The sequence below is a fragment of the Marmota flaviventris genome, chromosome 2 (assembly GCF_047511675.1).
Source record: "Marmota flaviventris isolate mMarFla1 chromosome 2, mMarFla1.hap1, whole genome shotgun sequence".
In the NCBI taxonomy this organism is placed as follows: Eukaryota; Metazoa; Chordata; class Mammalia; order Rodentia; family Sciuridae; genus Marmota; species Marmota flaviventris.
In genome coordinates this window covers 11,568,493-11,712,671 of record NC_092499.1, presented here as the reverse complement: position 1 = coordinate 11,712,671, position 144,179 = coordinate 11,568,493, and the positions used below count along the sequence as shown (strand labels likewise).

General features: G+C 38.8%; 2 protein-coding genes across 6 annotated transcripts in view; one reads left to right on the top strand and one right to left on the bottom strand.

Annotated features, from left to right (window-relative positions):
* Window positions 1–33,854: 33,854 nt before the first annotated feature.
* Ppp4r4 (protein phosphatase 4 regulatory subunit 4) lies at window positions 33,855–141,066 on the top strand. Of its 5 annotated transcripts, none has more exons than XM_027931690.3 (25): window positions 33,855–34,110; window positions 35,367–35,440; window positions 68,464–68,566; window positions 86,483–86,630; window positions 87,112–87,185; window positions 88,624–88,730; window positions 89,522–89,629; window positions 92,852–92,973; window positions 94,100–94,222; window positions 95,229–95,401; window positions 95,718–95,837; window positions 97,996–98,073; window positions 99,127–99,210; window positions 100,534–100,716; window positions 116,103–116,208; window positions 117,557–117,704; window positions 120,944–121,088; window positions 123,457–123,498; window positions 123,585–123,659; window positions 125,348–125,417; window positions 125,725–125,811; window positions 126,083–126,176; window positions 127,287–127,357; window positions 137,558–137,705; window positions 139,928–141,066. In XM_027931690.3, the coding sequence occupies exons 1-25, from the start codon at window positions 33,988–33,990 to the stop codon at window positions 139,950–139,952; spliced, it is 2,631 nt and encodes an 876-aa protein (XP_027787491.1). In that variant the 5' UTR covers window positions 33,855–33,987; the 3' UTR covers window positions 139,953–141,066. The 5 variants fall into 5 exon arrangements, 4 of the variants coding, with proteins under 4 accessions (XP_027787491.1, XP_071463675.1, XP_071463674.1 ...); XM_071607574.1 differs by having other exon boundaries at window positions 139,508–141,066; XM_071607573.1 differs by having other exon boundaries at window positions 139,226–141,066.
* A 2,593-nt stretch (window positions 141,067–143,659) lies between these two features.
* The window catches only part of Serpina10 (serpin family A member 10), a 10,567-nt gene continuing 10,047 nt past the window's right edge, over window positions 143,660–144,179 (bottom strand). Inside the window, 2 exon segments of the mRNA XM_071606265.1 lie at window positions 143,660–143,771; window positions 143,773–143,832. Coding sequence (XP_071462366.1) covers window positions 143,660–143,771; window positions 143,773–143,832 — 172 coding nt within the window.

Sequence of the window (144,179 nt, the reverse complement as noted above, 5' to 3'; positions counted from 1 at the left end):
TTCACTGGAGGGGATTTATAGCATAGCAGACACAATGGGAGAATGTGAACTTGAAGACAGTTTAAAAAAAAAAAAAAACCCAAACTGAAGCTTAGAGGAGGAGAGAGAGAGAGAGAGAGAGAGAGAGAGAGAGAGAGAGAGAGAGAGAGAGAGAGAGAATGATCAGAACGTCCATCACATGTGGAACAGCATCAAGTGGGCTAAACGTGTATAATGCAGTAACTCATTGATCCTGAAAGCAGACTGAACCCCAAAGAGGATAAACACAAGGGAAAATAAGCATATCATAGTCAAACTTGAGACAGCCAGAAATTAAAATAAGAAAAACAACAAAATTAACTGCAAATTTCTTACTAAAAATATAATGGCGGGGGTTGGGGGGCGGGCAAGGTGGGCGCTGGGGTTGTGGCTCAGCGGTAGAGCGCTCTCCTAGCACGTTCGAGGCGCTGGGTTCGATCCTCAGCACCACATAAGTAAATAAATTAATTAATAAAGGTATAAAAAAATAATGTCACCCAGAAGACAATGGAACAATATGTTAGTCAGCTTTTGGTCACTGAGAGAAAATACTTGAGAAAGACACCTTATAAGGAGGAAAGGTTTATCCTGGTTCACAGCCTCAGAGGGTCCAGTCCTGTCATAAGCCGTCCATGCGTTGCATGAGGGTCACCACCCACGGAAGCCTTGTGGATAGAGACATCTGATGTCTGGGAATAACCAGTGGACATTTCCTCGGGTCAATTGCCCAGGACAATGTGAATCTCTTTCCCTACTCTGCTGTGGCCCACACAGCATGTGAGATGGGTGTGACCTGCTAAGATGTCAATCAACCTGCTGATGGCAAGATATCACCAAGCAAGACTCCGCCCTTGAAACCTTATCCCTGCCTTTGATGTGCCTCCTTAAATAAACCACTGGAGACATTTTCCTTTCATCCAGTGCCAGAACCCAGGTTCCCTAGATCTATCAGGGACTTGCATTCTGGAAATATATTTCTGAGTATTTATGCTTTCTTATTTGCTAATTATCTGAGATTGTACGTTTTAGGGTAGCTTGGATTCCTGGGCAGAAAGAAGGACCCCTGATTGACACTCTGGCCATCATTTCCCCCTGAAACAGCCCATGATCACTTGCCCTGTTGCTGGGAGCCTGTGGACAGGCAGAACCTCATGGTGGGAGCACATGATCTTGTGGCTGCTGAGAAGCAGGGCCGGTGGGGAAGGGGATGGGGTTTCAGTATCCTCTTTGAGGGCTTGCACCCAGTCACCTAACTTCTATCTACGAAGCCCCACCTTCTAAAGGTTCCACCACCTCCCAGCAGCACCACAGGTTGGTGACCAATCTTTTAGCATATGGGCCTTGGAGGGATGTTATGGATTGGTTGGCATTTCCCCAAATCTCATGTGTGAGGCAATGCAGGAATGTTCAGAGGTGATAGGAGTCAATTATGAGAGCTGCACCATGTGTCTTCTGGGTTTGTTGTTGTTGTTTTTACACATTTTAAAGTTGGATTGTCTTCTGCAGGCAACCAAATGATTTTCAACCAAAATCTCTCTCTCTGGAAGTGGCATTATTGCATCATACCGATACTGTGCAGTCCCTTTGAGCAGGTATGCACCATGGGATCCTCTGGTCCACAGAAGAGGCTCTGTTTCCATCTCCTCAGCTCCTGGAGCATCAGGGAGGTTGGGGGCCACCAGGCTGTCAGGCAGAACTGGAGGGACTCTCAGCCTCTCTGCCTCGGTTTCCCTCCTCTGTGAAATGAGGGTGATATTTGGGTCTTCCGGGAGGGCAACCGAAGACGAAGGGAGATGGTCCAGTGGAGCTGAGCACAGGGCCATGATACCCACGGAGCTGCCAGGGTCCAACCCTGATGCCGACAGGAGTCTTCGCGTGTCCCAACACCATCTGGCCCTCTCTCCCTCTTGGCCCAAGGAATACAGTCCAAGATATCGGTACCAGGCTCTGATTTATTTGTTTATTTATTTTTAATTTTAATTTTTTAAAGTTGGACCCTGACAGTTCCGTGGGTATTGTGGCCCTGTGCTCCGTCTTATAAATCAGTAGGCTTTAGTATGCTGTGAGAGATACGTGATCATCACAATAATGTAATTTTAGGACATTTTCATCATCCTCAAGGAAACCCTGTACCAATATTAATCATTTCAATCCCCCCCCCCATCCCCTAGCATCCAGCTACCATTAATTCATTTTGTCACTGTAGATTTGCCTGTTCTGGACATTTCATATTAATGGAATTATACAATATGTATCTTTCTGTGACTCTGCTTTTGTGCTTTGCATACTGCATTCAAGGTTCATCCACTGAATCCTTTTTGTTTTTTGATTTTTAATTGATTTTTAAAAAAATAAATGACAGTGGTGTACTTTTCTGTGTGTACACTCTAACAAGAACAGTTTAAAACAGAATAATAAACGATTCAGGGTTATGATTTTCAATAGAAAATATATAGTGTTCAATGGTGCTTCTAGTATGCACTAGTTGTTACACAGCAAAGATTGAAAAGAGGAACAGCTTTATAAAAATGCATATGAAAATTTAGAAGTCAGAATTCTAAAAATATAATGAAAATTGATTGAAGAATGAAAAAGTTTGAGGTTGGATAGGCATTAAAGAAGTTGAGTCAAAAGTTTGAAATTATCCCATAAGAAAACATTAGACCTAATTTCTAAGATGTGCTGTTCGTCTTTATGAAAAAAAAAAATACTATAATAAATAAATAAATAAATGCCAGTGGAATGCATCACAATTCTTATTACACATATAGAACAATTTTTCATACCTCTGTTTGTATATAAAGTATGTTCACAACAATTCGTGTCTTCATACATGTACTCTGTATAATGATGTCCATCACATTCCACCATCCTTGCTAACCCCCTGCCCCCTCCCTTCCCCTCCCACCCCTCTGCCCTATCTAGAGTTTGTCTATTCCTCCCATGCTCCCACTATGAATCACCTCCTTATATCAGAGAAAACATTCGGCATTTTTTTTTTGGGGGGGGGCGGGGGGATTGGCTAACTTCACTTAGCATTATCTTCTCCAAAGCCAGGCTCTGATTTATATAAGGTTAGTTAGACACTTTAAAATCAAGTAATTTGCCACATAAACAGAACAAAGGACAAATGACCTATGCCAATCTCAGTAGATGATGTCATTGAAATTTCTGAGCAATTTAGGAATAAATGGAAATGTTCTCCATCTTACCAAATTTTTGTATGAAAAAAAAATCAGAAGACATTATTACTTTATGTATGTATATGACTGCATGGCCAATATGATTCTACCACATGTGCACTCAAAAAAGTGAGAAATTATATCCCATGTGTGTGTGATATATCAAAGTACATAAATGCCTTCTACTGTCATGCGTAACTAATTAAAACAAAAAAATGTTTAAAAAATCAGTTGCAAATATCATGTTTAATATGGTTATACTTAGTAATGTTTACTGAGTGCTATATCAACAAATTATGTCAAAATATGTGCAAGTTATGTGGTCCTGTCGAGGCTCAGACCCTGGGAAACAGACTTGGGATCCTGGCAAGTGAAAGACAATGTGAGGGACAGTTGGGAGAGTAGGCATGCTTTATACAGAGGTAGCCGCAGCCCCAGCCCCCAGACCCCTGAATCTTCCCATAGGCCTTTTTGGTTTGCAGGCCAAATAAAGAAGGCACATTACCAACAGGTAAATAAGTACACGCTCATGACCTTGAGTAGAAATGCCAAATCAGGGTATTTTTGACTATATACTGAAACATTGCTGGCGGGAAGTCTCAGTGAGAGAGACTAACTGTAGCCATCTTGGGCCTGCCTTACAATATGTAAACTTTAAGATAAATATTTTAAGTCCAAAATATTTTTGAAAGAAATTGAAGTGAACCTAAAAAAAATAGAAAAGAAAATTCATATCGGTGGGTTGGAAGAATGAATTTTAAGTTGTCAATACTCCACAAATTGACCTATAGCCTCAATGTAATCCCGATCAAAATCCCAAAGGACTTTTCTCTTATGAAACTGAGGATTCTCAGGTGTATATGGAAATGGAGAGGACCTCAAATAGCTGTTTTGTTTTTTTATTTTTCCCCTGGAAAAGAACAAAGTTGGAAGATTTTTTTTTTTTTTTTAACTGGGGATTGCACTCAGGGCACTCTACCACCGAGCCACATCCCCAGCTGATTTTTAATTTTATTTAGAGACAGGGTCTCACTGAGTTGCTTAGTGCATCACCACTGCTGAGGCTGGCTTTGAACTCATGATCCTCCTGCCTCAGCCTCCCCAGCCACTGGGAATACAGGCGTGCACCACTGCACCCAGCCAAAGTTGGAAGATGTTACAATACTTGATTTCAAGACTCAGTATAAAACTTTATAGTCAAGACCATGTATTGTTGGTGTAAAGATAGGCAAGAAGACCAATGGAACAGAAAATAAATCCCATAAGTAAACCCAAATATACTTTGATTGAGTTCCAGTAAAGTAACAAGTTCATTCAGGAAGGTTTTTTTAAATCAATTGTTTCTAGAAGATCCATGTGATGGACTAATGGCCCAAAAACATCAGGTCCTAATACCTAGAATCTGTGAGTATTGCCTTTTATGAAAAATTGCACATGTGATTAGCTAAGGATCTTGAGGTGGGGGTTCTGGATTTTCTGAGTGGACCCTGACTGCAATCACAAGTACCCTTAGAAGAGAGAGGCAGAGGAGAGTTTTAGTCCTAAAAGAGAAGAGGACGGTGTGACCACGGAGGTGGAGGCGGAGGCTGTGGTGATGCAGCCACAAGCCAAGGACTGCAGCAGCCACCAGGAACCAGAAGAGGCAGGAAACAGATTCCCTGTAGACCCTCTGATGCTTCAGTATTGGCCCAGTGACAATGATTTCAGTCTTCTGCTTTCCACAGAGAATATGTTTCTGTTGTTTTAAACCACCAAGTTCACGGCAATTTGTTACAGTAGCCACAGGAAAAGGAATATAATTCACATGGAAAAAAGAAAACTCAATTTCTACCTCATGCTAGGTACATAATATGAATTGGAGATGAATCACAGACTTAAAATAAAAATAAACAGCTAGGGATGTAGCTCAGTGGTAAAGTGTTTCCCTGCCATCCACAAGGCCCTGGGTCCAATTTCCCAGCACTGCAAATAAATAAATAATAAATACAAAAGCTAAAATGCAAAACTTGTCGAAGAAATCAGAGGAGAATATCTTTTTGATCTTGAAATAGGCAAAGAGTTCTTTTAACAGGGAATGCAAATCTTAAAAAGAGAAATTACTTATCAAAAAGATAACTTCAACTCATCAGATTATATCATGAAGAAAAGAAAAAGGCAGACCAGAAACTGAAAACATTGTTTATAATACATTTATTTGATAAAGGACTTATATTCAGAAGATATAAAGAATGCACAACATTAAAAAAAACAAACAGTTCCATTTAGAAAGGGGCAAAAGATTTGAGCAAATGCTTCCCAAAGTAAGATACGGGAATAGCTACTAAGCACACAAAAAGTTTCCTGGTATCTTTAGTCCTTGAGGAAATATAAAATCATGTCACAAAGGAATATCACTTCACATGCACTAGAATGGCTAAAATTAACGGCTTGTCATGCCAGGTTTTTTGGTGAGGATCTGGAGCAACTATCATATATTCCTGGTGGAGGGTTAGAATGGTACTACCACTTTGTTCTTACAAAGTCAAACATCTGTACATATAAACATCCATTAACCCATTCCTTGGTACTTATTCAAGAACAATGAAAATTTTCACACAGACTCGAACATAATGTTCAGAACAGCTTCAATTATAATAGCCCCCAACTAGTGATAACTGGAAGAGTGTAATTCCCTGTTCACATACTTTTGAGCAATATATATTCATGAGGACATTTAGAAGATACAGGTGTGTGATGTGAAAAAGAAATCAAAGTTCTAGAACTTCCTACCTGTTTCTGGTGCAGAGTTTTATTTATTTTTTAATTTTTTGGCCTTTAATGTAGCCTTGGACCCTTCTCAGGCTCAGGTCTCTGTGTGCAGCTCTGAACAGTCCCCTTGTGCTCCAACCATCCAGCTTCGAACAGGGAATGCACTGCACCGGGACGTGCCATCCTTCAGGTGGCAGCTCTGGGCAGCAGGCCAGGGAGTGTGAGTCCTCCTGGGCTTCTTTCGGGCTCCCAGACTACCCACCCCTAACTCCCTAGAAGAATATGTAAGGACTCCCTAGAAGGACTGCAGAGGACTGGCATTCCGAGGGCTGGACTTGGGAGACTCTGCCTCTTGCTTTGGAGTGCCCTCTTCTGGCACTCTCTCAAACTGCCACCGCGGCTGCAGGCGGTGGTAGCAACCCGACAAGGGTTTTGAGGCTGGAGGAGGCTTGTCCTGAACTGCAAACCTAAAGGACGAGAGGGCAGGGTGGTTTCTTGGAGCACACGTGTGCACTGGGAGAGCAGAGACCTCGCAAGATAAGCGTTGGGCAGCACCTGTTTAGGGAGCCTCCCCAACTGAGTCGTGTCCTGTGAACGTGACCTCGCTTCCCCAACCACAGCGACAGACCAGTGGGCATCTGGCGAATCTAGATCAACCGGAGTTCTTTCCATACCACTCTGGAGAAAGAGAGACAGACAGACAGAGGAGAGAGATGCAGAGGATCAGGTGGATCTCCTGAGAAAGAGGAATGTGCCAATGTCCAGAGAAGCCAGAGGGGGAGACAGAGAGAATCCTTCCTGTGTTCTCAAGCTAGACTCTGGAGATCTGGAGCGGCCCAAGTCTGGGTTCTGAGAGGCTCCTCAACCTTATTATTATTATTGTTGTTATTATTATTATTATTTTGGGGTACTGGGGATTGAATTCAGGGGCACTGGACCACTGAGCCCCATCCCCAGCCCTATTTTGTATTTTATTTAGAGACAGGGTCTCACTGAGTTGCTTAGCGCCTCGCTGTTGCTGAGGCTGGCTTTGAACTTGCGATCCTCCTGCCTCTGCCTCTTGAATCGCTGGGGTCACAGGTGTGTGCCACCATGCCTGGCCAGTCCTCAGCCTTATTATTATGCCACATGTGTTTTGAGTACCTGGAGCCTTAACCAATCCATTCTTGGTGGCTGCTTCTGGGGCTACTCGTTCAGTCAGCAGATATTTACTGAGTGGTTCTACATGTTGAGTGCTGCTGTGGAACCTGGGGAAAGGGCAGTGGACGCAGTGAAGTCTTTGCTCCCTGTAGGGCAGATGGACATTCAGCCAACCCCAAGGGCATTCCCCGTCAGGTGGTGTGGAGGCTGCGAAGACAACTGAAGTGAAGCAAGAAGGACAGTGAACGGAGGAGCGGACGCTGCTGCTGGAGAGTCTGTGTTGCTGTAACAAAATGCCCGAGACTGGGAAATTCATGATGGACAGACTTTATCTGTCATCCTTCAGGAGGCTGCAAGTCCAAGATGGAGTCACCAGCATTGGTGTCTGGTGGAGCCTGTATCCTCCAGAGCAGAGAAACACAGCATCCTCCCAGGGGAGGGGGTGGAAGAACAAGAGAGACCAACTCCCTCCATGGGGCCTTTGCTGAGGGCACCTAACTCCAGTCCCCAGGGAGGAGTCCCTGGCCTAATGGCCTCTCAGAGGTCCTACGTATTAATGCTGTCACACTGGCAACACCTGAATTTTGGAGGAAACACATTCAAACCACAGCAGATCTCATATCAAGAAGGGCATCTCTCCCAGGGTGGGACTTCAGCCCAAATTTGAAGGAACTGGGGAAAATGAGGGAGCTAGCAACTTGGGGGAAATCTGGTCATCTAGATAAGCACTAGACAGATAAAAAACAGCAAGTGCAAAGGCCCTGAGGCAGGAAGGGTCTGAAGAGCACCAAGGACGTGCCAGTGTGGTCAGAGGAGTGAATGGAAGCTAAGGTCAGGGTGGTGGAGGAGCCTGTCAGGGGAGTCTGTGCATGGCCGGGCACTCAGGGCCTTGTCACATCAAAAGGACTTTGACTTTTGCTCTGAGTGAGGTAGAGGGTTTTAAGGTGGTGTTGTGGTTAATGCTGGTGCTAATATATTTTAAAAAGAGAAGAATCAGACATTGGTGCTTGATTTGGGAGCCTGGGGGATCCGTTCAAGACTTTGGAACGGCATAAGCACACATGGGGTGGGTAACACCCCTTGGAGTTGCGGGTCTGGGTCCTTGGCAGCATTTGGGATGTACTTGTAGGAAGAAGTGGACCTCACCGTGGAGCAGACTGGGCTCCCGTAAGGACCACTGTTATCTCCAAGTTTTGTCCTTTGGGTTTGCTCTTTTGGAAGTTTCCATCTCCTTCCCCCATGAGACAGAGAGCTTTAGCTGGGTCTGGTCTGGTCTGCTCTGACTTAGGAGGAAAGGCCCCAAAGACCCTATCTGGGGGCCTCAGGGAGGGGAGGTCTGCAGGGATCTGCCTGCGGAGTTTACATAATCAACAACCTGGAACCTTCCTCAAATTCCCAATTTAAAATCGCCTTCCATCTTGACACACGCCACAGCAATTGTCACTGTCTCATCTCGGTGTAAGGATGGCCACGGTCCGAATCCTTGAGGAACGGCAGCGGAGGATGGGAGGACTCAGTCGACCCAGACAGGACCCTGTCCTGTACAAAGGGAGGTGCTACCCTGCAGAGAGGGCTCCAGGACGGCCAGATTTTCTGAATTTTGAAGACAAGGGAAATCTCGGTTAGCCTTACACAAAGATAACAACCACCTTGTGGCCGAGTCATCTAGCCGTGGGCCACCAGGCCTGGGCTCCAGCCTCAGGGAGAGGGGCCTTCCTCTCCCCCACATCCGTCTTCCCTCTGATACCCACAGTGCCAGGCCCTGGCCCCCCTGGGATGCCCTGCCTCCCTGTCCTCTATATGGAGGGGACAAGCTTCGTTTAAGGCACCTTTTCTGATCCTTGTCATCCTGCAGAATTAGGTGGAGCTCCCGGCAGCCTGCGGCACCACCTCTCTTCACAGCTCCTCCTGCAGCCTAGGGCAGAGCCGGTTCACCTGTTCACGCAGCGAATACTTGAGTTTCTCCACTCCCAACACTTGAGAGTGCCCAGGTCAGGACAGGCAGAGCGTTGCCCCGGGAGTGTGCGGAATGCTGTATCATCTGGGTGACCTTGGAGATTCAGTGGTGCCCCATTTTCCCACTTTTTAAATCTAGAAATGATGCCACCATGGAAAATTAATCCCAAGTCACAAGTCCTCATTTGTACGACATTAGGCCGGCTCCTCTTGAGCTGGTGATCTCACTACATAACCATGTTCCAAGCCGCTTTACCAACGTTCAGTCCTGCTACCTGCTGTCCAGGGGACGAGACCCCGCCCAGGAGTGGTTCTGCACTCCCTGTCCGCCGGCTCGGCCAGTTGGATCCGGGATGCAGAACCCACCAGGCAGGAAGGGTCGGGAGGGGAGGGGCTCTCACCTGCTCTCATTTTCTCCCTCCCCATTTATTTCCTACCTCTTTTATTTTGTCGTATTTTAGTTTGCTATAACCCTAATGATGCAGTGAGATAAACTATCCCCAAAGACAAGGACTTTAGAAATCCTCAATAATAACAATAATAATAATAATTATAAATAATTAATAATAATGATAATGGTTAATAATAATGATGCCTTCTTGTGGGTGTGTGGGCAGCAGGAGTGGCTCTGTTGCTCCAGGCGGGGCTTGGCTGGGTGGCAGTTCTGGTGACCTTGCCTTGAGCAGTGACAGCTGCAGCAGCTTCCACGTGCATGGCTGGCCTTGGGTCAGAGGAGGTGGCTCTGCCCTCCGCGCATTCTGCCTGAGGTGCAGCCGGATGGGCAGCAGCTGTGGGCTTTTCATGGCGAAGGCAGAAACACGAGGCCTCTGAAGGTTGGAGTTGTCACGCTGTCACTTTCCACTGGCCTAAGCAAGTCACATGGTCAAGCCTAAAATCAAGTGATGTGGCCCTGTGTGGGCCAAAACGCTGCTGCTGCTGCGAGGGATCCGGAACTGGGGCTGGGGACCCAGTCCACTAGCCTGATCCGAGCTCAGGAAGTCCTCCCCGCTGAATTCCACGTGCAGTGGGCATATTCCCTGGGTTTTGAAAGTGCGCCCGGGGACACTTAAACTTGCTGCCTGGGTGGCCTTCTTTAACTTGATTTCCTCAAGGGAGCGGGTTCAGCTATGGCCTGCACTGAGGGCCAAGCCGCTTATGGCACTTGAAAAGGACAAAAGAGCTTTTCCAGAAACGAAGCCGCCAGCCAGGAGTCGGGCTCTTAGGATCAGGGCTCCATCACCATGAACTTGAAACGTCCATTAGCAGAGCCATTAGTCTGTAGCTGCCCGGGTGAGGTCAAGGAGGGGGCTCTGGGCCAGCGGGGAGCTTTCGCCTCATCTGGAAAACTGCCCAGAAAAGACTCATAGGATGCCGGTGTCAGGCGGGGGACACACGTTATGCCATTTAATGATCACAGAGCTCCATAAAGTCGGTATTTTTAAACCCGCGGAATGGAGCACTTACATGGGTACAATTATGATCCCTCCCCTGGATAATGACTGGGATCTTGCGCATTGTGGCTCAGTCACTTCCCAGCATTGCTGGAACTTTTGGAGATGCAGGTCAAGTGCCCTCACCTTCAAGTCACAGCACAAGCTTATTGCTCATTAAGAATGCAGACGAGGGTTTGGAGACAGCCGCAAGACCGGCTTTGCACCTGGCGTTGGGGCTGCTCCGTGGTTCCCCATCAGAGCACTGACCTGTCCTCGGTCTCCAGTCGCCATGTGGGAGATGCTCTGTGGCCTGGGGCAGGCGTGGGACTCTCCAGTCCTCCTGGGGCCACTTTGGATATCTGGCAGCCAGGTCTTTGCTGCCCATTGTTCTAGCTTAAGTCTGTACCAAGAAGCCCCCTGGGAAGGGACAGCGTGGAGGTGAAGAGAAGAAGCACCCTCACCTCCTGCTCTTCTCTACGGTCTTATCTGCTCCTCCATTTCTTGCCTGGCCACAGTCACACCCTGATCCCTTCCTCCTCCTTCACTCTGCTGGGAAAGGGCTCCCTGTCACGCAGCCCTCTGCCCCGGCCCCTCTCCTTTCCACATTCCTAGGCTACTGTCTTCCTGTCGAGGAAACGGAGCCCCCAGCTGTCCCTCCAGGTCATGAAGGCCTTCCGTGGCAGAGCTGAACCCAACTAAGAGCTCCAGGCTCCAACCTGCACATTCTTGTCACCCACACACACTTGAAGTTTGCATATTGTAGTGCTTCTTCCGGAAATCACCAGGGGGTCTTGTTAAAATGCAGATCCTGATTCAGTAGGTCTGATTCAGTGGGCAAGTGGTGTGACACCAATGAGGCCAGACCACGGAGCAAACACTGAATAGCAGGGTAAGATGTTTAAAAAAAAAAAAATTAAAACCTCCTCCTCCTCCTCCTCCTCCTCCTCCTCCTCCTCCTCCTCCTCCTCCTCCTCCTCCTCCTCCTTTTTTCCCCTTGATCCTTGCTCTAATCCAGCAGGTCTGGCGGGGCAGAAGCAATGCGTATGTATTTTCTGGTAAGTTGGCTGAAGTCCAGAGAGTTGACATGCCTTGTTTGAAGCCCCCTGGTAGCAGACAGCATCCCGGAAATGAAGCGAGGAACCTTGGGTCTGGCTCATCACACTGCTCATCTGCAAAGACGTGACTAAAGCAGGGGCCCAGACAGCCAGGGACAGCCCAGCAGGTGCTGCAAACCAGCTACGTGTTTCATGCCACACCCCTGTCTCCGTCTCAGAGAGCAGCCTTGACATTGTGGTGATTGTTCTATTATTCTGAGGTCCCATTGTTCCTGGCCTAGTGAGATGTCCCAGTAAAGCACAAGACTCAGGACAAGTTGTGTGTGGCTGGAAGTGGAGAGCACCTCCCCAAGGGCAAAGCTCGCTGTTTTGTGGTGCAGGATCAAGTGTGCTTTGTGGACTGCTCTTGGCGGCAAAAGTGGGCCATATAAATTATACATGGAAAGAACAGAAGCTGCTGCCACCCGCCAGGAGGTCTGCGATGGGAGAGATGACACTCTGCAGGAGAACTGCAGGCCACTCAAGAAAGGCGGGGACATTGAAGCCAGGTGTTCAACTTCTGGATTTCCAATCGGTTAAGACACATTCTTTTACCTGTTGCAAAGCTTGCTGGCCTTTGACAAAGGACCAACATGTTCAGGGGTTCAGACCCGAGGTAGGAAAAAGAAAAGGAAAAGTGGTCCATCCAGTGAGGGTTCGCCCCAGGCAGCCTGGAGCCCCTGACAGTGTCTGGGTCAGAGGGGCAGCGGTGAGCCTGAGCTCTGGCTCCTTTGTGGATCAGCTGCAAACAGTCGCCCACACAGCGACACGTGCCCCAGGCACCCAGTGTATGGCAGGCAGCTTTGGGGCCAGGGTTTGGGCTTCTGAATTGTGGTCTCAAGTTCCTCACCTAGCTCCACCCTGCGCCTCCTCCTGGTCCAGGTTTTGTCTGATTTCTCTTAAGCAGGTCAAAGGGACAGCAGCAGGGCAGCAAACAGAGGAGACTTGGAGAGAAGGACTCCTTCAGAGATGTGAAAGTTTAGATCTTGAATGTTTCTCAAAGGCCCTCTGTTGAAGGCTGGGTCCGTCCCCAGCCTGTGGCACTACTGGGAGGTGGTGGAACCTATAAGGGGTGAGCCCTAGTGGAAGGAGCTCATGTCATGGAGGCATGCTCTTGAAGGGGATGTGGGGACCTCATCTCCTATCTGTCTCTCTCCTTTGCACCTGGCCACCAAACAGGACTCTTCTACTACGTGCTCCTGCTATGATGTGCTGTTGCCACCCAAAGCAAAAGTGGCAAGTGACCATGAACTGAGATCTCTAAAACCATGTTTAATAACCCTTGCTTTCTTTAAGGTTGACTGTCACAGGTTAGTTAGTTTTTTGTTACAGTAACAGAAAACTAACTAACACAGGAAGTGCACATAGAAAAAGAACAAACCTGACATCAGAGAAGACACATTCCAACAAATGGTCATCCCCTTTGGCCTCTGTGCAGAACAGACTCTTTCTTGGGCCTGTTCAGCTGGCATTTCTATCTGCCTTGCAGTAGATCTCATTGTTTATTTGTCTGGCCTTCAGTTAAATGTGTGTCAGTTGAATGAGGGAATGAACTGTGTGTGCAAGCTATTTTCCCTGCAGGTCCTCATATTCTTTTCTGAAAAACTTGATTGGACATCTCTCTGCAGGACAGGTCCTGAGCCAGGCATCAGTCATTTAAAAAAAATTGGGATATTTATTTTTCTTACTTTCTAAAGTTACTTATTGGTTAGGGAGTGTTTTCTTTATTAATTTTGAGATTTTCTAGGTAGATGATAATAGAACTTTACATTTTTCACAGGTAAAATTCGCCTCATGCCATCTCTATCAGGGACCTCAAATAACAGTAGCTTAAAGGACACCCATAGTAGTTGATTGTCACTCAGCTCTGCCTTGCAGTCTTGGAGCCTCCTATCCCCAGGACACTGCTTCCATCTGGTCTGAGTTCTCCCACTTAATCTGCATTCCAATGGGGACAGGAAGGAGAAGGCAGCTCTGGAAATTCTGCTCACATCTAACTGCTAAGGATGCTGGGAAGCAAGGTCTGCATTCTGCAAGGCCGTGTCTCCAACCTCTTCTGTGAGGCGGAAGGGGCAGCAATTGCCACCCCCTACCCCCCCACCCCCACCCCCGCTTCAAGAAGTACCTCATTTCTTCCTTTTCTTTTCTTTTCTTTTTTTTGTACCAGGGATTGAACCCAGGGGCACTTAAACATGGAGCTACATCCCCAGCCCTTTTTTATATTTTATTTAGAGACAGGGTCTCCCTGGGTTGCTTAGGGCCTTGCTAAGTTGCTGAGGCTGGCTTTGAGCTCTCGATCCTCCTGCCTCAGCCTCCTGAACTGCTGAATTACGGACATGTGCCACTGCACCCAGTTAATGCCTGGTTTCTTTATCTTCTCAATCAGATAAACTCTGGTTTAGAGCTGCCATTGGGACAGCTGGTTATCGGTGGTGCTACTCCACCTCCTCTGTCCAGAGCCAGGAGGGCATCACTCACCTTGCTGCTCTGTGCTGCTGACGGGGGTGGGGGCAGTTTCTTCATCCTTTTCGGGGCACTACAGGTAAAGACGCCTCCCAGCTCGGCTGCAGGGATGTGAGCCCATGTAGCATCTTCTCAGCCACCCTTCACCCTGGGCCCCTCACTGTGAACCATGCATGGCAAGAGGCCCCAGGGCCCCCCGACACATTCTCAGGCAACCTCAAGGATCAATATTTAAAATCAGTATGAATTTTACATTCAACTAACAATATTCTTAAAATGCATCTATATTTAAGATGGTCTTAAAAAATACACCCAGAGGAGGCTCAGGGAATCCAACTAACCTACCATCTCTGTCTAGACAAAACGTGATCATGGATAGTATTTAGAGAGTAGGTATCTCATCCGGGTCCTGGCAAGAAATGTTGGCATCAGGCTGCCTCAGGGGCCAGGGAGGGACTGCTGTCAGACCTGGAGAGCGAGAGCTCTGAACAGGAGGCTCTGGAAGGAGACCACACCCTGACAACACTCCCCTCCTCCTGGCCCTCTTCAGGGCTTCCCCTCCCTTCCTGGCTGAAAGGGGACAGCAGGAAGCCAGATGCCAGGGATCCTGGGGATGCAGTCCTGGGCAGGGAGGGGAGGGCCTGTGGGAGGAAGCCCAGGGGATGGGGGAGGACGGCAGTCACCTCTTCCATGGTGCCCCCGAATGGCTCTGTGGGTTTCCATTCTTACAGGGTCAAGGGCAAAGGAGGGGCCGAGGGCAGTGAGCAGGCAGAGGCCTTCCAGGGAGAAGTGGCTTGGAGCTGGGCCTATGGGGTGGAGTGACCTGGAGAGGATTCACTTATTTAAAACGCCCAGACTGAGGCACAGCCGAGGCAGAAGTGACATGCTGGACCAACGGGAACATTTTATCTCATGAACCAACAGTGGCCAGTGAGTGGCCTTCTGTGTGTGAGGCGGGAGGGGCGGCCGGGGTAGGAGGAGTTTGCATGTTCAGACAGGATTGGGACAAGGAGGAAGTGGCTACCTCTTGGCTCCTGCTGCAGCCAGTGGGCTGTCTTTGATTATTACCTTGGAGAAGGTCAGGAGAAAGAGGGCTTAGAGGTCATGAACACAGTGGCGGGGCCACCATCATTGAGCTCTGTGTGTGTGCCATCTACGTCCAATCCCCACAATCCTGCTAGGTAGGGGTAATTGTGTCTTTTGAATAGATGAGGAAATTGAGGACCAGAGAGATTAGGTAACTTGCCCGAGGTGACACAGCTAATAGTTAACCAAGTTGAAGCTCAACTCTAAATCCAATGAGCTTCTGTTGTTTTCCGCATCTGAAACAGACATAAAACCCAGGAAAGCTCAGGAGACCAGAGCAAACCTCTGCCTAGGTGATGGGGGAGCCAGACCGAGGACAGGAGGGGTAAGGATGTACAAGATTGTTCTGGGAGGGAAGCAGGCCATCATGGAGTGTGAGGGGCAGGTGATTAGTGTTAGTGGAGAGGAGCACTACGGAGGTGAGAGTGTGAGCAGATCTGGAGGCAGGAGCAAGACCTCCAACACCCAGCGAGGAAACAGTCCGGACGAGCCTAACTTGGGGGGACTTTGCAATCAAACTCAGCGGCAGGACTTTGGACTGGCTTTGGTAGGACTTATATGCATCAGAAAAGTGACACAATGAAAACGGTGATAAAGGAAGATTAAAATTCAAGGGACACAGCTGACCTCCGCCAACAACTTGGAAGCCTGTGTCTGAATTAGCTCTGTCTAGCAAGCGGCTCTTAAATATAGTCACGGTCTGTTTTTCCTTTAGCATCAGGTAGATATTAAAACAAAGGGCTGACATTTGAAATGTAGCTAACACCTGAAGTCGGTGTTTGTTTTTCTTCCTTTTCTGGCCTAATGAGTTTAACTGACACTTATATTATTAATCTAGAAAACTCGTGCTTGAAAATGAACCCCGTGAGTGTCTGTGCCCGAGCAGCTTGGGGAGCTCGCCTGCCTTTTGGCAGCGTTGGTGTGGGCACCTGTAGCGTAGCATTGCCACCTGTCCCCTGCGCTGCCTAGACCCCTCCACAGAGGCTGAGAAGGAGGGCTCAGGTGCTGAGAGCTCTCTTTGGATCTCCTCCACCACCCCGTGGTGAGAGCCTGGAAGCTGGTTTTGATTTGGTTTTTATAAAATTTTCAAATCAAACTTAAACACTCATCACCTGTAATCCCAGTGAGTCAGGAGGCTGAGGCAAGAGGATCGCAAGTTCGAGGCCAGCCTCAGCAACTTAGTGAAATCCTGTTTCAAAAAAAAAGGGGGGCTGGGATGTGAGGAGCAGAAGCAGGAGGAAGGTGGAGCCCGTTGCTAAGATGATGAGCAGTTGGCCTCCTGAGACGCCTGGACAGGTGACCGAGAAAGCTGATGGTCATTGTTTTCCAGCCTGTGTGACGCCCTGTGCTAGGTGCAGGGGGGAGGCGGAGCCGGCTGAGACCAAGTCTGCCCTCAGGTGGTGAAGCCGCAGCCGCTGGTCCTAGGAGGTCACCTCTTCAAGTACCTCTGTCTTATTCAGGAGCAGGTGGCTTCCCCTGGCTCCTGCAGACCCCCGTGTTGGTTCTATGTTGCTCCCCACCTGAGCTGTCATTTGCCAACCTACCCGTCTTCCTGTGCCCTCCAGGGCCAGGACATCATCGCCAGGGTCAGTGTGTGAAGAAGTTGGTCATCCAGGGAAACAAACTGAAGGACTTTAAACCCAACAGGAAAGTCAGTGAGTAATTCTGAGGTGAAATCCAAAAATGTCAACCTCATAGAAACAGAAAGTGGCAGGGAAGACACCAGGGACGGGGGTGGGGAAGATGGCCATGTGTTAGTCACAGGGTAGGAAGTTGCAGTTTCAATGAGATTAGGTCCTGGAGGGGACCCTCTAGGTCACCTCATGTACAGCAGGTGACCATATTTAATGATGTGTGTATTTGAATTTGCCAAGAGTGTGGGTTTTAAGCATTCTTACTACACAACATGCACACACACATGCATAACTAGGTGAGGTGACCCACCCCTCCTGGGGCAGGAGAACACTGTCCCATTCCTGGTGGCACCTCATGGCGTCAAGCCTGGGTGGCCGTGCCTGACCAGGGGCAATGCAGTAGTGTGGGAAAGGGAAGGAGGACAGAGGAGGATGGGCTGCCGTCTTGTCAAGCGTGGTCGCAGGTAGGACTGTCATGTGAAGGAGTGTGTTTCCTCCTCCTTCCTTGTGATCTCAGTTCCTCCCTGAGCCTCTGTGTTCTTTCATTTTGTTATGGAAACTATTCCTCAGGCCCCTGGCCAAGGGACTGATGGGCAGCGTAGGTGATGAGAAGCGAATCCCACCTTCCCTCCTCCAGATGGGTTCACTCCGTGAGGATGGGAAGATGAGTGGACACAGGAAACGGAGTGGTCACACGCTCCTGCCAGGCAGCAGCGGTTACTTAGCAACAAATTAGAAGCTGTGTTGAGTGAGTCCTGTTTGTGTCCTGGTTGCACTCGCTGTCCATAGAGGGACGATCTGTGTGTGCTTCGGCTTCTCCAGCATCGACTGCAAGGCAGCCGCGTGACAAAGAGTCTGAAGGGCTGGAGTGTTCCTGAAACTGTCTCGGGGGTCTGGAGCTATGTCAAGAGGGACTCCTCTTATCTCTGGTGCTGCGGTTTACCCTGCGCTGCGCTTGTTAAGGTTTTCCTGGGTTCCTTCAGATGGCCAGTCTTAAGACCTGCCTTCGTTTCTTAGTCCACCAATACCTCTATTCTCTACTGCTTGAGTGATCTTAGTGAACATATTTTATTTCCATTTCAGTCCTGCAATAGAGGGTTCAGAAAGGAGAAGACACATGTTCAAGGACAACCCAGTCTTTGCAAGGAAAAAGGATACAAGACGATAGGATGCCTCCTGGTTCAAGGTCCCATATCATTCCAATTCTTCCTTTCCCCATCAACCCCTTCTGTGATGCCTATGGGGTTTGTAGGAGGCTTCTGGCTTGAGACTTGAAGCCCTATCATGTGATTCCTCAAAGATGGCAGCCAAGGGGTCCTTGGATGCCTGTGACGTATGTTAGCACTCTCCCAAAGCCCAGAATCAAGATTATTGTTCCACAGGCCCTCTCTCTGGGTCAAGATTCAGGAGGGGACGAAGTTCCTTTGCAGGCCCCAGCGCTGGGCTCTATGAGTATGTGCTGAGTGAATGAATGAATGAATGAATGGATGGATGGATGGTTCTCATTCCATTCACAGCCTGGTGCAAGCTGAAGCAGAACATAATGGTTTCCATTACTCAACACTCAAGGGATTATTTTTCTGTAAACGACACTACTTGTATGCGTTGCTAGAGAATTATAAGTTCTCGTGGTTCAAATTATTGTTCTCGGTAATTACTGTGGTGACGCTGGGAGAGGAACAGAATTGCCCCTCTTATGAAACAGAGATCCAGTTGGAGTCAGGGATGAGCGTTAGCAGGTGTTGTGGCAAAACAGGTGGCCAGAGACCGCTGGTGGCTCTGTTTGCCAAGGCAAATGCCATGACAGCACAGAACCCTCAGGATCCGTGCACGGTCTTGCTGGGAAATCACGTAGAAGCTTCATTGTGGATGCGAGCTGATGTAGGCTTACTTCTCAAGTGCTTCGGTGTTTGTGGCCACTGCATCTATTCATAAGCTGTCTCCAAACATAAAGGAAAGGAGCTCAGCCTCACCTCCCTGTCGACCACTCCCCCACTCCCAGGCACACTCGTGGTGAGCGTCCTGCCTCTCAGGCTGTTCCCAGATGTGAGGGTTGGAGCAAAATGCCAAGATCGTCATTCACTCTTTCATTTGTTTCTCTTCTATTCTTCTTTCTTGCTTATGATGAATAGTCCTCAATTTCTTGCCAAGAGGCAGACACACTGGGAGATGTAAAATGGTTAAGTTATTCTTCAGTGATGAAACCCACTCACAGGACACAGTGCCTTTGTCTCTGGGGCCCATTTTATTCAAGATTTACTGGCAAAGAAGGGATCTTTACAACCCAGCAATGCAAATGACTTTGTATTGCATACTAGACGTCACTTTGCATACTCTGCCTGAGTCCCAGGCATCTCCTCTCTTTCCTTTGCCTCAGAGGGAGAGAGTTTCATCCCTGCCTCGCAGATGAGTCAGGGAATATCCTGTGAGCCAGAGATTTAGTGATGCATTCTCACTGGTCCTTGCTCTTACTCCCCTGCCCCCTGTCCCCAGTCTTGCTAAGGGGAAGGTGGTGAGTGGTATTGAGATTTAATTTACTCCCACATAAAAAAGTCATGTCCCACACTTTGTCCTCCCCTCCAGCCCCTGCCATGCCCCTTAGAAGTAATTTCTGAGGAACTACAGTCAGTTTGGTTTTAAAATACATCTATGCTCATAGTTTATGTATCTTGTTTTCTCCTCTCAGCTCATAAACTCCTTCAGGCAGGGGCTGCTTCCCCTTCAATCCCCACCCCTTGGGGTCTCTCTCATGGTGTGAGGTGAGTGGAGTGAAGCTTTATACGTCTTTTTTGCTAGATGGAAAATAGCTTTCATATTGGGTTTGAATAAATGAGTTGTTCCTTTGTGCAACAGAAGTGAACATGTAGGACGGGAAAGGAAAACAGCCTTTCAGCTCTGAGGCTACTGTAGGAACAGGTTAAAAAACTCAGAGAAAGAACAGATGTGGGGCCCAGATGTGGGGCACAGCCAGGTGAGACCAGCCTGCTGCAGAGAGGCTGGGGCAATGGGGCGGCGCTGCTTCCTTTACAGGCTTGAAATACAGATTCCATAATAATAGTGTTGGCCTTAAAAAGCACAGAAACTCGACTTGAGAATCCAATTAATGAGGGAAGTTTGCCCTAGCTTGGGTAAATGATGATGATGACAGTGACCATAATGATGATGACGATGAGGATTACAGGTTGAGTATCACTTACTCAAAAGGCTTGGGTTCAGAAATGTTTCAGGTTTTGAGTCTTTTACAAGTTTTGGAATATTTGCACGTACATAAAGAGATATCTTGGGGACGGGACCCACATCTAAACAGGAAATTCATTTATATTCCAGGTACATCGTATACATTCAGTCTAAGGTAATTTTATACAATATTTTCCACTATTTTGTGCACAAAGTAAAGTTTCATAGTGTGGAATCTTCCACTCTTGGTGTTCAATCAATGGTCAAAATTTCAAATTTCAGATTACCTGATCAGGGATAATGATGATAATGGTGATGGTTTTATGGTTTAGATGTGGTGTCCCCCAAAAGCTCATGTGTGAGACAATGCAACAAGGTTTGGAGGAGAAATGATTGGGTTATACCCTTAACTTAATCAGTGAATTAATCCCTGGGATTAACTAGTGGTAACTGAAGGCAGGTGGGGTGTGGCTGGAGGAAGTTGTTCATTGGGGGTGTGGCTATGAGTATATACTTGTATCTGGTGAGTGGAGTCTCTCTCTCTCTGCTTTCTGATCAGCATGTGAGGTGCTTCCCTCTGTCACACTCTTTCACCATGATGTTCTGCCCACCTTGAGCCCCAAGGAATGGAGCCAGCCTTTTATGGACTAGGACCTTTGAAACCCCGAGCCCTCAAATAAACTTTTCTTCCTTAAAATTGTTCTTGTCAGATCTTTTAGTCACAGCAATGAAAAACCTGACTAAAGTAGATGGCGATGATGGTGGTGATGATGATGATTTTAGTAGCGGTGATGTGATGGTGATGGTGATGGAGGTGATGGTGATGGTTATGGAAGTGATAGTGATGGTGATGATAATGGTGATGGAGGTGATGGTGATGTTGGTGATGGTGATGGTAATGGTAATGAGGTGATGGTGATGGTGATGGTGATGGAGGTGATGGTGATGGTGATGGTGATGGTGATGGTGGTGGTAATGGTGATGATGGTGGTGGGGATGGAGATGGTGTGATGGTGATAATAATAGTAGCAAATCCTTAGAAGAACTATGTTCCAGGAAGGATCTTCCATATTTTATTTGTACTAACTTATTTGATCTTCAGTGACTCTGTAAAGTCTGTCCTTTAGTCTTTCTCACTTCCTTTAAAATAGTTGACCTACTTGCTGTGTTAGGACTGGGACATTTTCCAAAATAATAGAAGAAAGAAGATATGAGCTCTTTGGAGATGGGCAATTCTTTCCCATCTTATGACCATACTGCCCAGCTTGGTGGTGGGCACTGGGACTGGCTACATAATTTGCAAGGCCAAGTACAAAATAAAAATGGAAGGCTCTTTGCTCAAAAAGAAGTTTAAAGCTTCTTCCTTTTTTTTTTTTTTGGTCTCTCATTCAACTTATTTATTTTTAATGGTTATTTAATGTTGTTATAAATAAAGAAAAATTAATATTGTAATTATTAGCATAGAATAATTTTGGCATTCATAGTTATGTTGTGCAATGCCAGTCTTAAATGCAAACATCTATGGATTTAATTCATTTATGAAATCACCAAAATCACACAGTGTGCCCTTCATGGCATCTGCGTCTTGTGTATTTCGTTCTTTCCAGGCCAGTGGAAAACTGCAGGAGTCAAACTCACCTGTTTTTCTTTCCTTCTTGACACGGGCACCTCCTACCAACTCTCAACCTTCCTTTCCCTGGGAGGAAAAGGTGGCTGTGGTTCCTGCTGTCCCCCTTTCCCCCCTTGCCTCGTCTTCCATATGGGTGCATGGCCAACCAGGGAAGGCACGCAGCAGGAGGCCACCGTGAGGGGTCCTTGCCTGTCCATGGGGTCCTTGTTCAATAGAGCATCCTGGTGTGAACGGAAGTGTGGCCTCTGGGTGGAACACACTTCCTTGGACTCATTTTGAGTGTCTTGAACTCCCATGGGTCCTGGGTCCACCAGAGTTCCCTGTCACGGGTACTGTGAATGCTCTGTGCAAATGGCATGGCAAGGGATCGTGGACACACGAACAGCTGTTTCCTCTGCCTATGCCCATGCACCAGTGTCCCATCAGACTACTTGCACAACACAAGATCAAAGTTACAATTGTTAAGATTCTTAAGACATCCAGCAGAAAACCAAGCTCAGGGTCCTTCGGAGTTGGGGACCCATGTAGCTGGACCTGCCTGACACATAATAAGTATGCAACAGCTATTTGTCTAAATGAATGAACAAATGTTACTACTTAAGAATAAACCTCAGCCGGGCGTGGTGGTACATGCCTGCAATCCCAGAGGCTTGGGAGGCTGAGACAGGAGGATTGGAAGTTCAAAGCCAGCCTCAGCAATGACGACACACTAAGCAACTCAGTGAGATCCTGTCTCGAAATAAAATACAAAATAGGGATGGGGATGCCGCTCAGCGGCCAAGGGCCCTTGAGTTAAATCCCTGGTACAAAAAAAAAAAAAAAAAAAATAGGCCTCATTAACCCAAACTCAATTTTCTATCCAGGGCAGAAGACAGAATAGGTGTATTAATGCCTCAAATAATTTTTTTTTCAAACTTTTGAGCAGAGAGCTTTAATTTCCTTTTCTTATATCAGCTTGATTAGTCAGTTGCAGTGTTGAGTAGATCTGAGTTTCATCAATTCCATTTTTTTTTTTTTGGCTAGGCAGCACTCAGGAGAGAAAGGGATGGAAATTGATGGGGGATGAAAAATTCATGGCCGGAAAGCAGGCCCTGCAAGGGGAAGATGGATCCCTGTGGCACACAGAGTTTGGAGTATTAATAACCACTCTGGTTCAGAAGCACTCACATGTACAAATTTATTGAGGCAAAAATACTTCAAAAATTAGGGGGCTGGCTGGTGGGCTGTATCTGCATGCTTACTCTGGGCTTTCCTGGAGGAGCCTGTATTAAAACCACTTCCCTAGATGTGACTAAATGCCACTGAAATGGATATGAAATGCAGTTTTCCCTAAGGGAATAGGTGGAGAAGAAATCCAATGACAGATACCTGGAGTCCTAATTCCATTTTATCTTTCTCTTCAATGAAGCTCGTTGTTTAGAGACCTGAGAGAATCAGATCTGCGCTAGATCTATTCTCCCGACTGGCATTGATCAAGTGACTAGTATATGTCAGGCTCTGTGTTGGGTGCTGGGACTTTACAGTGAGAGTCAGTTAAGTCTTTGTCCTCCAGTAGCTGTCAGTGTATCTTGAAGTGACATCTCAAGTGGTGGGTGGGACCAGGGCTGTGTGTGTGTGGGGGTCCCTTCTCCTGGAGTCCTGTAAATCCACATTTACACCCAGAGCCCTCCCATGCTGGGGGAAGTCATTTTGCCCCACAGAGGTTGTCCTAGCTCTGATCACCATGGTAATAGATTAAAGGGAGCTGGCACTCTGGCGGGCAACCCAGCTGTGAGAACTGCCTCCTCCTCTATCTGAGTGCTAGCCTGACTGCAAAGCAGAAACCGCTTCCCTAGATGTGAGATTTGGCTGGGGAAGAACAAGAGCCTGGGGAGGGGCAAAGGGAAGGGGAAAGGGCCACCCTAGATTCACAAAGAATGATAAGATAAAAAGCGCACATTTATTGGACGGTCATACTGTGCCAGGCTCTGTGCTAATCTTGTGGCCTCATCTGGTCTGATACTGGTTACTTTCTTTCCCTCAGTAGAGGGCAAGGAGACTGAGGCTCAGGTGGGCTACAGATAAATTGTCCCATCTGATCCCCACACTCTTAGTGCCAATGGCTGTGGTTCTGGGGAACAGTGGGCGAATGGCTAAGATGCAGGCTCCAAGGCCTGGGTTTGAATCTACTGAATCACAATGTCCAGGGCTGGGGCCAGGAATCAGAACACGAAGGGATTTGGGCTGGCACCAGATCCAAGTGAGGCTGGAGTGGGGAAGGGACTTGTCCCAGGTGCCAGGGCTAACATGGTATCTACGCCAGCTCAGAAGACTTTGAGGGGGTAGGGTGGAGTGTCTTCAGGAACCAGAACAAGATATGATGTGTCCAAGGGCTGAAAGTCACCCTTCATTTACTATGTCAAGGCTCCCTCAAAGTGGCGCTCCAATAAAGAAAAAGAAGAAAGAGAGGCAATCTCTAACTGGTGCTTATTATATTTTCTTTCCAACACTTCTGTCTGTAAGGCCAACCCACTTCCCAGCTCAGTCACCAGGGTAACCATCACCCCCACCTTGACAGCCAAGTGCATACTCGGCTTCTTGCACCCACCTCCAGGGCCGTGGGACCCAGCCCTATAATCAGCCTCCTGCTGCCTCTGCAGGCAAACAGCAGCGACAGTCAGAGCCCCATCACCCCATCACGGTTCTGCAGACACCCCCTCCCCACGCTCACACAGCATGATCTGCTTCCCTCGCCCACTGCCTCCCAGGAGACAAGTGTGCAATCTGCTCTCTGCGTGTATCATCACCTCTGGAGGGAGGGATCGGCCAACACAACACACAGGGCCCACACGGGAGAAGACACACGCTTTCAGAGAAGAGGACCAGTGGCAGCCAACGCCCTCTCCCCTGCAGCGACTGCTGAGGGGGCGGCTGGAGTTTAGGAAGAGTTTGCACAAGTGAGGCTGGGCTGCCACCAGACATGGGGGTGGGGGGAGTGGGCACCCACTGCCTGTTGCTGATGAAATGGCTCCAGCTGCCTGCCCAGCCCTGGTTCTCCCTGCCAGGACCAGAGTCCTCCCCCAGCCACAGACACCTGGAGCAGGACCTGGCAGGTAATGAGTGTGTTCCCTTGTCCAGATCAAGGTCCCTGGTAGAGCAGTTTCATGAGACCGGTCTGTGGGGGACAGGAACACTCTGTCAGGACTTGCAAAGCACCCATTCCATCCAGTTTCTCAGGCCTCAGGGAGTCCACCCAAGTGCCTGCCAGAGCTCCTTCCTCAACCCCTGGAGCCCTGCTGCTTCTGACCAGCAGCTCCATCTCTACCTCTGCTCTGGATGCTCCAGATGTTTCACTCACTTATCCTCCATGCTCTCTTGGGAGCAGGGATTGCAGGATTATTATTATTATTATTATTATTATTGGTACCAGGGATTGAACCCAGGGGCGCTTAACCACTGAACCACATCCCCAGCCCATTTTGTATTTTATTTTAGAGACAGAGACTCACTGAGTTGCTTGGGGCCTTGCTAAATTGCTGAGGCAGGCTTTGAACTTGCAGTCCTCCTGCCTCAGCCTCCTGGGATTACTGGTATGCACCACCACACCCAGCTGGGACTGAAGTCTTGAGCATCCAACCTCAGTTCCCTGCAGCCTGTGGCCAGCCCCCTCTCATTCCTCCTTGCTTCCTGACTGGGAAGAAGTCCCCCTTGTCAAAGCTGGGGATTGCCTCCCTGCAGAGGCTGCTTAAGAGCCAGCCAAGCCCATTGAACTGAAAGGGCACTCAAGGAGTGGGTTCTGGCCATTGTCCTTGTAAGTGGAGGCCAAGGGTGGGAGGGGCTTCGCTTGTCACCTTTCCTCAAACAGGTCTCAGGCCTGGGGTTTGGGTCCTCTGTCCAGAGTGCCCTGTGTGCTGGTCCTGAACGAGGTGGGGCTGGCTTGTCTGCATTCACTGGGATTGAACCCCTGGGTGAAGCAGTCCCAACTCAGCTTTGCCTCACACTGCTTTCAAGGGAAGCTGGCACTCAGACTCCAATAGCAGAGAACTCTAGTTCTATGTTTGCAAACCTGACTCGCTCATTTGACAGAGCAAGCTGAGGCCCAGGGAAAGGAAGTGCTTTTCCCAAGTGTTCAACTCATTAGTGTAGAAGCTATGCTTACTTATTACCACCAGCAACAATGGACAATATTTTGGAATGCGTGAGTGAATGGATGGATGAATGAATGAAGTGGACCAAACCCCAATCTGAAAAAACTACAAAAATATTACTTCATGCATAAAAATTATGTATAATACCTAAGTATACTTTGGTTGTGGGTGCAAGGGTGGGGGATGCTGGGCCAGGCACCATTCTAGGCCCTGCAAATGCAGTGGTGACCACTACAAATGGATGGAAATCTCTGTCTTTACAGAATACAGCATTCTGGGGGAGCAGAAAGAGAAAAAGACCATATTTAATAAATATTCAGTAAGCCAGACTGAAAATCCTGGTTCTGGTGATGGTGGAAAAAGTGGGTTACCTCCTTCCCTAATTGGTATCCTGAAGCCTTAATCCCTGGTACTTCTGACTGTATTTGGAGAGTCCTTAAAAAGGTAATTAAGTTAAATTGGTCCACATTCAAGCTGACTAGTGTCCTTGTAAGAGGAGGACATTTGGCACACATCCAAGAATGCCTGTACCCAAAGAAGAAGCCACGTGAGGCCTGGAGAGAAGGCGGCCACCTGCATACCAAGGAGACAGGCCTCAGGAGAGACCAAACTGCTGACGCCCTCTCTTGGACTTCAGCCTCCAGAACTGTGAGGAAATACACTTCTGTTGTTTAAGCCACCCAGCAGGTGGTATAATGTTACACAGGCCCTAGCAAACTAACCCAGTGGGATTTTAATTCCCCCAAAGGCATCGGAGTTGGCCTTACCAAGAAGGTGGTGTCTGAGCAGAAATCCCAAGAGGGTGACAGAGCCGGTGTTTTGAGGGAAGAGAGGGGGCAGGGGTTAGCAAGGACGGTGGAATGTGATTGACAACATTATCCAAAGTATATGTATGAAGACATGAATTGGTGTGAATATACTTTATATACAACCAGAGATATGAAAAATCGTACTCTATGTGTGTAATAAGAATTGTTATGCATTCTGCTGTCATGAATTTGAAAAAAAAATCAATTAAAAAATATATATAAAAACTAAAAAAAAAAAAAAGAAGAAGAAGAAGAAAGAAAATCTCAGAGAAGAGCATACCAGGCAGAGGGAGGGCAGACCAAGAAGCTCAAATGGGGCCACCACAGCCTAAGTGACCTTCTGGGGGACAGCATGGGGAGGGAGCAGATAGGAGGACACCTGATGGGAGAGGCCAGGGCATGTGGAGGAAGTCTCTCCCCAGGAGACAATGGTATTGCAGGGCTTGGGGTGGGAAGGAGGGTGTTTGGTGGTGTTTAAAGACATTTTTTCATTGTCACAGTTGTGGGGCACCCTTAGGAGGGCTATGGTGCTGGCATCTAGTGGGAAGAGGTCAGGGACGCAGCTGGGCATCCCGGCAATCACCAGCCCCAGGTGTCCTTGGTGCCCAGGAGGTTCACTCTGACTACATGGGAAATGTCTTTAGAGAAGAGCAGCAGAGCAGAGGTGCCATTAATCCAGTGAGACATCTTGGTGGTTCAACCAGGTTGGTAGAAGTTCTCCTAACATGCCAGTGTTTCCTCCCCACTTCTTCCCTCTCTCTCCTCTCCCTTCTCAATAAACATGAACAGAGCACCCGCCCCCCCACCACCAACATGCTACCATGGTGTCGGGCTCAGGACAGGTTCCAACAGCTATGGCCCACTGGGAACCTGGCCTGGTTCACACAAGGTCCAACCTGAAGAATGGGGAGCTGCAGGGGACAGCTGCTGACAAGATGAAGTCTGCCTGTGGCTGTGGATGGAGCGCTGGGGCGGTTGTCGGCAGGTGCCATCTGCTCAGACACAGAGGGAAGCTCAAGATGAACATTGGGTGGTCATGTCCCCATCCTTCCAGTTGCACAAGCCAAAAATCTCGGAGTCACCCTGAGTGCCTCTGCCTCCCTAATGGCTCCTCCACCTCTACTCCACCCAGACTTTTCCTGAATCTGTTCAGAGCCCAAGATACTGTTCGTTCCCACCTGGTCCCTGTTGTCACTCCACAGCCTTATGGTCTTTCATTAGGATACATGGCCAAGGCTGCAGAACCAGCATGAAATCTCAGAACCTCGACACAATGACGGTTCATTTCTCATTCATGCCAAAGTAGGTGGGGTGGCCCTTCTCAATGACTCAGAAGCCCCTGCAGCTTTTCCAGAGCAGTTGTTTTAGTTTGTAATTATATATTTAATGGCACAGCTATTGGACTCATTTTCATTATTCTCACTGTAGTAAGTACTCCTTGGGGGTAGGGTCCGTACCTGTTTGACTTACTATGTATCTCTAGACCTGGAACAATGTCTACGATATCATGAGAACTCTGGGAGTATTTTGGAATGCGTGAGTGAATGGATGGAAAAATGAATGAAGTGGGCCAAACCCCAATCTGAAAAAATACAAAAATATTACTTCATGCATAAAAATCATGTATGATACCTGAGTACATTTTGGTTATGGGGGTGGGGGTGGGGGATGCTGGGGATTGAAGCCAGGGCCTCGCAAAGGCTAGGCAGGTGATCTAACACTGAGCTACAATCCCAGCCCCTACAGATGTATGTTTTAAGCATAAAGATAAAATAAACACTCATATCTCACTAGCTTATTCAATAAAACAACACCGACCAATGTCCTCGGTGGGTCCCTCCCTTGTCACATCTCAATTCTAGAGGTTAAACAACACATTGCATCTTGCGCCTTCATCCTGCTTCCTTTATGTATATTTTCAGTTTTTTTAACCATGTGGATATTCCATGTATTATTGTTTTTGAACATTATGTAGATAGCATCATGATGCTGATAAGTAACTGTAATTAATTAATGTAATTAATTGATCCTTTCCTGTGGATGGACATTTGAGGTTTTCCCCAGGTTTTTGCTATTATAATTTGTACTCTATATAACCTTTCTTGTACCTCTCTCTCTCTCTCTCTCTGCAAAGGAGCAAGAATTTCTCCAGGGTATCTTGCTCTGAAGAAGTATATACCTCAAAGAGGAGGTATATTTAATTTTAAAGTTAAGGCCAAATTATTATCCAAGCAGGTTGCACCAATTTGTACTTCCACCAGTAATGTCAAGCGTTCTTGTTTGCCATTTGTAAAACACTCAAGGGGTCGGACCTTTAAATGTTTGCCTATCCAGTGGGCGTATACATTTGCTTATGCCTTTTTGTCAATGAGAGTTGAGCTTAATTAGTATTAAGGTTTTATTACTCAAACTTAATGAAGAATTGATCTTGAACTCCTTTTCATAGGTCTATTGATGATTCTTCCGTAAAAAGGTTGTTGATATATTTTCCCCATATTTCTATTTAATTGTCTTTTTTATAGATTTTTTAAAATTTCTTGATTCTGGATAGTAATCCTTCTATAATTAATTTGTTGCAAATATTGTTTCCCTGCCTATGATTTTCCCCTGATGAATACAAGTTCTTAATTTTAAAGTAGCTAGATTTCTCAGTCTTTGATTTCATATGTACACTTTTTCTTTTGCTTAAGACTTTTTTGTCCTCATGTGTCATAAACATATGATGTTTTCTTCATATGTTTGAAAGAGTTGTCTTTGTGTTTTGTCTTTTTATTTACCTGAAAGTGGTTTTTCATGTGTGATCTAAGAAAGAGATTAAATTTGAATACTTTTTCTCATATAGATAATTGCATTGTTTCCCATGCTGCTGTAACAAATTACCACCGACCCCATGGTGCAAAATAACAGAAACTTATTATTTTGTAGTTCTGGAAGTCAGAGTTTGAAATGATTGTCACAGGGCTAAATTCAAGGTGGCAGTAATGCTATGTTCTCTTCTGGAGATTCTCTGGGAGAATTTTCAAGATTTTGGAATCTCCCCCAACTTTAACTTCTACAGGCTGCAGGCTCATGACCTTTTCTGTCTTGAAAGCCAACAGCGCCCGGTCAATTACTTGCATCGAATCACTTTGACGGTGACACATCTGCCTCCCTCTTTCATGTATAAGGTCCCTGTGATTAGGGCCAACTTGGATAATCCAGAATTATCTATGCATATCAAGATCAGCTTACACCTTAAATTAGCTACATCAAAGTCCCTTTCACCATGTCAGATAACATCCACAGGCTTAGAGGATTGGGACAGGGACATCTTTCGGGAAGCATTATTTTGCATCCCACAGTTATCAATTAATTCAGCACAATTTTTTGGTATCTTTTCTGAACCTGAGTCCAGAAGGATGCTGGTCTGGTGGCAATAATAATAGTAATAGCAAACACTTGTGCCAGGAATTTTTCTAAGTATTATATGCATATTATCTCATTTAATTCTCACAATAGCACTTGGTGTTAAATACTATCACTATTACTTCGCGAAGAGTAAATCGAGGAACAGAGTAGCTAAGTAGGAAGGTCAGAAGTGGCAGAGCCTGGATTCAAACCTAGATAGATGGGCTCCGAACTCCATGTGCTTTAGCACCATGATGTTGTTGAAAGAATAAATGAGGTAGGTAAATCTAGCTTTCCTTTGCTGTGTGTTCATTCATGCCTGTGTTGTATAACATGTCTGAGCCCCCATTCATTACCTGCCAAACTGGATTAGTGAAGCATCTTTTCACACTTCACAGGCCTGTTGTGAGGGAGCACTGAGATGACATGTATGAAAGCAAGGCAAACGAGAAAAAGAGGGCTCTGAGAGTCAGTTTACCATTCGTCACCAGCAGAAACAGGACTGGGGGTCAGGTTTCCTGGCAGCCAGGCTGGGCAGGCTACTTGCATCCTAGGGCAGTAATTAGAGCAGTTACATATTCCAGTCATCAAAGTGGGCACCTTCCCCTCACCAGCCTCCTGCTCCCTGATGGTCAACATCAAAGCTCCGTCTGAGGGTTCAACCAGCCCTGTACTAAGAGTGCCACTGAGTCTCACATGATACTGCTACAAAATCAGAGATGAGAGAATACTTCTTCGCTGTCACAGGGTGAAGTTTACAAGTAATATTTAGTATCAATTTCAGGTGAAGGAGAAAAGGAGGGAGACTTCCATAAAATGACAGAAAAGGGAACCCACATGGCATGTGCTCAGGAGAACCACCTCCCTGGGACTCGCCTCTTCTCTATCCTTATCCTGTCATATTTCTGCTCCCCTTCTTTGTCCCTACTCTTTAGTACAGCAGGGATCTAAAAGCCTGAATTTTAGCTGTGGGGCTCACCACTGACCATTTTTACTTTGAACTTGTAAGGCAATACCAAAAAAAGAGCAAAGAGCAGAGAGATTCACTCCAGTAGACCTCAGGACACACACTGGTCTCCCCTTATCCATAGGGGATGTATTTCCAGACCCTCAGTGGAGGCTGGAAGCCTTGGAAAGTATCCAACTCTCTATATACCACGTGTTTTCTCATACATAAGTACACATACATGTGCTTATGACAAAGTTTAATTTATAAATTAAGGTAAGAGATGAACAATAACAACTAATAATAAAAATAGAACAATCACTGTATTAAGTAAAATAAGGTAAGCTGAACACAAGCACCGTGATGCTATGACAGTTGGTCTGATGACCAATATGGCTACTAAGTGACCAGTGGGTAGGCAGCATTTATACGGCCTGTGTATTCTGGGTAAGTGGATGATCCATGTCCCGCCCCAGGTGGGATGGAACAGAAAGGCACCTGATGTCATTACTACTCAGAATGGAGTACTTGGGTTTTTCCAATTAACATTTTTCACATTACACTGACTGTAGGTAACTGAAACCACAGAAAGTGACACCAGAGATGTCACGAGAAAGTGATATGGGAGTGGGGACTACTATGCAACTTAGCCACAGTGGCAACCAGCACAGACAGCACTGGCACAAGAACTGACCCAGATCAACAGAACAGCAACAAGAGCCCAGGAACAGAGAGGTGTGTCTGTGGGAACATGGTGCTTGATAGATGGGGGGATGGGCAGCTAGGTGGTGCGGCTGGAAAACTGGCTCACAACATGGAGAAAATATGTACCCGAGGTGAGCTCCAGACTCCAGACCCACTGCAACAGGAAGGGAAATATGACTGAGAGTGAATTATTAAATAAGGCTGGAAAGGTACACTTCAGAAGAGTTACAAAGTATCTGGCTAGATCAAAATTAAATATTTCTCATTCATTATGGGAGAGCAAAGACCCAGTTAACAGGAGGCGCAAGAAACTGTAGGAAATATTTGTAGTGTCGAAGCTGACAAGGGATTAGTATTTAGAATCTATAAAAACATCCATTCATCCATTCGGAAAAAATGATTGAAATCCAGTAAGAAAAATAGGCAAAGGATATAAAATAGGTGATTCACAGAAGGAAAAAAATCTCAATGATTAAGTACATGGAAAAATAGTTAACATACCAATTATCAGAAAATAAAAATGCAAATTATGTAATACTGCTTTGATGTCAGATTACTATGCTAGCACATTATTATCTACAGGATGTGCTGTTGGTTGGAATGTAAATTGGCAAAGTCATCCTGGAGGGCAAGGTGACAGTGAACCTAAGCCCTGAAGACTTCATGACCCAGCAATTCTTTTTCTTGTTTATGGTCCATAAGAGACATATCTAGAGCCCCTTTAGCACTGTCTGTGACAGCAGAGAACTGCTGGCAACCTAACCGCCATTTTTGAGGAACTGATAAGTAAAATGTGTCAGGTATATAAATGGAACACTATCAGTAAATTGATGGACTCTTGGTGTATAAAGCCACTGGCTAGCTAGGTCTCTGTTGGAGTTTATGGCTTCAGGGTTCCCAAAGGCCATGTGTTAAAGTCTGGGTTGCCAACCTGAGGGCTACTAGGATATTGCAGAACCTTTAGGGGGTGGGGTCTAGTGGAAGGAAGTTAGGTTATTGAAGTGAGTCCTTGAAGAAGGTATTGGGACTCTTATCCCTTCCTCTCTCACTCTTTGCTTCCCTGTGTTGGTAAAGTGAACAGTCTTGCTGTGGAACATACTTCTGCCACCATAATGTACTGGGTGGGCCACAGCCCAGAGCAACTGGGCCCAGTGAGGATGGACTGAAACCTCTGAAACCATGAGTCACAATAAATTCTTCCTTTAAGTAGATTCTCTCAGGTATTTTGTCACAGTGACGGAAAGCTAACACAATTCCTAAGATATTGGGCTGTGGGAAAAAACCAGAATCTCTTAGCACATATCATTTATTTTCATTAAAAACAGATAAATAACTCTTTTGACATACCTTATGCAAGGGAGGGTTCTTGTGGGGGTAGAGGAATGGAGAAGGAAAGAGTACAAAATGAAAGAGATAGCTCTTGTTGACTAACGAGATGAGGAGTATGAACAACATAACTCTTGTCCCAAGGTCCAAAACTTGCCCCAGCCTCCCTTTAATGGCCTCCTATTCTTATCGCAGCAAGTGTAAGTGACTCAAAATGTCTGCGGAGAGAAGTGCCCATCTCCCTAAGGGACTTGGGTGCCTCTCTTCGCCCCACCTGGCAAGCACTAGTTTCCAGCTCCCCAGGCTCTGCTCAGACCGACCGCACTTTCCAAACACGCCCAGGCTTCACCCCGGGGCTGACTCATATTTCTCTTGGTGAAGTCTTATTGATCAGCTTAGGTGTCCCTTCCAGGAGGTCCTTTCCGGACGCTGCCCTTCCCCAAACGTCGCCCCTCCAGGACTGTACTCTCACATACCTCCCCCATTTCCTGGGCACGCACCGGGTCCTAACTGCTTAATTTGGGTACGCACCCCTCCACCAGGATTGCAGCTGAGCTAGGGTGGGCCCAGCGTCAGCCGCCCCTTAACTGCGGTGCAGTCCTAGCAAGAGTTGGAAAGTTATTCTCCCAGGTGAAGCCAGAACCCAGCCCGCCCCCTCTCCCTTGTCCTCTTCTCATTGGCTCAGCCGCCCGCGCCCAGCTCCCGCCCTCAGCCCGCCTCCGCCAGCTGCGCACCGCGCACGCGCCGCGGGGTGGGGCGCTCGGTTGGGGGCGGGGCGAGGGCCCGGGAGGCAAAGGGGTGCGGACTCAGAGAGCGACGTTGAGCGGCAGTTGCGTCCGGCCGCGCGCGCGCGCATCGCCCGGAGCCCGGCAGGGGGCGGGCCCAAGGCGGGCTCTGTGGAGACTCGCCGCCCCTGGCCCCGCCCCTCCCACACCGCCCCGCCCCCTAGACCGTCCCGCCCCGCCCCCTCGGCGGGCCGCGCTCAGGCTCCCGCCGCCCGTCAGCCGCACGCTCGGTTCCCGCGGTCGAGAGCGGGAGAAAGTCCTGCTGGTGGGCGGCGCGGGACTGCGCGCGTCCGGCATCCCGGGGCCGCTTCGGCCCGGGCGGCGAGGGGTCCGGGCGGTCCATGCATCCGCCGCCGCCCGCCGCCGGCGTCGCGATGGATTTCGGTCAGAACAGCCTGTTCGGCTACATGGAGGACCTGCAGGAGCTCACCATCATCGAGAGGCCGGTCCGCCGGAGCCTCAAGGTGCGCCCCGCCGAGAGAAACTGCCCCCAGGCGCCCGGCCAGCTGGCCCGAGCAGCCCGCCGCCCTCAGTCCTCCTCAGCGCCGTCGCCGTGTCACCCTAAGCCGCTCTTCCCAGGCCCCTTCCTCGACGCGGCCCGGCTCTTCAGTCGGACCCTCAGCCTGGGGACGGGCCCTGGCCCTCCCCGCGAACCACTGAGTCCTGGCCCCGGCCTCCCCCCCGGCGTTCTCCGCGGCCGCCGCGGCCCTCGGGGCGCCCCGCCCCCGCCCTGCAGGGGCTGCCCCGCGGCCCGCGCGGTCCCTGGGGCCGCAGCCTCCTCCCCGCGTCCCGGCAGTGCCGCCCAGGTTCTGGCTCCGGTCTCCGAGCCCCAACTCCTCCTGTCCCCCGACGCCCATCCGCTCAGGACCCTCACTCCAGGAGAGCTCAAGCTGGGTCCCCTGTCCCCAGGGCAGCCCTTCCTCCCTTCACGTCCCAGTCAGCACCGTTCCCGGAGTCCTCCCAACCCTTCGCTCCCGTCCTGAGTCACTGCTCATCCTCTCCTCCCAGCCTCTCCAGGACTCCAGCTGGGACCCCGCTCCCCAGCCCCCGAGGGAGTCAACCTTCCGCCTGCTCCCTCCACCCCCACGCGGTCCCCCGCCCCGCAGAGTCATCTTCCTCCCAGCCTCCCGGGGTTCCAACCCCCACTGCTGGAAACCTAGTTTGGGGACCCTCCTCCCTCCTGACCAGTCTCTTAATAGCTCGGTTAGCGCTTCTCACTACCACCTGCCGCAATGTCTGGAACCTTTGATTTTCTTCCAGCTCCAAAATGTATTCCCTCCCATCCCCAATATCTCGTCCCTTATATTCCCACGGGGCTGCAGTCTTCATTCGCCCCTCCCCCCTTTAGCTTTTCCTGGGGGGTAGAGTCTTGGGGTATTAGAGATGAACTGTGTTTATAAATATGCATGTGATATATGCATAAATATCATATATGCGTATGAAATTGATTTCAGCAAGGTTCTGAAGCTACGATGTGATTAAGTTGCAGTCTGGAACCTAGAAGAGTAAATGCAGAATAAACCAAAACACCCCCTCCCCATGAGATCACCCAGTTAGAGTTCTTTGTGGTTAATGTTGCCAAGAATCATCAGACCCTTATCTAGTTTTCAATGCTTAGTTGGGAAACTTTTTCATTAGTCTGTACTCTGTAGAGGGTCACTTGGAGGTGGGCAAGATTGACCAGTGTTTATGTGCCTAATTTGTATTTTACCCTTGACAGACACCAGAAGAAATAGAAAGATTGACAGTTGATGAAGACCTCAGTGACATTGAAAGGGCTGTTTATCTGCTCAGGTATTTCCTAGTCTTTCAGTGAAATTGCTGTTCTTTCCTTGTGGTGGCATAGATGAATGCTTTCTGAAATGTCATGTTTCTCTTGTGTTCAGATTTACTTACTCACTTGAAGAGAGTACTTTCACATGCATAACAATTATGTTATGAATTATATTAGGTATGGATTTAGGGATTTGAGAACTGAAATCAAATAAGTTATCTAATTTATGCAATATTGCTTTGGAGGAGAACAACTAATGGGTTGATTTGAACCTCATTCTTCTTTCTTTTCCAGCTTTGGTTTTGCTCACATAAGATACAATAAGTTCAGATGAGACTTAAGAATATACAGTGATTAATTTTTAAGTTCACTGTAGAAGTTAAATATTATGTACCATTTACCATATATGGATTTTCTGCTTAGGACATCCTGTTTATATTACTTTTGCTATGTGAACGTTATAATCTTTTCAGTTTTTTTTTTTAATTTAATTGAGCCTACTGTCATTAAGTTTCAAACCGTCTCACAGGCTTTACAGCATTTTTTAAGGCAAATGGTTACTGCAAATATTCATAATATTTTTCTGAATTATTTTAAAAATTGTGTTACAGATGTAGCTTCTTAAAAACTGATAGTGAACATTAATTAACATATTGATGAACAGTCTTCAGAAATGGAAATTTTCCTAAGGCATTTTGTGTATACTTATTTAAAAATTTTCCTTAATTTGCACATTTTTTTTTTCTCTTTTGGCAATTTAATCTTTACTTTCGTTTTTCAGAATCAGATTTTGAAAACTGGTGTTATTTACTCTTTGGATATTTGTCATCCTTGCATTTTTAATTTCGATCTGTTTTGCCAGTTTCAGGTGCTGGCCAGTTTCTTGTCTCTGTTTTTGTTTTAGATTGTGTTTTCAAACCCATGTTATTCATTGGATAACTCTATAAAAAAAATTCCCTTTCCAGGACTTCCATTTTTTAAATTATTCTTTAGCCTACTGGAGGCTTCTTGAGTTTCTGCTCTTACTGTAATCAGAGCCTTAGTGTGCTTACCATGTAGGCAATGCCCACCGACATTCCAGCCTTCAGCAGTGCCTCTGGATCTCAAGCTTCATCTGATATTGTTACCCCTCACTCCCTGCTTTTGGTCATCTATGGTAGCATGGTCTCATCATTCCTACTTATTTAAAAGAAAACTTTGCCTATATTATGAATTCTCAGTTTGTGCTTTTGCATTAACTTGGAGACTAATGCAACTTTTATTAATCATTTTGATATTTGATTGTATCATATTTGAAGTACTTTATTCCTTATAATGAACATGATTAAAATGGTGAGTGATAGATGTCAACATTTGTCTTTTCTCACAGGTTTTCTTTTTTTAATTGAAGTACAACTGGTGAAAATTTGGATAAATTTAATACACAGCAGTTAATGATTTGAAATAACCTCTACTTACTCCTCCTGAATCCTTTTCTTTAGTATAAACACTGGCTTGCTGTTAGGAATTGGAGTGTCTTGCTCTCCTTACTTGTGATAGCAGATACCTTATTCTAGATATCAGTGATAAGTTTTCTGTTTTAGGAAAGCTTACTTGTTTTCTCTTTGCTTTTATTGTTGGTTAGAGAACCAGGTTGTCTAGGTTTTATTTTTCAGACATAGAACATAAGTTTCACTTAGTTCTGGAACTTACAAAGCCCTTATAGAGACAGATGGGTCCTCTGATTCTTAGAGAAGAGAATTTTAAAAGAGATCCAATGTCTACTTTAGTTTCTTGTGGCTCACCTTCCTGTAAGGAGGGTTCAGGGTGCCTGGGTAGGGGAACACTAGATTGGTTGTCTGGGTTCCCTTGCTGGGTTCTTCTTTGGCATTTCCAGCATCTCACCACCTCCTGGGGAAAGTGGGATTTCACTCTCCTGCCAGACTGCCTGAAAAGTTTTTTCTTCCTTGGGATTCAGGGGAAGGGGTGGGTTGTCTCACAGATGTATTCCAAACTGCCTCTGTCACAGCCTTCTCATCCACTCTGTATTGATAGCTTTCTATTTTAAATGTAATTTATTCCATTTAGATAGTTTGTTCTTTCCAATGCTATAGAACCTAAAACTGACTCCTACTTTTTTCAGGCTCATTTTTGAGTGCTTTACCTTTCCCTTGTATTAGATATTTAATATTCATATATATGTGAACATTGTATATGTATGTATTTGCTCTCTGCTTTTGTGTCAGATTGTTTCTTTAGTTCTCTTATTTTGCATATTAAAACTCTTTAGGAATATTATGTTAAATTAGAACTTAGAGTCAAATGTTTAAACATCAGCAGGAGAAATGCTTTATAACAGTGAAGAGTCTGATAGCACTTAATCTGAGTCCAATATCTAAAAACAGTTATGTACAGAGTACTGCCATCTAATGAAAAACAAATGACACTGTTCATTATCTTACCCTAAAATATGATAGGTTAGTTATTAATGCCATTTTCACAATTAAGTTTAGAACATTACGGTATTTGAAGATTTGAAACAGATGAATTTGTGGTTTTGCATAATTATGGTGCTGATATACCCATCTGTGGCTTTTAGCACGGAAGAAAAACAACTTCCCTAATAGTCACAGCTTGTGTCTTAGTCAAAATCGTGTTACAGCATCTTTTTCCTGTTCTCTCTCTTCTGTGTGATTTCAGCATATATTTTAGGAGTGCACTCACAATATGCGAATACTTGTATTAGTGTACGTCTTTATTCATGTATCTCTTAATTGTCTATCAGATAAATTCCAGACCCTTAAGCCTGGCTTTCAGAATACTCCATAAATGATTCCATCTTAGATGTGCAATGTGAAGTTCCACTAGTCCCTCACTTTTTAAAATGATTACATTGAAATGTGATTCACATTCCATATAGTTCACTCATTTGAAGTATACAGTTTAGTGGTTTTTGGTGTATTTCACAGAATTGTACAGGCATTACCACAATCAATTTTAGAACCTTTTTGTCACCCCAAAAAGAAATCCTGTAGATTAGCTCAACCTCACTTCCCAACTGCCAGCTTTTGGGAACCACTAATCTGCTTTCTGTCTCAGTAGATCTTCCTATTCTGGCCATTCCTGTAAATGAATTATAATAGGTGACAGATTTCTTTTTCTTAGCATTTTGTTTTCAAGGTTCATCCATGTCATAGCATGTGTCACTACTATATTCCTCTTTATTGCTAAATAGTATTCTGTAGTATGCGTATGTGGTAGATCCCCCTTATCTGCAAAGGATATTTCAAGACCTTTGGATGCTTGAAATAGCATGTAGTACAGAGCTCTATAATTTCATACTTTTACCATCTTCGTCTTAATTAAGTACTTACAAGACTCAATTTAAGGTATAACCATAAAACTAGCACAAATTTCCTTTTCCTTCTTCACAATTTCATGGGTAGAAGATTCCTTCTTAACTTTAGTGCATGATTATTTTTATTAACAAGAACTTTCACCTTTTCACTTAAAGGAGGCACTTTTTGTCTTCTCCTTGGGATATCTGAATTGCCAGCGTCATTACTCTTGTGCTTTGGGTCCATGATTAAGCAAAATTAAGCATTACTATACTGCAAGAGAGCACTGGACGATGAAAGATTTCATTGAGGTGGCACACTATTTAAATCTTATGGCTTGTCTATTGCTGGAATTTTCCATTTAATATTTTCAGATTATAGTTGTCCATAAGTAACTGAAGCCCTGGAAAGCAAAACCTGGGGTAAAAAGGGACATTTTGCTTAAGCATTCTTCAGTGGTGGACATGTGGCTTGTTTCTACTCAGACCAGCTCTTTTTGAAACAGTGATGCTGACCTCAGATACACTGTGGTCATCCTCAACTCTGCCTTCTGCATCCTGGAGTACCGTTTCATTATACCTGCCAATGTTTACCATCCTTGGGATGCAGCCACAGTCCTGTGCTGCCATAAGGAAGCCACATGGATGCCAAGCTTCTTTCAGCTTCCATATCACTTTAGTGACTGCATCCCTCAGCCAGCAATTAATCATTGCTTCATATTCCTTAACTCATGTGTATATGTCCATTTGCTTTAATAGATTGCAAACTCTTGGGATATAATCCATATTTTTGTACATTGTTAGTTCTTTTTTTTCTTGCTGTAATGTAAAGGTAACTCTTAACAAAATGAAATGTATTTAAGTTAACCAACTTGAATTAAACAATTTCTGATTTTTTTTTTAAATTGTTGGCAGTAGAATCAGACAGATTAAGGTCTTACCTACTCTATTATTCATTATCTTTGTGAGCCTGGTTTTGTCATCTATAAAATGGAAATAATAATCCCCCATGAGTGGTTGTATTAATTGTGGATCATCTGGCATACAGTGCATACCCAATTAAAGTTAATTCCCTTCTGTCTCCTTTCCCTGCTTTTTTTTTTTTGTTACTTATGTGTTCAAGGTATGTTTCAAACTCTTAAATAGGATGATGGCACTAATATTTCCCTCAACAATTTAATAAAATAATAGGCAAGTAAAGTATTTTAACTGAAGTTTGTCATGTATATCCATTAACTTCCTTTCCTAATAATATTTATCAGAAACTAGAATCTTTACAAGTAATAATGGAGCATTTTTAACAGAGTGATGGTAAGGTCAGCCTGTTTTACAATTTATATATTCTTATAAAAGACCCTATCTTAAGCAATATTTGCCATTTATATTATGCATTAAATGTGTTGATTGATTAACATACCTTATCTAACCCATGTTTCATGTGGCTTACTTTAAAAGTTGCTGAGTTTTAAACTGTTTTTCACTTCATCCTGTGAATTTTCCAAACATTTTTCCTTTGTCTCCCATGGTCAGTCAGGTATAGTACATTTATAATTGAGAACATGTTTTTTTCCTATTTTTATCTTTCTTTCTTTCTTTTTTTTTTTTTTTTTTAAGGCATAAGTGCTCCCCCTAGTGATATGGCAGAGTAAGCTTTCTGCCACCAGATCAGTGGACATAAATGCACTGTGTAAACTGGAGTTAGGCCTCATTACATCTGCTGACCCTTTGGAGTGTATCTGAGGCCAGCATGATTGTTTCAAAAAGGGCCAATGAGCCATCAGTGAGGCATCCAGGGAATGCCAGTGGGCAACTTTCTACTTGTTTAGCTTTTGATTGCTTTATCTTTAAAAATGCCTATCCCTCTTGCTATCCCAAAGTAAACATTTGTAGAAAGAACTCTTTGTATGTGCACCGTTTTGAAATTGTCTCTTTTCTCATGTTTCTTTTATTTTCATTATGATCTTGATTTCTGTTTTCATTCCTTCTGCCTTTTTGTAATGTTTCAGTGAGGTATGGGGTGTGAGTGTGTATGTATGTGGTCTGAAAGTGTGAGAGAGAGAGTGTGTGTGGTCTTAAGTGTCACCATTGCCTGCCTAGTTCTCTTTAGTGATGTATGAGAGAAACCCCGTTTGAAAACTTCACAATTGAGATGGATAGTTGCTTAGTTAATCCCCAAAAAATTTTTTTTAAAGTGGGGAATAATATAAATGACACATATCTTCAACATTTCATTTTAATGTAAAACATAAATTCTTACTCTTTTGCTCACCTTTTTGATGTAGAGCCTTGACCTTTCCTTTTGAGTATGGCTCCGGAGATTACAGTTCAGAATCCTCTTTCTTGCATAAATCACCCCTAGATGGCATTTACAATGCCAGGTTCAGGTTTCTGTAAAGTTGAGTGAGAATTTAAAGATGCTTATGAAACAGTCTGAAAGTATGGTACTGTTTTTTAAATTTTTTTGCTTGTCTTACAAGTTAAGACAACTTCTTTCTTATTAGTGGATTTCTCTGATAACTTACTGAGTTTTAAAAAAATTTCAACTTAGTTTTCATAGAAAACTAAGTATTCATATATATATATATAGGTAGTATTTAATTATGTATCTGAAAATTCGAGTGAAATTGAGAAGAACTAGTTGAGGAACAAACACAACTTACTATCATTTAAACTCAACTAGTGAGAGCAGAAGTTTGTGGACATTCTAGAAAGTGTGCAACCTCTTAGCCACCAGCAGGGGAGTGGCAGCTGCCACTAGCAAGGGGTTGGAGAGAGCTGCTAATGGGATGAGTCTTTCAATACCTTGTTGCCCCTTTTCCTCAAAACATGCTCTGTGATGCCCTTGCTTCATCCTTGGTATTCCTTCCTTACTCTTCAGTGAAATTGGTCCCATTGTCTAGTCTGTTCCCTCCCCACCCCCATAAACTTAAAAGAGAAGTTTGGAATTTCAGTTAAAGAGGTACATGGATATACATGACAAACTTCAGTTAAAATACTTTTACTTTCCTATATAAAAAGCAAGCTTTGAGTATATGCAGAAATGTGCACAAATCATAAATATACCGCTTGTTGAATTTTCAAAAGTGAACACATCTATGTAACTAGCATCCAGATTAAGAAATAGACATTACCTACTGTGTTCATCTAGTAACCTCCCTTGTACTCCTGTTTGAGTCCTTCCAACTCCTTGTACAGGGTGACTACTCTCCTGACATCTGACACTATAGATTGACTTTGAGCTTTATCTAGTAGGAACCATAGTCTGTACTCTCTTGTGCCTAGCTTCTTTTGCTCAATATGTAAAAAAAATAGATTTATTCTTATTGTTGCATGGCATAATAGATTATTTTCATTGCTATATTGTATTCTGTTTTATAAATATGCCATAATTTCTTTGTTCTTCTACTGTTGATGGGTATTTAGCTTTTTTCCAGTTTTGGGCTTTTCTGAAGTGTTATAAACTTTTTTGCATAAGTCTCTTATCAAATACATATAAAGGTTTATTTTCATTATTTTCCTAGAGGTAGAATTATTGGTGATAGTATATTTATATGCCTAGTTTAAAAAAATACTGCTAAGCAGTTTTCCAAAATGCTTTTACCAATTTCTACGTCAGCCAGTAGCATATGAGTGGTCCCTGCAGATATTTTCTAGGAAACTAAAGTGACATGCTTTCTGGTGTACAGTAATGAACTTCCTACTAAATAGCCTTTGGGAGTTTTTGTTTTTGATGCATAATTTTCTTACATTGTCACTTTTTTTTTCCTTTTCTAAAAGAAATGGAGTTTCTATAAGCTTTTATAATTACTATTTATACTGCTAGACTGTTGGCTAGAGGATTCTAAGTTATAAGGTTGTCTTTTAGGATGAGAATTTCAGAAACCGCAACAAAGTGGATATTGGAGTCCTTTACCCATTTTCAGAAGTACCACCTCCAGTTCCTGTAGTTTAATGATTTCAAGAGTTTTTTTTTTTTTTTTTTTAACTGCCCAAATTGTCATCCTCTGTGAAGGAAATACTTGCCTTTCTACCTAGAAATTGCAGGTATCTTCATTTTCATTTTGCTTGGACAGAGGGACCACTGTTTCACATGCTGAGAGTCGGATGTAATGGATTTCTGTGGTATATCTTTCATTATTGTTAAGGCTGAGTTATTTTCAGTTCTTGGCAAACTCCGAATCCCCAGTTTTGGTAAAATACTATGTCTGAATATAGGGGGTTTGGGGATCGTTTTCTGCCTCCTTTTCCATGTCTTTTGTTCTGAGAACAACCATGGGAGGCATCTGTTCCTTTTTTCCTACTTGCTGAAGCTTCAGAAGGCCCTCTTTGTGCATCAGTAGAAAGCAGAATGCTCTCATGGGAACTGCAGGAAAAGCTTAAAAATAAAAAGTGCACTATTTTCATCAATGTAAAAGTGACCCATATAATGCTACTGCAGAGGCCTAAAGCTTAATAACATGATATGATTATGAGAGAGCTGAGCAGAATTTTCATTTTGTAAATAGAGCTGTTTGATTATTTATTTAAAATATATATTTCTACAATAAAACCATTAAAATGAGTGATTATACATATTTGAATAAAGTATGTGTTATTATTTAGCTGCAATAGAGCTGTATCATATATGTGTTTCAGTGTATGCATATATGTGTGCGTGTGTATTTATTTTCATGAATAACTAATTCATACCAACACTCTTGGGAAGTAGCTAAGTGAGACACAGGAAGACTGAACTTTAAATCATAGCTAATTTGTTGCCAGTAACAAGCTGGACTTACTTTGGTTGGCTCACAGCTTTAGGTTGAATTTCTTAGAAATTAAAGTGTTAATAGTACCAAGTGGTAAATATCACAGCTCTCCTTTTATCAGGGTTACATGAAAGAAATTAAACCATTAAATAAGATCTACTGACCTTTTAAATCTATGTATCTTTCAACTTGGATATTTTGGTTGTTACATATCATTCGTGGACTGGGTTGGCCATCAGGTATAGGAAGCATGGGGAAAGTGTTCAGGCTTAGTTCTTCAGAGTCACCACTGTCCTGGCTTGTATATAATAATCAGGTCAGAAATAATTGTGAAATATATTATACCTTTGTGTATGATGTGCCCTATAATGTAATTTTCCCTCCAATCAGAGATTCAATAATGGAAAAGACTCATAATGCAAATAATAGTTCTTTGCAGTGCTTATTGAATACTGATGTGTAGACACCATTAGGAAATGAGTGGCACTGTACTAATAGATGCTGTATTCAAGGAAGTGCTTGTTTAAAGAAGCAAATGCATTTTCCTTAAATTTCTGCGGCATAGGGTCATCCCCAATTAGCAAGTCTTTTGGGCATTGAGAGGCAATAATGTGTTGTGTTGGAAATACTTTATATGAAGATGGACCCAGATATATTCTTGGGGACTGAGACTCACTCATTTCTTTGACAGACCTTGAATAAATTGCTCATCTTCTCTGAGTCCAAGTGTCCTTTCTAAAGTTGCAGTACTAATACCTACATTATAGAATTTCTTAGAAGATTGGAAGAAGTGTAAGCAGCGGGCAGAAAGTGTGGTCCAGAGTTAAGTGTTGGTGGAGGAGAGTTGTTACTATTATTTTAAATCATCATTTGCAGTTCAGAATGTATTTCACTTTGGATATAAAGGAAATTCCCTGTGCAGAAACTTCATGTAGTTATAGTTTTCTCACCATATATAAATTGGGAAATCTAATCCCACCTCTAATATTTTGAAAATAACTTCTACTGAGGTATAATTGAAATAAAATAAGTGCACAGTTTGTTGAGTTTTGACAAATGGATATGGCTTACATGACCAGCATTCCAGTGAAAATATAGAACATTTTCTTCGCCCCTAAAAAACCACTGGTGTCCTTTTGTAGATAGCCCCCTACCCTGTCCCTAGGCAACTACTGATTTGCTTTTTGTTTCTATTGATCAATTTTGCCTGTTCTAGACTGTTTTTATATCTCTTGGGTAAGTATCTTAGAATGAAATGCAGTTTTTTCTTTTTTAATGGTTTTTGTTGAGGTATACTTGACATCTAATTATTTGTACATGATTAAGTAGATTTCCATATGTATAAACCTGTGGAAATATTATGATCAGATAAGGAACATTTCCATCAGCCAGGAAAGTTACTTTGCATCACTTTGCCATTCTTTTACTCTTTTCCCCATTGTAGACAATGACTGCTCTATAAATTAGTTTATAGTTTCTAGACTTTTATGGTAGGTATTTTTTGTCTAGCTTCTTTCACTCCACATAATGATTATATTTTGAAGTTAATCCATAATGTTGCATGTCAGTAGTTTACTCCTTTTTATTATTGATAATTATTCTATTTTATGGGTGTAACATTTTTTTCATTCATTGGTTGATGGACATTTGGGTCATTTCCAGTTTTTGGCTATTACAAACTAAATGGCTATGAACGTTCGTTTACAAATCTTTATGTGGATACATGCTTTCCCTTCCTCACTGTTAAACATCTAGGAATGAAATGGCTGGGTCATGTAGTAGGTACTGTATTTTACCATATAATTGTTGTAGATTTTATGTCAGTTTTTTTTTTTTTTAAATGGATGTGACCATCATGTGAAGCTTTTTTTTTTTTTTTCATTGTGCTGATATTACCTAAAACTCATAGCTGGGAGCAGTGGCACATGCCTGTAATCTCAGTGGCTGGGGAAGCTGAGGCAGGAGGATCGGGAGTTCAAAGACAGCCTTAGCAACTTAGCAAGGTCCTAAAAAACTTAGTGAGACTGTCTCAAAATTAAACAAACAAACAAACAAATAAATAAATAAATAAATGGGCTGGGGGATGTTCCCCTGGGCACATTCCCTGGTACAAAAAAATATTATTTATTATTAAATTGTCTTTGGTGCAAGATAAGAATGCATGAAATACTCATGAACACGTGAATTTTTGGACTGAAAAACAGGGTACAGTGATTGTGTGGTGGCAGTGATTATATGGTGAAATATGGTATATGGTTAATACTTTTAAGAAGTAGCTAAGTGGGTGGGGAGGTCAAGGTTGGAGGATCTCAAGATCAAGGCCAGCCTGGGCAACTTAGTGAGACTCTGTGTCAAAAAAAGGGCTGGTAATGTATCTCAGTGCTTTCCTAGTATGTGCCAAGCTTTGGATTCAATCCCCAGACTTGAAAAAAATAAAATAAAAATTGAAATAGCTAAACTGTTTCCAGAGTGATTATACATTGTTACATTTCTGCCAGTAGTGTTCAGGTTGCTCTGTCTACTCATTAGCACGTGGTATTTTAGTTAAGCTACTTTAGTGGGTGTGTAGTGTTTATAATTTGGATTTCCCCACTAATCAGGGGAGCTTATGCATGTTTATGTATGTTTATGAGGCAGACATATATCTTGTTTGGTGATGTATCTGTTCAAATCTTTTGTGCACCTTTGGATATACTTTGCAAAAATTTTCTTCTGGTTGGTAGCTTGCCTTTTCATTTTCTGAAGTGTGACTTTTGAATTTTAAAGGTCTTTAATTTTTTTTTTTTTCAATTTGCTTTTGTAAATTTCTATTTAGAGACAGGGTCTCACTAACTTGCTTAGCACCTTGCTAAGTTGCCAAGGTTGGCTTTGAATGTGTGATCTTCCTGCCTTAGCCTCCCAAGCAACTGGGATTACAGGCATGTGACATCACACCTGGCTAAGATCTTTAATTTTGACAAAGTCTAATTTATTGATTGTTTTCCTTTATAGTACTTTCTGTATTGTATTTAAGAAATCTTGGCCAAACCCTAGGTCACCAAGATTTTTTTTTCCTGTTTTATTTTAGAAATTTGCACATTTTAGATTTTACTTAGATCTATGATCCAGTTCCAGTTAAATTTTGCATATGCTATAAGTAGGGGTTGAAGTCCTCCAACCCCACCTGACTTTAGTGTGTAATAACAAGGGCCAGATTGTTATTGTAAAAATCACTGTAGGGCTGGGGATATAGCTCAGTTGGTAGAGTGCTTGCCTCACATACACAAGGCTCTGGGTTCATTCTCCAGCACCACACACACACACACACACACAAAAAAAAAAAAAAAAAAAAAAAATCCGTGTATATGACTTCTGTGTATCTGTGATAACATTCTAGTCACTGATTTCCTTAGGTACTGTTACTGGTGCACAGACAAGGATCTCCAAGGGGCCCAGGTGGTTCAGGTTCTTAGCATCTCAGGCAAAAAATTGAACTGGATGCCAGAGATTGGCAGGCAAGCAGAGGTACATTGAAAGTGACAGTGAACTCTTGGGAGCTTAGAGTAGGCCCAACTGCTAGGAACTCAAGGGCCTGTTTATACAGAAGAGCTCGCTTTTATTGGCTGTGCTGGTTCTTCCCCTTCACCCTGGGTGGATTTGGGATTGATTGACAACTTGATTGACAGTTGAATTTGATATAATTTCTTCTCTACTACCCTTGCTTTTCTTCCCCCCCCCTGGAAAATGTGCAGAGGAGGAGCAAACTGAAGTGCTAAAGATATGTTAACTAGCAACAAGTTAACTTTAGGTTAGTCCCTCAGGCTATTGAATATGCCCTAGATTGGGGACTTTACTTTTAGGGGCTTGAATTTCCCTGTGATAGTCTAGCTTCTTCCCTTTAACCACAGAATGACCCAGTATCCCCTCAGAGGAAGGGACTTCAGGTTGAGTGTTGGGTGGGGGCTGACAGCCCTAAGGGGTCATCCATCCCTTCCCCTGTCCAGTCTACTACTTAACACTACCATTTTACAATTTCTCCCATTGGTGGGCAAAATGATGGGCTCAGCCTGATAGAATTTAAAATTTCAGTGCTGATGGAGATGCCTGCAGGGCAGAAACTGCTTGCATAGTTTCAGAGCCTTTTTAAGAAGGGTCCTATATAAGGTATTTATAATTCAGAAATTGCCTGTGTTTTATTAAGGACTAAATAAACAACATTATAATGTATAATATTATTTGCAATAATATTATAATCAAACCCAAACCTTTCATTTTGCAGAATTGAAAAAAAATTGTAGTTAATATTTCTTTTCTTTAAAAGTTTTGTATATTGTAGATTTTGCTTGAAAATGTTTTTGGCAGAATAAGTTCCATGTTTAGCATAAAAATGCTTAAATATTTAATTATGAAAAATGAGACTGAGAATTCTCATTTGGTAGGTTCTTTTGGTAGTGTTTATAAGCAGAATTTACTTGACAATAAGGTTATAAGTTTTTTTTTTGGTAGGGTTTGTAAACAAAATTTGCTTAAAAATACGGCTGTGAACTCTATTTGTTTGAAAAGAGGACGATCTTGAAGAGGGAAGGCTTCATAGAAGGACAGCCTGCTGGGGAGAGAACACCTCTCCTCTGGCTCTGATTAGGGGAAGGAGATGATTTATACCTATGGATGGAAGGTTCTACTTAATCAAGATGTAAATATCAGATACTCCCAGTTTTTAGCCTCTGACATTACTTAGATGGTGCCATTATTTGAGATAAGGAAGCTACTCACATAAAAGTAAGAGCTGAAGGAAATGGAGCTAGCAATGCAGGTATCTGAGAAAAAGCACTAAAAGCAGAGGGAACAGGAGGTGCAGAAGGCCTGAGGCACGTGTGTACATGTACATTAAGAGTGGAAAAAGACTTTTAATCTATGTTAACGAGAAGTATTGGTCTATTGGTTTTGTTTCTTTTTCTTGTGCTGTCTTTGCCTAGTTTTTGTTTTAGTGAAAAATGCTCATAAAATGACTTGAAAAGTCTCCTATTTTGTGGGGAAGGTTGTATAGAATTAGTATTAATTTCTACCTTAAATGTTAGGTAAATTTCACCAATGAAGTTATCTGGGTCTGGAATTTTCTTTGTTCAGAGGTTTTTAGTACAAAATTCGGCTTCTTTAATAGATGCAGGGCTATTTGGGCTGTTTCTTTCCTTTATACCTGAATTTGGGTAGTTTGGTATTTGGTAGTTTGGTATTTGGTAGTTTGGGTATTTTATTTCCTGTGAGGTTTTTTTTTTTTGGGTTATAGATTTCTATATCTAGTTGCATAAAGATCTGAGAACGGCTCTAATTTCTTTGATCTCCTCATTTTTGCTCTGATTTCATTTCCTACTGTTCCTTCCTCCCTCTCCAGTATCCTTGCTGTTCCCCAAAGACACCAAGGACACATGTGCCTTGGGCCTTTTGCACTTGCTGTTCCCTCTGCTTTTAGTGCTTTTTCTCAGATACCTGCATTGTTAGCTCCATTTCCTTCAGTTCTTTACTCAAACATGGGTTGCTTTCTTATCTCAGATAATGGCACCATCTTATGTAATGTCAGAGGCGAAAAACCTGGGAGTATCTGATCTTTTTCCTGTTCTCATCTCTGATGCTTAAGCAGATTAAATCTTTCTTTTACAAAATAAGAATGCTCACAAGATTTCTAGTACATACATTAAAAATAAACTTTTATTTAGTTAAGATAGTACCTGCTTGGGGGTGGTGGTCTTCAAAATCTCCATTCCACTGCAGGGTGTTGCACATGTTTGGCAAGTGCTCTACCACTCAGCTGCACCCCAGCCCAGTGTTTTTATTTTGGAAAACATATTTCATCTTTTGGCATACTAGTAGACAAATAAATGTGGCTTTTTTTTTCAGGAAAATATTTCTTAATGTTCCAAAATATCATGCATTTTATTAGTTTATCTCTAGTCTCTAATTATCCAAGAAAAAACCCACAATCGGTCTTTAGGCTAATTTTTGTTTCTTTTTTTAAGTAGCCATAGATGTATAACTTGTGTTTTTCTTTTAATCTTTGTTGCTAAGAAACATGGAGTGCAGCCACTGACCAGCTGTATGACCTTGAGGATATAATCTAGCTTCTCTGTGTTCTGTCATTGAAGTGAGGGAGATTTATTAGTCAAGCTGTTAAGATTCTTCATTGTGCTGTGACTTTGTAAATGAAACTTACTGCTTATCCAGTTATGAACTTATCTCGAGTGGTAAGTCCATGTATTTCTCTACTCCTTCAAAAATATCAACTATCTATAAGAAAAAATAAATAGAGCTCAAGGTATGCTAGTCAGTTCTGATACTTTTGACTAGTATTTTTTAAAATTAACATGTGTTGTTTTAATTCTTCATTTTGTTCAGGTAGACTGTGTATAAGAATGGAATAACTTATTGCTTTGTGAAATTCTATTTTGTATCAATATCTATTTTGAATTTAAAAATCCTGTTATATCCTTTAGTTTCTTCATGATTCTCACATAAATAGCATGTGGATCACATATAAAAATCCTGATATTTAGGATATATATATATATACACACAGAAGCGATATCATGTCTGTCAGTTATGGATTTAAAGACTCACAGGTTAGAATCCTAGCTCTGTCTTTACTAGTTGAGTGACCTGGGCCGAATTGCATCATTTTTCTGGGCATGAGTTTCTTCAGATGTAAAGTAAGGATAAAACACATTGGTTTTATATTGTAAAGATTAATGGGAAAAATGTATGTATAGTGCCTTGCCAGGCACATAGTAGGCCCTTAAATGTTAATTTTCCTTTTATTCTTCCTTTGGCCCTAATATGGAAAAATAAGTAATTTGTTTCTCTGTGATGCTTCTCTGACTTTATAAACAATGTTTTGAAGATTTAATCTTAGTTTAGTACTCTCATGTGGAAATATGCCATATTTGAAAATTATTGATGTTGTGGATTATAGTATTCAGTGTCTTCTGCTTTAGATTCTTTATCTTTGCCTTAGCAGTGGGTTTTGTCTTTTTTGGAAGTTAATTCTCCAAAGGTAATTATTTAATTTATTTTGATCTATTCATTAAAACATTAAAACTAACTGCTTAATTAATGTGAGTAAAGAAATGACTAAATACCAACTATGTAAAGTTTAGTTTTCATTGTGAGCTTGGAGCAAGGCTTGCATGTTATCCACTTCATCGTTAGAAAGTTGAGCACAGTATTGGTGGCTTTGTGTTGTATTTTGGATCTAAATGAAAGCTGCTAGGATTAGGATCACTGCCTCTGGGAATACAGATAGTTTAATGTCCTGCACATAGTCAGACAGTAGCAAGGCTGGGGTTCTCAAATACGGTTGTGACTGACAATGTCATGTCTTCTTTTTGGGGAGGGATCTCCTTCTCCTCTCCCTTTCTCAGTTGGGTTAGGACTAAATAAAGCAGGCCCTTTGTTCAGGCTAGGAAGGGATGGGACTTTTTGCTATATAGTCAAAATTCTTAGTGTGTCAAATTGTCTTCCTCATTAGATTTTGAGTTCCTAGATGATAGGAGTACGGTATTAGGGTAGAGAAAGATAATATTGTTAAGATCTAGAGTCATTCTTTTATTTTTTGGTGGTGCTGGGGATGGAACACAGAGCCTCATACATGTTAGGCAAGTGCTCGATCACTGAGCCACATCCCCAGCCCTGTCTCCATCTATTCTAGCTTGTGGCTGCTTTTTTTTGGGGAAGGCATAGGATTTAGAAAATAGCACAGATAGTCTTGTTTTGAGAGACCCAAGATAATGTTTCTGAAAGTGCTTTAGGCAATATCATATATTAAGGATTTCTGGTCCTTTTCTTCGTTGCTGCAAATTGGTTATTTTGTGTTTCTTTCTGACTTCAGAGACTGGCTTTTTTTCCTTTTCTTTCTTTTTTTGTAACCTTGTTTTTAAAAGCATTAAGCAGCACAATTGTACAGTTTTCTATAATAATGCTACATATCTCAGGAGGAGCAGGAGCAGGTGGATGTTTTGATGTTGGCTGGATGCGCAATTTGGAAGGAAGGCAATAATGTTGGTAGCATGGGTTTTGGAATTGTACAGGCTGGATAGCTTGGGCAAGTGCTTTTATCTTTCTAAAAGTAAAATAAAGTGAAGCCAACAATAGTATCTACTTATTTTATAAGATTTTTGTAAGAATTAAGATGAATGCAAGTAAGGTGTTTATCAGCACAGTGCCTGACAGTCTATTGGATGCTCTGTTTTTCTTATTATTAGGAGGAAAAGAATTGAAGAAGTAAGGTTGTTAGAATCAGCCCTAAGTAGTGGTGAGATTAAGGTTGGCAAAGAAGAAAGTGAAACCAGGAGGAAGTTAGAACCTGGAGTATAGGGAGGAATTCAGGGAACAGAAATGTGATGAGAAGAAAATTTGATTTAGCAACGAAAAATGGAAAGACATGGCCAAGAAGCAAGATCAGACTTCAGAGATGGAGCATTTCCAGGTTGTAGGATCATGCCTCTGACAGGGGGGTGGGCTGCTGATGTGGGGTGGAGATAGTTTAAATCAGAAACAATTTATGAAGCCCTTATTATGTGCTACTGTGCTAGGCAAGGGGGAAGGCATAATTTGAGCAAACATCCTTGGAATACAGAAGGTATGAAATTAGCATTGGTCTGAGTGATGTTTACCATGACAGTGGCAGAAGCTGTGACAATAAAGACTGCTAAACTTTTGTATTATTATTATTATATCAAGGAATGCTTGAGTGCACTGACTTGTTTTTCATTGGTTTAATATATTACTAAAAATGGATCTTTAAAATAGGTGCATCTCACCCTGGGAATTAAATAATTAGTAACATAATTTAGAATTTAAAAGATAGCTGTCCTAAATTCATTTATTTAACTAGTCTTATTTTTTCTCTCTTCCCTTTTTAGCCAGTGTTGAGATGATGATTAACCCAGTTCTTTTTAGTTGTAGAAGGTTGGTTTGCTGAGTGGCTTGTGTCCTTTTGTTTCTGAGTGAGTATCCTAGAAAAGGAGCTTGCCCCAAAGAGCAGCGCTTGGGACACACAGGAGCAGCTCAAGGTGCAATCGTGGTGCTTGTTCCTGGAGCCTGCCTTTCCAGTTGGAAGTTGTTTGAAGTCTTTGAAGCTTGCTATTTAAAAAAAGAGTATAACATTGATGAATCATTTATTTAAAAATTGCACGTTTCATATCAAATAGTAATATATTTTATGCTTGACTCCTCTATTTGATTGTTTTTTAGGCTCCTTCCATTCAATGATGGTAGCTTAGACACATACTAACCATACATACATGGTTTCTTTATGTGGACTATGATCAAAGTCAGCAGGAGATAACAGCTTATTCACAGCCTCAAGGAATTCCTAGGTGTTCAAGTGTAGTACTCACTTCTTTGCATAGCCAGGTCTACTCTTCTCAGTGTCTCTTTTGAATGATATATAGCTCTTTCCCAGACTGCTTCACACTTTCCACTATTGTGCATTTAAGTAGACTACAGATTGTTCCACCCCTCCTGATTTTTTTTTTTGTTTGTTTGTTTTAATTTTTTGGGATACCAGGGATTGAACCCAGGTGTGCTTTACCACTGAGCCACATCCCTGGCCCCTTTTACGATTTATTTAGAGACAGGGTCTTACTGAGTTGCTTAGGGCCTTGCTAGTTGCTGAGGCTTGCTTTGAATGTGAGATCCTCCTGCTTTAGCCTCCTAAGCTGCTGGGATTACAGGCATGCACACTGCACCTGGCTCTTCGCTTTCCTTTGCCATGACTTGACATCATTATTATGAAGAAGAGCCCTATTTCTAGGACAGACAGAAGCAGTGAGCACCTGCTGTTCAGTACCAGATGGACCTTCTACTTCATTTGGGCAGACTGTTGCTGTGCACTCAGTTCACTTCATTCATGTAGCCTAAAATGTGGCGGTTCCTAAGGCTCTCCTTTTTTTTTTTTTTTTTGACAACCTATCCATGGTAACTCAATGTTTGGTCCCCAGAAGTTTTCAGTTTCTGAAATTTTACACAAATGAATCATACAGTTGTATGTATTTTTTTAGTATGGCATCTTTCATTTATTGTAATTATTTGAAAGTCATTCATGTTTTTGCATGTATAAATAGTTAATTTCTTTTTATTGCTGGTAGCACTCATCAAGGAGTTATTACAATCTGATCAACTGTCCACTTGCTAATAAACATTTGGGTTGTTTGCAGTTTTTGTCTAATACAAGCAAAGCTGCTATGAGCCTTTTGTGTTTGGGTATACACTTTCCTTTCCCTTGGGTAATGTCCAAGAGCAGAAGGTCTGGGTTGTTTGGAAGGTGTACATGTAACCTTTTAAGAAATCGTCACACTTTTTTATTCATTAGTAGTATATGAGAGAGCTAGTTTCTCATTGTTCCTGCCAGCATTTGGTGTATTTAGTCTTTACGATTTTATTTATTCTAGTGGATGTGCTGTGGTACCTTATTTTAGTTGTAATTTGAATCCCCTTATAAATTTTGTTGAGCATTTTTTATTTGTTTATTTACCATTTGTATTTTTTTGGCAGAGCAGCAAGGATTATTATATTCAAAGCATAAAGTAGACCACTGTTACATTCTAGTGATATCAGATACCATTTGTGTTTTTTGATGAAGTATAAAATCTTTTGTCCTATTTTTTATTGGATCTTCTTCTTATTAAGTCTAAGAATGCTTTATGTAGCCTACCAGTCTGTGGCTTGCCTTTCCATCTTTGTAATGGTGCTTTAAAACAGCAAACAATTTAAATCCTCATAAAGTTTGGTTGATTTTTTTTTTTTTTACATATGCTTTTTACATCTGTTTTAAGAAATCTTTGTCAAACCCAAACTCATTAGGATTTTTCCAAAGTTTTCCTCTAGAAGTTTTTAAAAAATATTTATTTATTTATGTGTCTTTAATTTTAAGTGGATACATTAGTTTGTTTTTATGTGGTGCCCAGGTTGGAACTCAGTGCCTCATGCATGCTAGGCGAGCACTCTACCACTGAGTATAGTAGTATTGGTTCTTTGTTTCATGTCAGGGAGAGAGTCATTGTATTTGCATATGGCTATTCAGTTGTTCCCCACCACTTGTTGAAAAGATCACTTTCTTATTGAATTGTCTCCTCATCATTGTCAAAATGCGAATGCCCTTTACAGTAGGATCTATTTCTGGACTCTGTTCTTTTCCATTGATCTGTATGCCAGTGCCAAACTATCTTGTTTATTGTAACTCTGTCATAAGTCTTTAAATTAAATTTTTTAGTCCCCCTTCATTCTTCTTTAATTTTGTTTTGCTTATTATTTATCCTTTGCATTTACATATAAATTTTAGAATAAGCTTATTCATTTCTATAAAAAGTCTGCTGGGATTCAGATTGGGGTCACATTAATCTTTATTTCACTTTGGGAGATTGACATTATAATGGTATTATGGTTTTAAACCTGAGTGTTTGATATCTCTCTATTTATTTATGTCTTTTTATTTCTGTCTAATGTTCTATAATTTTTGGTCTATAGATATTGCACACATTTTTCCTAATTTCCAAATGTTTCATATTTGTATGTTAATACAAACTAGATTATTTTAAAATTATAATTTATGATTGTTTTCTATTATATAGAATTACAGTTAACTTTTACATATTGATGTTGTATTCTGCTGCACTGCCCAATTTACTTCTTAGTTCTACTAGCTGTTTTGTAAGTTACTTAGGCTTTTTGTTATAGACAACTATATTTCCTATGAAGACAGACAATTTAACTCTTCCTTTCTAGTAAGGTAAGCATTTTATCTCTTTTCCTTGCTTAATTGCATTGACTGAGACCTCCAACACAATGTGGAATAGAAGAGAGAAATGGTGAACAACCTTGTTCTTGATAGGGGAAATGAATTCATTCTTTTACCATTAAGCATGATATTAGCTGTAAGTTTTTCATAGATGCTTTTTTATATGATTTAAGAAGTTCTCATCTATTTCTGTTTTGCTGATAGTTTTAAATCACGAATAAATGTTGGATTTATCAAATTTATTGAGATAGTCACATGTCTTTTTAAAATTTTTATTAACATTGGTTGATTTTCTAAAAATTTAAACTTTTGACTTCGAGATAATTATATACAGTAGTGAGAGGTAATATAGAGAAGTCCATGTGCCCTTAGCAAAGTTTCCCCCTCTTGTAACATCTCAAAAACCTGCAGTACAATATCACATTCAGGATACTTATATATAAGATTTCCACGACCACAGGACCTCTCATGTTTCATTTTTATAGTCACACCTATTTCCCTCTTGACCTTGTACCCCTCATTAACCCCTAGAAACCATTTGTATAATTTTGTAATTTCAAGAATGTTCTATAAATGGAATTATACAATATGTAACCTTTTGTGATTGTTATTGTTTTCTTCACTGAGCATTATTCTTTAGAGATCCATCCAGATCATTGCATATATTAACAGTTTGTTCTTTGTTAATGCTGAGTAGCATTCCTTGGTATGGAAGTGCCATTTCTCCCATTTAAGGACATATGGTTGTTTGCATTTTTTATTGTTATTAAAATAAAGGAACTATAAGCACTCATCCACATATTTTTATGGAATGTAAGTTTTCCTTTCTTTGGGATAAATGCCCAAGAGTACAAATTGCTGGTTATATGCTGTGTGTTTTTAGTTTTTTTAAGAAACTGCCAAACTGTTTTCCAAAGTGGCTGTGTCAGTTTACATTCTCATTAGTAATGAATTTAGTGATCCTGATTCCTTTGCTTTTGGTAATATCATTCTTTTTTATTTTAGGCAGTCTAGTAGTGTGTAGTGATATTTCATTGTGGTTTTATTTGTGTATGCCTAATGGTTAATTATATTTAACATACTTTACTGTGTTTATTTGTACTCTTTATATCATCTTCAGTGAAATCTCTCTTTTATGTTTTTTGTCCTTTCTTAATTGAATTGTATTTTACTACTGTTGGTTTTTGAGAGGTTTATATATAGGTTAGATACTAGTCCTTTGTCAAACATGTAATTTGCAAATATTTTCTCCCAGCCTGTTGTGTGTCTTTTCATTCTCTTACAGGGTCTTTCACTGCAAAAATTTTAAATTTTGGTAAAAAGTTCAACTTAACAGTTTTTCCTTCAATAGATCATATGGAAGTTTAAGAACTCTTCACCTAGTTCTAGATCTAGGTGATTTTCTCCTGTGTTTTTTTTTTTAAATTTAGAGTTTTTTTGTTTACATTAATTTGACTATATATTTTTTAAATTTTTATGTGTGTAGATACCCACTTGCTCTAGAACCATTTATTGAACAGATTGTCTTTTCTCCATTGATTTACCTTCCCATTGATTTTTTTTTAATTTTTTAAATTTTTTATTGTTGGTTGTTCAAAACATTACAAATTTCTTGATATATCATATTTCACACATTGATTCAAGTGGGTTATGAACTCCCATTTTTACCCCATATACAGATTGCAGAATTACATCAGTTACACATCCATTGATTTACATATTGCCATACTAGTGTCTGTTGTGTTCTGCTGTCTTTCCTATCCTCTACTATCCCCCCTCCCCTCCCCACCCCTCGCCTCCCCTCTTCTCTCTCTACCCCATCTACTGTCATTCATTTTTCCCCCTTGTATTATTTTTCCCTTTCCCCTCACTTCCTCTTGTATGTACTTTTGTATAACCCTGAGGGTCTCCTTCCATTTCCATGCAATTTCCCTTCTCTCTCCCTTTCCCTCCCACCTCTCATCCCTGTTTAATGTTAATCTTCTTCTCCTGCTCTTCGTCCCTACTCTGTTCTTAGTTACTCTCCTTATATCAAAGAAGACATTTGGCATTTGTTTTTTAGGGATTGGCTAGCTTCACTTAGCATAATCTGCTCTAATGCCATCCATTTCCCTGTAAATTCTATGATTTTGTCATTTTTTAATGCAGAGTAATACTCCATTGTGTATAAATGCCACATTTTTTTTATCCATTCGTCTATTGAAGGGCATCTAGGTTGGTTCCACAGTCTTGCTATTGTGAATTGTGCTGCTATGAACATCGATGTAGAGGTGTCCCTGTAGCATGCTCTTTTTAGGTCTTTAGGGAATAGACCGAGAAGGGGAATAGCTGGGTCAAATGGTGGCTCCATTCCCAGCTTTCCAAGAAATCTCCATACTGCTTTCCAAATTGGCTGCACCAATTTGCAGTCCCACCAGCAATGTACAAGTGTACCCTTTTCCCCACATCCTCGCCAGCACTTGTTGTTGTTCGACTTCATAATGGCTGCCAATCTTACTGGAGTGAGATGGTATCTTAGGGTGGTTTTGATTTGCATTTCTCTGACAGCTAGAGATGGTGAGCATTTTTTCATGTACTTGTTGATTGACTGTATGTCCTCCTCTGAGAAGTGTCTGTTCAGGTCCTTGGCCCATTTGTTGATTGGGTTGTTTGTTTTCTTATTGTCTAATTTTTTGAGTTCTTTGTATACTCTGGATATTAGGGCTCTATCTGAAGTGTGAGGAGTAAAGATTTGTTCCAAGGGTGTAGCCTCCCTATTTACCTCTCTTATTGTTTCTTTTGCTGAGAAAAAACTTTTTAGTTTGAGTAAGTCCCATTTGTTCATTCTAGTTATTAACTTTTGTGCTATGGGTGTCCTATTGAGGAATTTGGAGCCCGACCCCACCGTATGTAGATCGTAGCCAACTTTTTCTTCTATCAGACGGCGTGTCTCTGATTTGATATCAAGCTCCTTGATCCATTTTGAATTAACTTTTGTGCACGGCGAGAGAAAGGGATTCAGTTTCATTTTGTTGCATATGGATTTCCAGTTTTCCCAGCACCATTTGTTGAAGATGCTATCCTTCCTCCATTGCATGCTTTTAGCCCCTTTATCAAATATAAGATAGTTGTAGTTTTGTGGATTGGTTTCTGTGTCCTCTATTCTGTACCATTGGTCCACCCGCCTGTTTTGGTACCAGTACCATGCTGTTTTTGTTACTATTGCTCTGTAGTATAGTTTGAAGTCTGGTATCGTTATACCGCCTGATTCACACTTCCTGCTTAGCATTGTTTTTGCTATTCTGGGTCTTTTATTTTTCCATATGAATTTCATGATTGCTTTCTCTATTTCTACAAGAAATGCTGTTGGGATTTTGATTGGCATTGCATTAAACCTATAGAGAACTTTTGGTAATATCGCCATTTTGATGATGTTAGTTCTGCCTATCCATGAACAGGGTATATTTTTCCATCTTCTAAGATTTTCTTCTATTTCTCTCTTTAGGGTTCTGTAGTTTTCATTGTATAAGTCTTTCACCTCTTTTGTTAGGTTGATCCCCAAGTCTTTTATTTTTTTTGAAGATATTGTGAATGGAGTGGTTGTCCTCATTTCCATTTCAGAGGATTTGTCGCTGATATACAGGAATGCCTTTGATTTATGCGTGTTGATTTTATATCCTGCCACTTTGCTGAATTCATTTATTAGCTCTAATAGTTTCTTTGTAGACCCTTTTGGGTCTGCTAGGTATAGAATCATGTCACCTGCAAATAGTGATAATTTAAGTTCTTCTTTTCCTATTTTTATGCCTTTAATTTCTTTCGTCTAATTGCTCTGGCCAGTGTTTCGAGAACTATGTTGAACAGAAGTGGAGAGAGAGGGCATCCCTGTCTTGTTCCAGATTTTAGAGGGAATGCCTTCAATTTTTCTCCATTCAGAATGATGCTAGCCTGAGGCTTAGCATAGATTGCTTTTACAATATTGAGGTATGTTCCTGTTATCCCTAGTTTTTCTAGAGTTTTGAACATAAAGGGATGCTGTACTTTGTCGAATGCTTTTTCCGCATCTATCGAGATGATCATATGGTTCTTATTTTTAAGTCTATTGATGTGGTGAATAACATTTATTGATTTCCGTATATTGAACCAGCCTTGCATCCCAGGGATGAATCCTACTTGATCATGGTGCACAGTTTTTTTGATATGTTTTTGTATCCGATTCGCCAGAATTTTATTGAGGATTTTTGCATCTAGGTTCATTAGAGATATTGGTCTGTAGTTTTCTTTCTTTGAGGTGTCTTTGTCTGGTTTAGGTATCAGGGTGATGGCCTCGTAGAATGAATTTGGAAGTTCTCCCTCTTTTTCTATTTCCTGAAGTAGCTTGAAAAGTATTGGTATTAGTTCCTCTTTAAAGGTTTTGTAAAACTCTGCTGTATACCCATCCGGTCCTGGGCTTTTCTTAGTTGGTAGTCTTTTGATGGTTTCTTCTATTTCCTCAATTGATATTGGTCTGTTTAGGTTGTCTATATCCTCCTGACTCAATGTGGGCAGATCATATGACTTAAGAAATTTATCTATGCCTTCACTATCTTCTAATTTATTGGAGTATAAGGATTCAAAATAATTTTTGATTATCTTCTGTATTTCTGAAGTGTCTGTTGTGATATTGCCTTTTTTATCCCGTATGCTAGTAATTTGAGTTCTCTCTCTTCTTCTCTTCGCTAGCATGGCTAAGGGTCTGTCGATTTTGTTTATTTTTTCAAAGAACCAACTTTTAGTTTTGTCAATTTTTTCAATTGTTTCTTTTGTTTCGATTTTATTAATTTCAGCTCTGATTTTAATTATTTCTTGCCTTCTACTTCTTTTGCTGTTGTTTTGCTCTTTTTTTTCTAGGATTTTGAGATGAAGTATGAGATCATTAATATGTTGGTTTTTTCTTTGTTTAAGGAATGAACTCCAAGCAATGAATTTTCCTCTTAGAACTGCTTTCAATGTGTCCCATAGATTCCGATATGTTGTGTCAGTGTTTTCATTTATCTCTAAGAATTTTTAAATTTCCTCCTTGATGTCTTCTATAACCCATTGATCATTCAGTAACCTATTGTTCATTCTCCAAGTGATGTATGCTTTTTCCTTCCTTCTTTTATCGTTGATTTTCAGTTTCATTCCATTATGATCAGATAAGATGCATGGTATTATCTCTACTCCTTTATATTGTCTAAGAGTTGCCCTGTGACATAATATATGATCTATTTTTGAGAAAGATCCATGTGCTGCTGAGAAAAAAGTGTAACTGCTTGATGTTGGGTGGTATATTCTATATATGTCAATTAAGTCTAGGTTATTAATTGTGTTATTGAGTTCTATAGTTTCCTTATTCAACTTTTGTTTGGAAGATCTGTCCAGTGGCGAGAGAGGTGTGTTGAAGTCTCCCATGATTATTGTATGGTGGTCTATTAGACTCTTGAACTTGAGAAGAGTTTGTTTGATGAACATAGCTGCACCATTGTTTGGGGCATATGTATTTATGATTGTTATGTCTTGTTGGTGTATGGTTCCCTTAAGCAGTATGTAGTGTCCCTCTTTATCCCTTTTGATTAACTTTGGCTTGAAATCTATTTTATTTGATATGAGTATGGACACTCCTGCTTGTTTCCGAAGTCCATATGAGTGATATAATTTTTCCCAACCTTTCACCTTCAGCCTATGTATGTCTTTTCCTATCAAATGCGTCTCCTGTAGGCAGCATATTGTTGGGTCTTGTTTTGTGATCCATTCTACTAGCCTGTGTCTCTTAATTGGTGAGTTTAAGCCATTAACATTTAGGGTTATTATTGAGATATGGGTTGTTCTTCCAGCCATATTTGTTTATTTCTGTTACTAAACATGGTTTGTTTTCCTCTTTGATTATTTACCCCCCCTTTACTGTCCTACCTCCCACTGTTGGTTTTCATTGTTATTTTCCATTTCCTCTTCCTGTAATGTTTTGCCAAGGATGTTTTGAAGAGATGGTTTTCTAGCTGCAAATTCTTTAAACTTTTGTTTATCGTGGAAGGTTTTAATTTCATATTCCATCCTGAAGCTTAATTTCGCTGGATACACAATTCTTGGTTGGAACCCATTTTCTTTCAGTGTTTGAAATATGTTATTCCAGGATCTTCTAGCTTTCAGAGTCTGTGTTGAAAGATCAGCTGTTATCCTGATTTACTTACCCCTAGATGTAATCTGCTTCCTTTCTCTTGTAGCTTTTAAAATTCTCTCCTTATTCTGTATGTTGGGCATCTTCATTATAATGTGTCTAGGTGTGGATCTCTTATGATTTTGCACATTCGGTGTCCTGTAGACTTCTAGGATTTGGGATTCTGTCTCATTCTTCAAGTCTGGGAAGTTTTCTCGTATTATTTCATTGAATAGATTGCTCATTCCTTTGGTTTGGAGTTCTGTACCTTCCTGTATCGTTATCCCATATTTCTTGGATGTTCTGCTCATGGTTTCTTAACAGTCTTGCTGAGCTGTCTATGTTCTTTTCCAGTTGAAATACTTTGTCTTCATTGTCTGATGTTCTATCTTCTAAGTGTTCTACTCTGCTGGTAGTATTCTCCATTGTTTTATTAAGTTGGTTTATTGCTTCCTGCATTTCTAGGATTTCTGTTTGTTTGTTTTTTATAACCTCTATCTCCCTGTATAGTTGATCCTTTGCTTCCTGGATTTGTTTGTGTAATTCATTGTCGAAGTGATCTTTCATTGTCTGATTTTGCTGTCTAATGTCTTCTTTGATACTCCAGATCATCTGAAGCGTGTATATCCTGAATTCTTTATCTGACATTCCATCTGCTGCAGCTGTTACCTCTTCTAAAGTTGAGTTGACCTGCATTGCTTGTGGTCCTTTCTTTCCTTGTCTTTTCATACTGCTTGAGTTTCTTTCTGCTTGGTGAAACTGTTGTGTTTTTGAAATGTTTTTTTCTCCTATATATTTATATTGCTCTTGTATAGTTGAAAAGTCTCCCTTGCAGGGTCGGGCGGCGGTCTGCCTACCTTGCAGGCGCGGGCGGCGGCTCTGCTCTCTCCTTACTCCAATTGGGGTGTCGTGACTACCACGCCGGCAGGTCACTGGGCCTGTTCTGGGCGCGGGCGGCGGCTCTGTTCTGCCCCTACTCCAATTGGGGTGACGAGTGTACCACGCCGGCAGGCCACCGGGCCTGATCCGCCGGTCGGTTGCAGGTTTGCCTACCCTGCAGGCGCGGGCGGCGGCTCTGCTCTGCCCCTACTCCAAATGGGGTGATGTGTCTGTCGCACTGGCAGGCCACTGGGCCTGTCCCGCTGGTCGGTCGCAGGTCTGCCCACCTTTCGGGCACGGGTGGCGGCTCTACTCTGCCCCTACTCCAATTGGGGTGTCGTGACTACCACGCCGGCAGGTCGCTGGGCCTGTTCCTGGCACGGGCGACGACTCTGCTCTGCCCCTACTCCAATTGGGGTGACGTGTGTACCACACCGGCAGGCTCCTGGGCCTGATCCGCCGGTCTGTCGCAGGTTTGCCTACCTTGGAGGCGCGGGCGGCGGCTCTGCCCTGCCCCTCCTACCACGCCTATGGGCCGCTGGGCCTGATCTGCAGGTTGGTCACAGGTCTGCTCACCCTGCGGGCACGGGTGGCGGTTCCGCTCCGCCCCCACTCCAATTGGGGTCACGTGACCACCACACCGGCGGGGCCTGATCCGGGCGCGGGCGAAGGCTCTGTCTGCCCCTACTCCAGTTGGGGTGACGTGTGTACCACGCTGGCAGGCTGCTGGGCCTGACCCGCCAGTCTGTCGCAGGTCTGCTTACCTTGCAGGCGCAGGCGGCGGCTTTGCCCTGCCCCTCCTACCACGCCCGTGTACCACTGGGTCACGGGTCTGCCCACCTTGCGGGCGCGGGTGGTGGCTCTGCTCCGCCCCCTCTCCAATTGGGGTCACGCGATCACCACGCTGGCGGGCCGCTGGGCCTGCTCTGAGCGCGGGCGGCGGCCCCGCTCCTCCCCTCTGGCTTGACGACAAATCGAGAGAGACTCGGGTGTCTGTGCCTCACCCCCCCTACCAGGAGACCAAATGTTTCTGTCGCTGCTGGTATTGATGAAGTTCTCTCCTCCGCCGCTTTCTGATGACATCAGATCCCTGCCATGTTGGTATCCTATGCGAATGGCAGCATTTCATTCCCTTTGCCGGGTGACCAAAGCAACGGGTGAGTCCTGACCGGCCCTCAGCAGGACCCGGACCGAGAAGCAGTTTCCGCGGGCTCCTTAGCCCTGGGCCAGAGCAATTCCGGGAGCCGGAACTCGGCTGCTCCGTGCTCGGTGTACGCTCCGATAAGATCAGGCTCCAAGAAGCAGCCCCCACGGGCTCCCCAGCCCTGGGCCAGAGCAGCTCCGGGAGCCGGAACTCGGCTGCTCCGTGCTCGGTGTATGCTCTGATAAGAGCAGGCTCCAAGAAGCAGCCTCTGCGGGCTCCCCAGCCCTGGGCCAGGGCAGTTCTGGGAGCTGGAACTCGGCCGCCCCGCGCTCGGTGCACGCTCCGATAAGAGCAGGCTCCAAGAAGCACCCAGGCACTGAGCCCGAGCAATCTGTCCGCAAGCCGCAGGCGAATGGCAGCCTGAAATTACCTGTTCTATGGCTGAATGAGCTGCGGTCAGTCGAAAACAGGGATGGTGATGTCAGCTTTTCAAGATGGTGGCCGCTGGCCTCCTCTGTGGTCTGACCGGTGTGGAGAACCAAAATGGACCGCTTCCTTCCCCCGTCTCGAACCCAGAATTCAGCCCTGAGTACGGTGCTTGCACGGCTGGCAGAAACTGCAGCGCTGTATCCCTGTGCCACTATCTCCTCCTCGTTTCCCAGCACGCGCTGCAGACTCTAGCCGCGGGGCGATTTGCTGAATAAGCAGTGTTACCCTCCGTGCGACAAATCTCTCGCGTTTGAGTCCCCGTAGCCGATCCTCGTGCGATGGAAATCCTTCCTCCAGGTTCCGGAGCACCCCACTATTGCTGGAAATTCCTAACAAGATAGACTTTAGCCGTCCTGACTTGTCATACTCCCACACAGTGACGCAGCACACGGGGGCAGTGCACTCCCCTCGCTGCCATCTTCTCTCATTCTTGCCATTGATTTATGAGTCTGTCCTCCCACCAATGCAATACTGCCTTTGTATACAAAGAATACAGCTTGGGAGGACAGATTCATCTCACTTCATTCTTCTTTTTCAAAATAGTTTTAACTATTCTTACTTTGACTTTCTGTATACATTTTAGAAAAATATTATCTATGTCTCCCAAAAAATATACCAGTTAAGGGAGCATTGACATATTTACTATGCTGAATTTCCTAATCTATGAACAGAGCATGTCTCTCATTGTTTAAAATAACCATTGATTTCTTTCATCAGTGTTGTGTAATTTTCAGCACACAAGTACACAATTTGTTGGTATTTTTTTGAGTGACTGTAAATGATACTGAATTGTAATTTCAGTGTACATGTATTTGGCAAATATTTTTCTGCATTGAAATGATGATGTGTTTTTTTTCTTCTTTAGCCTGTCAATATGATGTACTACATTGATTTGGAATCTCAAATAACTCCTATTTGATCATGGTGTATAATTATTCCTTTTATACATTACTGTATTTTACGTGGTAATATTTTGTTAAGGATTTTTTCCCTCTATATTCATGAGAGATAGTGGTCTATATTTTGTTGTTGCTTTGCCTGGTTTGGGTGTCATACTAGCTTCTTTAAATGATTTAGAAAGTGTTTCCTCCTCTTCTGTTTTCTGGAAAAGACTGTAGAGTGGTATTAATTCTTCAATAAGTATTTGGTTAAATTTCCAGTAAAATTATCTAGACCTGAAGGTTTTTTTTTTTTTCTTTAGGAGTTTGAAAATATTGAATTCTGTTTTCTGAACAATTGTAGGACTGTTCAATTATCTCTTTTATATTGGGTGAGTTGTGGAAGGTCTTTTTTTTATTTTTAAGAAACTAGTTCATTTTCTGTCATCAAATTTGCATGTGCAGAATATTTTGTAGCGTTCACTTCTTACCCCTTGGTTGTCTGCAGGATCTGTGGTGTTGTCTCCTGGTTCAATCCTGATATTGGTGATTTGTGTCTTCTCTTGTTTCTGCCATTTTTGTTTTGTCATTCTTGCTAGAGGATAGTCAATTTTCTTGATATTTTAAGACAACCAGGTCTTTGTTTTACTCCTTTTCTCTATTATTTTCTGTCCTTATCCTCATTAATTTCCGCTCTTTATTGTTTTCTTTCTTTTTAAATTGTGATTATTTACTCTTTTAGGTTTTTGAGGTGGAAAGGTAGATTATTGATATGAGATTTCTCCTGTTTTGTAATGTGTACTTAGTGCTATAAAATCCCTTCTCTGCACTGCATTAGCTGTATCCCACAAATTTTGATATGTTCTATTTTCATTTTCATTTACGTCAACATTTTAAAAAATTCCCCTTGAGACTCCTTTAACCCTCTTGGAGCATGTAGAGGTATGTTGTTTCATTTCCAAGAGTTTTAAGTTATCTGTTATTGATTTCTAGTTTGATTTCATTATTCTAAGAGAAAACTGCCTGATTTTAATTTTTAAAAATCGGTTGAAGTTTGTTTTATGGTCCAAAATGTGTTTTTTCTTGATATGATTCCTTTGGGTTTTTAAATGGAATGTGTATTCTGTTGTTAGGTGTTCTGTTAATGTCTGTTAGATCTTGTGGTTGGTGGGATTATTGAGTCCATTTCTGGTGCAGTTTTTCTACCCAGAGAGATGGGTGTTTAAGTCTACACCTGTGCTTCTTTATTTGTCTGTTCCTCCTTCCTGTTCCATCACTTTTTGCTTCACATTTTGCCACCCTCCTTGGTGTATCTACATTTAAGACTGCTGTGTCTCTTGGTGGATCATCATTTTTATTATTATATAATGGCCCCTGTCTGTTCCTGGTGGTTTTCTTGTCTCAAAGGATTTCTTTATGTGCTATTGAAATAGCCTCCTTTCTTTTGATTCACATTTCCATAATGTATAATTTTCCATTCTTTACTTGCTGATATTAATTGAAATGAGCTTCTTATAGGCTGCATATTGTTATGTTTTAAAACCAACACCCTGCATTTTAATTTATGTGTATCACCCATTTATATTGAATGTAATTGTTGATATTTTATGGCTAAAATCTGCCATTTTATTTTTTTGTTTCTGTTCACTTTGTTATGTTTATGATTTCTTCTTCCTCTTTTGGTTTTCCTTCTTGTTCTTCCTGTGAAATGTTTCATTTTCACATTTACGATGAATTAAAGATCACATTCCTTTTTTTTTCTACTTAAGAAGTTAGTGAATGGAATTTACTGAATATTAAATATTAAATATTTCTGATATCTGTTTGTCCAGTTAGCCATCTATTTACCCATTCTTTCAAGAGATATATATTAAACCTGCACCTTGGGTCAGGCATTGTTATATTGAGATAATTTTTTTCCCCAGATAGTTCTCTTTTAGTTCTTTAGTAGTGTATTTAATTCTTGTCATTACTGTAACAAATTACCACAGACTGGGTAGCCTAAAACAACAAAATATATTTTCTCATAGTTATGTAGATAAGAAGTCTGAAAATAAGAAATCAACTGAGCCTTTGGGAAGAATCTGTTCTTGGCCTCCCTAGTTCCTGGTGGGTGTCAGCATCCCTTGACATATGGCTGTGTCCCTCCCATCTCTGGGTCTGTGATCAGACTCCATTCCCCTCTTCTGTCTTCTTCTCTGAGTGACTTTTAATTTTGTGGTGTTGGGGATTGAACCCAGGGCCTTGCGTATACTAGGTAAGTACTCTACCACTGAGCCACATCCCCAGTCCCATCTGAGTGACTCTTTTAAGGATACTTGTGTTATTGAATTTAGGGCTGACCCAGATAATCCAGGATGATCTCTTCATCTCAAGATCATTTCCAAAATTAAGAAAACATTCACAGGCTCCGCGATTAGGAGTAGACATCTTTTAGGGGGCCATGGTTTGACCTACTACAAGTAGCATGTTTACATGCCACTTTAAGTTCCCTTTTTTGATCCTCTCCCCGTCTTGGTATGGTTCCTGATTTCATGCCTTCTATTTTTCCTTCTTAATTTTGTCATTAAAGTATTTTCTTAGAAAATGGTGAGAAAAGTGAAAAGATTATGGTGTCCTATATTTCATATCCCATCGTATTGCAATAAGAAAAAAGACTTTTTTACAGCAGGGTGGCTTCACTTAGAATCAGAACATACTTCTTATAAACAGATCTTAAAAACTTTGAGCCAGAAACATTACTTTAAGAAACTATTTTTAAAAACATGTATTAAAAGTCTTATGTACCTCTGATAACTATAAATATTCCATTTCAAGAGAAGTAAAAAAAAATAACAAATTTTAAATAAGTGAATGTTGTATCATTAATAATTAATATTTAAGTTGGCATCAGTTATGGATAGATAGAATTTTCCTCTGAAGCTATTTACTAGCATCTGTTTGGTAAACATTTAAACTACTTGCAGAACATTTGTCACTTAGTGGTATCTTAAAAACAATTTTTTTTTGCAGTTAATAGAAATGATTATTCAGAAGATCTGAATGTTTTTTGAAGGCATTTAGGCCACTGGGGTTTCATATTGATTATTTTGGTAAAACCTTAATGAATGTTTTGTCAAAAAGGTATTGTATAATCAGACCCTACTGACCATTAAGAATATTAAGTGTATTTTTAAGAAGTTTCTAGAAACTCATGGAGCCAGTCTAGTGTAACAAGTAATTTCATTATGCTAAAAGAAAGTTGTGTACTTTGCTATAGTTGATTTTAATTGCCTGTCACTCTTGTTCCTATGATTATTATCTTACCAAAATAAAAATTTGTCATTTGCATATGTATTTTTATAAAGTAAGTCAACTGGTAGGGAAAAAGGAGGTAGAATTTTAAAGTGAATTTTAATAGTAGACTCAAGACTTTGAGACTTAAAACATGTGTATAAACAGAGAATATTACCTTAGTATAATCATAATTAATATCTTCATTTATTTGTTATAATATTTACTTAATGAAATTTTATTTCTGATGTTATTTTAAAATTTAAATGATGTGTTTAAAACTTTGTAGGAAGTCATTAAAAGTGTCAGTTTTCAAATGAATCTGTTCTTTTATAATTATAAATCAAGAAGTCAGCTTATAATTATAAATTTAACATTGGTGTTTTCTTTGTAAGTGCTGGTCAAGATATTCAAGGAACAAGTGTGATTGCAAATCTTCCATTTTTGATGCGACAGAATCCTACTGAGACGCTTCGGAGAGTCTTGCCAAAAGTCAGAGTAAGTTGGTATGAAATAAGCTTTCAATTTCTCATTTTTTCCCCAGTAGCGTGTTGTCTTTGTTGGGAGAAAGTTTTGGGGGTTTGTGGCTGATATTTCATATCTAGTAATTGAGGAGAGGAAGGAGTACTTTATACATTTTGAATTCAGGAAAACATTTAGGGAGATTTGTTATAATTTCTTCACAAGCCATTTTTTCTTTAGAAACATTTTAGAGTTAGCTTTTTCATTGCTCGAAAATCTAATTCTCCTTAGATCATAAATATTTTGTTTTGTTGACTAAACCTATATTAACATGTTAATCTATATTTATACAGCATTGATAATATAATTTAATGATTGTCCTAATAAACGTCCTCTGGTAACTGAAGAATCATCAAATGAAGGTTGAATTATGGCCATCAAGACCAAAATTTTGTTTTTATTTTGTTTTATTGCTTCCTAAATTCCTTCAGAATTTGCTTTCTTGCTATGAACATAAAATGTTTGCTCTACTATTATACTTTTTTCTTCTGATTACATATTTATTGAATGTTATGTTAAATATTTAATTTTTAGCACTTATGATTTATTGGCATCTATGTGTGGTCTCTTCTTTAAAGAACTTGAAAGAATAAAGCAGACAGCAGTCTGTGTTCTTCAGAAGCTTATCTGCTCATGGGGTCAGGGAGGTTACATGGCAGTGGAGATAATGCTTTGCTAATGGCAAGTTTTGTACACTTTGCTTTGGCTTTTTATTTGGTTTTATATTTTTTCTTAATTTTTAAAATTGATTTATATATGTTTAAAATACTGTTATTGTGTGTGTGTCCCCAGGTTTTCTTTTTAGGCAGATCTGGCATGGTTTTGGTTCCTGGGTTTAGATGAGGGATGGACTGTGCCATTTTTATAAGCTACCTACATCTGCATGCAGATGCAATATGATTTTTTTTTACTGGTTAGAGTGGTGAATTGAGATAATGTTTAGTTTGGTATTGCATGTAATTCACATGTGAATCAAGCTTTTTCATATCTGTTTTTCTTTTCCAGAAGAATGCCATCTACTCAGACCAGGTTCATTTTCCTGTTCAATTTTCAATGATATTAACTGACCTAAGCCTAATAGCAGGGAACCCTGGAAATGCTAGTTAAACAACTGTAGAGAGGAATAGATGTTTAGATCCTCTTGATAACGGAATTAATATAAATAAGCAAATAAGATTTAAAGCCAGAAATATTAAGTAAGCTGCATACTCTGTGTTGAGCTGGCTAATCTGTTCCAAGAGAGCATGTTGAAAGTTCAGTGCTGTATAAAGCAGGAATAAAAGATGAAAGATACAGAGTAGTGACTGTTAGCAGTCTCTAAATTATTTTGCCAAAATTCTTTGGCTTATGGCCCCACAATAAAGCAATTACATAAGAACTCTCAGGAAAGCATTAATTTTATGAGAATGTATAAAGAACATATGCTTGAATATGTGAGGCCCAGCATCAAAAAATAAAACAAAAGAATATACACTCACTATGTTATATTTATAGGAATATAAATCTTCTGAAACTGTAAGGCCTGCTTGAGTTATGAAAGATATTATTTTATTAAGCTCCTAAAATCATTAAAAGTGATCCATAATAAAGAGGATTAACTGATTAAATGCATGCAAATAAAATTTATACTACTTTTGTATTAAGAAATCTTTATTGCTAAAAGTTTGCCTTTGTTTCTTTAGTTAATCATAACAACAGTTTGTTAGTATCCTCCTTTAACCTTCCCTAAACTAAGTTTGAAGAGATTTTTTTAAAAAAAAAAAAGTTAAAAGAGGTCTCAAATTATATTCTGGATCAGAAGGGCCTAAAAACTATGAAAAAGAATAAGGATATAGAATAGAGCATTGTGTGATTCTGGCTTTATGGAAAAATGCCGAAGAATGAAACAAATGAGAGAGGCTTTATAGGGGCAACTCCAAAAATACTTTTATTGAGTGTTTAATATGTAATGTAGGTGGCCAGACATTTAATCAGCCCAATTTCAAATGATGGAAACTCTGCTTATGTGCAAGTCATTTTAAAATCATTACATTGAGAGATTGTGAAGACTTATTGCTCTCCTGGTTAGCATTCTTTTCAGGTGGTCCCTGTTTCTGTGAATGCTTGCTTTCCAGTGGTGAAGCCATGACAGAAATCCTATAGCCACTTTATTCATTTTGCCATGACCAAAATTTCTTAGTTAATTTTATGAAAAAAATCAATCTTGTATCCCAAAGTGAGCATTTTGTAATAATAACATTCTCATTCATTCATTCATTCATTCATTCAAGGGGACAGGCACTGTTGTTCTAAGTGCTGGGGAAATAGAGAGGAATAAAATACAGATGAGGAACATGTCCCCAGGAAGGCTGTAGTACAGAGGGGAAAGAGACTTTCAACAAATAGACAAAAGGTATAATTGTCATTTTTGTTAAGGGCTTTGAGTGTAAAGAACAGGAGAAGATGATATAAAGTAGCAGGGTAACCTGCTGTGCTGGGAAGTCTTGGAAAGCCTCTTTGATGAGCTGAAAACTGAAGGGATGTGGAGAACAGCCATTTAAGAGTCTCTGGAGAATAGCAGGTAGCCTGAGGTTCAGCAGCTTGGTGAAACAGAGAGGCAGGTGTGGCTGGAACCTAGTGGGTGGGGGTGGGCTATGACTGCAGAAGAGGTCAGAGCATTTCATAGTTAGTTTTATTCTTAGGCGGTGTAAGGCCATTGAAGGCTTCATGCAGGACAGTGATTTGATCCCACTTACAGTTTACAGTGATCATTTTGGTTACTTTATGGAGAGTGGATTGGAATGGGACAAGTAGGAAGCTTCGTCACTGGTCCTTATGATATTTGATGGTGGCTTGGTTGAGATGACTTGTTCAGACAGTAGAGTGTGAGGTAATGCCTGAGATACATTTATTGAGGTTGAGTGATGAGAACTTCATAATGGATTGGATTCAGGAAGTGAGGGATGGCTTCCAGATTTCTGGCTTGAGTATACTATGGTCCTGATAGTTTTCAGTATCTTAGTTGATGATCTATTAAGTCCATGAGGAAAAATAATCTAACTGTTTACTAATTCTGTTTTTTCTATAAATGATTTACTTTGAAAGAATATAAAAATATCAATGATAAACATTTTTTATGCAAGAAGTAATAATTCCATGGTTCATTTGTGACATAAATATATGCAGTTTTTAGAACTAACCCTTACTTTGTCTTTAACTTAAAGATCATCAGATAAAATAGCACTGGAGATTTTGCTTGCTTTTTGTGTTACAAAATTTCACAACTTGTATTTTTGTTTTCTTGAATTTGACTTTCATCCTTACAATAATGTCTTAACTGAAAATGGATTTTAAAAAATAAATTGTCGTTTTCAGTTTTAGAGATGCAGTAATTTAACATTAAAAATAAAATGGCAGAAACATAGTTAGGATCGGAATTGAACTAATTCCATTATATTTTTGAAGTTTACTTTCTAAATTGTATCCAAAGTGGATGATGAGTGGTACTGCAGTTAGGCCATTCATCTTGAGGTAAAATTTAAGTAAGAATCTAGAGGGGAAATATTTTCACCTCTAATTTAAGTTCCTTAAATTTGGGAACACTTTAAAATATAGTTGTTATATACATGTTACATAGTTTAACCCTAGTGTATCTTTTGAAAAAGGAATAATTTTTCTGTGGTCTTTGATTGTTTTAATTATTTCCCCACAACATATTAAATTGAAGTTTTAGTTGTTAGATTTTAATATGTGATTTGAACTTCTGACATCTGGAAGTTTAAAGAATTTGATTGTCAAGATAAACTTCTAAAATACTGTAGTCCTTTATAAAATCTTTATACCACATAGTATAAGTGACTTCTTTATAATGCATACGAAAACAAGTTTCTACCTGTTGGAGTTTTTAAATTCATTTAATTTTCCACTTGGGTTTTAGTTTCCAGTCTATATGTCATAAGTCAATACAATGGAAATGTGCAATGTCAGGTATAAATAAAATGACAATAGCAAATAGTTATTGAGTTTTCTTTTGACTGGGCTCTGTAAAACTTTCTATACATTTTTTTTCCTCTGAATCCTAGTGTTATGGTTTAGAGTGGTATCCCCCAAAAGCTCAAATGTGAGACAATGCAAGAAGGTTTGGAGAAATGATTAAGTTATACCATTAACCTAATCAGTGAATTAATCATTGATTAACTGAGTGGTTACTGAATTGGTGGGGTGTGGCAGGAGGAGGTGGGAATTGGGGGTGTGGCTTTGGGGTCTATATTTTGATTCCGGAAAGTGGAGTCTCTCTCTGCTTTCTGACCACCATGTGAGCTGTGTCCCTCTGCAATACTCTTTTGCCATAATGTCCTGCCTCACCTCAAGCCAGGAGGAATGGAGCCAGCCTTCTGTGAACTAAGATTCTGAAACTGTGAGGCCTCAAATAAACTTTTTCTCCTTTAAAATTGCTCTGGGCAATTCTTTTAGTCACAGCAGTGAAAAAGCTGACAAAATGCTTAGCAGTGGATCTAGAGCAGGTACTTGACAGAGGAAGAAATGACTTGCCAAAAGCAAAAAGCTAGCAAGTGGCACAACAGGAATCCTGGCTCCTGAATCCTCCTCTTAACTAGTATTCAGCCTCCTCATTAGTGGATTGTGACTGAGGCAGATCTGTGTTTGATTTCACTTCTCAAAGCTTTGCCATCTCTCATCTGATTGCTGCAGTAGCGTGCCCCTTACCTCCTGTAGCCTGTTCCCCCAGAGAGATCTGTTATGGAATCAATCCGACCGTATCACCATCTTGTATGAATTACTAACGGGATGTGGTAAGTAGTTATAATGCTCCTACATCCCCAAGATAGGAGACCATACTCCTCGGAAACTATGAATATTACCTTATTTGGAAAAAAGGGTCTTTTCAGGTATGGCTAAATTGAGGATTTTGGTGATCCTGGATTATTTGAGAAAGGTCCAAATGCCATCACATGTGCACTTAAAGGAGAAGGCAGAGGAAGATTTGACACAAACATGGAGAAGTCAGTTGAAGACAGATTAGAGTGATGCGACTACAAGTCAAGGAATGCCTGCCACCACCAGAAACTGGAAAACTGGAAGAGCCAAGGAAGAAGATTTTACCTAGCTCTCTGGAGGGCACCTTCCAGCTCTCTCTTTGATTTTGACAGAGTGTTGCTGATTTAGGACTCCTCACATTCCTGAACTGGGAGAGATTCAATGTCCACTGTTTAAGCCATTTAGTTTAACTTAACTTGTTACAGCAGCCATAGGAAAATGAGTACAAGTAGCTTCCCATTTCAGATAGAGTAAAACTTCTTTCCATGTCTTTTCTGACTCAACACCCACCAGTCTTTCCCCTTTGTTTCATAAGAGCAAAATCTTTGTCAGTCTGGTTTATCACTATATCTCCAGAATCTGGATAGTGCCTAGCAAATAGTAAGCACTCAAAAACAATTCTAAAAAAGTCATGATTGAACTTAACCTATTTTGTCCCATCCCAGATGTGGAACACCTATAAAAAGCTTAAATTGAGCAGCAAATATACCACTTATGATAACTTTGAAATAATTACTGTTTTTAGAGGTCTATTCTTTTGAGAAAAGTAATAGGTGAATGATTAGAGCATTAAAACATAAATATTATGATTTCTAACCTATGTACCTGTGTTAGTTTCATTGAAACATTCACAGAATTGAAAACTTGGGACTTAATGGGTTAATATTCTGAGATGAAAGTCTAAAACCAGCAATGTATTGGCCCAATTTGCTGATGGCATTCTTGGGTGAGAAATAAAAATGGAGTATTAGTGGTATATGGGAAAGGGAGATGATAGTGTTATATAATAGACTAAGGATAAAAGAGACATAATAAATCAATATGAAAGTTGATTCTTTAAAATTGGTGGATGTGATATGGCAATATTCTGAAAGATTAATTAGTTCTACTTTTATTAATTTTGCATGACTTTATTTTCATATGTAGAAATAGGAGGAAAATTTCACCAATTTCTTCCAATATTTTCTATCTACTGAATATAGGTAGATTTTTAAAAGTGATCTTACTTGGATTTTTTTAATAGAAATATTTGAATAAGAAGCTTTCCTTATTTTTAAAAAGTGTTATTTCAAGCAGCAGAGCACAGTTACATGGACAAAAGATAATAATGTGTTGAGCACTTCCTGTGGGTCAGGCACCGTGCTTAGGGCCTTAGAAACACCCTCTTCAGCATTATCATAACTGCACATGATGTATTTATACTCATTTACAGTTGAGAAAATATAGGCTTTAAAAGTTTAGTGTTTGAGTATTAATATCTTGGGGTTGTTTCTAGGAAGCATGACATAATGTAATTTGGTTTGACACTTCTTCCCCCAAAAGAAGTAGTCTGAACTAAGGAATGGACGAATACTGACAAAAGATACAAGTCACATTCTTCTTTGGTTTGCATCTCAAAACATATGCCTGTCTTTCTCACTGTAGATGATGTTTTCTTGAAATAAAGCAAAAGTTAAGTTCTAAGGAAAGCAAAAGGATTTTGTGAAAAAAACAAAATTATACATCATAAACAGAACATGTTGTTCCAGATCCCCTGCAGACCATCAAAAACCCACAGTGGAGTACTCTTTTGACAGGCCAAACATTTAGAAGACAGTGAAATATTACTTCTGTAATGTAAGTTTGCGGGAAGGTGATCATCGGGGGAGGATTGACCCCCCTGGGGCAGTTTTATGGTCAGAGAGGCATAAAATTATATAATTTCTTCTTATAGTTTACTGAGTAAAAGGAGAAAAGTATTAATCAAAGAGATTGGCATGAACAGATGATACAAATTCCTCTTTCTTCTTTATTTACAGCTCAAAAATAAAAGTACTTCACCACAGTGTATTTGGAGAATAATATTTGCATTGTATTTTTTTCTATTTGTATTGAAGGACAAAGTTGATTGACATTACTAATTTCAATGATAATTAAAGTTTGATGGAAATGTTTACTGAGTATATAGTTTTTCTGGACATACAGAGTTATGTAAGCTAACATTTCTGATACATCTAAAATTTACCTTTCAGAAAATTCTAGTGGAGAACAGGGCTTTCACATGTGTTTCTTAGTCATTCAGTCATTTGTTTTTACCCTGCCTGCAATAAAAATGAAGTAAAATTTTTGAAATTCTTCTAAATGTATAGTTAAGCTTATAAGAAAATAAGGAAAAGTTCCAGGGCTCAAAAACAAAGCAGTCAGTTCCACTCCTACTTAGGGTATAGAAAGCAGCAAGAAGCCGTCACTCTTGTTCTGACACTAGTAGGTTATCCACAAAACTCACAGGATCATAACTTTTCTTGATCTTTATCAGAGCTGGTCACAAGGAAACCAAGTGAACTTACCTCTAAAGATAAAGAAACCTTCTAAGGGGGCTGGGGATGTGGCTCAAGCGGTAGCACGCTCGCCTGGCATGCGTGCGGCCCGGGTTTGATCCTCAGCACCACATACAAACAGAGATGTTGTGTCTGCCGAAAACTAAAAAAAAAAAAAAAAATAAATGTTAAAATTCTCAAAAAAAAAAAAAAAAAAAAAAAAGAGACCTTCTAAGGAAGGAGATGCAGCGGCACCAACCTTTGGCAGAATATAGGAGAAAAAGGTGGCCATTACACAGGGGATCACAAAAAATCATTTAAACTTTCAACAGATTTTTATGGGATGACTCTAGGCCAGCAGAGTCCATTACATTTTGATAACTTGGAGCTCCAGACCCAAGGAAGCCTTGCACTCACCCACTTGCCAGCACTAGCCCCAGGTCTCCACTGTTTGCTCATGAAATTGGGAGGCAGAGCAGGTGTGATGGTGATTAGCTGCTGCTGAGGGTCAGAAACAAACTCTGTCTATTGCTTCAGAACCTTCTCTCTTGTGAAGCAAAGGCCTGATCTCCTGGGAAAAGGTGCAGTGAACCATCCTGCCTTTAGGGCCTGCTTCTGTGGCTGTGGTAGAAGCAAATTCAGCCAAGTCTCCTGGATAATGTTTCTGGAAAAAGGGTGGAAACTTGAGCCTCTTGCCCTTGGGGGAAGGGTGGGAGATACTAGACCTAAGACCCTGAACTAATAGAAAGCAGAGGTCTGTTACCAGTGAGGAATGGGCAGGAAACAACCCTGACAAAGATCTTCCTTCCCCAAGATACAAGGTCATAGGATAGGAGCACTGATAAAGTTCCAGTGCCGAGGCTCAAGCTGAAAGGCCTGGATCTGAGATGAGGTCCGATTATGATAGTCAGGAATCCCTTACCTCCACCATTAGCCTAGCATATGGTAATAAACAACAGTGGTCCCTGACCAGAGTGTGGAGAGAGACTCCTGCTGAGAGTGGAACAGGAACACTGAGGAAAATATTTCAGGCTGCCCATTGTACACAAGGTAGCAGAGATCTGCTGCGGGGGCGGCGGGGGGGAGTTTGAAACTGTGATGTTGGGAAAGTTAGCAACAGCAGAGCTCAAACCCAGCTTAACTACTGGATAGACTTATTCATCCCCGATATAGAGAGCCTAGCAGAGGAGGCTAGTCCGTTTCAGAGCACAGATACTGTTAACTCCATCTTCACTGAAAATCCACCTTTCAGTCAAAAATTTCTAGGTACACAAAATAAGGGGGATTAATGACCAAGACATAAAGCAAACAGCAGGTCTAGTATTAGCAATGACCCAAATATTAGAGGTATTAGGAAATTTAAAATAATATGTTTTTTAAATGTGTAAAAAAATCTGGTAGAAAAATAAAATGCACGGACATATAGGGGGTTTCAACAGTGATGATAGTATATCAAATGCTAGAAATAAAAAGATGCTATCAGATTTCTTCAGTAGGCTTATCAGGAATTTGGACACAATTGGAGAAAAGTCAGGGAACATGAAGATAGACATTGTTCAAACCAAAACACAAAGATAAAATAGTGCAGAATGATAGTCTAGAGCGTCCAGTGGTTTTGAGACAGTGTAAAGTGCTCTAATGCCTAGAGAGTCTCAGAATGAGAAAAGAGGACAGGGAAGAAAATCATTTGGAGAAATAATGACTAAGACTTTTCTGAAATTAATGAAAGAACAAAGCATGACCCATGAATCTCAGAAGGCACCAAGCAGGATACATACCCCTGCCCCCAGCTACAGCAAAATAAAACTGCTAACATTAAAAAGAAAAAAAAAAGTCAGTCTTGGGAGCAGCCAGAATCAAAGGAAATGTTACATACTGAAGAACAAAGGTGAGGATTGTTCAGAAACTGCAGACGAAGAAAAATGGCACAGAGAGTTAAACAGACCAGCCAACCCACACGTACCCTTAAAATTTTAAAATTGTAAGTTCATTTTTAACATAGGTACAGCAGAAATTCAGTACCAAACAGGGCAGGCTTTTAAAGAAATGGCATTGGAACAATTGGAGAAAGTCTGCATGTTGCACCAAACCGAAGAACAACAATAACAACGACAGATCATATACCTACATGTTAAAAACTGAAATCATAAAATATCTAGAAGAAAACATAAGAAAAAAATCTTTGTGACCTTGGTGAGGTAGGCAAAGATTTCTTAGTATAATGATTACAGTTGGATCCATGGAAGAAGAATTTGACAAATGTGAATGTTCTTCAGAAGACAATTAATGTTAAAAGAATTGATGAGACAAGTCAGAATGGGAAAAATATTGTAAATTATGTATCTGATAGACGACTTATGTTTAGAATATGTACATGAATCTCAAAACTCAATAATAAGAAAACAATTCAGTTGAAAATTTGAAAGACATTCACCAAAGGAGATTTGTGGATGACCAATAAGCATAAGATATTGAACATCATTAGTCATTACAGAAATGCAAGTAGATCTAGTATATACCTATTTAAAAAGCTCTGATCATACCAAGTATTGGCAAGAATGTTCACTGCAGCTTTGTTTATAATAGCCAAAGCTGAAAACTACCCAAATATCCATCTACGAGTGTGGTGTAGCATTCTAATGGAATAATACCTTTTCTATATTCCGGTTCCAAGCTCTTTGTTGGTTACGTGTTTAAATATCTTCTAATCTGTGATTTATCCACATGTCTTAAAGTTTATTTTGCAAACAGGTTTGGGTTTTATTTTTCAATTAAATCTGACACAATTTTAATTAAAACATTTGATCCAAAACATGAGAAAAAAAGAAAAATCATCCTATTAAAAATACCATTTAAATCTATTTACATTTAATGTAATCACATGTCATCTTACATTGCATTTGCTTTTTTCTTTTTGCCCACTTTTCTATGTTCCTTTTTCCCTTATTTCCTTTTTTAAAATATATAGTTTTATTCTACTTTCTCTGCCTTCTGTTGGCTGGGAAGTTATATACATTTTTTTCTTCGCTTTTGTCACAAACCTTAGACACTGCAACAAAGACTAAGCAAATTTTAATGTTCCTCAGTATTTTTGCCCTCTTTCTGTCTGATATATGATCCTTACAACTCTTTAATTCCATTTAATCATCTTCTGACTTATATATTAATGCTTTCAAGCACTTTAATTATTTATGTACTTTAACCCTCACAGATATCGTTATAGTTATTATTTTATGTAATCAATATTTATTTAGATTTTCTACATATTTATCAATTCTTGTTGCCTATAGTATTTCCATTTGGTATCATTTTTTTTTCCTTCATGAAGAACACCCTTTAGAATAAATTCTCTTGTTTGTTGATCTGAAATGCATTTTACACACATTTTAAGTAGATTTTTTATTAGCTTAGGATTTTACAGTGCCAATATGTAAATTTCTTTGGGGGATTATGTACAGCTTCTTGAATCTGACTTATTTTGTCAGTTTTCGAAAAATTCATTTTTTTTTCAAATGTGGTTCTACCTAATCTTCTCTCTTCTTCTCGGACTCCCGTTTCACATATACTAGATGTTTTCATGGTATCACCTATATCTTTAACCTTCTTTTATTTCCCAGCCTTTTTTCTCATTGTGATTTGTTGTGAGTTTTTTTTTTCGGACCTGTTTTCCAGTTTACTAATTCTTCTATGTCTAACCAGATTTTGATTTTGATTATTGTACTTTTTCTGGCATAGAATTTTTATTTAACTTTTTAATAAATATGCTATAAGTTTTAAAAATATATATTAGAATCCCCTGTTGAAATTCTTAGTTGTGTCTTTTATCTCTTGCACCAGGTATGTAACAGGGAACACCAGTGTTTCTGTTTTCTGGTGGTTTGCTGGTTCTCATTCATGTCGTCTTCTCCTGTGTCTGGGTAGTATTGATTGTGTGCTTGACCTAGTATGTGACAGATTATTTGTGGAAATGGTTTGGGACCTAGGGGAATCTCATCCTTCTTCTGGCCAACACTGCACTAGCCATAAAGTCTCTCGGTCCCCTTTCAGTATGGGGCTTCTCTCCCTGCCAGGCCACCTATGGCAGGAGTGGGGCACTCCTCCTGCTAGTGCAGAGGGGCTGCCAGGGCCTCTGCAAGGCAGCCAGTGAAGTCTCTGAGGCTTTCAGTCTCTTAGACTCTTCTATATATAATCAGCATGTATCTTGGGGAGGAAGCAGGCCTAGACCTACATGTTCACTTTTCTTGATTTCTGGCATTTCTTGGATCATTATCTTGTTAGTTTCCATGTGCCCTTATGCAGAGGATTTCTGTTTTGTCTAGCTTTAAAAAATTATCCTTATTAGAAAGTTGTCTGGGATTACTTAAGTCTAGAAGAGGAAGATTCCTTTCCTTTATTACTCCTTCTTGGTTTAATTTCAGAATGACATTAACCCAAATGTTTCTGTTTGCAACCTGCACAGGTTCTATACACCTATGCCCCTCTACTGTGCCCTGTCGTCACCCCTACATCCACTCTGGTCAGTTGGTTATTTTCTAGGGATATGGTAGGAATACTTTAGAACATAAAATTAAATATTCTGCCCAAACGCTGCGGCAGCCTCCTCATTTACACATCATGCTCTCAGCCTCCCTCTGTTGAGGTGGAATCACGTTCACAGCAGGAGCTCTCCACTGTTGTCTCTGTTCCCTCCATAGGAGACCCCATGCCTTTAAATACCATCCATGCAGACCACTTCCTTATCAGCAGACCTTTCCTGAGTATCACATCTGTCTGTACGACTTTCTGCTTGTCATCTTTTTTTATAAGTCTCAGAGGCATCTCAGAGTTAGCAGTTGCCCCAGTACCCAAGCTTCCTGCACTGTCCTCCATCCTAATATGTCCTCATACTCTCTTCCTGGTTTATAAGCCAGGGTTTTGGGACTCATCCTTGGTACCATTGGTTCTTTTACTGACGAATTAAGTAATCCTGTTTCTCCATGACTTACTATTTCTTGGCTCTGCTCACTGTCTCCCACTGCACTGCCTCCACCCTAGCCAGGCTCTTATGAGTGGTGTTGCAGGTTCGTGTCATAGCTTTGCAAGGGATCTTCACCCTCTGTCTCCCTCCCATTCCATCCCACCTCTCTCCTTTTTGATTCATTTCCAACTTTATAATCAGCTTGATATTTCAAAGCATTTAAAGCTATAATTTGCATATTCTCTTGCCTAATGCTTCTCAGGCTGTGCATAATTGGCACTATTTCACCACCTCGGCAAACCCTCTCGCTCTGCTCCAGGCTCGCTGATGGGTCTTCTTTCAGTTCTTTTCATCTGCATGCTTCTCCTTACTTCTCAGTGCTGGGAGTGCCTTCTTTCCCACCCTTGCTGTTTCCTCTCTCTCTTTCCCACTCTTTTGTCTAGGATTTCTTTTTATTCACATATGTCAGTTGTCACTTCTCAGTAAAGCCCTCTCGGACTCCTCACAGGTCACCTTTCTTATGGCATATTGTACTTCTTATCTTAGCCCTTTCAGAGATTTAATGACAAATTAGCAGTGTTGTCAGGATGTAAGGTGCACTGCTAGCCCTGCTTACCGATTGCTAGGTCTCTAGCACCTACTGAATGCCTTGAATGTAACTAAATGAGTATTTTTTGAGTGTGAATGTATACAGCCAGCAGAAGTCACTCTAAGGCAGAGGACCCTATCTTTGGACTTTTTGCCAAGTTCTTGGAACCTTAGCATGATACTGGTACTTAATAAATACTGTGGATGAAATTGAAACTACATTCTCTTCAGAATTAGATTTTTAGTGACTGACTAGAAAAAAAGCTCCATTTCTATTTGCTTATAGAAATTACCAAATTTGCAATTGCTACTTTTTCACCAAGAAAACAGTTTGTAATTTTTTCAGAAAGATTTAACTAATTAAATATTGCTATGAGTTATTTAAAATGGTTATTTACAGTGATCACTTTCATTAAGTAGATATTACCTTCATAAGCACATACTTTTGTTGGCAAAATTTGACATTGCTGCCTTACATTTTTATCCTAAGTCATAAAATTATCCATGATTCTAATTTATTATATGTAAAAATGACTTTGCAGAATATTTCAGCTGGAGGTTAAATTTTGAAACCATGGCTCTGACATATATTTTGTTGGTCTTAAGATTTTGCATGGCAGAACATGTCACTGTACATCATAGGAGTCACATGATAGTTGCTGTTGTTACTGGTATTTCCTTTATAGAAAGGGCCTTTGAGGGAATTTTTATGTGGACCTCCTCATGAACCTTGTGTTTAATCCCTGAAATGTTGTTCTGTCTACTGTCTACACTTTATTTCCCAGTTCAGACTGACTTTCTGTGCTCTCAATCACTTCTCTCCATCCTTTATTTTGGTGCAGAATGTGAAAATCTGTGATAGTGAAAAGAATGAGGTATTACAGTGAATTGTAAAGGTATTTTAGAGTTAGCATGTTCCAATTATTCACATTTTAACTTAGTTTTAAAGTCTGTTACAAATATTGCAATTTTATAATGAGAAGAGATATTCACTGTCATTTTTAATTATTGAAAATTCCCACATTTATTACCTTCAATACCCCACATGTTTAGATCCCTATTAATTTTTTTAAAAAATCCAGGATATTATCTCTAAAAATACACAGACATTTTGTAATTTTCCAGTTCCTTTACCTTATTCAAGCACCATTCTCTGAAAATGTGCTTTCCAGTTTTATTAAATAAGATTAGTTTCAAAACATATAGATCTAAAATATTTGTTCTTTTGGACTAATGATTTATATAATACTTCCCTATATATGTATTGTAAAGAGATATATCTATAAATTTTTTTTTAGTTGTAGGTGGACATAATACCTTTATTTTTATGTTTTTATGTGGTGCTGAGGATTGAATCCAGTGCTTTGCACATGCTAGGTGAGTGCTCTACCATTGAGCCACAACCCCAGCCTGAGATATATCTTTTGATGGATATAATGTAGGTTCGTTGGAGATAGGGCTATTTCCTTCTCTGCATGGAAGGAAGATATCACATTGTTTTACAAAATGCTTTCTTGCACCTTCGTGCTAACTCAAGAACAAATTTTAAACATATAAGTGTCTGGTGCATTTCCTTCCTTGAGTGGGAATGGTTTTTTAAATTTGGAAATGTACCATTTTCTCATTTTTCAACTGTCTCATTTCATTTTTGAGGAATTCAAGTTGGGCTGGCAGCCATGCGATAATATCTAAGAGGAATGGTAACTGGCCTTAAGGCATGCACTTAAGCAATAGAGAAATTTACTTTTCAGTGTCTTCCAAGGTCCATGAGGATACACACTTATATATCCAGAGAGTATGGATCTCATATATTTGTCCAGAGGGTGTGACTCTGTGGAGGAGAACGCTTTGGGGTAAGTATCATGCTCTCATTGTACTGTGTATCAGAAACATATGTTTAGAAATCATTTGATTTTTTAGCAGTGATAAAATCTCTTAGTCTGTGCTGGTTTCTTAACAGTGGACAGTTCCAGATGTTGAAGTCAGCACAACAAGAGAAAAACCCAAATCCTGATAAGACTTGAGGATTTTTCGAAAATTAAATGCAAAATAGTTGGGGCAAATGTTGCTGCGGGAGTCAAGACTAAGTCACGCAGTAAGAAGAATGAAGCCGGAGAGCTCCACATGTTCTTCTCTGCACACAGTTTGCATATGTGCAAACCCTGGACTTAATGACTTTAGGGGGCAGAATTCAGCTCTTGGAACTTAAAACAGCAGACTCATGTGAACTGGAATGTGCATTGTGGCCCTCACTATTTAAATATTTCTTTGCAAAGTCCTTCTGTTTCTAAATAAAGTCTATGCCTTCTGAAATCTGTAACGATGATGCACACTGGCCACATCAGATCTTTCAAAAGTGTTTTCCAAATTCAAAACTGTTAGTGAAACAAATGTTTGTTTTGGAAACAGTTAAAACATCGGAGATGGGAGGATTGGTTTCAGAGACCAATTACCACTTCTGCTTTATGCCTTAATATTCCTTCTCTTTTTCTCTCAGCCAGGAACTCTTAAGATAGATGTGTGATGGATTTTTGGTTGAAAAAAACTTGTAAAACAACATTTGTGCATGTGATATAAAAGCTTAGAACAAAATAAAACCAAACCCAGCCACCTGAATGTGTGATAGATTGCACAGAAGGCTTTGCCGTGGCAGATGCTACTGCCAGATGTCCCTCACTGCCATATGAAGGCTTAGAGTTGGTTTAAGCCTTGCCTTAATCAATGACAAATGGATGTGCAGGATCAGTGAGGAAGAAGTCAGTACTTAGGGGTCTTTGGCTTCTGGCAGGCAAGGGGTAAGTCATAGAGTTGCCAGTTACTAGCTCACTGGCCTTCAGCAAAATACTTCTCTGCCCAGAATGTTTTTTCTGCTGTAAAACCATGTATGTTACCTCTCATATGGTGACTGGTGGTGGTCCCACTGTGCTGAATCAAGGAATCTGGGTATAGAATGTAAACCACCGTCACAGAGCTGTTGGGGCAGAAGATGGCATGGACCACTCCTTATGGGACATAATAGAAAAAGGAGTGAGGATCTATACGATCCATTTTTGCTTTACCTTTGGCCAAATTCTACCAAATCCTTAGTCTTTAGAACTCACCTCAAAATCTCTTGAAGCCACCTTTTAGGAGATGTGGAAACTATGCATGAAAGGAGAAAGTAACGGGAGCAGAAAGTTTAAGTGAAAGAGCAAAAGACATTTAGTCATCCAGCAGTTGCTTACTGAGTGCCTGCTGTGTGCTAGGAGTTGGGGATGCATTAGTAATCAAATGGACAAAAATTCTTACGGTTAAGTAGATTATGTTCTATTTGGAGGAGAGAGAACGTGAACCAATGCTGCATGGGCTGATGGTGGTGTAAGCTGGGAAGGGGACGCTTTTAGTTTAAAATAGGATCATCAGGGAAGGACTTGTTGAAAAGATGGTGTTGTGTCAAGGCTTGAAAGAGGTCAGATATGCACCATGTGGAAATCTGAGCAAAGAACGGAACTGACAGATCCTGAAGTCACTAAAGGGACTTTGACTTTGAGGAGGAAAGCTGTTGGAGAATTTTGAGCAGAAAAGTGGTATAATATGATATATTTCTTGAAAGCATCTCTCTGGCTGCTTTATAGAGAATAGATAGCAGAGGGTTGATGGTGGAATCAGGGACTGATTAAGGGTGATTAGACTAATTCAGGCTGGAGACTATGGTGGCTTGGGTTAGGGTGGTAGTGGTAGAAGTGAGAAGTGGTCAGATTCTGGATCTGTTTTGAAGGGAGATTCTTCAGGGTTTATTGATCTTTGATTGGGATGAGTGAGGGGATGACCCTGGAGTTGTGGGGATGAGCATCTAGAAGTTGAAGAGGAAGATTGACAGAGGAACAGGTTTTGGCAAGAGCTCAGTTAAGGTTTGGACCAGGTGAGATTTCTACTTAAATTCTCAAGGGGAGTGTAGAGAAAGTTAGTTGAATGTACAGTGGTCAATATTAAAATGCTCATTTTGAAAAATAAATTGGTAAGTTGTAAAGAAAAGCTGTTTAAATGATTTAAATGCCTATAAAGATTATGCTGTAATTCACATATATATATATGAGGGAATGATGTAGAAAGATCAGTATTCCTAAAATCACAGAAATGAAATTTTATTTTATGACTGTGAGTCCCATGATGTTCTAGTAAATTTATTAGTAAGAAAATAGTTATATAAGGGGAATTCCCATAATTTCCAAATGTGATTGAACAAAAACACCTTCAACTGCTTTTACATCACACGCACACTCCCTCTGACCTGTGTCTCTCTCAAACTTCTAGAGAAGTACAGGTAATATGTTTGATGTAGTTTATGAAGCATTTTTAAAAAACTCTTTTATGTGTTGAAAATTTATATTCTAATGTAGGCTTTAGGTTTGAATATGCACTTTAAAATTATTGAAATGGTGAATAGAGATGGTTTCAATATAAGTGATTTCTTTAAAAAAACATTTTTATATTTAAGAAGTTCTTTTAAAATGTTTACTTCATGGTAATTTATGTTCTTGCCAGGTGTTTTAAAGGGAGAATACATTGGTACATCCTTAAGTGTATTTCTTTTCATAGTAGAGTGCATAATCTTTATTTTGAAATAGAAATACAAGTAATGAAAACATGTGTGATTAAGCATTGATGTTATTTTTCTAGGTAGAATGACATCTGTACAATAGCAGTAGCAAAATAGAAATTCAAACCCATCAAAAATGCCTACTCTTTTGTTTAAAGGTTTTATACTATTTATAATTTTTATTCAGTAAAATAATGGAATGTTATTGATTTTACAAAAGTCTTAATACAGTTACGGTTTCTGTAGCCCACTGAATTAAATGATTAGGAACAGATTTAGTTCTTATATAAAGTAATAATACCAAGTACATATCCTTACATGTCATATGTAGTATTTTGTCGAACATTACTGTTTGGTTTCTGTGATCTTGGGTTTTTAAATATTGTAACTGCTGATCGCTCATCTCTGTAAATAGCAAACTCTCTCTGATTACACAGGAAGCCCTGCATGTTGCAGGAGTGGAAATGCAGTTAACGGCTGCGGTAGCATTTCTGACCATTCTGCAAGAAGAGTCAGTGTCAGTCCATACGTATGCCCACTCCTTTCTCCAAGTCATTCTCCTGCATCTGGAGCAAAGGGACACAGGTCAGGGCCTGGCATGCTTAATCATGTTTCTTTGTTGTTTCTTGTAAATGGCCACGGTGTTATTTGAATTATGTGAGCCTGATGAGGATAACAGAATAAGGTCAGGCTAATAGTTGAGTGATGGTATGACTTAAAACAGCTGTGGCTGTCGCCATACAAAACCCACAAAATTTAGTATCCTTGAAAGCTGAAGACCCATTAGTTCATCTTGTGATTTATACTTTCCTTTTAGACCTTATTATTTGACATATGTTTACAATATTATTATATAGCAAAATAACGTACCTTGGGTTTAAGATAATCTCCCAAATTATTTTTAAATATAAAAAATTTTCTAAATATTGCCTAAGAGGAAAAAATAGAAAAATCTCTTTGAATAGGATACTTTCTATTGAATGTTATTGTAACTATTGATGGCTGGGTTGAAATAGCAGTGGTAAGTGAGAAGCTTAATTTAGCATGTTACATGTGTGTCCATCAGGTGTCAGCAACGCATGGCTGGAAACTCTCCTGGCTGTGATAGAAGTATTGCCAAAGGAAACTCTAAGGCACGAGGTAACACTGGTTTTTGTTGATGTTGTTGCTTGTAATAAGTAAGTTTGTTTTTAATACTTTTATTTTATGTTGTGCTGAGAATCAAACCCAGTGCTTCATATGTACTAGGCAACTGTTCTACTACTGAGCTATAACCCTGGCTCATAGTAAGTTTTTAAATTTTGGTCAAAAATGTTTTTTTTCAAAGGAATAAAATTGTTTCCCATTTGGAAAGCAACACATGATCACTGTAGAAAATTTGAGTAAAGACAGAAAATAAATGGAAGAAAAATAATTCATGGTTCTGATATGTGGCTACTTGTAAGATTCTGATATATTTCTCTTCAGATTTCCCTATATATGCTTGGTCTTTGCCATATTAGTAATCATGTTGAACCTGTGTATGATTGTTTTCCACTTATGAGTTTTCTACATTATTTTAAATTTATTTGGTAGTAGTTGTAAAACCATGTACTATTTGTTAAACATTTAAGGTTGTTTTCAGCCTTAAGCTTTACAATCAAAATAAGGCATTAAGGAACATCTCTGTAGAGTTTTTCCTGTTTTTCAGATAATTTCTTTACCTGTAGCTTCCAGAAAAGTGGAGTTATTGGATCAGAGGGCATTAACATTCTTAAGCTCTTGACTAACAATATGTAAAAGTTTAGTTTTCCTAGATTTTTATCAACAGTGTTATTCTCATTAAATTTAATGTGTTAAATATAGAATTAAATTTTAATTAGAATTAAAAAATATGCTTCTATTTTCCCATATGTTATATTAACATCAATTTTATTTATTCTTTTGGAGTTGTCTGATCTTCAAGTACTATTTATATATGTCATCTATCTTTGTTGCCAATTCTTTGTTATACTTGAAAATATTATTATTTTCAATTTGTGGTTGGTCTTTTTTAAATATTAGTATATTTTTCTTGAAAAGTTTTAAGTAAATTTAAGAGAATAGCAAAAATAGAAAACTTATCCTCTAATGAAATGATTTTTACATTCTTTGAAGATTATCCCTGACACACACACACACACACACACACAGAGTTAATCTATCTATTCCATATATATATATATATATATAGAGAGAGAGAGAGAGAGAGAGTGTGTTTATATATATGAGGGATAATCTATATATTCTATATTTCTATATATGTCTATATTTGTGTGCATTCTATATATTTCTATATTTGAGTGCATTTAGATCATTGCAGAATTTACCATAAAATTTATTTCAGTTTTTTTGCTTCTAATTGTTTTTAATTGCATGATTTATCATCATTTTACTTTAACTCAGAAGACAGACAAAGTGATCCAGGTACCTCAAAATATAAATCAGGTTCTTTAAAAACATTTAGAATATTAAAATACTCTTTGAAGAAAATATCTGACATTAGTGACAAGAATGTATAAAATTTTGTGAATTTGTTTTCTAAATCTTTTCTCTTTAGATTTTGAATCCACTTGTTTCCAAGGCACAACTTTCCCAAACAGTCCAGTCTCGTTTAGTTAGTTGTAAAATTTTAGGAAAATTGGCCAACAAATTTGATGCCCATACGTGAGTATTTGCATATAATTTTTTATCTCTTTTAACAAATTGATTTAAAATGTATAATGATTGTATGATTAATAATTATGTTCAATTTATATTATTTCACATTACATGCAAGTTTAGATATTTTAACTTTATAGAATTCCCAGACAGAAATTTACTTATCAAGAAATGTTTCTGCTCGATCTCATGGCTTTTCAGTTTCAAGATCAGTAAGATTAACTTATTTTCTGCTTCCCATGTGATCTTCATATCCCTCACCTAGTGTACTTTTGAGGATCAAATAGCATTATATTAGGACTTCCAAATTTGGTGAACATGACATAAAGGTGGTTTTCCTGCTTTCTTATGTGTTGGTTCTGAATTTGTTATTTTGAATAAATCTTATGTTGAAGTTTTATGAGATATGTTCATAATTCATATGCTGCTCTCTGTCAAGATGACAAATACCAAGTGGAAGTAATGGGATGCTATGTAATTATGACATGAGAGTAAAACATGAAGTTGAAGGATAACACAATGAGATATTTCATTGCTATAGCCTTTTGCTAAGCTATAGACATTCATCTGCCAATCTACAATTAACCATTATTTTTAGCTGATACTGTCATATACATAATTTACAAGTAGATGATGATAACATCCAAATTTAATAACATGTAAAAATGATTTGTAAACCAAAAGATTATATTATAGTGTTATTAAAGGTGATTTAAGAGTTTGATGGTAATTGCTTGAAAATCTTAATTATTCTTAAACATTCACCCATTACATGTTTCTTTGCTCTCCTCCCTCAGTATTAAAAGAGAAATACTTCCCCTGGTAAAATCACTCTGTCAAGATGTAGAATATGAAGTTCGATCTTGTATGTGTCGGCAACTAGAAAATATAGCTCAGGGCATTGGGTAAGTGTACTTTTAGTTCCTTATGCTGCTGTTGTCTTATTTCTGGATTGTCAAACCCTGTATTCCATGAAAGTGTGCTATTGAAAAGGTTCACTGTATGTGATCTTTCAAAGTGATCATGACAAGCACCTCTTGGTGTGTCTGGATTAAAAGAGGTTAAAGGGAAATGTGCTGAGCAAGGTGTAGGCATTCAATTAATGTTAATTTCTTTTCTTCTTACTTATTTAGTTATTGTTCCAAAGGCTTAGATCCAAGAAAGGGAAATGTCCTAGTATAAACCATGCTTGGAATGTAGTAGGGGCATTTATTTTGGCTGATTATTCTCTGGCTGATGGAGGCTTGTTTCTAACGAGATGCTGTCGTGGCAGCCTCTCTCTCTGTCCCTGTACAGTCCAGACGTCCACTCCCAGCTCTGCTTTCCTTGCCCTTTGGGTGCATGAAGCTCAGGGAAGAAAGGCATAGGACAGCTAGTTTATTTTCTTCACCTCTAAATCAAATCTCTTATCAAGCTGTAAGCATGATATTAAAGGCAATCTTATCTAAAACCATCTTGGGCAACTTTGTTTTAACAGATTTTTTTTTTTTTTTTTTTAAGGATCTAAATTGTTACCAAATATTGGAGTCTCTTATTTTTGTAGAAGTTGAACTGGTTTTATCTGGTTCTTTGATTCACAACAAGGAAAGTCAATTTATGGTCTTTTATACCATTTTTAATTTTATTTAAGGCCTTGGGAAAGCTTTATGGTGTCATACAGACTCAGAGCATTGAACTATACTGTTCTATGTCTACTCTTGGATTTAGTAAGCTTGACAGTTTACTAGAGTAACCAATTCCCTTGTTTTAATCTCAAAACCAACTTCTTTCTGATAGGTCTTCTAAGTCTAGGTGTCTCTTTTTGGCTCATTGTAGACCATAATGAATTCAGTCTTACCCAATCTATGTATATCAGTCAGGATCACAAATTGGGAGGAGAACAAACTGTTACCTTAATCACTTTATGAAGATGTAGAATATGATTTATCTATTTTTTTTCTCATCTGACATTTTGTTAAAAATTGGAGGGTCAAGTGTTTTTAAATTAATCTAAGATTATTGCTTAAGGATTAATTTATAAAAGTAAAACTAGAAATAATCTACCTAGCTTATTAAGTTAGAATCCCCTTAAGAAACTAATTTGTTTAATCATATTTGTATTTATTTAATTGTAAATTCATTTGACGTATTAATGACATAATCATAGGACTTTCATGTAATGATAGCAGAAACTATCTAATATGTGATTTCTACTGTGATAGTTAGCTTTCTGTTGCTGCAACAAATACCTGAGGTAAGCACTCTAATAACAGAAAAGGTTTCTCTGGGTACGGAGATGCACACTTATAATTCCAGCTGCTCGTGAGGCTGAGGCAAGAAGATCATGAGTTCAAAGCCAGCCTCAGCAAAAGCAAGGTGCTAAGCAACTCAGTGAGACCCTGTCTCTAAATAAAATACAAAACAGGGCTGGGGATGTGGCTCAGTGGTTGAGTACCCCTGAGTTCAATACCTGGTACCTACCCCCTGCCCGCCAAAAAGGAGAAAAGGTTTCTTTTGGCTCACAGTTTTGTAGGTTCTGGTCCATGATCAATTGACCTTGTTGCTTTTGGGCCTGTGACAAGGCAACACATCATGGTGTGAAGCATGTGGTAAAGCACATCTCTCATGGCCAGAAAGTGAAAATGAGAAAAAGGAAAGGGTGAGGTTCCACATTCCCATCAAGGTGTGTCCCCAGTGACCAGAAGACCTCCTCTTCTACAGGTTATATCATCTCCCAATAATAGTCAAGAAAATTAAAAAAAAAAACCTAAAAATTTGCTCTAATAAAGAAAGTTAATAAACCTTCTGCTTATTTTTCAAAAATTCATTAAAATTTCCCTGATATAAAATGAGACTGAGAATGTGATGATGTTACTACTGAGGTGAAAAAGCTTCAGGGAAGAATAATTTAGATCTAGTTAATTTTTTTTTTAAAAAAGTAAAAATGGAATAGAAAAATTTATGTGAACAGTAAATAGTCCAGGACTGGTTAAAAACTTTAGTCAGTCAGTACTTAGAAGATGAATTAGCTGTTTCAATTCAGAAGAAAAAGATACATGTATAAAAGTTTTCAGAGACAAGTCTTAGATGTGCAATGAAGGGCAGAATGATCTACCTTGAGAATAGCTGATAGTCAGCATACAACAGAGATGAAAAATTATAGACAACAGAAAAGAAAAGTTCCTTCAAGGACTGAGTCTGAATATTGAAAGAATAATCCATTGCTGACTCTCTTGTGCACTATAAATATTTATGTCAATTATAATTCGTACCCCATCTTATATCTTATATCTTGAGAAAGCTGTCTACACTTAAACCTTCACTTTATCAAGGTATGTGGCATTGTAATGGTATCTTATGAGGAATAAATGGAAACAAGTTATGTTGAATAAGAACTGACAGCCGGGTGTGGTGATGCATGCCTATAATCCCAGCAGCTTGGGAGGCTGAGGCAGGAGGATCGTGGGTTCAAAACTAGCCTCAGTAAAAGCAATGTACTAAGCAACTCAGTGAGACCCTGTCTCTAAATGAAATACGAAATAGGTCTGGGGGGTGTGGCTCAGTGGTTGAGTGCCCCTGAGTTCAATCCCTAGTACCAAAAAAATAAAAAAGAACTATCTGACATATAAATATTATACATTCTCTAAAAGCCTTTGCGTTGTGTTTCATTCTTTTAGGTAGAATATCTAGTGCCATTCTTCTATATAAGAAGTTAGTTTTTGTAACGTCATGTTTTAGGTGAATGGAAAAATAATGTATGACCTGAAACATAGATTAAAAAGATTTTGCTTGGTCTCTATAATTACTATTGTTAAGTTTTTCTTATTAGTCTAGATTGCTTCCTGAAGTTGCTTAGAATGGAAAATTATCTATTTATGAAGTTTAATATAAACTGCTAGTCATTACAATTTCTACAGGTATCAATGTTGCGCAGCGGGGGAGTGGAGCTGATTTAATCAGTATGAGAGCACTATTGGGATTTCTTGTGTCCACGTTTGCTCTTCTAGCCAGATGCAAGCTTCAGAGAGTAGGAGCATCTTTATGGTTTTTCTTATTTTCTGTACACCTACCCCATCTACTTGTTTTCAGTAAATTCTTGCTGCAAGTTTGTTGATTTGATTTATTTTCTTCTATTGATTATTGTGCAGGACAGAACTCACAAAAAGTGTGGTGCTCCCTGAATTAATAGAACTCTCTAGAGATGAAGGCAGCAGTGTGCGACTTGCAGCTTTTGAAACTTTGGTTAATTTACTTGACATATTCGATACAGGTAAATCTTCACCCGGATACATCTTTGCATCTGAAAGCAGTGCTGTCTCATGTTTTGTGTCCCAAATAAAGTGTAAAGGTAGATTCAGAATTTTTAAGTTTTATGATAAATATTTAGCCTCTCCTCGACTCTTTCTTTTGGTGTCTTCTCTGCTTCCATGGTTACCCTCATGGCATCCAGTATTGCTGCATATTTCACATTCTGTCATTTCTGTCTTCAGAATTTAACTGACTTGTGCAGAGAGCAAGACTGTGGCTTGGGAAGTAACTTTAACTTTTTCCACTAATTCACATTAAGACAGATCCTTACTATAACAATGAGTTTCCCTTCTTAAACTTAAATCCTTACTAGGTGAGTTTCCCTTCTTAAAAATATTTTAATGCCAGAAATCGTGTCTGTGTGAGCAGTATTATGGGATGGGGCATATGAGTGTGAATCAGTAAGGAGGAACTTCTTAGTGTTGTGAAAAATCAAGAAACAAAAATCACTAGTTGCTCTATTAGAGTATGACTAAGATCTCTAACTCTAGACAATGAGTTTATTAGTAAACATTAACCATTTTGATAGGGTGGAATTTGGAAGGGTAAATGACAAGACTTAAGTGTGAAGCCTAATTGTATAATTGTAGGATTAAGATTCTCTGGGATTAACAGCTTTTTATCTGAACTAGGAGAGTTTCTTTAGGATTATTGCAATGTAGACAATAATTTATATGAAAATTACAGAATAATCATTTAGGTAACAGGACAAACCAAAAGAATAAAAATTATAATATATGATATTTGAACAAATCTCATTGTTCCTATTAATGAGTCATCCTCCAGGCTCCAAACTAGAAAGCCTGGTATTGTTTTTGTTCTCTTGCCTTCACTGGATCAGCATAGGTCTGGCTTTATCCCCGCCCATTCTTTATTTCCCATTTCTCCTGTGTTGACACTCCAGTCCCACTAAGGTCGTCCCGTTCCATTACCACCCACCCTTGTCATCATCATCTTCAGATATTTTCTATTATTCTGGGACTAACAAGAGTCCCCCCACCCCTTGTAATTTGTATGTGTATTAGTTGCCACATGTACAGTGTGAGCAACTGGGTCTAAATTATACATTGTTTTGTTTTGTTTTACAGATGACAGAAGTCAAACTATCCTTCCCTTAGTGAAATCGTTTTGTGAAAAATCTTTCAAAGCAGATGAATCAATTCTTATTTCATTATCTTTTCATTTAGGAAAACTATGCCATGGACTATATGGTATGGTATATTCTAAGAATTTCAAAAGTATAGATAATTTTTCCTGTTTTCTTCTACCTTAGCCAATGAACTTGAGTTCTTCAGTTGTAAAACCTATCCTTTAAGTGTGTAAAATTTGATGAGCTCTTAGAATTTTGATAAACTAATTTCAAGCACATTTAGAAAAGACCTTTTCACTAGTAGAACCTATTTCAAAGAATAATGACTTTGGAATGTATTATGCTTATATAGTATTAGGTTTGTGATAACAGAAGCTCAGGTATGTGAACTATTGCTGCGCAGGAAGAATACTCATCTTTTGTTGAATAATAAATGTATCTTGTAAGTAGTTTTTCATAGAACATAGAATAATACCTTTAAGTCTTGGTATTTTGAACATATTGCTCAGTTTTTAGTTTATGATAATCATGAGAATTAAGTTAAAATCTTTTGGCACAGTAACACATTTTCTTTATGTGAGTTGCAAACATTTAGTAGATGATTGAAAAAATACATTGCAATCCATAATGAATCCCTGGCTCCCTGATAGTGAATAATGATTGAATGTGGAATCATTCCATATATCAAAAATATTTTGAATTCACTTTTCTATTTTTTAGATTCAATCTTTAGCTCCAAAAACACCCCTGTGTTTTTGGAGGAAATTTTAGAATATTTACCATAAATAAATAACAATATGTATAAATAGTCGTAACATTATTCCTATTATACTGACTTGTTTTCTACAAGCTGAAGAAATTAACATAGAAATAATTCCTGCATGACATAGTTCACACTTGTGAAATTGAAGTTAAAATCTTATTAAAATGAACATAAGATGAAACAATATGACCTGCTAGGTTTCATCATAATAGTTTATCTTTCCTCATTACTTTTGATTCATGAACTGTCTGTAACCATATATTTAAAGATTAGGTTCCAAATTTGTTTTTATTGTACTTTGAGTATTTCTTTTTAATTTTTGTTTCAATTGAAATGCTGAACACAGATTTTACATTTGTTTTAGGAATTCTTACTCCAGATCAACACTTGAGATTTTTGGAGTTTTATAAGAAACTTTGTACATTGGGTTTGCAACAAGAAAATGGACACAATCTGGAAAACCAGATTCCACCCCAAGTCCTAGAGCAGGAGAAGAAATATACTTCAGTACGAAAGAATTGTGCCTATAACTTTCCGGTAATAACAATATATTTATATTTACTGAGCATTTTAATTATAGCTCTAAAATATGTGAACAGATGGCATTAAGAAATATTGCCATATTTGACACTTGCTGCTTAGCATTATGTGTGGTATATATAGCAGGCACTGAATAAATATTTGTGGAATTTATATTTCTATGTATAAATTAGAATTATGTGCATGCATTTGGTCTTTCAAATATGATTTCCAATTAAATTATGATTCAGAGAATGTGATTTCATTATAATACCAGGTACCAATGAATGTTTTTCTCTCCTTCCTGTTCATCTTCCCCTCCCACCTCCACCAGGCCATGACTGTTTTTGTTGATCCTAAGAACTTTCACATGGAACTCTATTCTACATTCTTCTGCCTTTGTCATGACCCTGAGGTACCAGTCAGATACACTATTGCTATTTGCTTTTATGAAGTAAGTCTAAAAAATTTATACTGCTGTACATTACGTTAATCCAGGCAGTTGTGGTAGATATGGAAGTAAAATCAGTTTTTAATATGCTTTATAATGTTTATGCTTTGCATCTAAACTTAGGTCACTTTAGTACAAATGGAAAATTGATAGACAAATTATTTTCATTTATTGTTTTTACTGAAAATGAATGGCGCTTCCTGAGCATAGATTTAGATTCAGCTATTATAGCTTCCCATAAAGTATAAGAAAAAGTGAGTTTAAATTTTTACAATCAGTGTAATTAGCTTTTTAACCATTGAAGTTGAAATTTGGGGCCTATTTCTTAGATGATAGCAAGAAACACACCTATGCTATCGTTGCAGTAAACATGTATGAGCTGTAACTCACATTAGAAAAAACCTCATTGTATGTGGCATAGTAAGATATTTCCTTTCTTTGTAAGTAGTATAATAAGTTCTTATTTTCATTGAGAATATTTTATTGTCCTTGCACTGTTAGAGTAGCTCAAAGTGTGCAGGATGCTCATAGCCTTTATAAATGGTACTTAAAATTCTTTTAACTATTGAGTGGTATCCTTTGCTTCCTTAAAGTGACACTTTCTGGCCTAGATGAAATAGGAGTTCACTGTTCAAAATTTAGGAATTCTCCCCTTAAATGGTATAGTTATTTAAAATAATTCCAACATTACACATTTCTGTCATCTTTGGCAGCTACAGAAATCTGTTTTAGGGCATGGAAAAGGGCAGAGGGCACTCCAGCTGAGCCTCCAGGATAAGCAGCTATTTAGGATTGGTTACTGTGTACATGTGTGTTTGTTAGATCAGTGGTTTCCAGGGAAGTTTGCACAAGATTGGAGTCCAAGAATGCAGTGTTTATGCTACTAATATTAGACTTTCTTCTCATGTTGATTTTTGTCTCATCCTATTTGATAGTGAACATAATTTTGCACCATGTAATTAGGCACATTGAAATGTATGGGTATAATAAAAATATTTCACTGGTAAAAGAAAGTTTGGAGATTGTTGATCAACTTATGATCTGGGTGGCTAGGTTCCATATTCTCACAGTCATATTATGTAAAGTAGGCTAAGAATGATGTTCACATCTTTAAATGAAGGTCTAAGTTTGGTTTTTTTCCTTTTAAATAATAAAAATCCACTGGTGGACTTAAATTTTGTAATTCAGTATTATTGCTAGATTTTGATAATTGGTTTATTGTATTATATTGATTCTTATTTTTCAGAAAAATATTATTTTTCAATAATAATTTCAACAAGTTAAAAACAGCACAAGGAAAGTTTTGGGTTATCCAGGAATCATTTTTTTCCCCAAATAAAATTTTCTCAAGCACAATTTTTTAAAAATGTAAAATAGAAACTGTTAAATCTACCATCGGAGGCTCTTGAGTTTGTTTGGAGAAATAAACCCACTGTTTACAAGAGGAACTAGACTATTCTGACTCCCCCAACTGTGCTCATGCTGATTAAAGTCTTTGATGAGAAAAAGGAAAGTTGTTTCTCCTCATTAGTACTACCCAGTTGATGTCACCACAGGCCCTCAGCAGGAGCTATTTTCTCTGGAAAACTTGGAGCTGCTATAACACTTGTGTGCTTGAGATGTCCTTTAAGACTGTTGGCTGTTTTGAGACTTCAGTTTGTGAGCTAGAGGGATCTGTGGCTTGTTACTGCTTTGATGTGGAACGTCATGGCTCTGGAAATCCCATCCACTGTATTTCCTCACCCGCTGTATGCATGCCTGCCTATCTATGTCCACACAATCCAACATGCTATGAAATAGATTTTAAAAGCTGATTATGGAAGCTGGGTGCAGTGTTGCACATCTGTATTCCCTACTTCTCAGGAGGCGAGATAGGAGGATTCCAAGTTAGAGGTCAATCTTGGCAACTTAGTGAGATGCTGTCTCAAAACAAAAACTAAGAAGGGCTAGAGATGTAGCCCAGTGGCAGAGCACCCCTGAGTTCCATCTCCAGCCCTGCAAAAGCTGGTTATGTATGTAACTGAGTTTTCTAGAAATCTAATTTTATATTTTTATTGTAATCTTTTTATTTTAGAGGAAGCATCTAACAAGAATGTAAGTTTTAAAAAATATTATTTTAATCTTTATATCAAATCTGAGAGACTTTGTTGCTGTATTTTAGGTGTCTAAACTTCTGAATTCTGGTATATATTTAATACAGAAAGAACTGATAACATTATTACAAGATGAATCACTAGAGGTAATACTTTACTATTTGGTTTATATTCTTTCATATAAAGTTGAATGTATCAGTGCCTTTTCCCCATTTCCTGAGAGTTGCATTAGCCCCCAAAGCTTCATGTCAACATAACAACTATATCATAGACTGGGAATGGAGATCTTTAAAAAATATTAGGATTTAAAATATATTTAGCTGGGGCTGGGGATGTGGCTCAAGCGGTAGCGCGCTCGCCTGGCATGCGTGCGGCCCGGGTTCGATCCTCAGCACCACATACAAACAACGATGTTGTGTCCGCCGAAAACTAAAAATAAATAAATATTAAAAAAATAAAATATATTTAGCTTTAAAATGGAAATGTTGCTTTAAAGTAGAAAAATTTAGGAAGTGCCAAAAATAGACAAAAAGTGTACCTTTAATTCTAACGTAACTCAATACTTTTTATTAATTATTTATTTTTATTAATTATTTATTATATATTCTAACTCTTAATATTTTTTTGCATTTTTTATTTTTCTATATAATTATTACTGTATTTTCTATATTATGATTTTTATTTTACACAGTTATTATCATATGTTACATTTTATGTACTTTTTCTTTTAGCATTGTTGATGGAGTTTTTTTTTAACCTTCTTATACTTACCTATGAGGATTTTGTAATATTTCACTTTGATGTTCTGTTTAGTACATTCCATTCACTAAGTGGTACTAACATGGAGAACTCTACTGATCAGTATTTTGATATCACTGAGGCTAGTTTCTGATTTAGACTCCCTTTCAAAAGTTGGGAGGCAATTTTGAGCATGTCAGCTGTGTAGAAGTAACCAACTCCAGTTCAGACTTTTTGAACAATATTGAGAGATGCCTACATTAATCTCTTTTAAGAAAGAGATTGACCAAGGCAAAAATCTTTGTAGGACTTTGAAGTAAGAAGATAGCAGAGTAAGAAAATAGAAACCCCCAAATGTTTGTTAAATAACATCATTTCCGTGTAGAAATTGATGTGTAAAGTTAACTATTCTAGAAAAACATAGCAATCACCCTAAGAATAACCAATATTCCTATTAAAAGGTACTAGATGCTCTTGTAGAACATCTTCCAGAAATCTTGGAACTTATGTCTACTGGTGGAGAAAGCAGTGTTCAAGAAAATAAGGTAAATCCCATCTGTCAAAAAAGTGTCTGAGCTGGCGCAGTGGCGCATACCTGTCATCCCAGTGGCTCAGGAGGCTAAGGCAGGAGTATCACAAGTTCAAAGCCAGCCTCAGCAAATGTGAGGCATTCAGCAACTCAGTGAGACCCTGACTCTAAATAAAGTAAACATAAGGAAATAGGGCTGGGGATGTGGCTTAGTGGTCCAGTGCTCCTGAATTCAATCCCCGGTACCCCCACCCCCAATGGCCAAAAAAAGTTTCTGAACTTTCTAAGTATTATTCTACTCTGCATAGTTGTTATGAGATTTGTTTCATTCAGTGAAAGAATGTTTGGAAACATTAGGACCTGGGAATAGCACTTGCCCACCCATCTCCCGCCCCGGAGTGGAGAGCACCCAGCTTGCTGGCAGGATCCCTGAGAGGCAGGGTAGAGGATCCCTAATCAGTTTACAAATTACATGAGGCCTTTGTGTGTAGAAGAAGAAAGAACAACAAATTAATCTCGTGTCTCTTAGCATTATTTGAGAGAGTCACCATTGAATATTGACAATTATGTGAGACATTGTAAGCTTCCTTCTTGAATTTCTTTCTTGTCCCTGAGGAATACATGGCCCAAGCCACAGGCACCCACCTGGAGCTCTCCCCGGGGTCTGTTATGCTGGAAGTGCCGCCTTCCTGCCAGTGGCTCCCCTGCCTCGCAGAGCCCACAGTGCCAGGCTGGTTGCAAGGCTGTGTCCTAGTGCTAAGTACAAAAAGCCACGTGCTCTTCCGTTTTCTCATTTCCAGTGTCTCTGCTGTGTGGGTGAAATATACAGTTTCTTTGAAAATCCCTCAAATAAAGTACTTTTCAAGTACAGCTTTTTTAACCAGTTAATTTACTATTTTTTATAACAAATAAATGAATACATAAATGAAATAGTTCTTGCCACATGGTACATGCTTGCAAAGGTCTGTTGGTAATTGATTAAATTTCCTCTGTAATTCTTGCATTAGCAATTTTAATACTACTGTGATTCTTATGTATTATCTTTGGCATTTGTGTTTATATTTTCAGCATAACTGATTATTCCAAGAATAACCAATAGGACAAAGGGGTAGGAACTTAGAAGGTGAAACTGGCCCATAGTAATATAAAGCAAACGTAGAATTGCTATGGTAATCCACCCGCCTGGGAAAATAAGGAGTCCAATGTCTATTTCAAAATTTGATTTTCAGTAACTGAATTTTACTTAGGGATTTTTTTTAAAAAAGTATTTGATTTCACCAGATAACATTCCCTGTGACAACTAAGGTACCATGGATTCTGTCTCTGCATTCCTTTTCAGTTGTCCTCTCTGCCTGACTTGATTCCAGCACTCACAGCTGCTGAGCAGCGAGCTGCAGCCTCTCTGAAATGGAGAACCCATGAGAAGCTGCTGCAGAAATATGCCTGTCTGCCTCAGATCATATCAAGTGATCAGATTTATTACCGTTTCTTGCAAAGAATGTTCACCATCATGATGACAAATGTGAGCCCAGCATCTTTATTATTTTGAACTCATGGTTGATTTTGGCATTTCAAAATTCTTCACAGTATCAAAATAGTGCAATAAACTCAATTCCTTCCATTCTGCTGGGAGGGTCTGGGAGGGTGTCATCCTCCCAGGTCCCTGAGGAGGCAGCTTGGTTTCCCTTTACTTCTCTGGGTTTGATCACCTTCCACCTAGTTGCAGGGGGCAGGAGCAGGTAGGACTTGCGCTTACCCTTTGTTTATACACTGCAGGAGTCACTGTGCCCAACTCACTTCACACTTGATACAGTTCTTGTGAAGAAAGTTGACAGGACTCAGCAACTTGACTACAAAGGACCTTCTGCTCTCATGTGCCCCTCTGATGTACCCAAAACCTCAGTGTCTCACCCTAGGAGGCCATTTTCCCAAGGCTTCCCTTAAGCTCCTTAATATTAGTTTGGGTTATAGTGCCTAATGGGGTGGCTATGTGACCGATAAAGTTTATACTGAAAACTGTATGTCTTACTGCAGATGACCTTTTAGAGTTAAGGAACAAACACCTGACCCTTGAAATAGGGTTATACTTAAACCTCCTTATGAAGTTAGTTGTTTGCTTTTTTCATAAAAAATTTTCAGAGAGGATTGTTTTAATCCTCAGATTACTGTATATTTAATATGATATTCCAATTCCATTTTGTGAAAGTTTTAAAAGCTCCAGATAATGTTCTGTTTTGGAATTTTTTTGAAAAAAAGTATTTTCAATTTTTATTATTTCTTTTCAATGAAAGGGAGATGATGAAAGTTAACAGTCATCTCAAAAATCCAGAATCAACTTTAGCTTCAAAGATTTAAAAATGAGAAAAAATATATTAGCATTATTTGCAGCTTAGGAAAACATAAAAAGTACTTGGCACACATTGTATTAACTACCACCCTACAAACTTATTTTACACATCAAAGCCTAGCTGAGAAACTAAAATTTGTATTGCAGTATAACAATCTTAAAGAGTGATTTTGGCAATGATACATCCTTATAAGTTTCACATTTACTAGCATGAATGTACCACATTGGACATTTCTCATAAAATGAGCAGAATTTATTAAGTTAATTTTATTCAGCAGTAATTTATTTAAGTGTGTTCTATATATGCCTTACTTGTCTAAGAGCTGAAGTTATAGCAATGACAACATAGACGAACAGACTCCTGTTCTAATGGAGCTTGTGCTCTCTTTTTTCCCCACTTTTTTTTATTGGTGTGTTATAGTTATACATACTAAGGGGATTTGTTATTAACACACACACAATATACAATAAAACAACATAATTTGGCCAATATCACTCTCTAGCTCTTCCTGCATCTCCCTCCCCATCTCCCACTCCTTGGATCCTTTCCTTTATTGATCTCTCTCTGATTTTCATGAGTTTCCCCACCCCTAGCACCTTTCTTTTCCTTTTTCCTCTCTAGCTTCCACATAAGAAAGTATATAACCTTTAACCTTCTGAGTTTGACTTATTTTGCTTAACACAGTGGTCTCTAGTTTCATCCATTTCCCCCCAGATGACATACTTTCTTTTTTCTTTATGGCTGAATAAAACTCCATGTGTTTATACACCATATTTTCTTTATTCATTCTCATCCATTGATGGACACCTAGGACAATTTCATAGTTTGTCTATTGTGAATTATGCTGCTATAAACATGGTTGTACATGTATCATTACAGTAAGATGACTTTAATTCTTCAGGATAAGTACTGAGGAGTGGTGACACTGGCTCATATTGTGGTTCCTTTCCTAGTCTTTTAAGGAGTCTCCATACTATTTGCATAGTGGTTATACTAATTTATAATCTCACCAATGTTATAAAAGTGTTTCTTTTTCTCTATGTCTTCTCCAGCATTTATTATTATTTGTATTCTTGATGACTGCCATTCTGACTGAAATCTCAGTTAAATCTTGCATTTCCCTGACTTCTAATGATGTTGAACATTTATATATATTTGTTGGCTGTTTGTATTTCTTCTTTTGAGAAGAAGTGTCTGTAGTGTTCCCATTTATTAATTGGGTTATTTGATTTTTTTGGTATAAAGATTTTTGTGTTCTTTATATATTCTAGATATTAATCCTGTGTCAGAAGAGTAGGTGTCAGAGATTTTCTCCTACTCTGTAGGTTCTTGCTTCACATTCCTAATTGTTTCCTTTGCTGTGCAGAAGCTTCTTACTTTGATGCTGTCCCATTTATACATTCGTGGCATTATTTCCTAAGCTTAAAAGGTCCTTTTGAGAAAGTTTTGCCTGCACCTATATGCTGGAATGTTGACCCTGTTTTCTTCTAGGAATTGCATAGTTTCTGTTCTAATCCCTAGGTCTTTGATCCATTCCGAGTTGATTTTTTGTACAGGGTAAGAGATAAGGATCTAGTTTCATTCTTCTACATGTGGATAACCAATTTTCCCAGCCCCATTTGTAGAAAAGACTGTCTTTTGTCTTTTCTCTATGTATGTTTTTGACACCTTTGTGAAAGATCGGATGAGTCTTGATGTATGGGTTTGTCACTATCTTCTATTTGTGTTCCTTTGGTCTGTGTGTCTGTTTTAATACCAGTAACATGCACTTTTTGTTATTATAGCTTTGAAGTATAATTTGAAGTCAGGTATTGTGATGCCTTCAGTGATATTTTTTGGCTTAGAATTGCTTTGGCTGCTTCCAAATGAATTTTAGACTGTGTTTTCTAGTTCTGTGAAGAATGTCATTGGTATTTTGGTGGGGATTGCGTTGAATCTGCATATTGCTTTTGGTAGTATGGCCATTTTAACAGTATTAATTCTCCTATCCATGAACTTGGTTAGTATTTTCATCTTCTGAGGTCTCTTCTTTTTTCAGTGTTTTATAGTGTTCATTGTAGTTGTCTTTCACCTTCTTGGTTATGTTTTAAGTTTTTTTTTTTTTTTTTTTTTCCCCTCGTGAAGCTATTCTGAATGGAGTTGTTTTCCCGACTTCTTTCTCAGAAGATTGGTTGTTGGTTTATAGGAAAGCTGTTGATTTTTGTAACCTGCTGCTTTGCCAAATTTGTTTATTAGCACTAATAGTTTTTTGGTGGAGTTCTTTAAATCTTATAGGTATAGGAACATATCATCTGCAAACAGTGATAATCTTCTTCCTTTTCTATTTTATCCATTTAATTTTTTTTTTCTTGAATAATTGCTCTGGTTAGAATTTCTAGTGCTATATTAAACAGGAATTCAGCTGAGAATCCTCCTGGTCCTGGACTTTTCTCTGTTGGAAGGCTTTTGGTTACTGCTTCTATTTCATGGCTAGTCATTGATCAACAGGTTTCCTATGTCTTCTTGACAGATTATATTTGTCTAAAACTGTATCCATTTCTTCTAGGTTTTCCAATTTATTGAAGTATAAATTTTTAAAATAGTCCCTAATGATCCACTGGATTTCTATGATGTCTATTATGATTTCTCTTTTAATCTCTAATTTTATTAACTTGGGTTTTCTTTCTTTTTCTTTTGGTTAGTTTGGCTAAGGCCTTATCAATCTTGTTTGTCTTTTCAAAGAACCACCTCTTCGTTTCATTGATTCTTTGTATTTTTTTAAAGTTCTCTATTTCATTAATTTTAGCTTTGATCTTAAATAATTTTTGGAATTGGTTTTTTTTTTCCAAGGGCCTTGAGATGCATCATTAGATTGTTTATTGGAACCTTTTTGATTTTCTTGTGTAGGCACTCATAGCTATAAACTTTCCTCTCAGAACTGCCTTCATAGTGTTACAGAGATTCTGATAGATTGTATCAGTATTCTCATTTGAGTCTAAGAATTTTTAAATTATCTCCCTTGATTTCTTCTATCACCCATGCATCATTCAAAACTGTCTTGTTTAATCTCCATATATTTATGTGGTTTCTGTAGGGTTTGTCATGTTGTTTTTTAATTTCATACTATTATGATCTGATAAGATGCAAGGAATTATACCAATTTTTTGTATTTGCCAAGAGTTGCTTTGTGACCTAAAACATGAATTCCAAAAGAACACAGAAGACAACTGAATGAATTAAGGAAGTCAGTATAGGATATATATGAGAAATTTAATAAGGAGATAGAAATATTGATAAAAAACCAAACTGGAGGATTCAAAATGATGGATTAGAGAAGGTCACCTACTTGGTTGCCTGTGGTGTGAAACCGAGAAATCAGACAAGCAGCTTCTCAGCAAGGGGAGAAGGGGGCACATTACTGGGAATTAATTTTTGAAATTAAAAGCAAAAAGGACTCAGGAGGTTGGATATAACAAAATAAATAAGAAATCCCTAGCACTGCTGCTGCTGCTGGTGGCACCTGCCAGTGTGATTCCCCTTGCACTAAAATAGTAGAGGGATATATCAATTAAAGGAACCCACATTCTTAGGAGGTTTGGGGTGTCTGGGTACATAGAAATCAGAGATCAAAGACACTGTCCAAGTCACCTGAAAGGTATCCTGCACAATATCCTTGAGCAGGAAAGAAGCTACATCTCTCCCAGCTGCCAGGAAGAACAGAGAAAGGAACCATTTTGCAGCTCCAGTGCTGGGGAATGGTAGCTGGGGGAACTGAATCCTTGCAACTGTGCTGGGCCCAAAGTAAGGTCTGGAAACCCATGTGGGATGGCATAGAGTATGCCTAAGTAACCAGGAGAATATCAAACAAGGGAGTACTGGTCAGGGAAACATACCCGGCTTCCCCCAACCCCACCAGCCTGGTTGCTTGAAAGATCTGCTGGGAGAGATGCACCTAGCCAGAATTTGAAAAGGCTGGGTAGGAATAGAATTAGTTCCAAGTTGGAACCCAAGAGTCCAGAAAACATGAAGTTCACAAGTGACTGAGGGGAGCAAGCATTGGCCCCTCCACTGTCTGAGTGAAACCTGGAGGTTTTTCCTGGGGTCCAGTCTCCCTGAGTGGTCTGGGAACTGCTCATCCTGGGAAGTGCACTGATTTAAAGTCTTCAAACAAATCGCCTTTCGAGGAAGAACCTAGAGGCTCCCTACACCTAACCCCCACCCCCAGGAGTCCCGCCTGTATACTTTCTTTTCATACTTCAGCAACCCCACCTAAGACACCTGAGAAGGGAAGCTGAGAATCTTTTGAGCCCCAATAGAAATAATTTGTTAACTTTTCATCAAGATCCTTTTTCTTTCTTTTTTCTTCTGTTAATTGTGACCTGAATGGTTTATGGACACTTATACATATCTGTTTCTTTTTTCTCATTCCTAGTATTTTTTGAAGGCAGTTATTTTTCAAGGGTCAGTATTTTGAGTATAAAGATGTTTGATTTGACTATATCAGTTTTGTTCTTATATTTTTATTATTTTTAACATTTTTATTTTATTCATTTATCTCTCAATATCTGTTTCCCTTGATTGCCTCTTTCTTTTACACTGATAACAACCAATCTTTTTTGATGTTTCTTTCACTCTTCCTTTCTTTTTTGCTTCTATTTTCTCTCCTCCTCCCTCACAATCATTACATCCTACATCACTTCTTTTCTATCCCTGTTCACCACTTAAAATTGTAAACCTTTATGTAAACTTACTGCTTTTACCATAAGCAATAACTGATCATGTCATTTTTGTTTAGTGTGATAACACTATAGATGCCAAAGCAGGAACTCTTTGATTTAATGCTGTAGTTGTTTGCCTTGGTTGTTGTTATCTGTATCCCCCTAAACTGTGAGGTACTAGAAACCTTCAGGGACACTGTAAGTCCACAGGGTAGAAAATCTGCTGCCTCCAATTCATACTGTTAAGTGGGTAGACCCACCAACAACGTGAAAAAGCAAGGAAACAAATCACCTCAAATAAACCAAAATAATTCAATAACAGAATCCATGAACACCACAGTGGAAGAAGTGTCAGAGAAAGAGTTTAGAATGTTCACAGTTAAATTGATCTGTGAGGTAGGAGATGAAGATGAGTTAAGAAGTGACTACAGGGAGAAAATAAAGGAACCAAAAGGTCACTTCATTAAAGAGATAGAAATTCTGAAAAAAAAATCAAGCAGAAATACTCAAAATGAAGAAATCTGTAAACCAAATTAAAAATTCACTGGAAAGGAAAGCATCACCAGCAGACTGGTCCACTTGGAAGAAAGAGGTCCAGGCAATGGAGACCAAATATATAATCCTGAAAATAGAGTTGACCATGGAGAAAAGATGTTAAGAGACCATGAACAGAACTTCCAGGAAATATGGGATAACATGAAAAAACCTTGTAGAAACAAACTAAAGGAATGTACAATGTTTTCAATGCAATATCTGAAAATTTCCCAAATCTTAACAATGAAATGGGAAATCAAATACAGGAGGCATAGAGGACCCCAAATATACAAAATTATAACAGACCCACCCCAAGACACATTATTATGAAAAAGCCTAACATACAGAATAAGGATAGAATTTTAAAGGCTATCAGAGAAAAACAACAGGTAACATTTAGAGGGAAACCAATATAGATCTCAGCTGGTCTCTAAACTCCGACCCTAGGAGGTCTTGGAATAATATATACCAAGCTCTGAGAGAAAAATGGATGCCAACCAAGAATACTATAACCAGTAAAATTAAGCTTCAGAATTGACAATGTGATAAAAACCTTCCATGAGAAACAAAAGTTAAAAGAGTTTATAACTAGAAAGCTTGAAGTATAAAACATTATAAGGTATTTCATGAAGAAGAAATGAAGAATAAAAGTGAAAAACTAGCAAAGGGAGGAGCTACTCTAGAAGAATAGTCAATCAAAGGAGAATCTAGCTCAAATAAAAACCAGAAATAAATCAAATGACAGGAATAAAAATCATATCTCAATAATAACAATGAGTGTAAATAGCTTAAATTCATCAATCAAAAGACATAGACTGGTAGATTGGAATAAAAAACAAGACCCAACAATTTGCTGTCTCCAAGAGACTCATCTCATAGGCAAATATATCCACAGACTGAAGGTAAAAGGAAGGGGAAAATCATATCATTCATATGCATCTCATAAACAAGCAGGGGTTTCTAATCTAATATCAGATAAAGTAGACTTCAAGCCAAAATTAATCAGAAGAGACAAAAAAAGGCCATAACATACTCTTAAGTGAATTATATATCATCAAGACACAATAATTGTTAACCTTTATTCCTCAAAGAGTGGAGCATCTGCATACATCAAACAAACTTTCTCTATTTCAGGAATTACAACACAATAATACGGGGTGACTTTAACATGCCTCTCATCACTGGAAAGATCTTCCAAACAAAAACTAAATAAAGAAGCTATAGAACTAAAAAATAGAATTAATAATTTAGACTTAAGAGAATGTACAGAATATTTTTCCATCGATGACAGAATACACTTTCTTCTCAGCAGCACATAGATCCTTCTCTAAAATAGAGCATATCTTAGGCCACAAAACAACTTTTAGTAAACACAAAAAAATAGAGATAATACCTTGTATCCTATAAGATCATAATGGAATGAAATTAGAAATCAACAATAAAATAAAAAATGTTACTCTAACTTTGGAGACTGAATTACACAGTATTGAATGAATGATGGATAGCAGAAGAAATCAGGGATGAAATAAAAAAAATACATGTAAATGAGATTAGCTACACAATATACCAAAATCTTTGGTACATCAGCGAAGGTAGTTCTAAGAGGAAAGTTCATTGCACTGAGTGCTTTCTTCAAAAGAATAGAGTCACCAAATAATTAACATTACACCTCAAAGCCCTAGAAAAAGAAGAACAAATCAACACCAAAAACAGTAGAAGACAGGAAATTATTAAAACCAGAGCTGAAATCAATGATATTGAAACAAACAAACAAAATTTTTAAAAAATCAATGAAACAAAAAGTTGTTTCTTTGAAACATAATTAAAATTGATAAGCCCTTAGCCAAGCTTATGAAAAAAGAAAGACTTGAATTTCTAAAATTTATTATGAAAAAGGAAATATCACCACAGACTATATTTTACTGAAATATAGAGAATAGTCAGAAACTATTTTGAAAATCTATATTCCCAACGAAATAGAAAATCATGAAGACATTGACAAATTTCTAGGGACATATGATTTACACAAATTGAATCATGATCACACTGAATCAGAATCACTAAAAATCTAAATAGATCAATTTCAAGCAATGAAATTGAAGATGCCATCAAAAGCTACGAACAAAGAAAAGCCCAGGACTGAATGGATTCTCAGCTGAGTTCTAAGAGACCTTCAAAGAACAACTTACACCTGTTCTCCTCAAATTATTCCGTGAAACAGAAAAAGAGGGAACCCTTCCAAACTCATTCTATGAAGCTAGTATCATCCTATACCAAAACCAGATGAAGACACATAAGGAAAGAAAACTTCAGACCAATATTCCTAATGAACATAGATGCAATAGTTCTTATTAAAATTTTGGTGAACTGTACATAAAAACACATTTTAAAAAAGAGAGTGTACCATGATCGAATGGGGTTCATCCCAGAGATGCAAGGTTGTTTCAACATATGGAAATCAATAGATGTAGTTCATCACATCAACAGACTTAAAGACAAGACTCGCATGATTATCTGAGTAGATGCAGAAAAAGGATTTGACAAAATACAGCATCCATCCATGGTCAAAACACTAGAAAAACTAGGGATAATAGGAACATACCTCAGCATTGTAAAAGCTATATATGACAAACACAAAGCCAACATCATTCTAAATGAAGAAAAACTGAAAGCATTTCCTCTAAAAACCATAGTAAGACAAGGATGCCCCCTTTCACCACTTCTATTCAACATAGTTTTTGAAACCCTAACCAGAGAAAATAAGCAAAAGACAGAAATTAAATGGATACAAATAGGAAAAGAAGAGCTCAAACTATCCCTAGTTGCTGACATGATTCTATATTTAGAAGACTCAAGAACCTTCAGAAAGCTTCTAAACCTCATAAATGAATTCTGCAAGTAGCAGGATACAAAATTAACACCCATGAATCAATTGTATTTCTATCCCATTCACAATAGCCTAAAAAAAAAAAAAATTGGGAATCAACCTAAAAAACAGATGTGAAAGATCTCTACAATGTAAAAATTGCAAAAAACCAGAGAAAGAAATTGAAAAAGACCTTAGAAGTTGGAAAGATCTCCCATGTTCTTGGTTAAGCAGAATTAATATAATCAAAATGAGCATACTACCAAAAGCACTATATGGATTTAATGTCCTATTAAAATTCCAATGATGTTCCTCATATAAATAGAAAATCAGCCATGAAATTTATTTGGAAAAAATAGAGGCCCAGAATTGCCAAAGAAATCCTTAGTGAGAAAATTGAAGCTGGAGGCATCACAATACCAGACCTTAATTTATATTACAGGGTGATAGTACAAAAACAGATATGAAGAATAATGAACAGAATACAAGACAGAGACAAACCCACATACATACAGCTATCTCATCCTAGACAGAAGTGCCATAAAATACACTGGTGATAAGATAATCTCGTCAACAAATGGTGCTAGAAAAACTATAAATCCATATATGATAGAATGAAATTTAATCCCTATCTCTCTTCCTGCACAAAAATCAACTCAAAATGGACCAAGGACCTAAGTATTAACAGCTCAATTCACAATAGATCAGAGACCCTGCACTATTAGAAGAAAATGTAGGCCCAATTCTCCATTATGTCAGGTTAGTAACCAGCTTCCTCAGTAAAAATCCTAAAGCACAAGAAGTAAAATCAAGAATCAATAAATGGGATAGTATCAAACTAAAAAGCTTCCTTACAGCAAATGAAACAAGAATGCGAAGACGGAGCCTACAGAATGGGACAAAATCTTTGCCGCCTGTACCTCAGATAAAGCATTAATCTCCAGGATATACAAAGAATTAAAAAAAACAAACACCACCCCCCAAAAAAACTCCAACCCCCCCCCCCAAAAAAAAAAATAGTTATCCAATCAATAAATGGGCAAAAGAACTGAACAGGATCTACACAGAAGAAAAAATAAAGATGACCAACAAATGTATGAAAAAATGTTCAACATATCCGGCAGAGAAATGCAAATAAAACTATACTGAGATTCCACCTTACTCCAGTCAGAATGGCAATTACAGGAATACAAGTAACAATAAATGTTGGTGGAGATGTGGGGGAAAAGGTTCACTCATACATTGTTGGTGGGCCTGAAAATTGCCACTCCAGAAAGCAGTATAAGAGATTCCTCAGAAAACTTGGAATGAAACTACCATTTGACCCAGTTATCTCACTCTTTGGCATATACCTAGAGGACTTAGCATCAGCATACTAGTGACACAGCCACATCAATGTTTATAGCAGCTCAATTCACAATAGCCAAGCTATGGAACCAATTTAGGTGCCCTTCAACAGATGAATGGATAAAGAAAATGTGTGTGTATGTATGTATGTATGTATGTATGTATATGTATATATATATATATATATATATATATATATATATATATATATACATATACATACATACACACACACACACCACATTTTATTTATATATACACACACACACATACCCACACACACATAATCATACACACACACACAAAATGAAATATTACTCATCCATAAAGAAGAATGAAATTATGGCATTTGCCAGTAAATGGATGGAACTGGAGACTATTATGCTAAGTGAAATAAGCCAATCCCCCCAAACCAAAGGCTGGATATTTTCTCTGGTATGTGGATGCTGACTCACAATAAGGGTAAGAGAGGGAAGAATAGAAGTTCATTGGATTTGACAAAGGGGAGAAAGGGAGGGGAGAGAGATGGGAAGAGGGAAGACATAATGAATGAATCAGACATAACTTTCCTATGTTCATATATGAATATATGACCAGTGAAACCCATATCATGTACAACCATAAAAGTGGGATTCTAATTAGAATAAGTTATGTATCGTGTGTATAATATGTCAAAATATACCATCATACATATCTAAAAATAAATTTTTCAAGAAAGAACTAAACAAATTTTGGGAATGAAAAATACAATAAATCAAAATGTTCAGTGGCAAGTGCCTCTAATAGAGTAGACCATGTGGAAGATAATGTGGCCACCCTGAACATTCAGATGCATTAAAAAACAAGAAAATAAGTAACTATGATCTGGGTATTCAGGAGCTCTGGGGCACTTAGAGCACAAATTTAAGAATCATTGGAATTAAAGCAGTTTGCAAGGTGCAAATTAAGGGAATTGATAACCTCTTCAGAGAAATAATAACAGAACATATTCCAAATAAACCTTGAGAATGAGATGGACATCCAGATACAGGAGGCATTCAGAACCCCAGATAGACAAGGTCAAAAAACAACCTCTCCATGACACATTATAATTAAATGCATAACATGCAGAGTAAGGATAAAATTCTAAAAGCCTCAGTAGAAAAAATATCAGATACTTTTAGAGGCAAGCCTATCAGAATCACTTCTGATTGCTCAGCACAAACCCTAAAAGCCAGAATGGTTTGGAATGTTGTGTTCCAAGTCCTAAACGAAATACTGTCAGTCAAGATGGCTATGTCAAGCAAGACTCTCCTTCAGATCTGAAGAAGGAAAAAACCTTCCAATATAAGTATAAATGAAAATAATTCATGAGAAGTAAGCTGATACTAGAGAACTTACTTAACAAAATACTCCACACAGAAGAACCCCAGAGTTCTCAAAGGAACAAATATTATTTGAAGAGTTACTAAGCAAATGAGAAGCTGGACCAAATTAAATATTACAAATACATCAAAATGGCAGGAATTAATAAGCATCTCTCTGTAATAACATTGACAGTAAATGGTCTCAATTCTCCAGTTAAAAGACATAGGCTGGCAGAATGGATTAAAAAACAAGACCAGCTATGTTGATTGCAAGAGATGCACCTTATAGGCAAAGGCACCCACAGGTTGAAAGTGAAAGGATAAAAATTGATATACAATGCAAATGTAAATGGAAAACAAACAGGAATAGCTACTCTCATCTGAGAAAGCAGATCTGACACCAAGATTAATGAGAAGAGACGAAGAAGATCACCCCATAGTGGAAAGGGAACAATCCACCAAGAAGATGTAGCAATAACAAATATTTATGCCTCAAACATGGGTACCTCTGATTATATAAAAGAGACACCACTTGAAGCCTCACATAGGCCCCAGTACAATAATACGGGGTGATTTCAACATATGTCTCTCAACATTAAGTAGGTCATCCAGACATAAACTCAGTAAAAACTCTTTGGACCTGAAAAATAACAGAAATCAAATGGACATAATAGACATCTATAGAATATTTCATACAACAACAGTGAATACACTTTCTTCTCAAAATATACAATATTTTAGGTCATAAAGCAACTCTAACACAGGGATGGTAGAAGTAATCAAATATAAATAAGTACATTAATAGGAGATTATAAGTAAAATGAAGCTTGATTTTAATTGTTGGTTTCAACCTAATTATACAGTTGGCATGTTTATGTTTAGGATGTGAAAAGAATATATAAATATTCTGAATTGTTAGCTTCAGGAAAGAGAAATGACTTACAATGTAGAATGTGAATGAGTGCTTTTAAGGCTGATATATATATATATATATATATATATATATATATATATATAATTAATTAATTTATATATTATATATATATATATTATATATATATATAATGTATATATTTTTTAGGTATCAGACATTGAAACCAGCGGGGCTTAACCACTGAGCCACATCCTCAGCCCTTTTTTATATTTTATTTAGAGACAGGGTTTCGCTAAGTTGCTTAGGGTCTCACTAAATTGCTGAGGCTGGCTTTGAACTCACAGTTCTCCTGCCTCAGTCTCCCTAGTCAGTGGGATTACAGGCATGTGCTACCATTCCTGGCTGAGAGATATGTTTTACTGTTCTCCTTTACAAGGAGATAATTCCACACTCTAAAGCAAATACACAATTATTTTAACATGTTTTCTGTGCTCAAACAGGACACATAAAAACATTTATATTTTTAGTACCATACTTATAATATTCATTCATCTATTCATTCATTCAACAAAATTTATAGTGTCCTTACTATGTGACAAGCATTATTCTAGGTGCCAGGAATATAATAGTGAACAAAAAAGCAAAGGACCTATTCTTATTCAATTTACATTCTACTGAGGATATCTGACAACATTAATAATTATTCTTTAATATTACTTAATATCCAATGTATATTAATAGCTTAACAAATATCTCCTAAGTGAACTTTATGGTTATTTTATTTCATATAGGATCCAGTTAAGATCTGTACCTTGCCTTTGATTGTTATATCTCTCAATTTTCCTTCTCTCTCTCTCTTTTTTTTGGGGGTGGTGGTGGTGGTGGTGCTTGGGATAGAACCCACATCCTTATCCATTCTACGCAGGTGCTCTCCCGCAGAGCTACATTCTCAGCCCTCTGAATTCTCATTTCATCTAGAAGAGTCTCCCTGTCCCTCTCCACTTGCTCATGACATGGATTGTAGAAGGGACTGGGTGGTTGTGCTGTAGAATATTCTAGCTTATTATTTGTTGGATTGCTGCTTATCTGTGTTCCTTGTAAACCACAAGTTAGACCTGAGGGCTTGCTGTGATTCAGGTTAAACATTTTTGGCAAGGAAACTTTAGAGGTGCTATTGTATATTTTACATTAGATCACGTCTGGGTGATTGTTCCACTGTTGGTGAGCTAAGAGTGGTTATGCAAAGCTAGTTTTTTCCACCGCTGTGATCTGTACTGCAGTCTGCAACTGATTCTTCAACCCTCTGAATACCCAGTTTCTCATCAGTCTTGACTCAACAGTTTTAGCACCCATTGGTGACCCTTGCTTGAATTACTTTATTAGAACTTGCAAATGAGTGATTTTTAAAAATTTCATCGTTTCTTAGGCCTCATTAATGGTATTCTTCTATGAAGAAGTGCTTTCCCTCATTCACATGGGTATTTGGTTACCCTGAGATAACAGGTAAAATCAGGATGGAATCTGAATTCTTCCCATCTAATTTTCAAATTTCAGAACTAGGACTTGGTGCAGTGACCACTTATAAAGGTGATAAGTCAATTTTGATTTTGGTTTTCTCTGAGTTTCTCTCTTCAGACTCTTTTTTAAACATTAAATGATATCTTTGTTGGAGTTATTCTTATTAGTTTATTTACTCTTATTAGTTAGTTTATTCTTCATGTTTAAATTGTCACAACTTCAAGATGGCTTTTATGTTCTTTTGACATGATATTATGTTTGTCTTTGATTTCTGACCCCTAAGGATATTTACCTTATATTATAAGGTATATATTATGTATGAGTTGTAAAGTGTATATATTTTCATGTGACTAGTGTATATGCACTTGAAATTATTTCATTATACCCCCCAAAATAATGTGCTTTTATTTAGTTCCCTATTTACGTAAAATTCATTTTAAGCCACTTATGTTTCTGATTATTTATCTTTTTCAAGATTTCTGTTCTAAGTCATATCTTAGTATCTTCTTTTTACATTCAGCATGAAATGGTACCTAGTAGGGTGGAATGGCATGTGTGAAGGGGATTGGACTGGCAGGCATTGGTGTCTCAGCAGTGGGGCACTTGATTCTGCTTGAATTTCAAGGATTCCCACTGTAATTGTCTTAGTATTCAATCATTGAATATTGTGATATTTTATGTATATTTCAGGATGGTGATTTTGAATTTATATCTGGTTGAGAGATTTTTCTCTAATACGTGGTTTGAACAAAACCCACTAAATAAGTGATTGAATTCATTTAGAGTTAAGGTTCTCTTCGGTGATGTGAGGAGGAATTCAAAGGACAGAGGTGTTGGAATACTGGTAAGAGTGATTGACATGGGTCCTTTGGATTTTAAGCTTTGTCCCATGGGCCAGAGATTGTAGTGAATGATGCTGAGGTTGAAGAACCAGAAAGATGGAAGAGTGGACCTGACCATGGGGTCTCTACCTTTTTATTTTAGAATGAGTGGGACATTTTGGGTGATATATCTGACAAATGTTTTAGCGAATGTTTGTTGAATTAATGAGTGACAGAATCCAGGAAATGGGGGACTGAGCCATATCTGAGGAACATGTCATCTAAGATGATGTAACAAGGAAATGAGAGTCAAACTTAGATGATTGGACATGACTGTGTTACCATAACTTTGCACTGTGTTGTATTAGTTGATTTACCTGAGTGATTTTAACATTAAATTATGAAGACTCTTCTAGAAGGATGTAAATTCAGTGATTTGAAAAGCGGGTGAAGACTCCTCTTTTAGCTACTAACTTAAAATTGATTTGGTGGGGGCAAATTATTAAGAAAATGTATTAGGTTATAGTGTAATTATATTTCTTATTTATTTCTTTAAGAATGTCTTACCTGTCCAAAAGGCAGCTTCACGAACTCTATGTGTTTTTCTACGATATAACCGTAAACAAGAACAGAGACATGAGGTCATTCAAAAATTAATTGAACGTAAGTGATGATTGTCACTTATTTTGAAAACAAAATACAGAAAGTAACCAAACCAATGGGCTTTAATTAAATATGAATTGTGTTAAGTATTGTTTCACCAACAGGCACATGTTGGTAATTGTCTAGTGTGTGCATTCATTTTAGTTTTGTCAATTAATTTGTGTTTATTTTGGAAATCTTTATGGCAGGATCAGATCTGCGATGAATGACAATAGTAATTACTTGGAGCCTTCTTGTGAATTTCAACACTTAAGAAGTCAAAATATGTAAATTTATGTTGAAATCCTAGTTCCTTCCTTGATGAAACATTATTTGGTACTAAAATATGAATAAAATATTTATTAACCTAATCACTTATTTTGTAATTTGTTTTCAATATTAGTAGAAAATATTTTTCCCCTTGAATAAGTATGAATCTAGTGAGTTTAGATGGTTTTACTGTCTTAAAAAACTAAGTCATATAACAAATGCAAATTCATTTTAATTTGTTAAGGGCTAAAGTGAAGGCATAAACCTTTAGTTAAAGTGTTAATTCTAAAAATAATGGCACATACTTATAAATGCTTAGTGAATTTGCTATTCATTGAATATTTGACTCTTACTTATTGAACAGTAATGAGATTTTCTAGTTATTGGAATTTGCCATTTTAAGCATTGCTACTTTTCAAAAAAAAATAGAGTACTTTTATAAAATTCCATTTGAGAAAAATTATTTTCAGTACTCTTTGATCTTTCTTCTTGAGACCTGTTGTAACTCAGTTTTCATTTTTCATTCAGAATGTTTTAGTTTGCAAGAAGATTCTATTTGGTTTTAATATTAAGAACTTTTCTTCTGAACATTTATGCAAAAAGTAGAACTTGATCTTCTCAAAGCATGTTTAAGGAAGAATATGTTATTTGATTATTAAAAGATTTGAAGTTATATAATCCTGTATTTAATTCTAGCAGATTTTAGCCTCTCTGAATGTTAGCTAGCATTAACATTCTTATATTTTCGGAGGGGTAAGTATGTGCATCCTATTGGATTGTTTTTCAGGGTTAGATGAGATATCTTGTGTTAAGTACTTAGGATATAGTGAATGATCAAAAAATAGTAGACCTGGTCTTTTAATAATTAGTATTTGTGGCATTTAATACAATATTAATAAAACATTTTGCTGATTTTTGAGTGTCAATAATTTTGGAATCTACAAATCTGGGGAATATAATGTGATTTTTTTTCTTTTACCTCTTGGATTTGCTAAACAAATTATGGGTTTAAATAAACTTGTCACAGATTTTGTGTGTTTAATATTGTCATGCATAATTTCATGTAGAAAAAATTAACTTACTTTTTTTGTTGTTTTAGAACTTGGTCAAGGAAAAAGTTACTGGAATAGGCTTCGATTTTTGGACACCTGTGAATTTATCATAGAAATCTTTTCCAAATCATTTTTCTGTAAATATTTCTTTCTGCCTGCTATTGAACTGACACATGATCCAGTAGCAAATGTAAGGTATGTTGCCATTCCCTTTCTGTAGGCTCTCTCTTCACGTTCTATTTCCTGTGCTGTTCAGAAGCTTTTTATATACTGCCTTCCTACTTATTGATGCTTGGTTTTATTTCTTAAGCTTAGGGGTCTTATTAAAGAAGTTGGTGCTTATACCAAAGCAATGGAGTATTGACCTTATGTTTTTTTCTAACAATTGTGAATCTTTAATCCATTTTGTTGATTTTTGTGCAAGGTGAGAGATAAGGATCAAAGTTCTTCTTCTACATATGGATATAGTTTCCCAGCACCATTAGTTAAAAAGGTATCTTTTCTCTAACATATAGTTTTGGCACCTTAGTCAAGTATCAGATGGCTCTGTGTGTGTGGGTTTGCCTTTGTGTTTTCTGTACTATTTCAGTGGTCTTTGTGTCTGTTTTGATGCTAATGCCATGCTGGTATTGTTACTATGGCTATGTAGTATAATTTGAGATCAGATATTTTGATGCCTCCTGTATTGCTCTTTTTGCTTTGGCTATTTTGAATCTTTTATTCTTCCAAATAAATTTTAGGACTCTTTTTTAGTTCTGTGAAGAATATCATTGGTATTTTGATGGAAATTGCATTGAATCCATATATTGCTTTTGGTAACATAGCCATTTGATGATATTAATTCTGCCTGTCCAAGAATGTTAGGGGGTCTTTCCATCTTCTGAAGTCATCTTCAATTTTTTTTCAGTGTTCTATAATTTTCATTGTAAATCTATCACCTCTTTTGTTAGATTAATTTCTAAATATTTCATATCTGTTTTTTGAGTTAGAAAACCAACTTTCCATGTGATAAATCATCACTTATAAAAGCAGTTGACAAAAATAATTCAAAAGAAAATGAATCATCTGTACTTTGGTCAGTGTGACTAACAGCAGTGCAGACTCTTAAGAGCCATCTGCCAGTTCAGAAATCAAGTGCTTAATCAAATATCACTCCATCAATTTGGGGAAGTAGGAGATCATTGCATAGGAATTTGTCTTGGTCCTCACTCTTCTGCCTGGGCAGCTGTCAGCCAAAGATGGGTCCAGTTACCTGGCTTTTGGGTACCAAAGCCTTTACCCAGTGCTGTAGAGATGTGCAGATAGAATGAAGGCTATCACAGCCCAGAGTGGTAGGATTGTGTAGGTTAGGAGGATTGTTTCTGGAGCCACATGCCTGAGCTGAGATTGCCCCTCTATACTGGCTGGGTATCTTTGGGCAAGTTAGAAGACATCTTTGTGCATTGATTTCCTGAGTACCTAATTCATAGGAAGGAATTAGGAATTAGGAATTTTAATAATTTACACAAAGAACTTTGCTTACCAGAAATGTGTGGTTCTTAATCTCAAGAATTTGATAAACTTATGGGCCCAGGATTCTTACAGAGATAACCATTACTGCGCCTTTTGTAGCTTCTGCTGAATATGTTTCTAGACATTCCTTGGGAAAAAATAAAGCATGCATAGACTATTGAGTGTTTTTATCCTTCCATAAGTGAATGTTTAAATGTTTACCTAAATTAACTGAGTTTAGATAATATTAAGGCTAGGAAAACCCTGTTGGTATTCAAAGAAGCCTCTCCTCAGCTGCCAGAAATGAAATGCCTTCCTGGGGCCCTGGGACTCCTTGGTTGTGTCACCAGCATCCGTGGTGACTGCTGAGTGAGGTGTCAATAATTTTAGAGTCTGGGGAATATAATGTGATTTTTTTCTTTTATCTCTTGGATTTGCTAAACAAATAAACTTGTCATAGATTAGTATTGCTGCCATGCTGAACATTCTAGAGAAAGACCTACTTTACCTTTTTTGAGTGCATGAACAGAAAATTTTGTCATATCTGAAGACTTCTCAACTGAAGATTCTGCTGAGAAAGCATCCTAGAAACTCTCAAAATGAGATTTAGCTGTCTCAAAGCTTGCAATAGAAATAAATTCATTCACAGATGAATGAGTGAATCCAGCAGCTGTGAGAGAGACTGTGGCCCAGCATCCCTGCCCCAGACGGGCTCTGGCTGAGGAGATGGAGTTCTGCAAAGCAGAGGGTTTCCTCTGAGCCATCTCCTCCTGGGAAGGCGTTCTTCCCAGGTTACCTCTTCCTCCTCAGCATTCTTCAGTCTCCTGTGTCTTTCTTGTAAACCTAGTCTAGACTGGGTGTGCTTCCTTTCATCTCTCTTTTCTCTCACAGCACTTAGCACCTTGGTAATCTCTCAGATCTCAGGGTGTGACTATCACCTGCTGAGGATGTATGACTTTATCTCCTGCAAGGACATCTACCTGGACAACAGCCCATGTGGCATTTCCATTGCATATCTAATAGGCTCCTCAGATTGAATCTGTCCAGAATTCAGTCCTGATCTTCCTTACTTGCTTTGCTCCTTCTGCAGTCTTTTTCATCTCAGTAAATAACCGGTTCATCTTTTTACTTGCTCAGGTCAAAATTTTAACTCCCCACTTTTTTTTCTACGTGAAGTATCTCAGCATATCCCGCTGCTTGCAAAATATATATAGAATCCAGCTACGTCTAACCCCTCTGCTGCTGCCTGTCTGGTGCATTAGACCAGTAGCTCTTACAAAGGCCTCTCGTTTCTCTTTTCTTCTTTACCACCTACAGTCTAATCTCAAAACAGCAGCCAGATGATATGACATTTCTTACTGCAGAGCCACAAGCTGGCCTCTTGTCACTGCTGTGAGGTCTCCTGCTAATCTCTCTTTGACTGTTTCTACACAAAGCCAGTTTGCTCAGGTGGATCGCTTACTAATTTGGGGCAACACCAGAGGCAAGGTCCCTGTAATGCTCTTCTCCAGATACTTGCATGGCTCATATTCTGCTACTTTTTAAGTCTTTGGTTAAATGCCATATCTCCAGCGAAATCTCATTGATCCCCTCTCTCACCACCTGCTTTAAAGTTGAACCACCCCTCCTCCTCTTGTTTCCCTCATTTGTTTCTCTGTAGCACTTAAACAACTACCAGAAAAAATTGTGCACATTTGTTTATTCTCTCTTCCGTATCCCCATACTGGGATGTGAGTTCCCCAAGAGGAAAGAATATTATTGGTTTTATTCCTTTTCATATCTCAGTATCAGAATAATGAATTTCAGACACATAAAACACACTTCATAAACATTTATTGCATGAATAAATGAATTCTCAGGCTATCTCAAACTTGGATTTTCTTTGTTCTGTGTTACTATTTTTCTTCACTGAACCATTCATTATAAATATTAATTTATTACAGAATGAAACTTTGCTATCTGTTACCCAAAGTCAAGTCAACTCTGAAGATTCCTGCAGATAAGCATCTACTTCAGCAGCTAGAAATGTGTGTGCGAAAACTGCTGTGCCAGGAAAAAGACAAAGATGTCCTGGCTATTGTGAAGAGAGTGAGTGTTCCTTTTGCCACAGTCTTTGTTTCTTGCATTCACATAGTATTAAGCGTAGTTTTACTACTTTAGCTTGACAGGAGAGCAGTATGTTATGATATTTATATCCTTGCTAAAGTAGTAAATGATTTGGTTGGTGTGTGCTACACAACAGGATATGAAAGTTCCTTCTGAAGGGCTGTGAGATATTGTGCTTTTATTTATAGTGTATAAGCTCCAGAGGAGCTTATAGATTTTTCTTATAAGTGATTATATTCCAGTAAAATTTGGTAAAATTAAGAAAGTCACATCTTATAGAAACAGACTTGGAAGGGCCTCCAGATTACTTCAGTGGATAGCTTGACTTTACAAAAGTCCTTGATCTGGAAATTCTGCATCTGCTGCAGATGGTGTTAGTAAGTGGCAGAGCCAAGACTTGAACCAAGGGCTGGTATTGACCCCTCAACCATATTTCTTTTAAAATAGTGTGACATTTATTATTTTTGTTTTGTGTTGTTTTGTTTCAGTATGAGGTCTTATTATATGGATTGTTTGGGAATATTGGAAAACTAAAACAATTAGTATTTGGGTTAGTAGGCTCAAACCTTAAAATACTTTGTAGTTTTCAAAACCTTTTTGCTGAATATATAACTGGAAACTCTTGAAATGAGAGTTATGACTTTTATCTGTTATAAGATCAAACTGAATTAGAGTAGTTACTTTTATGAAGCTGAATGTGACCGTTAGAACAGTTTTTGTGCATTTATTTTTTGTGTGAGAAATTAATTTGTTAATGTTTTAAATAGATTAGCATCATTGATAAGAAAAAAAGAAAATCCTGTGATTTTTCCCCCCTTTTATTCTAAAGATTGTTGCCAGGTGTCATAAGGAACTTTTTAATAAAGTGATTTGATAACTCAGTTATTAATTAGTAGAATAATTTACTGAAATGTGAATTCCTCTTTCCTCAATAGAAATAACCAGAAAACACCCGAAGTTAGACATGCAGCTAGATTTAAACACACACATGCATGCACATTTGGTTCTGCCAGACACGTCTGTCTTTACTATTTAAGTATAATTATTTTAACTTGTCAAAATAATAAACGTGAGAGAGTTACTTTTCCAAAAGAAGTTATTAATTCAAGAGATATTATAAGGTGGGGTGGATCTCCTAAAAATCAAAGGGAGATCAGTAGAAGAAAGAGACTATGATAGGAAGCAGGGAGGGACAGAGGAAGGGAGGGAGGAAATGCTGGGGAGTGATATTGGCCATATTATATTGCTATATTGTATGCATGAATGAATATGTAACAACAGATCCTATCAATATGTACAAAATATTTTGAACCTGGAAATAAAAAGAGATGTTATAAGCTACCTCCAAAAGTAGGTACAATAATAATGTAATTAAATTAGTAGATTGTTAATCCATAATGGATTATTCTGGAGTGTAGCTTTTATTTTAAGCATATTTTTCATAATGAGGTTAATCTGTCTCATGAAATTCTGTAGTTAACACTAATCAAACTGAGGTATTATTCATTTGGGAAACTGAGGGAGCTGCACCAAGCTTGGGGATAAAAATGGTTTTAGCTTACTGTAACTAGGTTTTTAATATGGAAAGTAATTTTGTCTAAAAAGGGATATTTCATGTCATGAAACATACATTTTTTATAAATTTGATCAAATAGAGTATCAAATAAATCTTATATGTTGACAATAGATAGCTTTAAGTTTATGAATGTATAAATTTACTTTGGTCATTAGGGTTACTTTTGTAGAATAAATTTTAGGAGAATTGTTCTCTGTCAGAAATAGAACCATGGATTAGATTGACCATTATTTGATTAGAATTATGTTTTCAGACTGGTGATTAGAATTATGTTTTCAGATTGGTGTATTCTGAAAGATATCCTGAATTTAAGAAAGAACTTTTCAGAGCAAAGCCTTTTCTATTGGTCAGACTACTGAAATGATAAACAATCTCTGTGGAAAGGACCTAAGGATTTTAATCCAACTGAGAGCTTGCTCCATGTATATTTAGCTAAGAAACTTTTTAATATTTCAAAAACTGTGTTCTATTTCTTAAAGTTCAGAAAAGATTGGCACTGGGAGTTAGGAATTAATTAAATTGAATTTAGTGTTTAAAGCCTCTAGACTTTCCCCTCTTAATGTTAAACACTTCAGAAAGTTAAAGTGGATCCTGGCGCTAATACACAGAGGTTGATTGAAACTGTAGAACTGGGTAGAACTACGGAGTTTTCTCTTCAGCTCTCCTGCAGTGTGGTAGTCTTCCCATTGAACCTCCTGGGAAAGGAGTCTCTGAGAAATGGTTGATTGCTTGAGTTTAGTTACTGTTGAATAATTCTAAAAACTTCCTTTCCAGACTGTACTAGAGTTGGACAGAATGGAAATGTCTATGGATGCTGTAAGTGAACTCTCTTTACCTTATATAGAAAGAAAGGTTTAAACACAGGCGCAAAGTCACCATGAATGTTGGCCATGTTGTTACAGTTTCAGAAAAAGTTTTATGAAAAAGATTTGTTGGATCAAGAGAAGGAAAGAGAAGAACTACTTCTTTTGGAAATGGTATGCTTTTTTGTTTTTAACACACATACACACGTGCTCTTTTTTGATAAGTGTTAACTGTGCTTTCTTATTAAACTTAAAAATAATTTCTTTTATCATATTACTTCTTTTCTTCCTAGTGTCTTAAGAAGGGTCTTGGTTTTCTGAAATCTATTCTTTCATGAACTGGAAAAAAAAAAAACTACATTTGAGAGCCTTTAAAAAAAAAACTACTATATGGCAGTAAAACTGACATAAAATTAACTGCGTATATTTAAAATACATAATTTGATGAGTTTTAACATGTGGACCTAACCTTGACCCCATTACCACCATCAAAGTACCAAGCATTTTCATTCTCCCATGTTTTCAGATGCCTCTTGGTAATTCGAATCGTCTCTTCCAGTCCCTAGAATCCACTGATCTAGTTTCTGTCACTATATTTCTAGAATTTATATAAACTGAATCATTTGTCATTTTTCTTTCTATCAGTGTAATGATTTTTCAGATTCATCCATATTATATGTATCAATTAGTCATTCCTCTTTATTTTGGGGTAGTATTCTATATTATGCATATGCTTGTCTATTTACATTTTAACAGATATTTGGGTTACTTCTAGTTTGGGGATATTACAATAAAGCTTCTGTAGCTGTACTAGTGGGTATGTAATGGTATCTCATTATGGTTTTAAATTGTATATACCTGGTGCCTAAAGATTTCGAGCATCTATCCTTTTTATTTATTGGCCTCTTGGTGAAATTTGATTTCAAAATTTAAAGTGGATGGTTTCTTATTATTATTGAGATGTCAGAGTTCTTTGTGCATTATAAATACAACTCGTTAGTTACATGTTATATATATTATAAATATTTTCTTGGAGTCTGTGGTTTATCTTTTCATTTACTTAACAGTATGTTCTTTTGAAGAACATAAATTTTTAATTTTTATAAAGTCCAATTTATCAGTTTTTTCCTCTTTTATTCTGTTAATATATTGAATTACACTGATTTTTCAAATAGCGAACAATTTTGTGTTGGGGGCAAAACCTACTTGGCGATGACATGTATCCTTTCCTTTCTCTATTTTGGCTAATGTTTTTATTAAGGAATTTTACATCTGTATTAATGGATTTCCTAGTGAAATAGGTTTATAATTTTATTTTTTATAACTTTTGGGGTTATATTTGGTGTTAGAATTATTCTAGCCTTATAAAACAAGATGGGTAGTATTCCTGCCTCCTCTATTTTCTGAAAAATTCTGTAGAGACCATTTTCTTTCCTCTCAACCTTTTTAAAGAAGAATATTATTTTGCCATTTACCAATTAGAAATTGAAATAGCTAAATGGAGATTGTTCTTTTTGTTTTGAAAAAAAAGGGAAGAAATTGAAATAGCCAATAGTAATATGTTTTGCTTATGAGCATCAGTAAATACCTTCTAGAAAATAAAGGCTCATTATAACAGTGATGCAAAACTCAGGGTTTTTTTTTTTTTTTTTTAATCTGGGTAAACCCAAAACTGTAGATTTGTAAAAGAGCACAAATTTGAAAGGACAGCAAATTCTTTAGACACCAATATGGAAAAACCCCACTTTTTAAAGACAGTTTTCCAAACTAATTGTATTTCAGAAGCTTAATTCTTACCAGAATGACTTCCTAACTCTTGTTTCAGCTTTTCCTTTAACATGGAGATTCTGTTCTCCTAACAGGAGCAATTAGAGAAGGAGAAGCAACAGAATGATGGAAGGCCCCTGAGTGACAAGATCTTTGATAAGAAACGTAAGTTGTTTGTGAAAATCGTTTGCTTGGTGTAGCACAGAGGCTGGGGATACATGAGTAAATGGCAGCAGCCAGTGTAAGATTCAGATCCTTCCAGAGGAAAGTTTGGGGCGGGGTTAAAAGCTGTGAGATTGTGAAATTAGTCACTGAATAGCAAAGAAAACATGGAGATATATATAAAATAAGAATATTTGGAAAAGAGTGCTGCTTAACTAGGGTTAGTAATTCCTATTTTCTGTATTTTACATTTGTGGAGATTCATAGGGACTAGAGGAAATTATAAAGCTTAAAACAGAGTTTGTTTTAGGCAGAGACACTAAGACACTGACGCAAAGTCTGCCCAAGAGCATCCCCATCTCTGTTCCTGGACCCTCTTCTAGCACCCCATCAACAAGTAAGAAGTGACTTTTTTATGTCTTTTTTGAAAAATTTACTGCTAAATGAGCTATGTTATCCTGAAACATCTTTTGCCTTTTACTGTTAATCATTTGGTGGTTCTTAGTAGTAGTGTGGGTAAGAGATTCTTCTCCATTCAGATCAAACTAGGAAGATCACTCAGTCCATTTGTGTTTTACTGAAAATGGTGGGCTTGGGGAGGAATTGGGGGAGGGCAACTAGGCTGTACTGAACAATTGCATTTTCCTTTTTTCTGCTTATTACTCTAGGCAAAGAAATCAAGAAATCCAAATTGATTCGAAGCCAGTCTTTTAATAATCAAGCTTTTCATGCAAAATATGGCAACTTAGAGAAAAGTGCTAGGTATGACCTGTTAGCTATTCATTTTTAACTTTTGATTTTATAGTCACATGTATATATTTATGTGAAACATTTACATTATTATAAAACTCAGAATTAATCTTGTGGGTTTTTTTAATAAGACTGTAAAGTATTCTCATTTATAAAGATTATTACACTTAAAATTGGGGCTGTGGATAATCGCTTAGTAGCAGAGCACTTGGCTGTCATGCTCAGGGGCCCTGAGTTCAATCCTTAGTACTGCCAAAAAAATAAATAAATAAATAAAAGGAAGTGTCCCAATTTGCATAAACATAGGTATCTTGACATTTGAGGAAGAATATTGGCAGGACACTGAGTAAGAACATCATGGAATCCATGTATTTATGAGAGGGTGGCACTATCTCATGAGCCATTTTGGATGGCCCACTTAGCCTCAGTGTAAGTAGGTGTGGACACCCATTTGCTGTTAATGCTATTTTCCTACATATAAAGAAGCCACTGGAATGTTGCTATAGGAAGGTGGTCACAAGAGAGTTCTGTCAATAGGTAAATGTCTGGTTTTATTTTTTTCAGTCGAAGAGACAAAATTACAGTTAAGATTAGGAGAGAAGTAGCACAAATTAAATTGCCATGCTTTAAGCATAGTAATCTTAAGAAAATATAAACGTCTTTAAAAGCATTCATGTCTCAAGATAAATAACATGTTACAGAAAAAAACATATTTTTCTTTTATTAAAGATAACATTCCAGAGTTTCAACTGTAGTTTGGGGAAGTAGATCCAACTAGAGCTCCTAGTCAATAGGGCAACGTTAGGATGCATGGAGAGGAGAGATTATGACTAAAGAAAAGTAATTTTCAGGAAAATTTTACCCATCTTACCTGGGTTTCCTGAACATCAAAAGAAAAACTGGTTCTGATGAAATGAAAGTTTAAGGAAATGCCTTTAATTTATAGACTAAGTGTCGACACCTAAGGCATGGAATTTGAAACAAATGAGAAATAAAAGCAGAAAACATATTTTATAAGTAGTAGAGGAAATAATTTACAAAACAAGATTAATAGCTGAAGTGTAGGGATCCAAGGCTGAGAAGCATATTCCTGTATTTTAACGGAATCATGTTCTTTTCCAGTAAGAGTTCCACAGCAGCATATGCACCCTCTGTCTCAGGGTTAGCAAAGACTGCAGTGCTTTCACTAACTGGTAAGTAGCCATCTAAGCTCTTCAAAAAAGTTCCTAAACTTAATAAAATATTATTTTCTTTCAATGACTTAGCGCTTTATTTCTAGATAGTTTTCCCTAAATTTATTTATTTATTAAATCCCTGAGATATTAAGAAAAATACTTGAAAAAAAATCAAGAAAAATCCCTAGCAATTAAGAAAAATACTTGACTGTAATCTCTTGTTTTTATCATGTCAAGACTCAGAGTTTAATACTTGAAAAAGGTTCGATGGGATAGGATGGCTACACTGTGGTCTCAGGGCCTACCGAGGCTCAGACCAGAAGCTTTCCAATAATTTGAAGGGAGTTGAAGGCAGTAGGGATTCACTGTCACTCATGTGCAGCTGTTTGTTCCCAGTGTTGACAGGCTTCTGTAAAGGGCAGATCACAAATACTTCAGATTGGTCTCTGTCACAGTTATTCAACTCTGATGTTGTAGTATAAAAATAATCACAGTTGACACCTAATGAATTAGTGTGGCTGTGTTCCAGTAAAACTTAACTTACAAAAACAGGCAGCAGGGAAGATTTACCTGAAGGCTGTGGTTGCTGACCTCTGGCTTATATGCTAGGAAGGTAGAGTTATGTGATGAACACGCTGGAATATTATGCTAAACATTACTGAAGCTGTGTGTATTTTTAACTTTCTGTCTTAGGGATATTGGGTGAAAGTTGTGATACTGATTGGTGATAATTTTTTAGTATAAATAATGCTGATCCTGCTCAAAGCTCTGAAATTTTTATGGGCCTCGTTATATTTCCTTTTTAGTTTCTATTTTGAATATTCTGTCTTCCTCTTACTGTGTTTTTTTATTCTAATGAAGAATATGTATACTCATTGGCTGTTTTATAAACAGTTTTTCATTTTTAGAACAGAAAATCATTCTAAAATTAAATCATTGCCATCCACATATAGTATATAGTGTGGTTCACAAGGTGGACTGTGGCTATCTTAGGAAACCTGAAATACTTTGAAAGTAGACAGTTGTCAAATCGGTTATCATCATATCTTGAAATCAGGGTTGTAAGTAATAAAACTGTTGATTCCTTTTATTTCAGCAAAGCAGTGTCCTTAGGAAGTACTAAGGAACATTTAGTGTTCAAGAATTTATTTACAATACAGAATGCCTTTAGAAATTTTAGATGCAAATGAAAGCCAGTTTAAATGAGCTCAACTTAGAGTTAATGATACAAATGATTATAGGTGTCTTTAAGGGGTTCTTCAAACATGGATGTTTTGGAGATTCCTTCATTCTGCTGCAAATAGGCATCTTTATCCATAAATTGTAGCAATTTCCCCCAATAAATATCTCTACCAAAATCACCAAGAATATTGATGTAGAACTCATTTTTAAAATTATGTGCGTTAATTTCTTTAGTTTTTACTCTATTAGTTCTGAAGTACACTGAGAATCAGAAAGTGGATATGATTTATAGACCCTAAAACTTACCTTCAATGTCTTAAATAAAAGCATGTTCTTTATAAGGGTAAATCTTTTATAAATATTTGAAAAAAATTCTATCTTAAGGACTCATGTATTTTTAAGGGAGCCTATAAGTTGAGTTAGATATCTCGTAAGGTTAATGAGCTTATTATCTATCAATATGTATTACTTAATGAAATACATATTGAAGAAAAAGTGTATAATCACACATCTTAGCAGTAAAGAGAAAATGGAAGCAAGTGTCTTTTAACAAGTATATGAGATGTTCACAGAGAGAATTGTAGTTAGTTGCGGGACTCAGAGTGGGCTTCCTGATGAGTATGTCAGTTGAGATAACCCTTAAAGTGTGCTAAGATTTTCAAAACAGAGGTGGTTATGGAATAACATCCAGGCATAGTACCAGACATACACAAAGGCTGGTCATTGGCATCTTTTTGTCGTTGTTCTAGTTGGTTATACATGACAGCATAATGCATCTCAACTCATTGTACACAAATGGAGCATAACTTCTTATTTCTCTGGCTGTACGTGATGCAGAGTCACACCATTCATGCAATAATACATGTACACAATGTCTGTCTCATTTCATCATCCTTCCCACCCTCCATACTTCCTCCCCTCCCCTCTCCTCCCTTCACTCCCCTCTGCCCAATCCAAAGTTCCTCCATTCTTCCCTAGCCCCCCCAACCCCCCGTTATGGATCAGCATCCACATATCAGAGAAAACATTTGACCTTTGTCTTTTTTGGATTGGCTTATTTTGCTTAGCATGATATTCTCCAACTCCATCCATTTACATGCAAATGCCATAATTTCCTTTCTTTAAGACCAAGTAATATTTCACTGTATGTATATATATATATATATATATATATATATATATATATATATATATATACATACCACCCTTTCTTTATCCATTCATCTATTGAAGGGCATTTAGGTTGGTTCCATAGTTTAGCTATTGTGAATTGAACTGCTGTAAACATTGGCTGTGCCAGTGTAGTATGCTGATTTTAAGTCCTTTGGGTATAAACCAAGGAGTGGGATAGCTGAGTCAAATTGTGGTTCCATTCCAAGTTTTCTAAGGAATCTCCATACTGCTTTCCAGAGTGGTTGCATCAATTTGCAGTCCTACCAGCAATATATGAGTGAACCTTTCCCCCCACATCCTTGGGTTGTTGACATCTTCAGGAAGCAGCTGCCAGCCAGTTTGGCTAGAAGGTGGAGTGTGTGTGAAGGAGTGTTGTAAGACAGAACTGAAAGGAAAAGTTGAAATCCAAATTTGGAAGGTTGGCTTGGATACTTTTTACTTAATGTGAACTCACCATTAATTGTGTGGTGACTTCTCCTTTCATTAGTTGCAACATTCTGCTCAAGATTATGTGGACACAGCAGACTGTGGGAGAAAAAAAAAAAAAGAATGCTAGTGAAGATTCAGGAAAACAGATCGTAATATCTATTGTTAGTGGGTGTCAAAATCAATAAAACTCCTTTGAAAAGCAGTTTTGATGAAATTTATCAAGAATCAAAATTTATTAAGAATCCTAGTTTTTAAAAATATAATCTGACTAAAAAAAATCTCATTTCTAGTGATGTCATGAAGCAATAAAGTACATAAAAATGTGGTCAATATGTTATTATATGAGTCTTTGATAAGATGTGATGCAAATGACACTTCACTTGTCATTCTCCTCTAAAACCATAAACCCTAGTTTAATCTTAAGAAAAACATCAGGCAAATACTAATAGAGGGGCATCACAGTACTTCTCAAAACTGACAAGGTCAGTGTTAACTTTTCGACAGAATACCCGAGAACACAACTTAAAAGGAGGAAAGAAGCTGGTTACATTGGTGTGTGCCTGTAATCTCAGTAACTTGGGAGGATGAGGTAGGAAGATCACAAGTTTGAGGCCAGCCTTAGCAACTTTAGAGAGACCTTGTCTCAAAAACAAAAATAAAAAAGGACTTGGGGTATAGCTTGGTAATAGTAGAAAACCTCTGGGTTCAATCTCCAGTACTTTCCCTCAACCGAAAGAAAAGGAGAAAAGATTTACCTAAACCCATAGTTTCAGAGGTTTAGTTTGTGGTTGGTTGTCCCCATCACTATGGGCCTGTGGTGGGGTGGTACATAATGGTGGAAAGGTATGGCAGAGCAAAAAGCAAAAACTATTTGCCTTGTGGAAGCTGGTAAGGTGGAGGGCAGGTAGGGGAAATCAATACACTGTGGCCTGTGCTGACATATGTGGTCAGTTGGTTTTCAACAATGGCTCTGAGATAAATCAGCAGTGATGAGTGATTACCTTTCAAAAAATGGTGCTGGATGGCCCAATTCTTTGAAGGACACAATCTCCCAAAATACACACAAAAAGAAATAGCCAATATGAACACACTTTATCTGCTAAGGAAATTGAATCAATAAATAATAACATTACAAAACAGAAAGCACAAGACCCAGACTGGTTTACAGGTGAACTCTACCAAAGGTTTAAGGAAGAAATTATACCAATTCTCTATTTCATGAATAAAATCAGTGAGAATATATCTTAATGTATACCTTAATACCAAAACCAGACAAAGATGTTAATAAGAAAACTACATAGTTTCAAAGATCCTCAACAAAACATTAGCAAATCAGACCTAACAATTCATTAAGATTATATACCACAACCAAGTGGATGTCATGCTGGGTGTGCAAGATTGACTCAATATTAAATGTTAACCAAAGAAGTCCATCACATAGACAGGGGGAAGAAGAGAAGTCACACATTCTTATCAATACATGCATAGAAGGCATTTGGCAAAATCCATCACTTATTCGTGGTAAAAATTCTCAGTAATAAGAAAAAACCAACAGTTAACATCTACTCAATGGCAAGAAAAACTAGAAGCCTTCCACTAAGATCAGGATAAGACAAGGATTTCTCCTCTTACCTCCCCTTTCATCAACATACTGGAAGTCCTAGAAGAGGAAATAAAAAGTATGCTGATTTGGAGGAAAGAAATAAAACTGTGTTTGTTCACAGATGACATGAATATTTGTGTAAAACATCTAAAAAAAAAAAAAAAAACCTGACAAAACCTCCAACTTATAATTATAGCAAGATTTCAGGATACAAGGTTAATAGAAAAAAGCCAATTACTTATATTTCAGCAATGAATAAGTGGGATTTGGTACAATACTATTTATATTAGCACCAAAATAAATGAAACACTTATGATATATGTGACAAAAATATAAAGACATATATGAGGAAGATGACAAAACTCTGATGAAAGAAATCAAACAACTAAAAAATTGATATTCCATGTTCATGGTTAGGGACACTCAGTATTCTTAAAATCATTACTTTTCAACTTGATCTATAGATTCAGTACAATCCTAGTCAAAATCCCAGCAAGTGGATACCAACAAACCAATTCTAGAATTTATTTAAAAAAATTTTTTTTGGTACAGAAATTGGACCCAGGGGCTCTTAACCACTGAGCCACATCCCCAGCTCTTGTTTAAAATATATATATATATATATATTTTGAGACGATCTCACTGAGAGTTACCAGGGGCTTCACCAAGTTGCTGATACTGGCTTTGAACTTGCAGTTCTCCTGTTTCAGGTTCTCCAATCAATGGGATTACAGGCATGCACCACTGCACCTGGCCTGATTAAAAGTTTTAAATGGGGGAAGATAAAGACTCAGAATAGCCCATACAATGTTGAATAAGAAGAACAAAATTAGAAGTTTGACACCACCTGACTTCAAGACTTATTGTAAAACCACAACAACCAAGACAGTGTGGTATTTGCAAAAGAAGACATATTAATGGAATCAAATAGGGATCCATAAATAGGTCCACATAAATATAGTCAAGTGATCTTTGACAAGGGAGCAAAGCCAATGCAATGGAGGAAAGATGGTCTTTCCAACAAATGGTGCTAGAATAACTAGAAACCAACATTCAAAAATAAGTATAGATTAATACTCTTCACAAAAATTAAGTTAATTACAGATCTAAATATGAAATGCAAAGTTATGAAGTTCCTAGAAGATAATATAGGAGAAAAATCAAGATGACCTTAGGTATAGTAGTGCTTTTTTTTTTTTTGGGGGGGGGGCAATAACGTCAAAGGCATGACCTGTGAAAGAAACAATTGATAAGTTAGATTTCCTTAAAATGAAAACTAGTAGGAGAGTGAGGTGATTAGAGACAGAACGGGAGAAGATATTTGCAAAGATATGTCTGGTGAAGTTCTATTATCCAAAATTAACAACAATAACAATAACAACTCTTAAAACTTATCAAAAAGAAAACTAAAAACCTGATTTAAAAGTTGACAAAGACTTGAACAGATACCTCTCCAGAGACGATATGTAGATGACAAGGATATAAAAAGATGTTCAATATCGTGTGTGTTAGCTTTTTGTTACAGTGACCAAAATAACCAGAAAAGAACAACTTAGAGGAGGAAAAGTTTATTTGGGCTCACGGTTTTACAAGTTCAGTCCATGGCTGGCTGACTTCAGGGCTGTGGGTCTGCAGTGAGACAGAAAGATATAGTGAAGGAAAGCTATTCATTGGGTAACAGCCTGGAAGGAGAGAGAGAGGGGGAGGCAGAGGGAGGGAAGGGGCCACAGGAAGATGAACCCCACCAGGGTGCATCTCCAATGATGTATCTCTTCCAGCCACATCCATCTACATACAGTTAACACCCAGTTAGTCCAAATTCAAATGTACTGAGTAGGTTACAGTGCTCGTAATCTAATCATTTTACCTCTGAATATCCCTGCATCAACCCAGGAGCTTTAGGGGGAACACCTCATATCTAAACCATAACATTCAACCTCTGGCCCCTAAAACTCCTGCTTGTAACAGTGCAAAATGCATTTAGTCCATCTCCAAGAGTCCCCATAATATTTTTAAAATACTTTTAGTTGTTAATGGATCTTTATTTTATTCATTTATTTATAGGCGGTGCTGACAATTGAACCCAGTGTCTCACACATGTGAGGCAAGTGCTCTACCACTGAGCCACAACCCCAGTACCCCCATAGTCTTAATAGTTCCAGCATTGCCCCAAAGTCCAAGTCCAAATTCTCCTCTCTAGTCAAGACAAATTCTTAGCTGTGAGCCCCTTTAAAAAAATCAAAAGCAAATTGCAAATATCAAATATATAATGGTGCAATAAACATTCCTATTCCAAAAATGAGGAATGGGGCATAGAAAGGAAAGGACTTCAACAAGACAAAAACCCCAGCTGGGCAAATAAGCCCTGTAGCTCCGTATCTGGCATCTGGGGCAAATGGCGGTGAGATGTGATATCTTGTCAAGTTTGGTCTTGCCAGTCACAGCCCACATGGCCTCTCTGTTAGCCTGGCTGTCAGTAGCCCGCAAGTTTTCTTGCAGATGTTCCACATTCCTAGCATCTCTTAATCCCTGGGGTCTCCCTTCCAGCTTTGGCTTCACCTTCACACATCACTTTCTCAGAGGCAACTGACAGGAATACTGACCCGGTTACATATTGCCTTCCTTTGAAATCTCAATGGAAGCCTCCATGACCCCTTAACTCCAGTATCCAGCATTATTGCAGAACCAGTACCAAGTGGATTCCACCAAGGTCTGATGCTATCTTGAGCAGTTGGTGGCTCCCCTTGAATCTTGGTTGTAGCAGCTTCTGAGTACCTGGGTGGCTGAGTACAGTGAACTGAATCCTGAGGAAAGAGCTTTCTAGGCATGGCTTGTAAGCAGGGTGCCCCTAGAGTTTCTTCTCAAATGAATTTTTAGTTTTATACTCTTGAGCTTGCAGTGGGGTTGGGCTTGTTAATTCTTGGATGACCTTAAGATATCTTTCTTGTTATCTCTGTAAAAGCATTAACTTCTCTTTAGTGGTGGTTATATCTTCAACAATCACATGTTGGCTCCAATTTTATAGCACTTTTCTGGCCAAACTGCAAGTTTTAAGAATCCTCCTTCTCTTCTGCTCCCAATTCTCACTGTAAACCTGGCTAAACCATGTTACCCATGCCACAGATGCTGTGCTATTTTGTAGTTTTCTCTGTCAGATTAACCACCCTTAAATTTGGCCTCAGACAAAGTCTTAGAACATGGACAAAATGTAGGTAAGTTCTTTGCCAGAATGTAACATGAGTAGCCTCTAATCCAGTTCCCAATAGAATCCCATTCTCCTCAGAAACCTCATGAGCACAGGCTGTACTGTCTGCATATCGGTCAGGTTTCTCATCTTCTGAGCTCCCACCAGAATTATCCATTAAGCTCCACTTACAACATTTTTAATCTTCTCTAGTATGCATCTCTAAACTTTTCCATGTGCCTCCTGCAAACCTGCTTCAAAGGCTTCTGAACCACATAGTTAGGTTACTTACAGCAATATCTCCACTCCTGGTACCAATTTCTTTGTTAGTCAGGTTTTTGTCATTGTGACCAAAATACTAGACAAGATCAACTTAGAGGAGGAAGAGTTTATTTGGGCTCATGGTTTCAGAGGTTCAGTTCATGGTCAGACAGTTTCATTGCTGTGGGCCTGAGGTGAGACAAGAATATCATGGCAGAAGGGTGTAGTGGAGGAAAACTTTCACTGTATAGCATCCAGGAAGCAGGGCAGGGGGTGGGGTGGAGACTACAGGGAAGATGAACCCTTCCAGGGCATACCTGCTGTGACCTGCCTCCTCCAGCCACACTCCACCTGCCTAGTGTTCCACCCAGTTAGTCCATTTAAAGTAGGATGGGCTGATTAGGTTATAGTTCTCCTAATGTGATCATTTATCTCTGAATATTCCTGCATCAACACAGGAGCTTTCAGGGGACACCTCATATTCGAACCCTAACAATATGTCACTAGGTAACTATAAATTAAAGCCACAAGATATCACTGCCCACCTACTAGAATGATCAAGATCCAAATAATATGTTAAATACACTCTACTACTATGTATATCTAAAAAGAACAAGTAAAAAAAATAAAAACATCATTGCCCCCACCAAAAAAAAAAAAAAATCCAAAACATTGACAAAGCCAAATGTTGAGGAAGTGGGTCAGCAGGAATTCTGATTCTTTGCTGATGGGAACCCTTTCATCAATTTGGTTGTTTGTTAAAATACTAGATGTACTTATCAGATGACTCAGCAGTTATCCTCCTTGGTATTTACCTACAGGAGTTGAAAACTTATGTCTATACAAAAACCTGCACACAGAATTTATAACAGCTGATGATAAGATGTCAATGAAGCTTCCTCAGTTACAACCAACACACAACTCTGGTGGGAGATGTAGAAAATGAAGAGCTGTGTATGAGTGGGTACAGGGTTATGGGAAATCTGTACCTTCCTCTTACTTTTATTGTTAACCTAAAACTTCTCTTAAAAAGTAAATCTATTTTTTAAAATGGTGCCAGAACTATTGGGTATCCACATTAAAAAGATCAAAGCCAAAAACCAAACAAACAAACAAAAGAAACCCTGCTACCACTAAACAAAACTGAATCTCAGCTTTTATCTCACATTATATACAAAATTAATTAAAAATGTATATTTAAACATAAAAGCTAACACTGTATTTTCTGAAGAAGATAATAGAAAAAAAGCCTTTATTATTTTGAGACATAGATTTCTCCTGTCAGCATATTAGACTTGATCAAAATTTTCTACCTTTGGGTTTTGAAAAAAAAAAAAAAGAGAGAGACTAAAAGGGCATGGATTGGGAGAAATATTCACATTATATATACTTGACAGAAGACTTGCATTTATAACATACAAAAAAAGTCTTTAATAAGGCAACTACTACTAAAATGGGCAAAAGATTTGAACCTGAACTTTACAAAAGAAAATATACATAGAGGTGCATGAAAAGATACTTAAAATCACTAATCATTAGGGAAATGCAAATGAGGATATTAAGCACACAAGAAGATAACACTTGGCACTCACTAGAATGTCAAAAATTTAAAAGACTGCCAATATTCAAAGTGTGAGGATATGGAACACCTCTCCAGAACTCTCAGACATCACTGCTGGAAGTGACAGACGCAGAGAATGAACTCTGGACAACACTTTGGCAGTTTCTTTTGAAGATAAATACGCACTCTCTATATGATCCAGCAATTCTACTCCTAGGTATTTACCAGAGAGTACTAAAACGCACACAGACCAACTTGTACATGAATGTTCCAAGCAGCATTGTTTGAAATAGTCAAAAACTGGAAAAAATCCTGGTGTTATCAACACACATTATATTTAAACAAATTTTACATACCCATACAATACATAGTCAGAAATAAAAATGAAGTATCAATATACACAACATGGGTGAATCTTAGAATAATTGTTGTGAATGAAAGAAGCCAGATAAAACGGATAATTACATATTGTAGGGTTCCATTTACGTAACATTCTAGAAAATGCAAGCTTATTTGTAATGACAGGAGGCATATCAATGGTTTAGAGAGGAAGGATGCAGGAAGAGAAGGAGGGATTGCAGTGAGGTGGGAAGGGACATTCGGGTGTTCCACATCTTAATTGTGGTGATGGCTTCCCGGGGAGATATATATGCTAAAATATTAACTTTGTGAAATTTATTGTATGTAAATTCACTAAATTTCTTTAATAAGAGAAAAAGTCAGCTATTCTTTAAAAATAGAAAAAGGCCCCTGGTGGAGGCCTTTTCTCTTCAATTAACATTTTTCTAGTGTGTTCACTGTCTAACTCTGTTTGTGTACTTTCAGATGATTCATTCCGGGCTCGTAGTGCCAGTAATGTTCCACCTTCCTATTCTCCCAATCCTGCCTTACCAAGTACCTCCCGTGGGACGAGTAGCACAGCTGATTCGAAGAACAGTGGGAATAAAGATCCACAACCCCGGAAGGCCGTGTCGTAAGTCGTCAGTGACACATGCTGAGTTTATTGTCCCACCGTGTCCTCAGTTCATTTTCCTTCTTACTTACATACTTTCCAGAGCATAGGAAATGTCCATAACGAGGAAGTGTTTCAAGCCAAAGTGGATTATAATCGTGGGAGACTTGGGTGTTAGGTGGTGTGCACGAGTAAGCAGTATATGGCAAATACCTTGTAACCTTAGGAAATCAACAAAGACCATTTAAATGACCTCCGCTAGCATCTGAAATCTGCTTTTCTTCTATAAAAGTTTTACTTTCTGGGGAATTCTCTTTGAGAAGGTGTTAGGTGGTATAGTTGTATCCCTTTAAACAGCCAGCTGTGGGATCTAATCCCTCATTGCTCAGAAAGATGGGTATAACAAATGCCACATAAGAAATACTATTCTAGCACAAACCAGAGTTGCAATTTAGAAAACTGACATTTGCAGACTACACTTGGGCCTTGGAGTTATAAAGGGCCTCTCTCTATTCTCCTTGCCCCATGCTGTTTTACATGCTTTTGCACCTTGTTTGAATTGCTGAAGCCTGTGTTTCTTTTAGCTTAAACATTCAAGAGTGTAGTCTCATAAAAGTCATCATAAGAGACCATAGCAAGGTACACATGGTTCAGCCGGGCTGCAGGTTTGCTCTTTCAAATAGAACTCCCAATCCTTCTGATTAGAACAGAACTTAGACAAGATTCAGACTTTCTTTTAAATTCATGGACAGTTTCAAAGTAAGTTTTTCATGTGAATCCTTTTATAAAAACTCCATGCCAGAGTTCTTTTTTAGGACTTAAATTATATTATAATTCATTTTAAATTTTATTTGGCCAGTGGGTCTATACCCAACTTCATTCAGAATTTAGAAATCAGTTTATTCAATGGAGCTCACAGAAGGGTTAGGACTCTATACTACAAAAAGTAATAGAGATAGGAAAAACTGATATTGATATTACAGATTAGCATTGTTAATGTGGAAAACACTCTGACTAATGAAAATACTCCACCCATATGTTACTGCCCTGGTGATGAACCTGTGGGAGTTCCATTTAGAAGCTATGCAAGCAGAGGTGGAACCGGGCGGTGAGCTCCTGTCAAGCAAGCAGCAGGGCTCAGTTCAGCCCCGTGCTTCTCCAGCCTCACTGTTGTCTGTGCTGACTCACGCTTGGTCTTGAAAGGGGCCTTTCTGTTCTGCATCCTGACATCCTGCCTCTCTCTCCACCTAGGCTCTCTTCTCACAGGGTTGCCCTGGACTTCTCCTATGTGGACATATTTAGTAATGGCACATTCCCTTCTCCACTTATTTTTCTGAATGTCATCAGCATTTTTTAAAAGTAAAGACCATTGAAATATATTCATGCCAGCCCTCCTTTACTTCAGATTCCTATATCTGATCTTTCATTGTCCAGCTCATTTTTCCTTTTTATATAATTGGTGGTTACAAAAATGAGTCCAAAAACAACGACTGATAAGAAATCACATCAGGCTTGTTTCTTCTTTTCTGAATGTTCTGAAGAGAGGAATGCTGGGCTCCACAGCTGTTTCCTGACCACACGCCTGGATGTCCAAGTGCCTGGCCACACTTCCTATAACGGGGGTCTCGGGTGGACTATCAGAAGTGTGTACTACCACTTAGCTGGGACAGGTGGCTGATGTCTCCCCTGCTCTCACTTCTGTGAAGTATTATTCACATTTCAGAACCATGTCATATCTAAATGAAAATATGTCCTTTTTATTTAAAATAAGTCTATGAAGTGATTTCAGAAAGTATTAATTATTTGAATTCTTATTTCTCAAGAAAATTCTATGCAGAACATTCCCTCACTTTATAAAATGACACATCTGGTATTCAGAAATAGTGGTGACTTGAAGTAAAGGTGTGCATTGTGTCTTTTAAGGTCAGTTTATATATTTAGTTCTGTGTAATTTCCACTGTGGTTATATAAAATTTAAAAAGAAGCAAAACTTGTATGAACTAAATTGAATGCTATGTTAAGTGCATACTTGGTTTTTTGGTCATTAAAGGTAATTCTGAGTAATTTTTAAGGTGTGTTTTATCTTTTCCCTTAATCAGGTTCTCATATATTAGGTTTATCTAAAGTAGCTTTTCTTTATTTACTTAGTAAGCATTATATGGATAAAATTTTTCATGTTTTCTTTTCTCCTCTCCCTGTCTTCATTCCTTCCTTCCCTCCTTCCAAACCCTCTTTTCCTTCAGGAAATCTAGAAAATCCAACCCTTAAATCAACTGCATAATGAAGGAGGCAGACAGAGACCGCTAGAGATGACATGATCAGTGGGCAAAAGCAGAAGCAGTGGCTGGGACCTCTTTAAGGTGTTTTTGTTTTTGTTTCTGTTTTTAATGAAATGGGAAAAGACCCAGAATGGCAGCTGATATTAAACTTACCATATTTGGAATTAGATCCCTAGGAGGTATAATTAATAGATATTTCTTAAATAATAATAATAATGTGGTTACAGAATTCCAATGTAACAGTGCAATGTAATGAAAAATAACTAGGCGTGTGCGTTAGTGACTGCTGCGGTGAGACAAGCCTGCCTTTCTTTGTGCAGGAACCCAGCTCTCCCATTGCCCTAGAGGGTAGTGTTCAGATAGGATAAGACAGTGCAAGTCAGCGGACCTTGCCCTTGCTGGGTTGTCACAGGGACAGGAGCTTGGGAAGTAAGGAAGTTACTGCACCCTCTTATGGCTCTCCAAGCCAGGATGAAAGGACAAATTGAACAGCTGTCCATAGTTTTATCAGTTCCATGATTCCAGGACATCCCCACATTTCAATTTGGCATTGAAAATTCTATAAAGACTTCTGATAACTGTGAGCTACAGATACCTTTAAAATAATAGATTGATGATTTCCTTTATTTCCTAGAATTTCTTTTATACATACTTTGTTTACTTTTTAGATTGTATTAGTCCTTACTTCATTTAAAATGATGAATCTGGTTTGAATCAGCTGTTATTCCAAGCTATCATGCTTAAGCTTTGTCAACAGCATTTATTTGTCCTATTATTTCATCAGAGTTGCCTGTGGAACGTGTACAGTTCTTAAGTTTAAAACGTCAGTTCTTGAGATATACTGTATGAAGCTATTGTCAGCTTCTCTATTTCAAATGCAATCAGCATATAACTATATTATATTAGAAAATATTTGTTTTTTAAAATATATTGATGTATGATAAAGATGATCTAATTTGTGAATGCATATGCGTGTGTGGTTACTTTTTATAATGTGAAATGGATAATGAATTGACTCAAAATAAAACATAGGTTAATGAGGTGCCTGTGTTTGTGAAAAAAGTTTTGAATACTTTCCTGCAATTTTTATTCTATCATTAAAGAGCAAGACAGTTCATTTTCAAGTAATGAATAATAGAAGCACATCCATGTCAACTGTAAATTACTCAGGGGACAGTCATTCAGTGTGAGTCTTTTTCGTGCCATTTGTTTCCTTTCCTTCCACAAAGCCTCTTTTTGTCCATGTTTAGTGATGTGTTATGTCCTGCATCAGAGGATAAAACAGAACTGTTTAACTGTTCATTTTGTCAGCATAGTTCCAGTAAGTGTGAGAAATTTGACAACACTAATTAAAGGAATTCAGTATGGTTTTTGTGGATTTCATTTAACTATTTTAATTATGTCTCCTACTATCATCAATAATGTGGATTGAACATTTATGATCTAGAGACTTTGTGGTGCATAATGGTACATCAAGGCTGCATCCCTTTTTCCAGTACTTCAATTCAGTCACCTTGACTCTGTTACTTTAAATAAAATGGATAATTTCAATTTACTTGTTAAAAAATAATTTAGGTGAGTTATTAGATTTTTTTCCCCATCATGGATGTGGGAAAAGGGGAAAGTGAAGAGAAAAATCACCACTACTTGTAAAGTTTAAGAATGTAGAGAAGTTAATTGCAGTCTTGCTCCTAGGTATTAAATTCTGAGTTATAACAGTCAATCATGCAGGGTGTGGTGGCACAGACCTGTAATCCCAGTGGCTTGGGAAGCTGAGGCAGGAGGATTGTGAGTTCAAATTCAGCTTCAACAACTTAGCGAGGCCTTAAGCAACTTAGCAAGACACTGTCTCAAAATTTAAAAAAAAAAAAAAAAAGTTGGGATGGGGCTGGGGATGTGTCTCAATTGTTAAGAGCCCCTGGGTTCAATCCCTGGTACCAAATAAACAAAAACAGTCAATCAGTCAATCACAATTACTTTTGGAAAAAATTTTTTTCATTAACATGATAAACTTCTAAAGTTTTTGAAATTTTGTCACATTTATACTTAAAAGCACAGATTGTAGACACAATAAAAAATGTCAGTAGTTATGAATATCCACACAGATCTCCACTGACACCAGAAACAAGACCAATGTTCTTATAAAAGTTATGTTTAACAACTTACTAGGTAGATCCCGTCACCAGGTGTAAAGAAAGCATTCTCTCCTCCTCTGGCCCTTGACAGTGACCCTTCCTGTACTGGCTCAGCCCTGTTTATTTCAGAGCATTATGTTCTCAAAGACCTTTTCTCATTTTCATCTCTTAAAAGTGAGAAATTTTCCTGAAATCTCTGCTATTTTTACAGATCATACTTCGACACAAATAAACCTGACTAACTGAACATAAACAAGTCGCTTAGGAGTGGCTCTTGGAGTTAGCCATCTTTCTTTGTCTTTCTTCCTAGGCCCTGGAATTTCCTGGTCCTAAAGGAATGTCAGGACTTGGACTGCAGGAATGAATTAATGTTCATATTTGAGAATGATGAAGTCAGTCTTTAAACTGCCTCTTAATATTATCACCTATTCAGCTTTACTCTGATTTATATTAATAATTGAAAGAACTAACCAGTAATTTTAGGTATGTTTCAGCATTATGTAGAAATAGATAGAAATTAATTAGGCATTTGTCGACACAGTTGACATTCCAAAATTAGTTAGCTCTGTGGTCATTCCTAGTTCCTTGTTTCTATGTCAGAAGATTACTTCTGGAGGAAGCTTCAGGGATATTTTCTGTTTTCTTTTTTATTTAGAGGAAAACTTTGATTTGAGCACGCCCTGACTATTTAGCAGGATCCCATCAGATGCTTTAGGTAGAGGGAAGGAGGAGTAGAAAGGCTTGTGATGGAATGCAGGAGAGGGGGGCTTCTGACTCGCCGTTGCTGCACAGTGGCCTGATACAGGTCTTTCCCTTCCAGAGATACAAGGTGTGGCTTATTCACTAGATGCAGAGGCACTGGGCCAAAGGCCCCCATGCTGAAAGGGCCCACAAAGATGCTTTACTTCTAGCAATAAGCAAGATATATGCTTTGATAGAATGGTAAATATAATCCAGAATATGTTCATCTTCATACCAATGCAGTTATAAAGTATAATTTTAATATGTATATGTATATATGAATACATGTGGGGAGATATATGTACACACACACACACACACACATTCTTATTTTTCCCCCTTTCTTATCAAGGGGCCCATGAAGGCAAAAATGCCTGGTGCCCATGAAAGTGACAATGTGACCCTGTTTGTGGATCCCTGTTTCTTTGTGAAATGAAGGTGTTGTGCTGGACTTATTTGTACCAGAAAGGAGTCCAGAGAGAAACAGGGCTCAAGGAGATTATGTACATGTGTTTCCCCTAAGGCTTTAATCTCAAAATAGTGTTGTGACCATAACGATGTTCTTAAAGTTCAGTGTGTGAGCAACAGAGAAAGGTAGATAGCCCCGGCTCTCCAACGCAGCACAGGTTGAAAACACTGGACAAATTGCAGCAACGTCTTAAAATGTTATCAATTTTATCCTTGTGTTCATCTGAGAACAGCCTGAAAAAGCTGAGGACACAGGGGACACACACTGTGCCATCCAGTGCTGATGTCCCATGTGGGTTCAGATGCCTATTGAGCACCTGCTGTCACACTGAGAGCTCATGCCAGTTGTGGGTCACAGGAGATTGGATTCACCACCCTGCAGAAATAGGAGCACCCTCGAGGTTTCCTTGTAGACCCTCAAGTGGAATGGCCGGGGCACCTTGGTGACGGGAGGCAGGGAATACAGTGATTTCTGTCAGGGTTCCTGTCACTGCCTCAGTTCCTTTCTCATCAACTTCAATCACTGATTGAAAAAACCCAGAAAAGGGAATAGTGTGGAAGACCATTCATATGGCAGCAGAGAGAGGGAATGAATTGAGCCCTTAAAATTCTTGATGGTGGTCCTACCCACTTGGCCACACTCCTGGGATTTAGTGGTACAGGGCCCATCTATGTCAGGAGTCACAGTCTGGGGATGTACCAGGGACTCCCTTAGAAACCTAAGAGGGGTTTTTCCAGGAGACCTCAGGAACCCAGTGTGATTGTGTAATATGTAAAATAAGTTCTGTGATTGGAGCCAGGGACTCTGACTGGCACATTTATGCATACGTATCTAATATTTGTGGAGCCCCCATATTCTGTGCTATTGATTC

Coding starts and splice junctions, on each gene's coding strand:
- Ppp4r4 (XM_071607573.1), top strand. CDS start 33,988: ATGCATCCGCCGCCGCCCGCCGCCGGCGTCGCGATGGATTTCGGTCAG. Junction 95,838..97,995: donor TTGCTATTTGCTTTTATGAA/GTAAGTCTAAAA, acceptor GCTGTATTTTAG/GTGTCTAAACTTCTGAATTC. Junction 127,358..137,557: donor TGCAGTGCTTTCACTAACTG/GTAAGTAGCCAT, acceptor GTGTACTTTCAG/ATGATTCATTCCGGGCTCGT.